Raw genomic sequence first — 117601 nt, 5'->3', positions numbered from 1 at the left:
GACTAAGCTGCTTCTGGTGAACCAGAGCAGCACACGGAAACGTCGTTTACCTTCCCGATGAAGCGGTACCTATTTATCTACTTGCACTTTGACGTGCTTTCAAACTACTAGGTTGGCAGGAACAGGGACCAAACATCGGGAGCTTACCCCATTGCAGGGTTTGAACCGCTGACCTTCTGATCGGCAAGTCCTAGGCTCTGTGGTTTAACCCACAGTGCCACCCACGTCCCTCAAAATTAACAGTTAAGATTAGGTGAATTATGTACATTAATTTTAGTGGGTCTAGTCTGAGTAGCCAGCAATATTAGGATATTGTAGTGCACTGCTAAATCATTGTGCTTTAGATTATTCTCAGATCCTTGTTTAGAAATTCAATTTATCTGTCCTGAATCTTCCAGCATTCAGCTTCCTTGGATATCTACAAGTTAGAGTGTTATGAGATAGATAGATGATAGATAGATAGATAGATAGATAGAGATTGAGAGACTCCTCTGTCCACTTTCTCCACAGTTCACACTTTCCCCAGAGAGGGTACAAATAAGATGCAGTGATCAAAAAATTACACAATCTGAAGAAAATGAATGATACAGAGATGTTTTCTCTTCCCCTCTCACAATATTAGAACCCAGAGTCTTATCCAAGGGAGCACAAGTATGAGAAATTCGGGACAGACTTTGGAACATTCCTCTCCAGCTATATCAGAGGCACTTGCAGAGGGTGCTCTCAAGGAGTGTTAAAAACACCTTTATTCCTTAGGCTTTTCCCAACTGGGCTATTGTCTCATTTTAGATGTTGTTATAAGAAAGAAGCTGCATTTATTTTTCACATTTGCATGTTGTAGCTGTTTTGCAGATGTGTTGAAAAGGTAACCCATTTTAGAGCAGGAGAGATTGCAAGCAGTTTAATTTCTGCATTGGTATGTGTTCTCCACTAGAGGTCACTCAAACTTTTTTTTAAAAAAAAGAAAAGCTATGATGCTATTTCTAGAGGGGTATAATGCTGGCCTCTTGAGTTTTATTTCCATTTATTTATAGCAAATGTCCCCTAAGATTTCTTGCACTATTAAGTAAAACTCAACAATCAATGCAATGTATTTTAATGTTCTTGTCACACGAAAAAACAGATCATAAGGACGCAGTGTTAAAATTAGCCTATATGGGTTTTAATTATGTAAATGCAGCATTTTAGGATAAGTAATGATGGTTTTAGATAACCTTTGGAATATGGAAAGTAGCTTTTTGCCTAGTTTTGATTCATCCCATTGAAATTGTGGGTCTGGGCAATTGTCTCTTAGCCTCTGCATCCTGAAAGTGATCGTGATTAATAATAACAGTCAACAGGAAAAGAAAACAGAGAAACAGTGATGGGTGATGACATCTAAAGAAATTTAAAAGACTGCATTCTTACAGAAATGCACTCAGCAGTATCCCCTCACCCACACACCACAAACACCAAATAGGCCACCACCCATTAATCACTTGAAGCCCCATTGATTTCAGTGGGGGGAAATCTATGGGGCTTTGAAGTATTAAACTTTGGCTGGGCCTACAGGCATGTGTTTGCAACTTGCAAGTTTCCATGGCCATTCAAGTATCTGGGGATTCAGAAACCAGAGGCTTGGGCAAAGTAAGAGAAGCTGCCTTTAGTTTTGTTGAAAAATAGACACCCCCCACTTCCAGAAACTGCCCCTGAATATCATTGCAAGAGAGAGGAGTATACAGGCAGTACCCCTGGGCTGAGACAAATCTGCATTGACTGAGGGAGCTGGAACTTTGGGGGGTAGGGGTGTCTGCAAGGACTTCTAAGGCCTCAGTTCACCTCCAACCTTCACCAGAGCAAGTTGTTCAATTGGAGCTTTCCAAGGTGCTGGAAATATTTTGCCTTGTGGGCACCACTTTGAGACAGACCAGAACATATGGGAGATGGGCAGGTAAACCATTGGAAGTTGTCTCAGAAAAAATTATCTGATATGTTTGCGGGGCAGGGGGGAGGTGTTGAAAGAGGTAGTTTGTAAGTTTAATCCGAGGCTCACTTCAGACAGGTTCTAGTTACAGGTAGGTAGCCATGTTAGTCTGCCGTAGTCGAAACAAACAAACAAAATCCTTCCAGTAGCACCTTAGAGACCATCTAAGTTTGTTATTGGTATGAGCTTTCATGTGCATGCACACTTCTTCAGATAGGTTGTTAATCTCTAAGAATTGGGGGTCCTTTCTGGACCAGTGGGCCAGACCTTCATCTCCCCACCCTCGTGGGCTAACTTTGACAGGTGGGCGGAGTCACTCATCTGTCAATTATCTGATGCTGTAATGGTATCAGGTGATGGAGAGGTGAGTCGTCCTGCCCAGCTGCTTAAGGTAGTTCGTGGGTGACTGCAGGGGTGGGGAACCATTTTTACTCCAAAGGCCACATTGTCCTGGGCCAGGAGTTGGCTTCACCTGCTGAGCAGCAGCCTGAAGGAGCCAAAGGCGAAGTGACTCCACCTGCTACTGATAAGCCTTCTTGCTCCTGATGAGAACCAGCTGGCTCCAGCCTTTTAAGAAGGGTTTCCAGCCTCAGTCAGTTGCTGGAAACAACATTTGTCGTTCCTGGCCAGACCTTGCTGCTTCTTGTGACCTTGGACCCTCGGCATTCTTGACCACCATATCGTCTGCCTACGTGAACTGAGATACTCCTGACCTTAGGGCTGGGCTGGACCTTGTATATGGACTCTGCCTCCAGGCAAGTACCCCCCTGAGACTCGGCTGGTTGGCTGGCTTCTCCCTCCACTGAGCTCTGCCAAGGCTGGCAGCACAGGGCTAGGACACACATTCTGTTCTAGGCAACCTTATGGAGGCCACATGCCAGTGAGAGGTGAGGCAAGAAGCCAAAGTGGGAGCAGCAGTGGACCTTTGCCTAGTAGGCTGGTTTCTACACACATTCAAACCCACTCCTCTCTACCTTCCATCCAGGCAAGTAAGAGGCGTTATCAGAGTTCAAGGGCATATTCCAGACAGGCAAAAATGCTCTAGGAGGATGCAAAGAACAGCCAGTGAAGTGTATGGCCTGGAGAGGGGGAAGCAGTGTTGCATGGAAAGAGTCACAATAAGAGGCCTGAAGGGTGTGTGTGTGTGTGTGTGTGTGTGTGTGTGTGTGTATAATTTTATTTTTAACCAATACAACAATACATTGATCATTGACTTCTCCCTCTACGCCCCTTCCATGGTTCCTTTTAGTTATTCATTGCTTCTGCATATTCTAATTGCTCCATATATTTTCCCCCCTTTCTCATTAGATCTGCTTTATTTATTCTACTGAATTTACTCTAATGCGGCTAACATTTTAACCCATTTACAATGATTCGTCAGATATTCTACAAACATTTCTCCATGTTCTTTAAAAACTCTTCCTTCCTTCCTGCTTTCTTATTCTGTTAGTTAGGTTTGCTAATTCTACATATTCCATCAATTTCATCTGCTACTCCTCCGTCATTGGTACTGTTCCCTCCATCCACTTCTGAGCACATGTCATTTGGACTGCCGTAGTAACATAGAGAAACAAATTCTTTTGATCTCTGGGTACATCTGTGGAGGGTCACATTTAGCCCACAAGGCTGAGGTTATTTTTGATCCAGAGGCAAGCATTTCAGGTGGTGTTCAACTAAGCTTTATTCAGAACAGATCTATTGAGATAAATGAATCAAGCTTGTTCATTACTTTCACTGGGCCTATTCTGAGTAAAATCTAGTTGAATACTATGAAAGGAATATTTTAATGAGGTTTTTTTTTTTAAAGAATGTGAAATATATACTTACTTGAATTCTTTAGAATGTTTCCTTCTATGTTGATGTTAGTTATATGTTCTAAGTTTCAAAAATATTCACTTATCCTCAAAGTGTTGGAAAAGCAGGCCACTGGTATGAACAAAACCAAAGGAATTAAGCCTGCTTTCATTTCCACTCCCAGGTCAGCAGTTTTGACAGTATTTTCCATTGCAGACAGACATAAATAAATGTGAGGTCCTTTCCAAGATTAGGTTGTGTAACAGAATAAGTACAAAATGTGCTGTTAGGTAGGTGTGGAAAAACATCTTTAAATGTGCTCTGAAGCCACTTTTGCTCTAATATTTGGGTCGGTGGTCTGTGATGCTCTTGTATTGAATGCATACAGAGCAGTTGTCATCACTCACTGCTTAGAGGAGACCAAAGACTGTAGGGTGGGAGTTAGGGCAGCATGAAGGATGAGCTGCAGTAACAATAACCCCTCCTTTCTGCTCACAGTAATCCAAGTAATAATGCCCAAGGATGCACCTGTCCATTATAGAGAAGTGAGGATGCATGTTCCCTACCAAAAAATAAATAAGGGGCGGAAATTATAGTCCATCACAAACGTTGCCAGAGAACATCAGTTTGTCACCATTGTGGAACCCTATACCTTGCGTCTGAAGTCTCCATTTTGTCTGCAAAGTTTCGCTGGCAAAGGTCTATCTAAGGTCTGTCTAAGGCAAAGGCCATTTTCCATCTCTGCTTACACCTTCTGAAATGGAAAAGACAAGAGTGGAGTGGAGTCAACACTGGTGTTGTTGCTGCTTATCTGAATGGTTCTGGGGTGGGCCTGAGGTTGGGGCCATGCAGGCCCACTAACAAACATTGGATTGGTGGTGCCAGTTCACTGTGTGGCTCTGCCATACCCTTAGTAGTAAAGTCCTCTTTTGAGGATGACCTGGAGCAACCCAAGGCAAGCCTTTAAAAACTGTAAGACAGAGCATGTTTCTATGTAAAAAAATTCCTTATGGCTATGGAACTTCAAAACAAAGGGGGGAAATTGAGTGCTGTACACCCCAAGTCCACATTTGACCACCAAAGCCATTGCAAGTTGTGGGTGGGTGGGCTTTGTGTTTGGAGAATGTGTATCAAACCACCATCCCAGTAATGCAAAGGATTCGTTGAGAGGCTCAGGAAGACCACATTGTGGCAGAGAAAAGGGAGGGGAGCTAAAGGAAGCGCATATCTTCCCCCACCCTTTTGGCCTTTTCTTGGGAGCAGAAGTGGAATTCAAACCCAGGTCTTTGTGACTCATCAGAGCTCACACGCTGAACTTCTACATTTCTCCTCAGGCCTCACAATTGTGAGTGCACCCAGTGATTTAACTTTGTGTTTGCTGGTTATGAAAACAAAAGTTATAGCCCACTTTTAAGTGCATTTATATTGGGTGGGAAGACATCATAAACTGGCCTAGGATATGTTTTCCAGAGCAAGGACTGCATTCTCCTGTGGGAGACCTACCAGGGGTTTACAGTGTATGCCAGTGTTGGGCATAGGGAAGTGGAGCAATGACTGTGATTTATTGTTGTACCGTGGGCTCCATTCCAGCTGTGCAAAGGCCAGATGTTTCTACATCCCTTCTCTATCTCTCATTCCAGTTAAGCAAGAAGCCTCATCATAGTTTAAGGAAACTTTCCAACCAGGCAAAAGTATTCAAGAGTACAGAATTAGCTTGGTAAGTGATATGGCACAATGACCATCCCAAGGACCAGTTACAGTGGCCTGAAGTGCTGTATTTGGCCCACAGGGTAGAGGTCCCCTACTTCATCATAAAATAAATGATAATTAGCTTGTCAGGGTGCTGAGAGTCGCTGGGAGACCCCCTTTCCCCTCATGAAGCTGCATTTCCCAGAATCCCCTGGGAAGAGGGATTGACTGTTAAACCACTCTGAATTGTAGGTCTGTGAGGAGAATAGGGATCTCCTAACCACTCTCAGCACCCTCAATAAACTACAATATCCAGATTTGGGGGGGTAGGGAGAGCCATGACTGTTTAAAGTGGTAGGATACTGCTTTAAATGTATGGTGCAGATATGACTGGAGTCTTTCAGTCCACTTCAAATGCAGAAACCTGAAGTCTCAGTACATTCTTGAACCACTCCTACAAAACAGTGACAGTCTGACAGTACTCTCTGATTTGTAACCTGCCAATTCCAAATGGCTCATGTTGGATAATAGTAACTTCACAGCCAATGAATTAGAACCAGTTAAATTAGAAAACTTAAAAACCTGCCTCCACAACAATTCTCTAGCTGTGAAGGTTCAAGCAGTTTCAGTAATCAAATATTCCTTTTCAAAGTCATGTTTTAAAGACCAGCTTGATGTTTTTCCACCTTGCCCCTATACGTCTGGAATTCCAGCATGAAGCGCTTTGTACAAATATTGAGCGTAATATGTTATTTTTCATAACTGTGAAAAACATAGCATTTGAGAGGAATGAAGTTTAGCCAAGGGTCAAGCTGAAAGATGTGATCAAAGCATCTTTCAAACAATAATTTATGAGGCTATAATCCAAGGGCAGATCAGGCTGAATTCACCTCCTATCAATTTATTGTTCATCAATGTGCATGATCTATTTTTCATCAAAGAAGAAACAAACTGAAATGATCACATAGCGTATATATGTGAATCTTTATAAAAAATCTGTCTCCTCTACTTTCATGGAGTTATGCAAGCCCCTCATCCCCAGGCGGTAAGAAGCCGGAGATATCACTGCAGGACTTAGTTTTCCTTGGCGGAGAGAGTAGCGGAGATGCGTGATGTCTTTGTTATATTTGTTTCACATAATAAATACCCAAGCAGAGCATACTCGGAGCAAATCGGCTTCTATAGCAGGAAGCAAAACCTTTCATTCTCCCTCAGATTTGTAGAGCAACAGTGGATGGGCCCCCAAGTCTGCCTCCCGTCAGTGTTAAAAGAATATTCAACAACTCTCTAAAGGAACTGAGAGTTAGTACAGTGGTACCTTGGGTTACATAGCTTCAGGTTACATACGCTTCAGGTTACAGACTCCACTAACCCAGAAATAGTACCTCGGGTTAAGAACTTTGCTTCAGGATGAGAACAGAAATCGTGCTCCAGCGGCACGGCGGCAGCAGGAGGCCCCCTTAGCTAAAGTGGTGCTTCAGGTTAAGAAGAGTTTCAGCTTAAGAACGGATCTCCAGAACGAATTAAGTACTTAACACTGTATCTGGAGAAGGGGCCATCTGCATTCCAATGCAGTGTCAAAAGAAGAACCTAACTTTTATCTACTGGCATACTTAGCAGGAAGGCTTCTCATTTCAGAACATTGCCATCCAACTTGTGGGAGGTGATCAGTGTCTTGCTCACTGCTTCAGGTCCCAAGTGTTGGTCTGAAGAAAACTCTGATTTGGATGATGCGCTAGTCACCCCAGACCCCTCAGGGAAGGCTCCTAAGAAGAAGCAGCACCTCCTCAGGATCAAACCCCCTGCATCCTGCTGCTTCTGAAGAGCTTTCCCTGTGGTGGAGGCTCTTGAGAAGCAGCACCTACAGGATTGAAGCCTCCCTCTCTGCCGGGAGGGAGGAAAGAAGGTCAACAACCATCCTTTATCCACCTCTTCCCTAACTTTCCCTTCAGTTTGGGGTGGAGCTGAAGCAGGATTCACCCCTCCCTGCCTTCGGCCTTTTTTTTTAGCATTTCCCAGCCTGCCATGTCCTGTTTCTTTCTCCTTGCTTGTCCTCAGCTTTCCTGTTTCCTTTTCCTGGCCTGGAATTAATCATAGTTTCCAGGTCAAGCACCCCCATAGGATTTGCAACATGGTTGGCTCCTGTCATCGCTTTCTGACTGCCTGAAGCTTCAGCACAGACAGCAGCCTCGGATGAGCCGCTTGGCTCCTGGACCTCCTCCAGCTGCCCCACCAGAGAGTGCAGAGTCCCCTCCTCTCCCCACCCTTTCTGTCTTGCTCTTTCATACAAGTCACAGAATGGCAGATGTAATGAGTCACAATGTAAACAAACGGTTTTCTATGCATTCCTGCATTCCAAGCTGACTTTCCTTGGATGCATCACCGGACTATTATCCAGACCGTCTACCATTATCTTTATTCCCCAAACCATTAGGAAAAAAATGCTGTTTCCGCAGGATGTTTCCAGATTTTGGTATGCTGGAATTAGTCAAGACACACATATATATATTCTGCAAAAACAGAAATTTGTCACCACCTGGAACAATTTCTGTCAGTCTTTTCACGTTGTGTTCTTTTTGGTTCACTGTGTGCTCTGCTTTTGTTTCTGGAGTCTACGAAATGTACACACACGGAATGTTGACAGTCCTTCCTAAGACAGCAAGAGTCCATAACTTGTTTGGGGTTAGATCTTTAAGTACCAACTCTCAGGGGTGAATACTGGCTACATAACAGAAACTGCCTGGTCGACAAGACCCTGGAGAGGGACTGTTTGTTTTTAAAAACATGCCGTGGGCAACAGCCCTCAGCAGGTGTTGGCCTATAACTAGTCCCAATGGAATCAGGTAGCAGGAGATCCTACTGAGAGCTCACCGTCCCTTCAAAAAAAAAGCAACATTGTGTAGAATAGCTCCTTGCGGAGGATAAATGTTCACAAAAAATATTGGTTAGTTGTGGTCGGTTGCATGCTTCTTCAAAATACTTCTCTGTTTCTTTTTCCGTTCTTCATTCCAAAGCCAAAAATGCTTGCAATCATTCCTCCTTCCAAACTGGATCCCCACCCCCTGTCCAATCTTCCACCATTTGCATCCCCATTGCCCCTTAATTCACCTTCCTTTCCATCTTCACTTTTTGGAACATCTTGTTGCTGACTTCCGTGCTTCTTTATAACATAAAGCAGAACACTTCTGGAACACCTATTTATCTTTGAAGGATAAACAGTTTATTTCATATCCCTTTTAAAGAGATTTGGAAACGCATCCGTATCTCTAAGAATAGAGATAACAGGGGAGTAAATGCAGGCATGTCCAACGTGAAGCTGGAAAGGATCTGAATGTCATCACGTTCAGCCTCTGAACACCAGTGGAGAATCGATCACCATCATTTCTTAAAGTTTCTTATAGAAACCAGGCAAACAGTTTGGCTCCAGGGATCTGGGACAGCTAACAGCCTCTGCGTTCTAAAGTCAGCTTTTACTCATACTGCACAGCTAAAGAGGGGAGTGAAATTTAATTCAGTTTGCATTCAAAGGTGAACCTACCTAATTCACATTTCTAAAACAACATATGGGCCCAAACTCAGCCATCCTTTGAAATCCACACTTCTCTGAACTTTGTGATGTGGTTCTTCAGTCAAGTAAATGCATATACTAGGGTAAAGGGTGCTTATAAATATATATGTTAGCAAAAATAATATATGAAAATGCATTATATCAGGGGAAAATGCTTTACAAAAATGTGTCCTGTATATTAGGAAAAATGGCATACAAAATGTATATATTTGGAGAAATTTGCACTAAAATGCTGGTGAAGACATGCTTTTAATAAGAGACAAAGTGCAAACTGATGTGGAGAAGTGAATGTAAGATTGGGGAAATTAGAAAAAGAGAGCTTCATGGCCCTAGTGCAGCACTCTTAACCACTATGCCACATGTGCTAATTGAATCCCACCTGAAAATAGTGTCAACCTGGAAGTGATCTCAGTTTAAGGCAGTTACCTATGTTCCGAAGATATATATTTTTCAAAGTGCAAATTACTATTTGTATACCTTTATGCAGTATGTTCGAAGGTTGTTGACTTTACTGATCAGATTTTAATCAAATATCTCTCTGAAATTAGATTGCAATCCTTCAGTGTGCTGCAGAAAAGTATGTTAATAGGGAGCTTTTGTACTCCAGAAAATTATAATGTGGAATCAAACTTCAAAATGCTAGGGCAGAGCGAGGGGGGGGGGAATGAAGCCTGCCAGTAATTTTTAAGAAGGGAGGGCAAAGGGGTATCAAAGAAGCTAGTAAAAAGCTATAGAACAAAGAAAGCTTTGAATCAGAAGACCAAATGTTTTCTTTTTCTGGCAGAATTGCTAGAACGCAGGTGCCCAAACATTTGCCCTCTATTCCTCTTTCTGCTTCAACTTGCTGTTAATATAAAGAGAGCTCACCTGATGATTGCCATTTAAACATCCTCAGTCTGTGAACTGTTTTCTCTTGATATACTTTGTGCAATTGCACATTGTTTCCTCTAATAAGCATATAGTAGTTCTGTTTGTTCTCTGTTGTATTCTTTTTTGTTTTAGATTACTATATAGCATCTTAATATTAATTTTCTGAGCAAGCCCTCCTTCTATTTCCTTTGCAGTTCCCGTCATTGCAGTTATTATCTTTTTGTAAGATTTTTTTATAGCTCAGGTGGTGTGAACTATTTATATATCTTTTCTCTTCACAACGGCCCTACATAGTTTTCTTTTTCAGAGTCATCAGGTGAGGGTGTGCGTGTGCAGAGCTATTTGATATGCCCAGTGTATAAAATACAGAGTTCTCTTTTCTGTGCTTGCATCTGCTGGATCACACCCTGAAAAGACTTCAGATGGGTTCTTTGAAATATATTTGGGAAGCCAATTTTCAATTGCTCGCTTTTAGCAGTGGTACGGGAAACAAGAAATAGAAGTCCTGCCACAAGGCGACCTTATGAATCTGTTCTTCAAGAGTATTAAACAACCCTTGTTAAAATTAGAACGTTGCTTAAATATTTGCCCAGCCCACTAAGGACAGAGACTGAGGTCTTCTTTCAGTACCCAGGTCTAGCTGAATAGGAATATAGGAAGATGCCTTATAAAAGGTCAGCCGATGAGCTGGATCACGCAACACGTGCAGACTCTTCCCCGTGTCCTTCCTGCTGCTGTGCTAAACTAAACTAAACTAAACTGAACCAAGGTTTGGCTTAGCATGTTGTCCAACTGGAACGCTCATGGTCAAGGCCCCTCCTCACTAAATGCAAGCTGTAGCCAAGAACAAACCCTGCCCTGCAAAATTCAGAGAAGTGCAAATGTTGGAGGATGGATGTGTTTTAGTTCTAGTGCTGTTTCAAATGGCGCCAGTCTGGTTGGTTCACATTTAAATGCCAACTGAATTGAATTTCTCCTCCCTACCAATAGTGTTCCTTTCCCCCTCCCTCCTTCTATAATGTTTTCTCTGAAGTAAGTACCATTCACCAAAGGTTGAATTTACAATGTAAATTAAAAGCTCATTCCTTGAAAGTACTGTCCCCTATCTTGCTTCCTTTCCAGGGAGGCTAGGAGATTAGCAATATTCTAGGGAGAGGGGCTTAATTGCTCCCTAATGAGTCAGTTTCTGTTCTGCACTAGGATGGAAGAAGCTTTAATTACTGGGGGTTTTATTGGTTTTCTTGTACACTCAAGGCAGCCCAGACAGTGGACACAACCCTGAATAGGATCACCAAATGAAGAAACCAGCAGTTGTGTTTACACATTGAGAAAGAATGCTCTCAACCGTTACCTTTATTCATTACTGCCAGAGGAACAGTCACCACATCTTGAAGATCCCTTTCATTACTACTGTGCCTATTACATAACATTTGCTTGCTTCTTTCCACTTATAACCAAGGAAAACAGACCTTTTAAACATGGCAACAAATCCCTTCAGTTCGAGAATTTGTTTTACCCACATACAAGGAAGCCTTTGGAAAAGTTGCACCATTCATTGGGGTGGGGATTCAAGAGAAGTCGTCCAGATTTCAACCCTATGATCTTTTCCTTAAATGGAAAATCTCCTTGTATTTCAAAGAAAACCATAACTTGTGTCTTTAATTTTGGTACAGTCTTCAAAGGTTTGTTTTTACCCCCTAAGAAATTACTAGCACATGGCAACAAATATAATTATCCATTTTGCCATACATGAAATTTAAAGCTAATGACTGAGCCTCTTGGGCTTGATGATCAAAAGGTTGGCGGTTTGAATCCCTGCGACGGATTTGAGCTCCCGTTGCTCTGTCCCAGCTCCTGCCCACCTAGCAGTTTGAAAGCACACCAGTGCAAGTAGATAAATAGGTACCACTGTGGCGGGAAGGCAAATGGCATTTCCGTGTGCTCTGGCACTTTTCACGGTGTCCTGTTGCACCAGAAGCGGTTTAGTCATGCTGGCCACATGACCCAGAAAGCTCTCTGTGGACAAACGCTGGCTCCCTTGGCCTGAAAGCGAGATGAGCGCCACAACCCCATAGTCACCAAGATTGGAGTTAACCATCCAGGGGTCCTTTACCTTTACCTTACCACATGAGATTTACAGCATCCAGTTTAACTTTGGGCATCTCCAGACATCCTTTTTATTGTACTCATGTTGGTATTAGGGGAGTCATACGTGCTTCCCCTCTCAAGACTTTTTGCACCTACAAAGGCTTTAGGGTGGTCATATGGCTTCATTTCCAATCAGTGGGTATCCTTTTATTTCCTGCTGAAATCCAATAACTTTTCATATTGCAAATGTTCTGGGGGAGGGGGTTTGTCCCACTTTTGTGGCAGCCCTTCCAGACAGCAGTGATATGGTAGCATTTGGGAAGTATCACAGAACAATTAAGCAGAATAAATACACCAGTAATGCCCTATTATTGCATTAAGAGAATCTGTGGCAAAATACACCAGCAATTATCTCCAGTATGCTCCTCAATCCTGAGTCTACTCTTCGCTTTTCTATCTGCTTGAGCATAGGTCCACTGGAGCAAGCCTGGCCCAATGCATTATGGTACCTGAGGTAAACCACAAAATGGCATCCCTCTCCCCACCAGGGAAGAAGGCAGGAGCGAAGATCGACATCAGGGACAAAGCAGAATAAAGAGCAACATCAGGATCCATTGCCCCTATGGATCCTACCCCTTGAGGTGGTTGAATCTCCTCGCCTCATGGGTCGGCCAGCCCTGCCCTGGAGAAAGCTTTTATTTGTAAGGGAAAAGACAGCAAATACAGTGGTATCTCGGGTTACATACGCTTCAGGTTACAGACTCCGCTAACCCAGAAATAGTGCTTGAGGTTAAGAACTTTGCTTCAGGATGAGAACAGAAATCGTGCTCCAGCGGCGCGGCAGCAGCAGGAGGCCCCATTAGCTAAAGTGGTGCTTCAGGTCAAGAACAGTTTCAGGTTAAGTACGGACCTCCGGAACGAATTAAGTACTTAACCCGAGGTACCACTGTAAAGGGAAGAAGTAACAGTCAGTGGGGCAGCACCTGTAGGACCTGACTGCTCTCTTGATGTTCAAACACTGGACCAGAATCACAGTAATTCCATTCCAAGCAACTTGGTGATTGTGGCAGGACAGAATCCATAATAACCATGCTGTTCACACAAGCCCTGTAGTTGTTCGCCTGTACCCAGGCAGATGTGCTAGTTGTGCTAGTTTTTGTCCCGTTCCCCCATTAATTCTTGACCCTTTGCTTTCTTTGCTCTTAAACATGAGCAGTCTTTGGTCCTTCTCCTTGGTGTTAGATGTGTTGGTTGCTAGACATGCAAATAGGTGAGAAATGAGGGAATCAGTGTTGATGCCAGAATTTTTCTGATGCTTTGAAAGCAGAGCAAGTCCCTCCATGCAGGTCTGCGGGAAACAACATTCGGTGGGGCTCTCCCAGCACAAAGTCTAAAGGGACACACACATAGCCTCTTATTTATTTCTCCTGCTCAGCTTCCTAGTGGCACCTCTCCTACTCATACTGGGAAGTGGTTCAGAAGTGGAAGGTAAACAAACAAACCATCGGAGCTGGTGTCATATGAGACATTATTATATAAGATACTTCTTAGGTAAAGATTACATCTTCAGCAGTATTGTTCTCCTTACCACCACACTCAAATCTGTAGCTTACCACAAAGGTGACTCACTATTGCCACTCCATGTGGTAGAAACCAACATGGGCAATGCTGTTGAAGCAAAGCATTTAGGATTTAGGATGCAACAATGTACGAACAAGTTTAAAGCACTTATGTTATTTGGAGGTTTAATTTTTCTTGTTTCTTTTTCAGTCAAACCATACATTTAAGGCATACTTTTACCACTTGGAAAGCCTTTCATAAAATTATAGAGTTGACTCCAAACGTTATCTCGTCCAACCACCTGAAACGCGGGAATCTCAGCTCAGATTGCCACCCCACCTCTGTTTAAAAACCTCCAAAGGAGGAGACTCCACCACCTTCTGAGGGAGTCCATTACACTGTTGAACAGCTCTGATTGTCAGAAAGTTCTTCTTGGTGGTTAGTTGTATACCTGGAGGAGCATCTCCACCCCCATCATTCAGCCCAGACACTGAGGTCCAGCTCAGAGGGCCTTCTGGCGGTTCCCTCACTGTGAGAAGTGAAGTTACAGGGAACCAAGCAGAAGGCCTTCTCGGTAGTCATGCCCGGCCTGTGAAACACCCTCCCATCAGATGTCAAGGAAATAAACAGTGGTTTGACTTTCAGAAGACATCTGAAGGCAGTCTTGTATAGGGAAGTTTTTAGTGTTTGATGTTATGCTGTGTTTGGTGTTTTAATTTGTTGGAAGCTGCCCAGAGCCAGAGTGGCAGAGTCAGATGAGCAACATATAAATGATAAGTTGTTGTTGTTGGAATCGTCTTTCTTGTAACTTGAAGCCATTGGTTCGGGTCCTAGCCTAGCCTCCTGAGCAGGAGAAAATAAGCTTGCTCCATCTTCCATGTGGTCAGCAACTCACAGGAACTCAGTTCTGGTACCTCTCAGGTGGGTGGCATTGTCATTCTAAGAGAATGAGGGGTGGGTTCATGGTGAGCTCTGGCACCTCTTTTTCTAGAAAAACAGCACTGCAATGGATAGCCTTTTAAATATTTGAAGATTCCTATCATACCTCCTCAGTCTCCTTCAGGCTCAACATACCCAACTCCCCCAACCATTAAAAAGAGGGCTTGGTTTCCAGATCCTTTATCATCTTTGCTTCTCCCAAAGAATCCTGAGAACTGTAGTTTAAGTGTGCTGGGAACTGCCGCTCTGTGACAAACTACAGTTCCCATGATCCTTTTGGAGAAGCCAACACTTTAAATGTCCTTTAAATGTATGGTGTAAGGTGACCTTCTTTAAATGTATGGTGTAACGTGACCTTCTTTCTACTGCATTTCCTTTCTTCTGATGGGCACTTTGGGTAGTTTCTTAAATCCCTGAGATTTGGTCAGCTTTTACCAGGAACCAAGCCGTTAGTGTGGCAGGCCCAGCACTGTGGAACTCTTTGCCAACAGACGTTCGGCAGGAGTCCTCCATGATTTCTTCCAGTCATCTTTTAAAAACAGTATTGTTCAGACAGACAAGAACAGGAAATTCACCAATTAGTTTTTGATAGATGTTGTTGATGTTTTTATTGTTACTATAGGATTGTGTGTTTAGGTGTACCGTATACCACCTTGCTATAATTTCTATGGATGTGCAGTTTTTAAATATTTAAATAAAAATAAATATTATTCATTGCCTTTGTTTGTTGCTTTATACAAGAAAGAAAAGCATCACAGCAACTTAAAAACAAGTTAAAATACAAAGAGGTAACATAAATTAAAAACCAATAATAATAATAATAATATCTTAAAATTCCTTTCTCTTTGTGTACTTTTGAGGGTCGAAATGTATAAAGATGATGCTTTTGGTTGCAATGCACAAAATTGTATTGATTGCTTTGATTTGTATCCTGTTTCTTCACTGGAATCTCCAAGCAGCAAGCAACATTCAGAAAACAATATAGATAAAGTACAGGTACTTCACAATCCCTTTCCTGACTCTTCGCCTCTGCCGCTTCACCTTTTCAGGGCAACTGCCCTGTCATCGCCATATGATAGGGAAGTGACAAAGGGCACAGTGCATCTGATGCAGAAGCAGGCAATATCTTGTCAGGGACTGGCAGGGCTCTGAAGAGTGTGTTGCAAAGGCTGGGGGATGCTGACCCAGGAGAGGAGGCCAGCAATTTATGGGGTTTTGTGCCACCCATGAGGCATCTGTGAGGGCTGGAGGAAGGCAAATTTATTATATCCCTTCAATGTGAGGATTTCAGCCTGTGCAAGAAGGCTGTCCCCGTTCTCTTTCCCCTGTGTGTTCCCTACCCCTTCCCCAAAAGTGATCTAGGAGCTTCCCCAATCCCCTGGAACAGACTTAGAAGGTGCACAAGAACAGATGAAGAGGCAGGGAATATTCCATTACACAAGGAAAAATAATTCTTCTGATGGAACAAGAGATTTACATAGCATTCCACCTTGTTTACTTTTTCTTCCTTTCTCCATCTTTGATTTCTGCAGCATCCCTATAAGCCAGAATTGGCATTTCACATCTAAATATTATAGACCCTTTCATTTTTCCAAGTCCTATTTAAGTAATTTGTACAACAGTTCCACAAACTGCTGATCTGTTATCAATCTAAAGCACTGGTAATTTTCTATAAAGCCCTACACAGCTTGCATCCAAGCTATCTTTAGTACAGTGGTACCTCAGGTTACATACGCTTCAAGTTACAGACTCCACTAACCCAGAAATAGTACCTTGGGTTAAGAACTTTGCTTCAGGATGAGAACAGAAATCGTGCAGAGGCAGCGGGAGGCCCCATTAACTAAAGTGGTGCCTGAAGTTAAGAACAGTTTCAGGTTAAGAACAGACCTCCAGAACAAATTAAGTTCTTAACCCGAGGTACCACTGTACTATATTCCCTCAAATGAACCTGCTCAGGGTTTGAGATCTTTGGGAGAGGCCCGTCTCTCAGTCCTGCCACCCTGATGGGCATGTTTGGTGTGGATGAAGGCAGAGCCGCCTTGGTGGCTGCTCCTAGACTTTTGAACTCCATCCCTAGAGAAGCTAGACTGGCTCCCTCCTTGTTGTCCTTCTGCCGGTAGTTGAAGGCTTTCTTCTTCCAACAGGCTTTTGGGAACTGACTGTATTTAATGAAAGGGCTAGTGCCGTGCTGTTTTAATTGCAATTATTGGGATGGTTTTAATAGACCTTATATTTGTATACAGTTGTAATTCTATCAATGTTTAATTGTGTGTTTTTTACTTTTTCTCTTTGAGTGATTCTTGTTTTTATCTGTAAGCTGCCTTGAGTCCCATCAGGGAAAAAGGAGGGAGAATAATAATAATAATAATAATAATAATAATAATAATAATAATAATAAATTATACACACACTCACCACCAACCTACATCCTTTGCTGAGAGAAATGACAATTCTAGAAGGGTCAGAAGAGTTAGCCAGTCAAAATTTACAACAGAATAATACTTAGCAATAACTGTATATCAGAACAGACATACTATATACTGGAAAGAAGAATCTCATTAAAAGAGATGGATAGTTAAGTGATTATTCCTGAGACTGAAACACATTAAATTATTTTAAAAGATTGGTGGGGGAAAATATGAACAAAGTTTATTGGTCTTTTTCTTGCCAACAGCTTTGATATGTGAGTAAGCAGATAAATATTTGGATTTTGTTACAGATGGCTACATTTCAAGCAGAATGAGTCTCACAAGAAGGAGCTGTGCATCACACACAACAGTAATCATCATGGTGATTTTAATTTATATATGGAATACCACCAATATAAAAGTTCAGGGCTGTGTTCAGGGCTATCTCAGATTTGAGGGAGTCCTCGGGTTAACCCCCTCCCACACTGGGAGATCCTGAGATAAGGGTGTGGGACCTCAGACCCAGGAGACAAATGTGGCCCCCAATTCCTCTCTGTCTGGCCCTTAGAATCCTCTCCAGGCCACACCTCCTCTCCCCACACTCTGTAAGAACTAGCCTACCGTAGAAGGAGTACATTTGTAGGTCTACCCACTTTTGAATCTGGCTCCACACACCACTGGCATGGGGCTCTCAGAAAGGTTGCAGCCCAGAGAAGAATGGGGCTGTCAGGCTGAGAAAGGTTCCCCACTCCTCACCTGAGGGGCTTATTGGACAGTACCTGGCCAGTAGCAGTGGGGAACAGCAACAGTGCTGGGATCAGCACCAGAAAGCTGCGCCTGATTGGCAGGAGCAAGCCAGCAGTAAATCACATCGAGCAAGTCAGAGTTAACTAAGGTTACCAGACGTCCCCGTTTCTCGGGGACAGTCCCCGGATTTACAAATCGGTCCCCATTCAAAATCCATTGAAGTTGAAAAGTGTCCCCGGATTCATTGAAAAAAATCTGGTAACCTTAGACTTACCATATTTTTTTGCTCTATAAGACTCACCTTTTCCCTCCTAAAAAGTAAGGGGGAATGTGTGTGCGTCTTATGGAGCGAATGCAGGCTGCGCAGCTATCCCAGAAGCCAGAACAGCAGGAGGGATTGCTGCTTTCACTGCGCAGCGATCCCTCTCTTTGTTCTGGCTTCTGAGATTCAGAATTATTTTTTTCTTGTTTTCCTCCTCCAAAAACTAGGTGCATCTTATGGTCTGGTGCATCTTATAGAGCGAAGTATACGGTAACTCTTTATTAGGAAAAGCAGGATCTGCGCAGGAGTGTCAGGCCTAATGAGCACAGCTGCTAATCTCCAACAAGTCTTGCTCTCATGAAGCAGTTGCTGAGACTGAAGGTCCTCGCTTCCCCACAGCTGCCTAAGTCCCCTCCTCTCCAGGGTTTTCCCCAAGCAATCTGAGACGGCACCTGTGTGAAGCTAACTTCTCCGCCGCCCTCTTCATGCCTCTCTTGGTTCAAAATAGACAATTGCCCTCTGTAAAGTAGGACACAGGGCCACCATAACCCAGCCTTTGGCCCTTATTTATTTAACCTACAGCAATCAGTGCAATCTAGGAAGGCTTCAGCACAGTAGCAGGTTTTTCTGGGGTGCCAGGACCCCCAAAGTTCTCACAGGTGCCACATACTGCTGCTAAGCTTGTTGTTTAAGGTGCCAATAAGCTAACCAATTGCCCATGTTAGCACCATGAATGATCTGTGGCCTAGAAAGCTCTCTTCAGATTGCTACCTGATTATAAATAAATGAAGTTTTTACTTAATTGAAATTTACTCAGGAGGAACAGGAGATGGTTTCAAATAAGTACCATATGAAAATGGGAGCATGTCCATGTGAGCATAATCAGACTGAAGACTGTGACTGCCCATTAAGGGCTTGTCCTTATATTTACTGAAATGAGAGAAGCAGTTGTACTTGAAGGTAACTAAAATAAACTTTTGGCTCATAGCTATAGGACAGTGGGTATACCACAGGTGTTATTAACTCCTGTCAAGAGTGTTTCCATGGCAACGTACAACAGCAGTTGCTTGCAATGCTAAGAAATGGCTGTGGCTCATAGGAGGAGATTTCCATGACCAAGAATGCACAAACACCACAGGAGGTATTAAAAAAGAAACAGTAACTGTTTACAACTGATTCGTTACTTGAAAACTACCCCTTATTTATGGCAAGTTGGGTGTGTAGTGTGGGTATATTGCAAAGACGCTGGCTGGGGGAAGGGAGATGAAACTGTTCTAGCTTTGGGGTGGATCTCGGATAACTCACAAAGTGTCTTTTAACCCAGTAACTCTGTAAAAGATCCAGGATTAGAAATATCATGGGAAATGATTTGGTAAGATCTTGCACAGGCTTGTCCTATGTTAGCTTTCTTGCCTTTGTGAATGGGCAAGAAAGATGGGAGAATAGCTTGTCCTTTCATCTTCTGTGTGACCAAGGGGGAGAAGGCAAGTTAAGCCTGCAGTTTTGGGTAGAAATCACTTCCAGGTGACCTGTTTAATGAGAACTAGCAGTCTTATATCTGGCGTTGCTTGGGAATTCTAAGAATAAATAAATAAAAATACCCTGCTCCATGACCTCAGAAACTATCCTGCCAAATTTGCTTAAACTCAGTGCAGTTTTGAAATGTCAGTCTGCCATCTTGATTCAAAATGGCATCCACCTATATCCAAGCAGAGATAAAAACTTGCTGTGATTTCAGTAACTGCCTTGCAAAATGTTGTTAGATATTTTAAGAGGTGTCCAAATGCACAAAAGAATAGACAAAGAAAAAAACCTGACCAAAATATATAGTAGCATCACTTCCTTCGTTTTGATTTGTTTGTGGGGAGGTTAGACAAGGTCACATCAAATATCCAGTGCATTTTCCTGCCACTTTCCTTACTTTAAAACATCCATTCAAATTCATGAGGAGGAGCCGGAATCCAGCTTTCAGAAAATCTATGGCCGTTTTCATCACCAAAGAGGAATCTAAATTTGCCATATAAATAGCAGACTGTGGAGTACCAATCTGTAAGGAAAGATTCAAACTGAATATGCTAATTAAACAGTACATAATTATTTAACACCAATATATAGCAGTAATTACAGAGCATACGCCACTCTCCATAAATATTATAAAAATGTCACACACCCTCCAGGAGATACAGTTTGATCAGAGACCTTCTATGTTAACCTTGGCTGGCATTATGTATATGCCACCCACAAGTTTGTTGCCCAGAAACTGCTCTGTAATTTTGTATCCAAGATTTGCTAGGTGGAAAAAAGAAAATAGAAAGATGAATTCTCAAAATCCTTTTAATTATGAACAGGGTAAATGTTTGATCTTACCACCTTCATGCTTGCAACAAGCCCAGCAACCCACCAGGCACATCTGATTTTTGTAAAAACATGCAACAGTTTTCTGTTTTAGGACAGAACCATACTCTTCTCCTTACACACTCCTAATTTATTCCTTAAATCACATAGATTACACTGCACCAGAAGACTATTTCTTTTCTTTTGAAGGGTTGCAGTCTCTTGGGGCAATCTCTCATGGCCGACATGGCAACAGTCCTCCAAGCATATATTTTTAATTGTGCATTCATTCTGATTTGTGCTCAGGATGATATCAGGGCAGTTATATACTGTAGAATCCTGCATTGAATACTTGACATACTGCTTTGTTTCCAGTCAATGTACATCCCGATACTTCCTGCAGAAATCCTGTAACTTTTTATACCACAATTGTGCTAAGGTTTTGTCCCGCTTTTGGTTCTGTATAGTGGAACAGCATCCCTGCAGAGAGCAAAAATGTAATAACATTGGGGCAGCATTGCAGAAGTGAAATGATGTGTTGGCGGTCCTGTATAAATCCATCACTAATGCGCTGATATGGCATCAATGAAATGTTGCAGAATACACCTGGGAGTGAGAAACTAGTCTATAAGGGCTCTCTGTCTACCACGCTTCTACCATCTCCTTTGCTTTTGGCATGGGCAAATATTACATTTTGTGGTGTTGTGCTGGCATAGCTATTGGCACAGCTCAATCTTAAGTGTTTGCATACTAAAATCTGATTTGCAGCAGCAAATCTTGATGAGCATGCTGTTAGATAGGTTGATAAATGAAACAGGAAATAAGGCTTAATAAATTGAATCAGTTCCACCCACCCTACAGCCTCCTTATTTCTTCTCAAAGAAAATCTTCAGAGTCCTTTTTATATCTTAGATTATTTCTTGATGATATTGAAACTCTTAAGGCCATGCCAGCATGAATAATCAAAAATAAGGCACTGTTATAGAGCAGTGTGGGATGACTCAGCAGCAGTCCTATATTGCAAGGGCAGTTACTTGGAATCTGTCCCAGTTATAGATGTTAAAGCATTTCCATGTAATATCTAATTCCCATAATTTGTAATTTCCTTCCGAAGTCCTTTCAGGCACTACCTTGAATCAAATTAATATTCAGAACACAGACTGCAATTCAGCGGCATGCAGATTGCATGTTTCCAGAGAACCTCTGCATCATGCATTTGGTACTCTAAGCACAGTGATATGAAGAAAATGTTTTACTGGAATTTCTTGTTCCTCTGCACCTGCTGATTTCACCCCATTTTCACCACCACTGTTATTTACTTCCCCTGGTGTAAATCTGTCCACAATTTCCACCTTTCTTTCCAGCACGATTCAAATTAATAGCCAAAGTGGTACTGCCAAGAGTGTGAACAGCTGTAGACGAGAGAGTTGGTACGCATTTTATTGTTCTGACAGAATCTGCTCTGCTCTTCAAAATATTACATTGAAATATTGTAAATCATTTAAAAAACAGCAACAGGTAAAAGGTATCCCATTGTATACATCTTGATTATTCCCCCTTCCCTCAAATTTCTCAAAATTCTTTCTGCCTATTATCATTGTCATCATAAGGCCTGACACAGGCATGGGGAATCCCAGACCAGGGACCTGAATGCAGCCCCCACCCTATCCTTTATTTCTGGTCCTTTAATCTCTCTCCAGGCCATACATGCACCACTTTGGTCCACACTTTTCTCAGGTGCTTTTGCCTGGCCGGAATGTGTCTTTGAACTGTACTAAGGCCACTTTACTTGATGTCATGTGCTGGCTGGACGCAGAGGAGTAGTGGCAGGCACTACCTGGGGAAACCCCAAGTAAAGAAGGCTCAGAGCGAGTGAAGAAGGTGGTGAGACAATGATGCATGGTCAGAGGGAGAAGAGAGAGCAGACTGGGGGGAGGAGGTGTTAGAAGCTAACGAGGTAACAGGGTTTAATGAGATGGAAGAATCTGTGGTAGACAGCAGTCCAGAACTGGAGGCAGAAGGGGAGGCTAGAGAGGAAGGGGACTAAGAGACAGCAATGAGTCTGGCTGGTGAGGAAGCCAGGCTGACTCCCCTCCGGCAGTGACCAGCTCCCTTCCCTGAATGTATATGTTGTGGTGGGAGGGGGAGAGGATGTTGAAAAGTTCTGGGTGGGCGTGGGTTTCAACATTCAGTGTGGTTGCGACAGGATAAACAGAGACTTGTACATTCATTTCAAAATGGGATCTGGTATTACAAACCAGTTTGGAAGAGAGACAGGGAAAGACAGAAGCAAAGAGAGACATCAACTGAAGACTAAGCACATCTTGGAAGTCATCTCTTGCTAAAGAGCTGCAGGTCTGCTGCTTATTGGGCTTGCTTCCACTTATGCTCTGTTTGTATATTCACAAATAAATATACCAATATGAAATATTGTACAGATTCAGGCCCCAGCCTTTTTTATCAGGCTTTTAAAAGTTGTAATATTGGCTTGGAAAACTGACACCTTATTAATGTTATTTGGCATTTGAAGGGTTATAACTTAGTGGTAGAGCATACGCTTTGCATGCAAAAGGTCTCGGGTTCAATTCCCAGCATCTCCAGCTAGAACTGGGAGAGAACCCTGTCTGAAATCCTGGAGAGTTGCTGCCAGTCAGTGTAGATGGTACTGAGCTAGATGGGCCAATGGTCTGACTCAGTATAAGGCAACATCCTATGCTCCTCGTAATTTGCTTTTAGGTATGTATGTTTTGTTTTTTTGTATGCTGTAACCTTGTGACAAAGGGCAAGATATAAAAATGTAAAAATTATAAGTCCCCTGTGCTCTTTTCCAATGAAAGCTAACCTAGGCAATAGAAAGCTAACCTAGGTAGTATTGCCCCTGGACTTTATTGCCACTGGTGAAGTGTGCATTTATACATTCAGATCTGCGCATTGCTTATGTGTGCATAATTATTTGATTTTAAAGTAAATTCTGGAGTTCTTTTAGAAATATTAAGCAGAACACAATCAAACAACCATCACTTGGAAAACATCAGGAAACCAAGGCTTACAAATGTTGGATTATGTGTGGAAAGAAAAGTGAACACTTTTAGCTGATGCTCACAAAGCAGGCCCACTGGTAATTCTGGGAACAAAACATAGTGTCTGGACAAACACTGCCATAAAAAGTACTAATGGATTGGAAAGCACAGGGATTTCATTTTGGCAGGCTTTCAAGGTTTAGCTCAGCATCCCAGGCTTATGTGGAACTACCGGTTTCTTTTTGTAGCTGCTTTGACATGTGGTTACATTAAATAGACTCTGTAGCACTTTCCGTCCTTGGAATAGGTTCCAATTGAAGTACATTCTACATTGCTTTTAGTAAACCAAGACCAGTATTGATGTCTTCTGCTGCCATTGTTGTCATGCAAAATAAATATGGAAGAGGGATGATGAGATGCATCCATCCTATCTAATTAGAATAGGAGGCAAAGGCACAGACACCATTCTTAAAGACACACTGACACCCAAAACTGATGGCACCAGCAATGGTACTGGCCTGCTACTGTGATCCAGCAGAGTTGCTGTCTGTCAAGAGACTGCCAATGTGCAGTCAGGGCATGTTCATTACAGTGCAGGTCACATGAGTCACTTGAATGTCATCACCAAATCACAGTTTGCCAGCTCATTCTTTTGCATTGGCTCAGCTAACAAATCTAAAGTACACAAGATTCTTGCAGCATTGTGTTTCCTGTAGAATGTAGACACATACCATTTTTAGGTGTACAGCTAATGGCTTTTCAAATATTGTTTCAAGGCACAAAGTACGGATGTGACGAAAATCTGTTTGCAAACATATGTATCATAAAGACACACTAACTGGAGAGCTGTAGTTGGTTGCAGCCCTCTCTTGGCTATACATTCAGCAGCAAATATGTCTGGCAACATGAGAAATGGACTTCAGTTTCAATATTAATAATCCCAGTGTAGTAATTCTACCATACCTAGTTTTATGTGTTCCTGACTGATTTTCATCTGAGTCAAGCCCACACTTTTCCTGGACTGTTCCAAAACTCTTACAACTATCCTGAGAGTTTCTCCTTAAAGTTCCAGAGATATCAGAACAACATTGCTGTCAAGATACAATAGGCACCCACTATCTGCACTTTTCAGAAACAATGGAAGACACTGTTGTTCTGATAAGCCTTCCTAGCTGGCTGAATACGTCTCTACCATAGGTGTCCATTTTGGATTGATTTTTAACTCCTCTCATTGTTTTTGTACTGTTTTGTAACTGGCTTTTAAATTGTTTTTATTATATGTTATAAATCAACTTGGAACATATGTAGAAGGTAAGATATTTCTATTTATTCAGGCTATTGGCAGTTAAATTAAAAACTACTGTGGTATTCATAATAATGTTTCAGGGTACGTTCCTCTTAAGGAAAGAATAAAGGCTTAAGAATTCTGGTTATTTATATTTATTTATTAACTACTTAGATTGCCAACTTAGTTTGGGTATTGCGTTAGAGTTACTGGTTCCTGCCCCTCCTGCCCAGATTTATTATATAATGCAGGAAAATTGTGTGACTTGAAAGAAGAAGATTTGGTTTCTGTGCTCAACCTGCTTACAATTTAAAATAGCAGCTTTGGCTTCTTGAATATATTTGTTTAGAAAACATTTGCACTCAAAATCTTCTGGGGATTATCTGCCCTGCAATGCAATGCAGGTGGGCCAGCTGCAGAGCATTAAGAAGCGGAGCACAGATGGGAGGTCTGGCTTCAAAAGGAAGTGGGGAGGGGAGGTAATACCATTTGGGTGGGGATAATCCTGGGTTTAGAAGGTGAGACAGGGTAGGGTTGGTTGGGCAACACAGTGGAAGGTTAGCTAATTACTCAAGCTTTTGGCTGAATTCCTCGAAAATAGCTTACAGTCTTTTGCGTGTTAAGTGTAGTTTCAAAAATGTGGCATTGAAATTACTGTCATTTTCTAACTTTAGATACTGGGTGTCCAAAAACAGTAAACAAAGTGTATTTTCACCACCACAACAGCATATCATAGACGTATTTATTCCTAACCTCCCTTTTTTTTTATTTCTTCTGGATGGAAAAACAACACTGAATTATTACTTTCCCTGCAAGGGAAGCTTTGCAGCTAACCACTCCCATAAGTAGTCAAAAGTTTCAAAAGAAGAGCATTTGTGTGTGAAAAGAATACAGTACTGGATACCTTTAGTGTTTGCAGTAGTATTTAATTCATAAACATGGTGCTACTTTGCAAAGAAGTCTTCCCTTTCTACGCTATACAGACCTGCCCTTGAAACATACTTTGGGACCGGGTCAAATACCGGTACATGTTGGAAATGTAAAGAAAAAGAAGGGACTTTTTATCATATATGGTGAGAATGTAGAGAAGTTTAAAAAAATTGGGAAATGATATATAATGAATTGAAGAAAATGTTTAAAATGACATTTGTTAAAAAAAACCAGAAGCATTTTTGTTAGGGATTATAGGACGAGACCTGCCAATGAAAACAAAGAATTTATTTATGTATGCAACAACAGCGGCAAGAGTATTGATAGCACAAGGATGGAAGAATGAGGAAACTCCGACAAAAGAACAGTGGCAAGAGAAATTGATGAACTATGCAGAACTGGCTAAACTGACATACAAACTACGAGATAAGGACAACTGTGATTTTAAATAAGAATGGGAAATTTTCACAAATTACTTAAAAAGACAACAAAATGAATTGGACTCCTTGGCAGGTTTTGAATAAACATACACAAATTTATCGATTGATAACATGGTAGACATAATGTGAGGATTTGTATAATTTTATAATATGCAGAGAATAATATGGGCTGAGAAATCAGAGAGAGGAGCTAAGGGAAGTCTCAGGGGGAGGGAGGGTTTGAGGGGGGTGGGGGGAAATAATCAATATGATATGTTTTGATATGTTATGTTGAAATTGCTAATAAAAACATGTTGGGGGGGGGGAAAGAAACATACTTTGGGAAACTGTAAATATAACTGTATAGAAAGTCGGCTTAGACTAAGTTGTACACTGACTGGCATTGGATCTTCAGGTTTTCAGATGGGAATCTTTCTGAACCCCAGTTGAAAAGGCTGAACTTTGGACCTTTTGCACACAAAGTATGTACTCTACCCCTGAGCTGCAGACCTTCCAAAGTATACACTGAACATGCATACAAACTGTATGCATGCTTTTTCATAAGTTGTGCAACAGGAAGGGGGTCCAGTGCAATCTCCTACACATGCTCAATATCTCTTCCCAGTGGGATCATAGAAACTGCCTTATTCTGAGTAAGACATTCTGTTCATCTAGTTCAATATTGTCTACACTGACTGGCAGTGATTCTCTAGGATTTCAGACAGGGGTCTCTTCCCAGCCATACCTGAAGAAGTTGAGTTATGCTGGGACCTTTTGCATGCAAAGCACTGAGTCACAGTCCTTCTTTTGGATGTGTGGCAGATATCACAGTCCTAACATAGTTCCAACGATTAGTTAATCCATGCAAGTAAAGAGGTATAAAGGGGCTGAATAAGGATTATGAAGCTGTATTGACATTACCTGTGTTTGTGTAATGGAGTCTTCAGTGGTTTCACTAAAAGATATGTTTCATTCTGTTCATTTGTTTACGTATTCTGTGAAGGCATTCAGCAAACAATATAAGCTTTAAAACACCTACAGTTCCTCTTTACTTCAATTTTGAACACTGTGAATGTCCAGCACTCATAAAAAACCTATTCTAATAGGATTTGGTTTAAAACCAACACACCTCCCATTCAAAATAAAGAGCACATATAATCCTCTGCATTGTTGTGCTTCTCTCTCTAAACATGCAAAATACAATATAAATCATGGTTTTGCATGAACAAATATATGCATGGCTTTATGGAATGAATATTATGGTCTCATTGCTTTGCTGCTGGTTGTTCTGCTGCTGCTGCTGCTGCACTACCCATGACTAAACCTTGGTTTGGCTTAGTGTTACATCCAAACATGTGTTTGTGGTTTGTTTCCACCAGACAAAATGCAAGAGGTAAGCAAAGAACAAGCTTTGGTTATGGCTCATGGTTTGTCTGGAACAAGACAAACCACAAACCTGGGTTCAGACATAACACTAAGCCAAACCGTGGTTTAGTCACAGATAGTGCAGCAGCACCAAGGGAGGAGTGCTACATACACAGTCTTCAGTCTGAAAACCCACACATAGTTTGGCTTAATGTGATGAGGAAACCAGATCAATGTATGACATCAGCAAAACAGTTTAGACAAAGAGACCTGAATTAGTTTACTATAGTAGATAAAATAGTCTAGATAAAGTAGCCATACTTGTTCTGATCAATGTATGCCGTAATGTTTGTAGAGCTGTGAATAGTATTCAATTAGTAGGAGTGAGATTGGGCAACAAACATCTAGCCAAGCAAGAATAGTGTTCCTTCCAAAAACCTTTCTTCAACAGTGAACTCAACTTTTCCCATTCAGGAATTGCAGTTATGTAAACAGCTGCAGCACTGAATTTCCTGTCATGTTTCTCTTGCTGGCACAGGAGCCACATTAGCTAGGGAGTTGGCAACTATAGGTAATATGCATCTAGCCACTTTCTCCATCTTATACCTTCATATGTATGCCTGTATCCATGATTATAGACACCCAGCATTCTGAAATAAAAACTTTTAAAAAATATTTGTTATCGTTTTCAAATAATAAACATACAATGCAATCTAGAGAAGAAATCACACTTTCACAATCATTATGTGTATCCGTATTTTCTAAATAAGAAGTTGCAATTCTCAAAGTGGTTTAACAATCTGTCCCTCTTCCTAGGGAACTCTAGGAATTACAGGTGAGTGAGGGGAATAGGAATTACAGGTGAGTGAGGGGAATAGGGATGCCTCCAAAATTCTCAGCACCCTTACCAACTGTAGTTCCCAGGATTCTTTGGGGGAAGCCATGACTGCTAAATTGGCATAATGGTGCTTTAAATGTCTGGTGCAAATGTAGCTTCAGTATTTCGATGGAGTCAGTTGCAGCAGAAACTGTGCAGGAGTCTGGGCAATCTCAGGCAAAATTTATTGAACTGATTTCTCTAATGTGCATATTTTGTTGTGTTTCCCCTGGTGACAGCCACAAATTTAGCATATGTAGCATTTATTATTATGGAAATGCAGATCTGTTAACTATCTGTATGACATGCAGGTAATTATTAAAGGGAACCCCAAAATGTGGAAATTCTGCTGATGCTGATCTCATGATTCTGCATTTCAAGCCACCAGATAATAGCAGAGGTGGAGGGAGCAAAATGGGTGTTCTGTGTGGTTTGTGGAGATTGTATTATTAGAATGCTGGGGTGGGGATTAGTTTCACATACTGAATTGCGCAGTTCCTGTATGGTCTTTGCTCTCTGACTCATTACCTTCCTTCAAAGTCGAGGGGTAATATCTCCTCACTTGACAAGCCTGTTATAAAGACAAAAGTCCATTAATGACGGAGGTGCTCAGGTGAGAGTTTGCTTTAAAATTTAACTATTTGGTGGGAAAAGTTGATGTAAAGCAGAGGTAGAACACAGAAGTCACATTCTACTGGTTAATAGACAAAGAAAAACTGCTCAAATAAATATACAGCAAGAGTGTAAAAATGGTCCAAACAAAGACTCCTGACAACAGTGCAGCCAGTCTAAGGGACACAATTTTTCATCTCTTTCCTTCCGAACTTTGGTGCGTCTCCTGGATTCTAGCCACAATGCTTACTTAAAGAACTGCCTGGCATCTTTCTGGAAATCATCACAACTTTAATGCACGAGCTAGGCTGTGTCCATTTATAGTAATACCATCTCCAATAATACCACTGCTGATCTCATGAAAGAAATGCCGCAATGAAAAAGAAAATTGAGTTTGCTTCAGCTCAGATGAACAGAAAAGTTTGCCCTGGGAAGGATTTTTTTAAGAAAAGAAAAAACAAATAGAAAAGAGGAGACTGGGATCAAATTTCCCCATCGAAAAGCAAATGCACTACTGATAGGCTTTTGTTGAGAATAGAATTTTTCTTACATATTTAGAAATAAAAGCTCTTAATGTGTGGGGTTTTTTCTTATTCTACAGAATTTGTTTTATTTATTTAGTAAATTATGTACTCTTCATCAGAGGATCACAGGGCAGTTTACAATATAAAAACACAAATATACATAATATAGTAACAAACAAAAAGAGTAATGCAACCCTTCCCAGCCATTGTACAGCATATCACACTGAAATAATATGAAAAGGGTTGCATCTAATATTATAGTCATGTTGTTTGGCCTGAAAATCCTTAAATCACAAAACAAGCGTTGTTTCTGAGCTAACTGATCTGTTGTCAACTGTTGTTTGAAATATATAGTGGAATTTGCTGATCAACTGTATGTGATCAGTTAGTGAAATAATCTCAGTTTGGGAGGGAGAAATTAAAATTATCATACTATAAAGTTATACCTTTCAATGCCTTATAAACCATTAAATGACAAAACAGGTTATATTATAAGCAAGTTTTGTCATATGACCGTAAAAAGTTATATCTATAACTATAAAAAACAATTCAAGGACCGTTGACTTACAGAAACATCCCCATGATGTATGTGGAATATTGACTGCATAATTTTGGCTCCACATAGGTGTTGGTAACTTTATAAATTTATTAGCAGGGCTTTTAGCACAGGCCTGCTCTTGGGCTTTTCCTAAGGGGGAAGGTGAATTGTGCTTAAAAAGGCAATGTAGCGTTAATTCACTGTGACCAAAGGCAACCCAAGAACTGTTTATCTCACACCAGCTCATATGAAGTAATTTGAATTTAAAGCTAAATATTGCTGTTGCTTAATATTGAGCAGGGCATAAAATGGCCAGAAGTGACAAACAACAATTTCATTAACATTCTGTGCAAAGAACATAATAGCTTGGCTGTTTTGATCAACATGAACCTGTTGTCCAAAAAACAAAACAAAACAAAACAAAAAACCCAGGGTGACTTATGGTATTTATTTTGTTCTTATTTCCTACTCCGTCCCAGATTCTCAGGATGGCATCCTGATGATCTCATGTACCATCCAAACAACTTTGCTGAGGCAAAGATTGCAGGTGGCCATTCACTGAGTAACAGGAATTTGGGTATCCATACTGTACACTCCTAGCCACTACATCTGGATAATGTACTCCAGATAAATGGGGCACACTTAATTCAAGCTTCTCCTCACTCTCCTTGCAGCTTTTTCCCTTTAACGCTGTTGTCGCCAGCATTGCTCTTCCGCCACACAGGCAAAATGGCTGGCCTGGGAGAAGGGGCTGAGGTAAATCTGTCACCGTTGCTAAGCAACCGCAAGGCACACTTCCTAGGCACTGCCAAGCTGGCTGTTCAATGCTAGGCCTACCAAGCCACGCGGAAAATGGGGCAGCCATTGTTGTCTCCAGGACTACCACCACTTGTAGGAGTTTTCTGAGGTAAAATTTCCCCTTGACCACAGGTATTTATATAATATCCTGACCTCAAAGCTTTCAAACCTAAGCATGACGTTCTTATTTCCTTCCAGGTTTAGGCCCTTGGTAGAGAAGACATACTTCTGGTGGGACCACCGGTTGTTAGTAAACATCAGCCATGCAGAATTGAAGTTCCGTGCGCAGCTTCCGCGAGGTGAACATTTTTACCTGTGAAATATTGCCAAATGTATTTCCATTCACAGATAATACAGTTGGTCCTCGTTACGCTTCTCACTTCTGCTGCCCAGTGACATTTGTACAGTTGCAATCACATCCCCCCTTTCTGTGTAAAGTCGCCACCGTTTTCTCACTAGCCTTGCTCCTCTGGCTTTAATAACATTTGGCAAAGATACTCAGCATGGTGCGGAGACAAAAGTGGTGGAAATAGCTTTATGAATTGCTTCTGGTCTGCATATCAGGCTACTGTCAAGGCCCAGGACTAGTTCTGATTCATTTCATTTGTTTTTATTTTTCAAAATGACATTCTTATGTAAGTATCTTTTCTCCTGCTCTATAATCGTGTTGAAAATGTCTTACTAGGACCCTTAATACATGTGCTGTCCGATACTAGGCCTGCTTACTTGGAATTAACCTCCATTGCTCAATGGGGCTTACTCCCAGGTAATAACACAGTCCTATCTATGCCTACTCTGAAGGAAGTCTTAGGCCTCATCTGCATTATACACTCAAAGCAGTTTCATGCTGCTTTAGAAAAGTCACATCTTCTCTTCCCTCCAAAGTATCCTGGGAACTGTAGTTTGGTAAAGGTGCTGAAAGTTGTTAGGAAGCGCCTATTCCTTTCTCAGAACTACAACTCTTAAGAGTGGTTGTCAAATTTTCCCTTTTCTTGTGAGGAATCCTATTCGGAATAAGGGAATTTCCCTTTTAAAAAAGGAAACGTTGACAACTTGTCAGCTCCTCTTCCTAAGGAACTCTGGGAATTGTAGTTTTGCGAGGGGAATGTGTGTTTCCTAACAACTCTTGCCACTGTTAACCAACTACAGCTCCCAGGATTGGGGGTGGAAAGGAAGCCATGGCTGCCCCAAATGCATAGTGCGGATGGCGCCCTATTGAAGTCAGTGGGATTTACTCCCAGGCAAGTCGAATTAGAATGGCAACCTGAGCATGCCTAGGGATTCTAGCCTTGGTTTATTTCCAATTAAGTAACTTCAAGCATCACTGCTATAACTTGTACTTTGCTCTCTGGATACATGATGGTCTGGGAATCCTGAACTAATTTAGTGCAGGTTGGTCAGTGCTCTCTTACTTGAAGGCTAGGTGGCATTTTTAAGTCACTGTCTTTATCCCTTCAGCTAAATTGCTGGCAGTCACCCAAGTACATTTCTGGGCAGGGCTGCCAACTTGAATAAAATATTGGAGGGGCAGGTAAGCCCCACCCTGCATAATTGTTCACATAACGCTACGTGCACATACTATTTGAATGTCAATGCCCATCAACTTGGGGGGGGGCAAATATTTTATTGGGGGGGGCAGCGAAGGAACCTCGGTCCCTAGGAGTTGGCTCTTATGTTTGCGGTGGGTGGGGAAAGTTTGAAGGCCGACAGCTGATATGAAAAGTGCGCCACGGAGGCATAAGAAACCATGAAAGAGGATCCTTGAAACGCTGAAAAGAGCAGCAGCAGTTAGAACGATCGGATTCTGCCCCTGTTTGATCCTAAAGGGAGTTCCTTCTTTTGAAGAACGGTTTAAGGTAGCCTGAAGATCAGGAGCAGGATTATCCAGACAGGAGCTGGCTCGTTTCCTTGCAGAATCCGCTCCCCAACTCTCTCCACTCTCTTAATTGCAACGCGAGTTCAGTGCATGCACCAACCCGTGCCTTGATCCCTGTACAGCAGATCCCTCCTATCCCCACCTTTAGTGACAGACTGTGGAGCAGGGCTTCCCACCCCGCTCGATTAATTTTTTTTCCTCCCCTCATTTTATTTTTATTTCCTTTCCTCGGTCTCAACCGGTTTTTCTAGCCCAGCCTTCTTCGCATAGGAGCAGGGCTAGGCTGACTCACTGTTTGGAAATGGAGTGGGCGTGTGTGTGAATGTAAGAGAATGAATGATGTCAGGCGAGGCTGTGGCAGGGAGGCAGGGAGAGGGAGGGGACGAGCGGAGAGCATGAAACTGGCTGTAAACACAGCGGCGCCTCCAGAAGCAGCCACGGCCCCGCCAGTCCAGCCTGCCTCGAGGCTCCGTCTCCCAGGAGCCGCCCTCGCGCAGAGGAAACCTCTCCAGCTGTTGCACTGCCGAGGTAACGGTGCGTATGGCATTCGCGTAAAGAGGCTGGGATTAAATAAAGAAGAAGAAGCGGGGGGGGGGGAGCTGCCTGCAAGGGAAAAGGAAACTTTCTTCTAGCTGTTTCTTCTTGCGGCTCCTAGCCCAGTGGTGGGAGTGCCTGCCTCTAGTTCTGGCCAGAAGGAACTGCAAATGCCAAAGAGCTTGATTGGAGGCTATGCAGGAGACTTTCCTGCTGAGTGCTGGAACGCAGAACTAGTTCGGAGGCTGTTCCCCTCTCCAAATTAAGTAGGTAAGTTCAAGAGCTGGTGCGTCAGCCAAGGGGTTACTTGTGTATATTGGAAGGAACGAAAACTCCATGGCGCCCCCCCCCCCACCTAGAAAAATCTAATGGGGGGATGGGGGAGGTTTGTGGTGCCGAATGTGTGAATGAATCTAACCCAATACTGCTTTTTCTTAAAATGCTTTATATTGCTTCCGAAACTTCTTTATCTCCACCAAAACCTTTTTTATTTTTCTATCTGCTTGACTCCAGTTTTTAATAGGGCAGTCCTTTGCATGTCTGTTCACCAGTAAATCCCACTGAGTTCAATTGGACTTACTCCCAGGGTAGTGCAGGTTGCATCCAAAGCAGAAGGACGTTTCTGGGGACTTAAATAAAAGTTGACTGTATGAGATGGTTTGTTGTAAATATGAAACAAACTGACAAAACATTTCCGGCTCAATTTCATTGCCGTAAAATACATGTATTGTGAAAACTTCAAATGTAGGTAAACTTTTCTTTAGCCAGTCACAATTGCATAGAAGTAGTTTTGAACTTGGTGATGCCCCACTGGTTTTGACTGAGCTTTATTAGAAATGTGTAGAAATGTTCTGTAATTCAGTTTATCTTGAATAGATTTTTAGAGACTTTGGAATAATGTGTTTTTTTAAATGGTAAGGTTGCTTGTACACATCGCATTGTTATACTACATGGTTTATTATCTAAAAGCAGAGGTTAGACCACTACTGTATGAAATGCAGTTTGGGATGGATTCAGACTCAATCTTGCATAGAATAGAGGCAGAACAATTTGAATCCTCTTTATGTAAGGCTGGGGGTGTTTAATTGGGTGGAGGTGTACCTCTCCCAGCCGCTGTTAGCCAGTTACCTGTGCATCACTCTGCTGGAGTGGAGCTTCCCCACTTCTGTCTGCTGAATGTGATATTTCAGGGGCAGGGCTGAGCCAGCCTTGGATCTGTTGGATCCAGAGCTGGCCCTGCATCTGTGTGACAGCGTTGCGTGCAATTTGGATCTGATTGCTGTACCAGGTCCAGGCCAGTGTTGTGGTCCATCTTCCACCTCAACTACCATGCATAGCAGGGCTGCAATGTAGTTGAGCCCCCTGCTCTGTAAAATCCAACCAGGGGTGGAAGGAGTTTACCTTGCGCCATAAGGTTGTTGTGTCCAAATGAAGTTTCATTGAATTTAATGGGTTTATGCTAAGCATGATTGAGCCTGGCTCCCATTATTGTTTTAAAACAAATTTTTTTCGGCTTGCAAACAAAACAAAGTGTTTTCCATATTCCCATTGTTTTGCTTAGTAAGATTACGTTTGGTAAGTCTGTTTCATGGATGTAGAAAGTCTTGTTAATAAAAGATAAATGTCTCCCCCCCCCACAAAAAAGTGGCCTCATAGTCTTTCTGTCAGCTGTGTAGTGGGTACTATAAGCACAAATGTTTGCAAATAACTGCTTAAAGTTACAGTACTTGTATTCTTGAGTATTTCGCTTGAGGGATATGGTATAGAGATAGCGGCAGGTTTTTAGATATAGGTTTTAAATCTAAAACTTATTTGGAAGTGAAGGGCATTGACAACAGTAGGCCTGTCTTTAATGTAAACAAATTTAGTATTCAGGTGTATTACTTTTTAAGGTAGCTTCCATCTGGTTGCAACCCAAAGCCATTCAGTCCTGAGTAATCTTATAGATTACTCTGTAATGTTTGGAGGATTACACATAGCTACTGAATGAGGAAGACTAGGCAGGAAAAGAAGACAATCTATAACTAGCAAATATGTGACCTGTTACTTTGATGAGTTTACAGTTGTCAGTCTGTTCCCAGAAGACTTCTTTCTTTCTTTCTTTATTTATTTCTATCAATCATTGAAAGTACACTCCTGCCTGCCACATTCTTGAATCAGGCTGAGAAATCAGTCTCTCTCTGACCGTAAAAGTCTTTATGATCAGTTCACAAACTTCATTTAAATAAATTAAAATATCATAAGAATCCTAATTATACTTTGATTGCTTTGTTTTGTATTCCAGCCTATAATCCCTTGAGCACTTGATACTGAAAGATTTTTGCAACTCTTCAACATACGTATTCTTATTCCACATTTCTCATCATTATACATCATTTGGGGTTTAAACTTTTAATGGCCACATATTGAAATCTCTCATTTCCTTCAGATTATATGTATATCATGTGAAACTGTTGCATGTAGTAATTTGCATCCAAAGAACCATGAGCAAAAGTCAATTAGCTACTAGCAGTTCTCCACGAATGCTTGTCCAAGCATTCATTTAGTGCTACAATAGGTAGATTCCTCTCAAGCTTCAGCAAGTAACAGAACATCTTTGAGTTTATAATAATGTGAGCAGAAGAAACTTTCTGCATCCAACTCAATGTTTTCTGGATTCTTAACCATAGTAGAAAATTGGAAACTGCATGTTTGTTTTCCATTCACATAATTAATTATATTAATATTTGCACAAAATTAAGAAAGCAGATATCTAACAAACATTTCTTTTCAACGTATTTAATCCTATTAAAACACAAGTATGTCTATAGTTAAATCTTGAAAGAGTAAAGCATGATAGTTTGCATACTTCATTATAAAAGGTAAAGGGTAAAGGGACCCCTGACCATTTGGTCCAGTTGTGGCTGACTCTGGGGTTGCGGCGCTCATCTCGCTTTATTGGCCGAGGGAGCCAGCTTACAGCTTCCGGGTCATGTGGCCAGCATGACTAAGCCGCTTCTGGCGAACCAGAGCAGTGCACGGAAATGCCGTTTACCTTCCCGCCGGAGTGGTACCTATTTATCTACTTGCACTTTGACGTGCTTTCGAACTGCTAGGTTGGCAGGAGCAGGGACTGAGCAACGGGAGCTCACCCCGTCGCAGGGATTCGAACTGTTGACGTTCTGATCAGCAAGCCCTTGGCTCTGTGGTTTAACCTACAGCACCACCCGCGTCCCATACTTCATTATAGATGGGATATAATTTGCACTCTAAGCCATTTTTTAACTGCAGTTATTTCCTTAGGGAGGTATCTTGAAGCATAAAACAGCTGAGAATTTTGGTTTACATTTTTAGTAACTGTTACGTTTATATTAAAGTTTCTGACTGCAATCGTTGCTAGCTTTAGGGTCTCTTTTTCTGTAAATAAATCTTAAGACCCCAGTTCCATCTACAGTCAAGGTTGTTTTATGGAACAGCATGCATCTTCTAGTTTAAGAATTGCCATGTAGGTGTTTGCCTCTCATTCCCTTCTCCTTACAATACTCTCCTTGATTTTGATTCAGTTTCTGTATTGGGCAAAAAAAGAGCACAGCTACAGCCATTTTCACATTGCAAAACAAGGATCAGTTTGTGTATATGAAATTGTAACATGAGAAGCGGCCCTTAATGGCTGTAACCACTGAGAATAATCATATTTACAAAAATGGGAGTACTCTGGAGTAAGTGGTTTGAAGACTGCAGCCAAGTAGACACTTTAATGTTCTAGGGCTGCCATCACCAACTGCTCAAAAAGAATGTGAGCAGAAAACCACCTTTGCCAATTTGTGCATTCCTCTATTGGTGTCCTCTGCATGTTTGCAATCTGTGTTACAAAGGGATGTATATTAATGGACTTTGCTTGTCTACAGGATTGAATGTGGACTTTTCTATGATTTACTCTAGCTTATGAAGTATATTTTTATAGGCTATTATTTTTTATTTAATTTGTTTTATTTGCAAAATATTTATGGTAAGTATTAGTTTGTCTAATTTGCATTTAGGTAAGATAGTCTTTACACAATATTTTTAGCACTATATAAATGCGGGTACCATAACACTTCATTTTAATATGGATACAGAACAGCTATATGCCAAGCAGATGCTGGAAGAATGGCTCTTAACAGAGACATTGCTGTCTTTGCAGATCTCAGCCTGTTAGGAGGCTTATTGTACCATGGACACTACTGTCCCAGATTATTCCAAAGGGCATTAAGAATCACAGACAGTACTGTCCCAGCAGATGCTGTGAGATTTATTTAGGAACTAAAACAGGCATTGATGGGAAAGTTTCTGCAAGACAGATGAACTACTGTTTCCTCAGATGTGCATCTGCTCAGAGAACTGTTTAACTATACTGGCCATGAGCTGAAACTTGGGCAAAGTCAGTGCCATTGACCTTGGTGGGATCTGCTTTTGAGTAAATATGCATAGGATTGGGCTGGTAATAATAAAATAATAACAATTTATTATTATTATTATTATTATTATTATTATTATTATTATTATTATTCCACCCATCTGACTGGGTTGCCTTAACTACTCTGGGCAGCTTCCAACAACTTAAAACACAGTAAGACATCAAACATTAAAAACTTCCCTATACAGTGGTACCTCTGATTATGAACTTAATTCGTTCCGAAGGTCCGTTCTTAACCTGAAACCGTTCTTAACTTCAGGTACCACTTTAGCTAATGGGGCCTCCCGCTGCCGCTGCACTGCCAGCACGCGATTTCTGTTCTCATCTTGAGGTAACGTTCTTAACCCAAGATACTACTTCCGGGTTAGCGGAATCTGTAACCCGAAGTGTTTGTAATCCAAGATACCACTGTAAAGGGCTGCCTTCAGATTTCTTCTAAAAGTCAGATAGTTGTTTATTTCCTTGACGTCTGATGGGACGGCATTCCACGGGGAGAGTGTGACTACCGAGAAGGCAGCAGTCCTATACAGTCGTACCTTGGTTTAAGAACAGCTTAGTTTATGAACAACTTGGATTAAGAACACTGCAAACCCAGAAGTAGGTGTTTCGGTTTGTGAACTTTGCCTTGGAAGCAGAACATGTTCCGCTTCCTGTTAAGTGTAAATTGAGTCCCCCACAGCTATGGGAAAGCACGCCTTGGTTTAAGAACGCTTTGGTTTAATAATGGACTTCCGGAATGGATTAAGTTCGTAAACCAAGGTACCACATTTGGGAGTAAGGCCCATTCAACTTTATGGGACTTATTCCCATATACAGGATTGAGCTACACTGCAGTTCAACTTATTTGAAAGTACATTCCAATTGAAATCAGTTGGATTTACCGGTTCATCTGACCTATGTAAAATATTTGGCTTTTGAAAATGTAATTGTACCATCTTGCTATTTTTTGCACATTTCCCAGTTAAGTAGAGAAAAATAAAATAAAACATGGATTGTAAGATAGTAAAAATACATGTTTTTTGGTTAATGTGTATACTATAGTTATCCTGTTCAGAAAAACTGGGAGAGAAAAACCGAACAGATAATTGGCTGAACATGTGCCAACACTCTGGTTTTGTTTCTTCCTGTCACAGCACAAAGGGTGGGAACAGTTGAATAGCTGCTCATTCATGGTAAATTGTGGTTAATAGCTTATCTTTGCATGCAAGAGTGGTTAATGACTGCATAGATATGTGGCATCATACTGCATAACCGATGCTGCCTGAATGAAGGCAATAACATGTTGGAGAGAAGTGCATGGTAGCAGTTATTGCTATAGAATTTTTGTTTTCAAGTTTAGTTGTTCTGTATATAGTCATTTTTTAATTTAAAAAACTTAATTTAAGTGAACCACCCATACTTTATTAGTTGTCCAAGATTACAAGGCCTATTATAGCACACTTCTGGGCTTTTTATTTCAAGTTTTTAATGGTAGGTAACTTTTTGGAATGCACATTGCTGTGGCTAGTATATATTATATGTCAGTAGGTACTAGACAGAAGATAAAAGTGATTTGGTGCCAGTGCAAAGGACTCTGTCTTTCTCTTTAAACAAAACCAGGGGAATGCCAGTTTTTCTGAGTCACTGAAATCGTAGTAAAGTTATATGGAAATACTGTATGTTAGACACATACAGAACAGAGGTGAAGGGACTGTAACAGAAGACTAGTAAGAGAGGTCACGGTGTGGGTTAGCTAATAAACTTTAGTTCAGATAAAGTATATAGTATAGATCGGGGTCAGCAATGATTTCTGAGGCCAGTCCGGTCCACTCCCTGGCAGACCTCTTGGTGGGCCAGAGCGTGCGCACCCACTTGTGCTCTCAAGCTATTTCCGGCACTCTTCTGGGTTGGAAGAGCGCCAGAAATAGCGTGTGCGCAGCTGAGTGGGAGGAGGCAGGCAGACCCCTCAGAGGCCCCAAGGAGCATCCTGCCCTGGCTGCCCCCCCCCATATTGACAGCTGGCCCCGCCCCTGGGTGCAGGGCATGCGTGTTGCCCCAGGTGCCTGATCAACTTGCTCTGCCACTGTCTCACACAGGTACAATCCTATGCTCACATAGATTTGTACAGTACACTAAATCTGCTGCTGTTTAGGCCCGGTTCCACTTCATGGCTGCTTTGAAAATAGGAATTGTAAAAGGAAATGTTACCTGCATATGTTGTGAACCACCCTGTGATCTTTAGATGAAGGGAGGTATACAAATTTAATAAATCATAATAAAGTAATAATTATACTGTCCATGGCTGTTCATCCAAGCATGGAGATCCATGCACGTCACAATATCTTTGAGCAAATCGTAGATGAATGTGGATGACACATCTGCTGAGAACTTGCATACATGTTAAACAATTATTGTGTCCTAATCTTAAATATGGGATGCGGGTGGCGCTGTGGGTAAAACCTCAGCGCCTAGGACTTGCTGATCGCATGGTCGGCGGTTCGAATCCCCGTGGCGGGGTGCGCTCCCATCGTTCGGTCCCAGCGCCTGCCAACCTAGCAGTTCGAAAGCACCTCTGGGTGCAAGTAGATAAATAGGGACCGCTTACCAGCGGGAAGGTAAACGGCGTTCCGTGTGCTGCGCTGGCTCGCCAGATGCAGCTTGTCACGCTGGCCATGTGACCCGAAAGTGTCTGCGGACAGCGCTGGCTCCCGGCCTATAGAGTGAGATGAGCGCACAACCCTAGAGTCTGGCAAGACTGGCCCGAACGGGCAGGGGTACCTTTACCTTTTAATCTTAAATATAATAGACAGAAAAGCGTTCAACAGTGTTATAAGTTTGTGGCTAGGCAATACTATCCTAAAATATCTGGATGCAGTAAAGGGTTAGAATTTAAGCCACCCCTATATTCCAAGGTCTAGTGGGGGCTGGAGTTTAAACCATTTTTTCTGTGTCCAGGAAACAGCCTGGCAAGAGAACCATCAAGAAATAATAACTGGAATGGTTGGGCCTTTTAGGAAGGCCATTAACAGAGACTCTCTGGGTCAGAGAGAAACTGGGAAAGCTTCTCCATGAGATGAGAAAGTTAACAAAAAAAGGGCCAGAGTTTTAGGAGGGAAGGGCAAAATTGCAGTGGGAGATGAGGTAATCAAATTGGAAAAAGTCCCTTTTACAAGCTGGAGGGGGGGTGGTGCAGAGCATGATGTGGGCAGTCTGTTTTATGCTGCAGAGAAGATCAGACATGATGTTTGGGGTCTCTTGGAATCCAATGCTGCAGCAATAGGAGGAACAAGACCCTCTTGGGGTGTGAATTCTCTGCCCTCCCTCCATCTAGGTCCAGGTTGTATACATGTGTAAATAAATCATATATCATAAAGACATCACAGTCTCCACTGTGTCTCTTTGTTCCAAAAGGAAACACAGAGCCTGGTAAGCGTGCTGGTACTTCTAGAATCTCGCACTGGTCAGAGATTGGGTTGCCTTGTAACAATATGAAGTGGGGGGGGGGCGTATGGAAGAAATCACAGGGGGGAAATGGGTATCATTGAATTATTATCCAAAAATAAAAATTAAAAATTGGCAAGATGTTGTTGGACAGACAAAACATTTCCCCCCAAGGAACAATAATCTGGATTAGTGAAATCCATTTTTTCAAGATAGCTATATTTTCCGATCAGTATTCTTAATTTGTAGTCCTGTAGATTACCCCTATTTGTTTTGTTGTAGTGCAGCCTGAGGTTGTTTCATGAGGCCAACAGTCTTATTCTTAGATGCTCTTTATTATGTCAGCTGTGGATCATAACAAATAGGCTTAATCAGTACAGTGGTACCTCGCAAGACGAATGCCTCGCAAGACGAAAAACGCGCAAGACGAAAGAGTTTTCCGTTTTTTGAGTCGTTCCGCAAGACGAATTTCCCTATGGGCTTGCTTCGCAAGACGAAACGTCTTGCGAGTTCTTGCGAGTTTGTTTCCTTTTTCTTTAAGCCGCTAAGCCGTTAATAGCCGCTAAGCCGTTAATAGCCGCTAAGCCGCTAATAGCCGTGCTTCGCAAGACGAAAAAACCGCAAGACGAAGAGACTCGCGGAACGGATTAATTTCGTCTTGCGAGGCACCACTGTATTGGACTGTTGTTAGTTATGTGAGCGTCCCTAGGTTTAGAAGTAAGTCTTATTGACCGAGGAAATAATGTTTCTATTTCTTGTCATTAAATCTAAGTTTGCTTAGTCTCTATGGATGTTGTCAGTAATTGTGGTTCATCCTCCTTTAGCCTGCGGGATCAGGCCAAATGCCCGTCTCATTCAGCAGTCTTCTCTCACATTGGCCAAACAGATGCCCTTGGGTAGATGCCCAGAAGCAGAACCAGAGCTCAACAGCACTCTCCTCACCTGCAACTCCCAACAACAGCCACACAGAGGGTATAGTGCCTCAAATAGTGAAGGTAGAACCTCAGGCTTCATCACAAACATTAATATGCTGTGCTACGAGTATCACTGTGGTGTAGAGTTGGACTAGGACTGGAGAGATCAGGTGACCTAGGGGAAAATGTATCTCAGCCTACCATTACAGGATTGTTGTGAGGATAAATTGAAGATACAGAGAACCATGTATGCCCTTTTGTGCGCTTTTTAGGGGAAAGCTGGGATACAAATATAAATAAACAAACTATTGTTTGTTGTGAATGAGCTTCAGACTCATACCCCACCCCTTTTTGTGTGGCATTGGAGATGAGTTTCGAAACTTCTGCTTCTGTTTTTCTTTAAATATAGCTTGTTGTGTCATCTGGTTAATATTAACTTCTTTCAGAGAAATGACAGTTAACATTAACCACAGTTAGCCAGTTGACAAGAAGCTGGTTAAGCAGAAACCTCCAAACTCCTCACAACTGCACTAAAGCAAAGAGGGTAAGTAGATTGTGAGCCTGAGGTTCACCTGGGCTTATTTGTGTCAAACTAAAAATATAGTTTAGTGTGATGCTTGAACACAGCCAATAAAATAAAATGTTTTGAGCATTTTTAGTAAAGTGAGAATTGAGTGGTGGAGCAATGTTGTGGTGTAAGGAGAGTCTGATTGTTGAGTGACTGTGTATGTGGAGGTTGTGTATTTAGATTTGGGTAGTGTGAATCTGTATGTAAGTGATTTTGTTGACCGTATTATTATTTTTAAAGTTCATGAGATTGTTTAGATGCTATATACTTGTGCAGCATTTTTATGTATCTTCTGTCATCAGAGCCAGCCCACCCATGAGGCAGGGTGGTCTCAGGTGGCAGAAAGCATAAATGGCAACATCACTACTGGAATGTGCCTCTTGGTGAGAGGAACGCTTTCTGGCGTGCAGCATTCTTATCTTCCCCAGCCTTGGGGCACAGCAGACAAGCGGCAAGACCTTGACCTTGCAGAACACCCTCCTCTGTTCTGTTTTGTTGTGGACAGAGGGTGTTCTAGCAGTGGGGCAAACAGGCTTACACACAGCAGTTAATTACACATGCTCATCTAGCTAGGGATGTAGATGGCATCCTGCTTCCATATGTATAGTGCCTTTAATTAAGCTGGGGAAAATGCATTGTTTCTGTATTATGGTGGTAATACCATATTATAAATGTTATAGTGGGTCAAAGTTCTTCATCCACAGTTCCTTTTCTCCTTTATCTCTATTTAAACACGTCCATAATTATGCAGCATTATTTGAGATTGTTTTCTGCTTTAGTACTCTGATTGTATGCATGCCTGTATGAAAGCCAGAATCATTTGGACATGTGTGAATCCACAATTTTAGCCTGTGCTTTGTTTTTGAAAGACTGATATATATATGTATGTGTGTGTGTGTGTGTGTGTGTGTGTATATATATATATATATATATATATATATGGCCCTGCTATCTTAGATATAGCTGTCAAGGAGCAATAGGGCTAAAAACCCAGCAAAACTGACAAGAGTTGTGGCCCAGGAAATGCCTCTTTCTCTTCATGAAATGCTTTTCTAATATACTGACTTCTCTTTTGATGTTCCTTTCTATGATAATGAGGGAATTTCAATTTTACTTTTTTTAAAAAATGTAGTTGCTAATAATTCCAGAAAGCAGCTAGATCACAGTTGTCTGTTTTTCTGTCAGGCAAGTGATAGTGATTCTCGATTATAGAGATAAATGGGTTAGGATTGTCTAATGTTGCTTCTGAATAACCGGGACCTCACTGATGTATGTTGCAATCATTTTACTGGTGAATATTAGTGTTAATGTGCCAGTTACTATGGTAAAAGGTAAGGAACCCCTGGATGGTTAAGTCCAGTCAAAGGCAACTATGACACATAATATAACATATTTCAGTGAGAGTTTTTAACTGTGTCAATAGAAACCTCTTTAACTTAGACTTTTTTGGGTAAAGCCAGACTGTCAAATGAGTATCATGCACAGCTTTATTTGTGCTGATATTTACATTGGTCTAGCTATGGCGGTTGGGACCATTTTGGTGTTATACAAAGGCTAAAAAGCCGCCCATCCCAACTTCAGGGGGCCAACAGCAGAAAATAAGAGGCTGGCTATAATAAATGATATATGAAGTCCTGATACCGTACTGTTTGCTGTGCACCAATTGCTGAAACCTTTGATCACTAGTGTTATATGGCTGATGCTTCAAGGAAGTGTTTTTGGTAACATTATTCACATAAATGGGAACTAGTAGGTGAAGTGCCATAGCTCTGTGATAGAGCACATACTTGGAACGCATAAAATCTTCATTCAATCCCTGGTACTTCCAGTTAGAATGATCATGGGTAGCAGGAGGTCGGCACTGCTGTCTGAGACCATAGAGAGCTGGTGTCAGTCAAAGTTGACACTGGTTGCATTTAGGTATCATGCTGAACCATAGTTTTATCTTGATGAGAATGACCCTAGATGATCCTTAAATTCCAGGGCTTTCTAACTCCCTCTCCTCTTCCAGTGTGACTACAATGAAGTGATTGGAAGCTTTCATTTAGCAGTTTAGCATTACATCTGACTCCTAAATTGTGGTTAATTTTGTTTTTTTTTTTTTTTTTTTTTTATAATATATTTATTGAAGTTTTCAAATAAAGCATATATTAGATAAGCACAACTTATCATTGTCCATTTAACATCTCTCAATTGTTACATGGGACTCCCCCACACCTCCCGCATACACTTACATCATTATTAAATTAATTTCAAACAAATTATCATTTAACTCATCTTAATTAATAATCTTAATTTGGTTTGACATATAATTCAGCCTTAAATCTAATTTAATGGTAGACAATTGTCTGCACTGGCATCCAATTCAACACTCAGCCAAATTACAATATTTTTGTAAATAAATCTTAAATTTCCTCCAGTCTTCTTCCATCCTTTCTTCTCCCTGGTCTCGAATTCTGCCGGTCATCTCGGCTAATTGCATATAGTCCATCAGTTGCATCTGCCATTCTTCCACAGTGGGTAGCTCCTGAGTTTTCCAATTCTTGGCAATTAATATTCTTGCTGCTGTTGTTGCGTACAAAAAGAATGTTCTGTCCTTTTTTAACACGCTCTGGCCGACAATACCCAGGAGAAAGGCCTCTGGTTTCTTAGTAAAGGTGTATTTAAACACCTTTTTTAATTCATTATATATCTTCTCCCAAAAGGCCTTCACTCTAGGGCAGGTCCACCAGAGGTGAAAAAATGTTCCTTCATTTTCCTTACATTTCCAACATTTGCTATCAGACGAATGGTATATTTTAGCCAGTTTAACAGGGGTCATGTACCATCTATACATCATTTTCATCACATTTTCCTTCAACGCATTACATGCAGTGAAGTTCAGCCCAGAGGTCCACAACCTTTCCCAATCTTCAAACATAATATTATACCCAATATCCTGCGCCCATTTTATCATTGTTGATTTTACCATTTCGTCATGTGTGTTCCATTTCAGCAGCAAGTTATACATTCTTGAAAGTACCTTAGTCTTAGGTTCTAACAGTTCAGTTTCTAACTTTGACTTTTCCACTTGGAATCCTAACTTTTTGTCATTTTTAAACACTTCTTTAATCTGAGCATAGTGTAACCAGTCTCGCACTTTGTCTCTCATCTTTTCTAAACTCTGCAATTTCCAGTTGTCACCATCCTTTTCTATTATCTCCCAATATTTTGGCCAGTTGGCCTCCATATTGGCTCTTTTCCGAGCCTTAGCCTCCAGGGGTGACAGCCACCTCGGAGTTTTATTCTCCAGTAAGTCTTTATATTTTGTCCAGACATTAAAAACTGATTTTCTGACAATATGGTTCTTGAAGGCCTTATTTATCTTAGCTTTATCATACCATAAATATGCATGCCATCCAAACGCATTATTAAAACCTTCCAAATCCAAGACATCCGTATCTTCAAGAAGTAACCAATCTTTCAACCAGCAGAAAGCTGCAGCTTCATAATACAACTTTAAATCTGGCAGGGCAAAGCCCCCTCTTTCTTTCGCATCTGTTAATATTTTAAATTTGATTCTGGGCTTTTTGCCCTGCCAGACAAATTTAGAAATATCTTTCTGCCACTTCCGGAAACACTCTGTCTTGTCTACAATCTGCAGTGTCTGAAACAAAAATAACATTTTTGGCAATACATTCATCTTGATGGCAGCTATTCGGCCTAACAAAGAAAGTTTTAGTCTTGACCAACTATCCAAGTCTCTCTTAATCTCTGACCAACATTTTTCATAATTATCTTTAAATAAACTCAGATTTTTTGCTGTTATGTTTACCCCTAGGTATTTAACTTTTTTAACCACATTTAGTTCTGTCTCTTTCTGAAGCTGTTCCAACTCAATATCTGTCATGTTTTTCCCCAAAACTTTAGTTTTTTGCTTATTTAACTTAAATCCTGCCACTCGACCGAAGTTTTGAATCAGTTGTAGAACTCTTTTCAAACTAGACTCCGGCTCCTGTAATGTCAAAACTAGGTCATCTGCAAAAGCTTTAAGTTTATATTGTTTCGCTCCGACCTGAATCCCTTCCACCAACCGGTCCCCCCTAATCATATTCAGGAGCACTTCCAGAACCGAAATAAACAGTAATGGGGAAATCGGGCAGCCTTGTCGTGTACCTTTTTCAATTTTAAACTCTTCTGTAACCACATTGTTAACTATCAGTTTAGCCTTTTGTTCTGAATATATTGCCTCAATCCCGTTCTCAAACCCCCGTCCCACTCCCATTTCTTTTAAATTCCCCTTCATAAATTTCCAAGATATGTTGTCAAAGGCTTTCTCCGCGTCTATAAAAATTAAAACTGCTTTAGTGTTTATGTTTGTTTGTAAAAGTTCCAATATGTCTATGATGTTCCTTGTGTTAGTAAACATATGTCTGCCCGGGAGAAAGCCTGCCTGGTCTTTATGGATTATCTCACTTAAAACTTTCTTAAATCTTCGTGCCAAAACATCTGCAAATATTTTGTAATCCACATTTAAAAGGGAGATGGGACGGTAATTCTTGAGTTGTGTCTTTTCAGTTTCTGACTTTGGAATCAATGTGATAAATGCTTCTTTCCACGATTCAGGCGCCTTCTTCCCCTCCATTATTTCATTACTGACCTCCAACAAAGGTTGTATCAAATAATCCTTCAATATCTTATAGTAGTTAGAGGTCAGTCCATCTGGCCCTGGTGATTTGCCCTGTTTCAGACTCAGGATGGCCTGTTCAATCTCTTGTCGTGTTATTTTGCCATTTAAAATTGTTCTATTTTCTTCTGACAGCTTTGCTAATCCATTTCTCTCCAAAAATTGTGTAATCTCTATTTCATCTTGTGGCCCTTGAGTATATAACTTTTTAAAATACCTCTGGAAGCACTTTCTAATCTCTCCCGGGTTCTGAATGTTCCTTCCTTCAACCTCTAAGTTTGTTACTGTATTTAATCTTTGTCTCCTTTTCAACTGCCAAGCTAGCAGTTTCCCACATTTATTTGCCGATTCAAAAGTTTTTTGTTTCATTGTTTTAATCTTCCATTCTATTTCCTGATTTATCAGCTTGGAATATTGCGCCTGATAAAGTTTAATTTCTCTCAGAATCGGTTGGGACTTCGGGTTAGATCTTAACTTCTTCTCCAACTCTTTGATACTTTCCAGAATTTTATCTTTCTTTTCATTTTGCAGTCTTTTCTTTAAGGAATTCTGTTGAATCAAGAACCCTCTCATCACAGCTTTACTTGCATCCCAGATAGTTCTTTTTTCCACCGTAGTGTTCAAATTAATCTCAAAATAATCCTTTAAGGTTTTTTGGGCCTTCTTTACAATTCTTTGGTCTCTAAACAGGCCATCATTCATCTTCCATCTAAAGGAGCCGATTGGGATCAATGTCATATCCATTCTCAAGGCGTTATGGTCGGAGCATGTTTTGGGGCAGATTTCCACCTTCCTCACCTTAGGTGCCAGACTTCTAGTTATCCATATTTGGTCGATTCGTGTCCAAGTCAGTTGAGCTTCAGAAAAGAATGTTCCTTCTCTTCCCAGGGGGTTTCTAACTCTCCAGATGTCAACCCAGTCCATATTGTCAGTCACTAAATTGTGGTTAATTTTGACTGTGGTTTGTTTGAAACAAGGCAACTTCATAAACCACAGTTTGAAGTTAGCTTGATTGAAACAAACCATAGTTTAGATTTTAACCACAGCATTTCAAACAGCATTCTTTCCCAGCCCTGCATAGAGATGCTAGAAATTGAACCTTGAATCTTCTATATGCAAAGCATGTGGTAATTTTCTATTTCATACATTGGATCTTATCCTTCCTACACGAAACTTAGGGGAATTCTAGTGTCCTAGCAACTTTATGAAATAGGTTTGGCTGAGAAAAAGTAACTTGATCTAGGAGCACTTACCCCTGGGTTTTTTAGAGGCTGACAGCAAGAAAATATTGCTTTGAAGTGTTCAAGGAAAAAGCTAAGGGGATCAATGAGAAGCAAAGTATTTATTTCACATAGTTGATACTACAGTTGAAAACATATTGATGGAAAACATCATTACTAACAGACCATTAAAATGAAACATTGACTAACGTAAGAAAGAATCTGAAATGTAAGGCTTCTGATGAAAATTACCACCTACCAAATCTCTGCTCAGCAAAAGTTCTGAATAGGAATTTTTACACATCTGAATTACGATTACATCATAAACAGTTCCAACTTTGCTCTGAGTTGCCTCAGAATCTTTCTGGGTACTTGTACAGCTCAGCCATTATGTAAAACTGTTGAGCATGAACTGGTTATGATGGCGTTTCAAAGTGTCACTTGGGACATTGTATTGTACCTAGGATTTGGATCAAAGAACATCTTAAATAGTCAGGTCAGAAGGAAAAGTAGGATGTTTTTCCCTTTTAAGCTTCTTGGACTTTCTTTAAACTTGTATGTATGTTTACTGATTCCCAACCTAATGCATAGCCTACAGTGATTGGGCCACATAGATCTGCCGAAATTCTGCTGTGCAGCCTGCTGAATCCTCTTTTAATAAGTATACTTAGTTTCTTTTCTTCTTTCTCCTCACCCCAAAGGAATTACATTCCTCTTTGATTATATGATGGCAGAAATATTTGGTATGATGTCAGTGGCAAAGAACATCTTCTATTGACTACTCACCTTTTTGTTGTTGTTGGCATCTGTCTGTCTCAAGAGACTATGGAAGAGTGTCTCATCAAGGGTAAAGGCGAACCATTGGAGAGTTACATCGCTTGCTGTGGGGGTAGAGACCAGTACATGAGAGACATGTTTTATTGCAGCTGGGGCAGATGAAGGCTTCTGGTTTTGCTAATGCAGATGCACCATGGCATTTCTTCTCTCTGCACTCCTCCTAGCTTCTGTGGTCATTGCTGTGGCTACATAACTTGACTGTTGCAAAGTGCCAGTATTTGACTGTAGGTACTGGCCTGCTAGAGGTGTTAAGAAGCATGTGCTATGCATTATCAAATTGTGATTTTTCTGCTCCCCCCCACTTTCTACTTAAAAAAGATAAAAGCAATACATTTTCTGGGTAAAAGGCAAGTGCACAGAGGAACAAGTGCCACCAATGTTACACTAGCAAACTCACAACCTGAAACTCATCAGAGGTTTAAACTTTCCTGGCCTTTAGTGACATCTTTGCCATGGAGATCATCTTGGGTAGAAAGATGAGGGGAAAATACTTTATATAAATGTGGGAAATGTCTGTGCTGGCAGTTTTTGCAGTGCTAAAACTAGTTGCTCTTTAGTTGTTGTTGCTTTTTAAAGTTGATGAATATTTCATGCCTCAACTGGTTTGTTTATTTATTGCATTTATATATTACTTATCTGCCAGTGCACTGAAGGCAGCTTCAGTACAGCTATACTGCCTAACAGACGCAGTGCAAAAAGAAATGGGTGGGGATGGAAAGGGGAAAATAGAATTGATACCTAAAATTGGTTATGTAATGTTGCATAGTTGCTGTTATGAATCATGACCATGTGGAATGACCCATGAGACATTTGTGGGAAAGGAGGAGCCAGATAGCAACCAGTCTTAACTGATTTATGTTTCACATTTGTCTCTTATACTTGCAGTAGTATCAACAGTGACCTCTTAATGCAGAAGAGAGTTATGTTTTCTAACTAGTGCCTGTGCCTTACTTTACACTTCAGTTGGTCTCCTAGCGCCAGGCATGCATGAATACAGAAAGTGTAGCAGCTTTGAATATAGACATAATATTGCAATAAACAAGTTAAGAAAAAAGGTCCAGTGTGTAGGTAAAGGGCATACCTGCAGGGTGACCAGTTATGCATCAGCAAAAAGGAGAGACACAACCAAGCTGAGGACACAAGAGTTGCATATGCTCGTTTGTGTGCAAATGTTAGAGATAATTACTAACATTTAAATTTTACCTAAGAAACCCAATTATTTTCCCATCCAAATCATCCCCAGCATATTATTCAATTTATATGCTCCCCAGATCACCAGCATTGGTTCATCCTTAATTTACCACCCAGATGATCCAGGTTCTGCTCCAAAATAAAATTTCCTTCAATTACTGCCTATTAATCAATCATTTTATCACTACCCCCTCCTCAAATTTAATCAAACAAAATAAATAGGGTGTACTGGCAGTAGAGCATGATTCCCTTTACTCGGTGGCAGATTCTTACTATGGATAAGGTGACTGGCAGTGTTTTTTCTTTCTTTTAACTTAAACCAAAAACAAGCTGCATGTGTGAACTCAAACTCCAAATGTGGAGGGAGGTAACCAACGTCATTTCCTCTTCCTTGTAGAGATACTATATGAGAGGAAATGTATATTCCTTTTTCCATAGTGTTCATAAGAACAACATTGCTTTGCCTTTCACAGGGGCATTAGTTTCTGTTGTAGCTCAAGAGCCAGGCAGCCTACAATTGTAGCTGTTGTGTTTGACTTTAATAGTAGAAGGAAAGATGGACCACTTCATATCGCATCCTGTATGTCTGGTACCAAATGGACAAAGGCCATATTAAATCAAATTTTGTCCTCCATAAGTGTTTTTTTCAGAGAAAGATAAGGGATTTAGATTTTTGCAGGAAATAACTCGTTTCTTGAATAAAGAGTGCTAAATTATAATCAAGTTTTGTTTAAATTTTAGGAAATGATTAAATAAAAATACAGTCGTACCTTGATTCTCGAACAGAATCCATTCCAGAAGTCTGTTGGACGTTCAAAAACCAAGGCGCGACTTTCGATTGGCTTAAGAAGCTTCCTGCACTCAATCGGAAGCTGCGGAAGCCATGTTGGACATTCGGCTACCAAAAAAGGTTCGCAAACCGGAACACTTCTGGGTTTGTGGTGTTCGGGAGCCAAAACGTTTGAGTCACACATCAGCATAGTGTGTGTAGCTACCGTATTTTTCGCCCTATAGGACGCACTTTTCCCCCTCCAAAAATGAAGGGGAAATCTGGGTGCATCCTATGGGGCAAATGCAGGCTTTTGCTGAAGCTTGGAGAGCGAGAGGGGTTGGTGCGCACCAACCCCTCTCGCTCTCCAGGCTTCAGGAAGACATCTGCAGCCTAGGCAGCCCTGCGGGAGGTCCCGCAGGGCTGTCTAGGCTGCGGATAGTAGCCAGCTTCCCGGAGCGCCGGACGCGCTGAAAGCAGAGCGCCCGCCGCTTCGGGAACACATCCGCAGCCTAGGCAGCCCTGCGGGAGGTCCCGCAGGGCTCCCTACGCTGCGGATAGCAGCCTGCCGCCCGGTGGGCGGGTCGCCCTGAAGCAGAGCCCCCCGCATGCCGGACAGACATCCGCAGCGTGGGGAGCCCTGCAGGAGTTCCCTGCAGGGCTCCCCACACTGCGGATAGCAGCCTGCCGCCTGGCGGGCAGGGCGCCCTGAAGCAGAGCGCCCCTCGCGCCGGGCAGACATCGGCCAGCCCCACAAGCTCGGTGGACAGCAGGGAGGCGCAGCGCCGCCATCCTGCTGTTACTCGACCTGGTTCGGTTTCTCCGACCTGCTTTTGGGGGGGGAAATAAAGGGAAAATTTTTTTCCTTTATTTCCCCCCCAAAAAACTAGGTGCGTCCTATGGGACGGAGCGTCCTATGGGACGAAAAATACAGTACTTCCTGTCACACAAAATAATAAATCATGTGTCAGGAATGGCAAGAGTAATCTAGGTATTTTTGGATTTAATTTTTAACTACTATAGTTGTTCTTGCCATCCCTTTATATTTATGTACCAATGCTAAAACTTTTCACTATGGACAAGGAGTCTATATTTTCAAGAAATGGAACGAGAGACTACAGTAAAACTATAGTAAAGCTTCTTAACTTAAAATGTAACTGTATGTTTTAGTCGCTGTGTATTCTGTGGTAACATCTTGCCTCATTTAGGAACAAATTACAGTTAGGTATCAACTCTTATATAATTAATACACAAATATTCCAGATTCCCATGTCACTTGACAACCTCTCATGGTGATAATAAATATAAATGACACATCCTAAATATAGCTGAGCCACTTCTTCTTGGTGGGGCATGTGACTAATTACACTTTTCCTTTTGCTGACTGTTGACTCACACTTTTTAGCTGGGTAAAGGAAAGTACATATTACTCACTCTCTCTCTTTTAATGCCTATGACTAAACTTTGGGCTTGTCCACATCAAACTTTACTGTGTGTTTGCAGCTGTTTGCATTCCCATTTAATTTGCATAGTCCACATCACATTACCCTCAAACAACACCAGTCTCTGTAAATTCAGGTTTACCTGATATGGGGATTATCCAATAATTCCAATCCACTTGGGGCCCCAAATGGTTTTGGAGAATACTTTATCATAGAATCACAGAATTCCATAATTTGGAAAGTACCACAAGGGTCTAGTCCCGTGGTTCTCAACATGGGGCACATGCCCCACAGGAGGGCAAATTGAGCTTGTTTAGACCAAGTTAATGGCCTTTTAGGCTTCCTCCACGTGAATAGAGTTCACTTTTGAATAATAAGAATTATATATCATTGGGCAGGGGGCATCAGGATTTTAGAGATGCTTAGGTGGGGCATGGCCAAGAAAAGGTTGGGAACCACTGATCTAGTCCAACCCAGATGGACAGTTATTTTTACTAAGTATGATAATTATTGAGTTCATCCCCACCCTGAACTCTGACTTCTTCTCAATGCCAGTGCACAAGCTAAGAGTTGACTCTACATCCCAACTTGCTTCATCCTTCATCCTCAACATGCTTTGTTTATAATGTATTGTGTTTATAATGCAGTGCTTGAAACTATGGTGATAATGGGTCACTATGTTTTGCTCTTGCTCCTAAAAGAAGCAATCATTTGTCTAATGAGCTTTATGCCTAATGTTTATAAATGATATTGCAAAGTAAAGTGCTTGATTTGAGAAAAGCTTGCTGTCTGCCTTGATTTGATGGTTCTTTCCTGTGTCTTGAAAGCTATACTTGGAGATCAGCCTTTTGGCCTGAAATAGCCTATGGCCAAAGCAAAAACATAATGCAATTGTATTCTGGTTCTTTATGACTGAGTATCTTAAAAGACATTGCCAGTTTTGTACACTAGCCAGTGGATATAAAAAACCTGGTAAAATCATTTTGTACAGTACAACACAAGGATGTAACAAATCCAATTAATGATGACTTTAAGCTATGATATTGGGAAAACCGCAGGTTGTGCTGCAGAGTTATGAAGGATGTAGAATGCATTATTAAATATCACAACAATAGGGATAAGATATCCAAAGAGAAGCACTACTGGACATAAAACTATCTCCTTTCAGTATATGTTCATGTACTGAAGCAGTGAAGTTTATCTTTTCATTTTGAAAACAGCTTAAACTGAACTGAATTTTAGTTTTAATAGTAGGCATTCCTTGCTCTGATATTCTGGTTTGTATGGAGCCCTGACATCAGTTTCCTCATTCCAATATCATGGGAAATTCTGTTGTGTTTGATTTTGATTTTTGATTTTGTTTTGTTTTGTTTGCTGTCGGAGGAAGAAGAAAAAGGTGAGGCAAGAAAGGAGTGCAGAGACACACTAGTTCCTACCGTTTTAGGGACTCAGCTCCGCATTTGTGTAGGGTTCTTAGTTTTTTCTCCTCCCAAAGATATCTCATAAGGCAGCGGAGTTTGCTGAAGGGGCAACAGGGTTTAGTGAGCAGGGAGAGCCAGTGACAAGGAGCAGTTCTAATAAACTTGAATTCTGGAAGAAGAAGCAGGAGCCAGTTTTCTTTAAATAAATAATAATGCACAATCAATATAGTAGACTTTCTCCCAATTCACATCTTTTATGTGGACTTGGTATCCTGTATCACTCTTTCTCAAGCTTACAGGTTATACACATGAACATACTTGTTTCTTTCAGATGAGGTGCCAGGGGGAGGTGATTAAGCTGCTACTTGGAAGGCAAACATTTTTCACACAAATTATTGCAATCTAAAGCAGTATTTCTCAAACACCTAATAATTAATTTATCGTTCTCTCTTTTTTCTGGGTTAAAATTGAAGGCACGCTTAATTCTTGCATTCAAAGACATATGTATGTATTTTCTAAACCCATTTCCTAAAACAATGTGTAGGCATCCTCCTTGCTAGTTCAGGGTAGTCTGTAATACTTGATCCTGTTGCAGAACAAGGCATCGGACTTCCTATACCCCAACCCATATAAATAAAAGAGACCAATAAGACTGGGTTTTGGGTAAAAACAGGCCACAACTTTACTGAATACAGATGAAAGAGGTTTGGCTTGGGCATGGGGCAATCTAAATACTTCTGGCCTGCCCACTGGAAGCGACGTGTGGTCAATCCAGGTGGGGGTTCCTAAGACTTACATCAAATAGGGTGCTCCCATGAAATAGGGTGGACATGGCCACTCCCCCCGATCCCTTTACCGGGATACCCCAGTGTTTGGAGGGGCAGGCGAGGACTACAACCTCCCCTCCGTCCGAAACAAGGGATTGCCCCAATGCTCAACTATTACTCAGTTTGAACCTAGGTATCAGCTGATATTTCTAGGACTCTCCCATGTCTGTTGGCTATAGTGTGACCTGCCTCAACAAATTCTTGCATTCCCCTCCTTCCCATGATATTCCTTTGTTACCCTTAATACTGACCATAGGAAAATGTTCCACAATATCTTTTGGTTCCGAAGGGCATAGAATTATATCTAATATATTGCCTTAACTTTCAAAGCACACTTCAGCCTCTCTAGTGGCAATGACTTGACCAACCAATGCTAGTCTAACCATAGTTTACAGCACCACGTAAATAGAAAACTTAGATTTTGCTTACTGTCCATAAAAATATAGTCATCATACGTTAAGGTTTTAGAACATTAGAAGCCAATGTCTGCCTGTTTGTTCATTCAAACTTGCACTTTGTATTTTGAATGATTTTCATTTTCATTTTATTTTTAACTTCATTTGGATTTACAGTTACTGTACTGACTGCATTATTTCTAAAGGAGTGATATTGTATTGACTGGTTCTTTTGTTTACACTGTTGTGAAAACAAAGGTGAGCCAGAACAAATAAACTTCAGTGACTAGAATGTTCAGGACTCATTCCTTTGACTGCTTACTTGGTTGTGTATTGTTCCTGGTGATCTTGACCCAACTGCTTTCAGTGTTTGGAGCATACAAATTACTTGGTTTCTAATGGCTACAGATTATTTGGTGCTGCTTCTAGAGATCAAAAGGATAGTGTCAGGCTTGGCTTGTATAATGGATAGGAGAGAGAAAGCAAAGATCAAAAAGAACTTTGCAGCTGTATCTAAGGGCAAGCATGTTAAAAGAGAAATAGTTGGACATTTAAGAGCAGAATAAGACATAGGGACAGAAATGTATTTTCCTCATTCTTAAGGACATTCTGTTCCCCTTTGTAAATGGGCGTACTTTAAAAGCTGAAGTCTTATCTGTCCCATCAAACTTATCTTCCCTATCTGTATCTGATATTACTCATGAATTAAGTGACTTGCAGCACATGGAGATGCCTTGAACCAGTGGATTAGACTTTCACGTACCAAAAGGCATCTTCTCCTCCATGCCCCAGGGACAGGGCTCAGACTGGAAAATTGAAATAGTAAAGAGAATCAAAAGGAGTGTACACAGTGTAACTATCTGGCATTGCTGAATAGCCACAACTTATTCCCATATTTATGAAATTATAGTAGTTTGGCACAACTATGAAGTCAAATGCAGCCTACCAACTATCTAACTGCCCCCTAGCGCTCAAATGGGTCTATGTTTTAGATATGTGTTTACCTGTGATTGGATAATAAATTTTGTGTGTGGTTGTTGTAAGGTTACTGGCAGGCTGCATTCTACATAATAAATCTCAAGCTTGTAGAACTCTGATAAAAAGGAAGGACCTTATCGTATTGAAGTTGTGACTTCTGGACAAGCTTGATGCCCAGCAACTTGCATTTTAGAATTGCTAGGTACTGAAAGCAACTATTAAGAGCTCAAATCTAATGTCCAGCCATCCAGAAAAACCCAGGAAAGCTGTACTGGACATTAGAAATGGCCGCCACCTGTACTGTCCAACATGCATGCAGAGGTAACTGTGACGATTTTTGCAAATTTTACATCTTTGTCAACTTAAATTGCAGAGAATGTATTGATGGCCCCTGGAAGAAAAGCTTGTGAGACTCTTTCTGGAAAACTGAAGCCTTAATTGAAAGTTAAATTGGAATCCCCGGTTTCGACATGCTTTGTTAAAGGACCAAGATTGGCTGGAATTACGGGAAGCAGACTTTAAAAGAAGCAGGAGATAATATTAGAAATCAGACAAGAATTTGTTAATTTTGCTGCACGTGTTAGGATGGATACCATAGAGACAGCAAAGCTTGAAGAGCACATGGAAGTCCAGAACAATGAAACTGCAAATGGTTATGCTCGACCCACACTCACTGTCAGTGAGGAGAACAAGAACAGCAGCAGCAAACCAAAGGGTTTATCCAATGGTTTGCGGAAAGGCACTAAGAAGTATCCAGACTATATACAGATTTCTATGCCCGCTGAATCTAGAAACAAACTTCCTTTAGAATGGTGGAAAACAGGCATTGCCTTTGTGTATGCTGTCTTCAACTTAATTCTAACGACTGTCATTATCACAGCGGTACATGAGAGGGTGCCTCCCAAGGAGCTCAGTCCTCCATTGCCAGATAAGTTTTTTGATTATATTGATCGTGTAGAATGGGCTTTTTCTGTATCAGAAATAAATGGAATTATACTGTTTGGATTATGGACAATCCAGTGGCTGTTTCTCAGATACAAGTAAGTCGCACAGCTTCTTTTCTTCTTATTATTAAAGACCAAACTAGATGTCAATTAAATACATAGGCAGTTATGTAACTTGTCTGTCTTTAACTAATTAATCACTTCCCTACAGGGCTCAGAATAGAAATCTGTTTTACGGCATGGCTAGGGATTTTAGAAAAAAACTGTATGAGGGGACTTCCATTCCAATCTCAATGGGGGAGTGATTCCTTTACAGTGAGAATTGAGCTTCCTCAACCGTGCAGTTAGCTTAGGAAAAACTGATATGAAGTGAACATTATACATAGTAAGGACACATCTAGTTTGGCCATCCCTGAGAGAATTCAGAGTTTTACCTATTAATCATAATTTACTTATTAATCATGTGGACTTGCAAAAGAAAGGCTGAGATACTAGAAAAAAGATACATTCAAGTCTGCAATAATGCTTGCTAACATTTTGGATTATCAGTTTTTCCTTCTTTATATAATTATGTTTAAAACAAATGGATTTGTAACAAAGATGCAACATATTTATATTTAATCTGAATGTGATTTAAGATGCAGTCCTATATCAATTTATCTGGGATTAATTCCTGTTCAACTCAATGGGACATACTTCTGATTGTTCAATTCACCTAAAAGAAAACTAGCACAACAAATATCTGCTACTATCTGTATTCCAGTTCATCAGTGCCAAACCCTTCATGCAGAGAGTAGTTCTATGGTCACAGCCACATACAGGAAGCAGCTAGTAACATGATGAATTATGCAGCTTCCCAGAGTTGGTTGTATGGGAAATAAGCAATCAAGTCTTGCAGGAATTGTCACTGCTCTACATCAGCTGTTTTACTCAAAAATATGTATATGCCACCTTCCTAGAATCTAACCTTAAAAGTGATATACGACTATGATAACAGATCCCATAAGATACACTTGGGTGGTCAAATAATTGAGAAGTGCATGTCTTAGTAGTTCCACAAGTATGAATTGCTCTTTTTGGAGCATATTGGTCCATAAGATAGACATATTACACTCAAATGTTGCAAATCTTGAAAAATCCAAAACTTTACTATAAAATTTATGGTGTCATTGGCTCAGTCCTGTGGAACATTCTTCCAATAGAGATTCAGCAGGAAATTTCCATTTTAACCTTTAAACATCTGCTGAAAACTTTTCTGTGATGGTAGGTTTATGTGGACAATTAAGAAAACATATTCTGCAATAGTTAGCTTGTTTGTGATTTTAAATTTTTGCTTGGTTTTTATTGTGTATGTATATATAATTGTTGCAAACCACTTTGATATTTTTTGACATTGCAGTAGAAAAGTATTTTTCATAAATGAATAAATAAGAACGTGGCTGTAACAGTTTTCCTGTTGTACTCATTATCCTATGCTATGGAGTACAGATTAAGAGTGGGAAAGATATCATGTTGAATTTTGCAGGCATAGTCTTTTTATGGAGTTGTACTTATAGCATAACTACATGAACAATCTCTCTTTAATATTATTTTTCAGATCAATAGTGGGACGAAGGTTCTTCTTTATAATAGGAACTTTATACCTTTACCGCTGCATTACCATGTATGTCACCACTCTCCCTGTGCCTGGAATGCATTTTCAGTGTGCTCCAAAGGTAAACCTAGTAAATGCAAATTATATTTATTTTACAAATCAGTTGGCTTGGAGTTCTTTATCCAACCAAACACTTCCAGTCTCCTTCAGCTTGTGTTTCTTCTTATTTTGTTCTCCCTATGACAAACTAGCTAAATGGAAATTCTCAAGCCAAGGTTCAGCGGATCCTGCAACTAATTTCCGGCGGTGGACTGTCTATAACAGGCTCACACATCTTATGCGGAGATTTCCTGTTCAGTGGTCACACTGTAGTGCTAACACTCACTTACCTATTTATCAAGGAATGTAAGTTTCAATTTTTCAAATGTTTCCTAAATGTTTTGTATGGTTTTAGGTGGTCTTAATGTGGCAATCCTAATGTGCAAACTAGGCCTCATGGTCTTAGTTTTTGGTTGTTTTTTAAACACAGCTATCTAATTTGGATGGCTTGTTGCAAACTGTTCCTTCAGTTAGAAAAAAGAAAAGATGTTTGTGTTCCCAAGCCTAATTCAGTTACTATAAATTGGTGTAGGACAGAAATAATTGCTTACCTTTCTCTTTGGCATTGTCTTCCTTGTTGTTTCTTTTGCCACAAGGTCTCATAAAATAAACATTCCCTTATTTATTTACATGTTTATGCCACACTTCCTTCAGAGAACTTGGGGTTGCAGAGAAGGTCCCTTGTGCACTTCATCCTCATAACAACCTTATGGGGTCAAGTAGGCTGATAGAGAGTTCCTGGTCCAATGTCAACCAATGATGGGTCTTCCTAGTCATTGTCCAAAACTCTACCCACTTCACTACACCAATTTGTAGTTCTAGAAGACTTACGCATGAGTACTGTATTTTGGTTGTTAGAAGGCTGGTGCTACAAAGAACAAGCATGTCAAAAACTGGGTTCCATATAAACTGGAAAACATGCCTTTCATTGGCATATGCATAGAATCATAGAATCATAGAGTTGGAAGAGACCACAAGGGCCACCGAGTCCAACCCCCTGCCAAGCAGGAAACACCATCAGAGCACTCCTGACATATGGTTGTCAAGCCTCTGCTTAAAGACCTCCAAAGAAGGAGACTCCACCACACTCCTTGGCAGCAAATTCCACTGTCGAACAGCTCTTACTGTCAGGAAGTTCTTCCTAATGTTTAGGTGGAATCTTCTTTCTTGTAGTTTGGATCCATTGCTCCGTGTCCGCTTCTCTGGAGCAGCAGAAAACAACCTTTCTCCCTCCTCTATGTGACATCCTTTTATATATTTGAACATGGCTATCATATCACCCCTTAACCTCCTCTTCTCCAGGCTAAACAGCTCCCTTAGTCGTTCCTCATAAGGCATCGTTTCCAGGCCTTTGACCATTTTGGTTGCCCTCCTCTGGACACGTTCCAGTTTGTCAGTGTCCTTCTTGAACTGTGGTGCCCAGAACTGGACACAGTACTCCAGGTGAGGTCTGACCAGAGCAGAATACAGTGGCACTATTACTTCCCTTGATCTAGATGTTATACTCCTATTGATGCAGCCCAGAATTGCATTGGCTTTTTTAGCTGCCGCGTCACACTGTTGGCTCATGTCAAGTTTGTGGTCAACCAAGACTCCTAGATCCTTTTCACATGTACTGCTCTCAAGCCAGGTGTCACCCATCTTGTATTTGTGCCTCTCATTTTTTTTGCCCAAGTGCAATACTTTACATTTCTCCCTGTTAAAATTCATCTTGTTTGTTTTGGCCCAGTTCTCTAATCTGTCAAGGTTGTTTTGAAGTGTGATCCTGTCCTCTGGGGTGTTAGCCACCCCTCCCAGTTTGGTGTCATCTGCAAAATGTTCCTATTAACATGAATATACCTATGTAGGTTCTGTGAAGCCTGAATATGTGACAGTTTCTGGTAATGTAATATACATATTACATTTTAATACATTAGTGGAGGTGGGAGAACATTATGTGGACATAATGTTCCATGAGTAGTTGGTAAATAGCCGTTTCATGCACTATTTTATGTGAGGATGTTGTCACAGATGTACTGTGGTCATGTTTAATCATCCCATTTAATGTTGTTGTTTAGTTTACCTATCTAGCATTTAGCATATGCCCTTTGCAGAAAAAGAAAAAGGAACGGAAAGGAAAGGAAAGGAAGGAAATTATTACTGACATGGGGCTATTACAGCCATTCTTCTTCACTAGATTGTCCTGTGAACCCTGGAATACTGCTGGCAGGGTTTTATAAATAAGTGGTGTGGACTGTACATCAGGATATTATCTACTAATTTCTTGTTCCTGTATGATTATGGGGGTGGGGGGATGCTGTTTGAAGCAAGAGCAAATACTGCTCCATTATTCTGAAGCTGAGTGCAATATGCTCCACTGATCTTTCTGAACAGGCATTTTGCCAATCTGAAAGATGCTTCCTGTGTTCTCATCCCTGTTTATCAATATATTTAACTCCCTGGCCAGAGATGGCTGTACAAGCTTCCTTCCCTCCATTTTGACATTTATTTTTGGAATGAGCAATAAAATGCAGTAGTGCACTGGTTTGTTTGTATTTTTAGTTAATTACATAAATCGGATTGAATTTATTTGAAATAGGTACTGGTGCTGTTATTCTTCAAAAAACACAAAGGAAATGAATGATTCTCTGATCTAATTTCGCTATCTTCTTTCCTTCCTCAAATATAATTATGATTAGTGTGCTGCCATGTAAAAAGTGGCCATGGATTGAAAAAGAAAGATAGTATTATGGTGGTGGGAACCATTTACCCCTTTGAATGAATGGATTAATTTTCTTTTTTACTCGTATGCTTTTATGGATGTCAGATTGTTGCAGCACAATTTTAAGAGCTCTTAAATGTAAGTTTTGTATGAAGGGTTATGGTAGTGATGGTTCTGTAACACTCCTTCCATTACCTGCCAGTATGTTCCTTCCTCATAGTGTCAGATAGCAAGGACGAGTGACAGGAGGCTTGCAGCAAGTTGGAAGAATATGGGGAACAGGTAGTAAACCTGATCATTGTTGAGCTAGGTGGTACTCTTTGGGTGCCCGATTGGAGCCCATATTGCTAACCCATCTTTATAAAGCAATGTTGGTGGTGCAGATTATACAATTGGCCTTGAACATAGGAGACTGCCATTGGTCCATCTAGTCCAGTGCTATTTACACCAAGGGCAGTAGCTCTCCAAAGTCTCAGGCAGAGGTTTTTTCCTTGATGGAAAATTCTTTTAATTGAATAATCCAAGGATTAAGCCCGAGACCTTCTGCATGGCAGTTGTGTATTCTGCCATATCCCCTAGGAGCATGAGTCAGATATGTATTGTATGGAAACCCAGCCGGCAACATAGTGCAAATTGAGCAAATCAGCTGATTAGCCAGCATTCATATATTTATCTCCTGTTAAATTTACTCTATGGGATCAAATTATATGGCAACCTGTTCCTGTGAACTAAATATAATATTTTAGTTTATGTCTCTGTGTGTGCATGTGCATATCCATGCATTTGCATTCACAAATTAGTTCAAATTCATATTCATCTGTTTTGCTGCTCTAGATACAATTCTCATATGAAACCTCTTTAACATGCTTTCCTTCTTGGGCAGATTCACCTCGTCACTTTTGGTGGTATCACTTGATCTGCTGGTGTATGAGTGTTGCTGGAATAATCTGCATCCTAGTAGGACATGAACATTATACTATAGATGTTGTCATTGCTTATTATATCACCACAAGGCTCTTCTGGTGGTATCACTCAATGGCTAATGAAAAGGTAAGTAACGGGAATACCAGCTTCTAAATTAAGGTTAGGTACTTGAGATATATAGTACTGCTTTACAAAATGTATTATGTTAAAATGAGATTGCTGAATTATGCTGGACTTTTTAAAGGCATTTTTACTTCTCCCCTGGAAATCTCATGGGTCAACATCTAAGAAAATATTGGTATAATCCGGAAAAAAAGTTAGTCATGGTGAAGTTTATTTGAATTTAAGGCACTAACATCCCAGTCCCACACTGAGGAGTAAGACCTGCCTTTTCAATCAGTTATCATTTCAAGTAAATGTGCACAGGAATCCCACCATAAACATCTAACTGCACACATTTGTTGCAACTGTGTTTTGGTAAATCATATCCAGTACCTTAACTACACTATACACGTGAAGCTTTAAAAAAAAAGTCTATCACAAATCTGGTTCAGTTTAAATGAATGCCTTTCTAAATTACTGGAACTTCCTTTACTTAATTGTGAACCAGTTAACGGTAAGTGGAGAGGCATTTTCACTACGTGAATGGAATGCTGGTCAAAAATATTGTAGTTAGTCGGGAAAACAAATAAAGCCATTTGCTGTAAGTAGCACAAAAAATGACCAAAAGAAAATTTCTATATGAGGTTAAGCAGGTTTGAGCTGCCTTATTACCTTCATGGGAGTCTAGGAATCCCACGTGTATGTCTCTGAGCTCCTTGGAGTAATACGAGGAGTTAATAAATAATACTACTTTGCCTGGTTTTACTTTACTGCCCTCTGTTTCAAATGGCGTCAGTTATCACAAAATTCCAGCACAAAAACCAATATGGAGCTGAAGGACAGGGAGAAACTGATTGTCCTATCTGAATTATACCTATGTTTTATATGCTTTTTACTCCATGGTAGTGCTTTCTTTCTAAGGAAAAAATAAGAATTATTCCAGTGGTTTAAATATGTCTCTTTTTAAAGCAGTCTCAGCAGGATCTTAATATATTTTTCTCCCCCCTCTTAATGCAGAACTTGAAAATCTCATCACAGACAAACTTTCTCTCTCGAGCATGGTGGTTTCCAATATTCAATTTCTTTGAAAAGAATATACAGGGCTCTGTGCCTTGCTGTTTCTCATGGCCAATATCTTGGCCCCCTAGCTGTTTCAAGTCTTCATGCAAAAAGTATTCCCGAGTTCAGAAAACGGGAGAGGACAATGAAAAATCCACCTGAAGAAAACGAAGACAAGAGAATGTATTGTTCTTTACTTCTACCAAAACATTTGTGCTATAACCAAAGCTCTTAAGATGACTAGATTGTTAACTGCAGAAGTGGACCAAACTTTGTGCAACTGATCTGAGAAAAGACAATTGTAGACACAAACAAAATAATTATTGCCCCTTGGTATATTTTTCTAGTCATATTGTACAGTTTCATCCCACTCTTCAGCGCTAGTAGACACTGGCACTCAGTGGCACTCTGGTGCCAACAGAACACTTCCTGAGGAGGAGGAAAGCTAGGACATTGGTTTCTTAATGAGATTCAGAGGTGCCAAAGAACACATCACACCATCTGTTGTTAAATATCACTCATCCCACAGAAGCACTGAAACAAAATATCTGCTTTAGACTCGTGGAGTTTGAAGAGCAAAACCATAGTAAACGATAAAAGGCACAATACTGGTCTTTCTAGCTATATGCAGAGAGTAACAGAAGTTGGCAAGCAGTGGTCTTACTATTCTCACTAGTGAAGGCAAGACTTGTTTTACATAACTGGTGAAACCAGAAGTGAACCTTGATCTTTTTATACACTCTTATGGGAATGAATATATTATAACCCTGTAATGCCACCACTGTTTCCATATACTCTAGCTACCCTCTATTGTTTTTTACATTTTTTAAAAAAAATAAGTGGCAATTTTATATATATATATATCCATATATGACCATAAAACCTATTTTACCTGATGATACTGTAAGTTAGAAATAATGTCTACTAACATCGTCAGCATTCAACAACAGGAAAAAATAATTTATTGTTAAAATGCATATATGTAAGGCAAGGGAATTATTTAAATTTCTGCTGGTCAGCTTGCATGAATGTGTGGTGCATGTGCATAACACATTTTGAGTATATGCACTTTGCAGCGAATGCTCAAAAAATGGAGGATCTGTAATTGAAAGAGAATGTTGATACTCCTTCAGGCAATGACTGAAAATACCACTGAGTGCGGACAACCACATTGTTGGCTCTCAGAGGTATAAATTTGTAATCTTAAATAGTCATAAAATTCCTGCAGGATTGTTAACATTGTTTTTGTGATTGTACGTGGCTGTGCATCTACACATGTATAGCAGATAATACATAAACTTGAGTGAACCATTTAAATGCTGTGGGAGACAAAACTTCTCCTGATCCTCCAGTCACTCACTGGCTTTGATCTTCTGTAAGGATTTTTTGAAGGCTTAAAAAGAAATGGTGCGATTTTTGCAAAAACTATGGAACAGTGGGCCTGAGAGCTGGATGTGATACATCTACAGATGAACATCACATTGTTTTTTCCTTGGTGTGAATTTGAGTTGTTGTGCCAAGGGTATTCACTGCAATGGTGTGTTTGTTTCACTATTACCTAACACTATATTTATTTATTAAATGGTCATGTGGCCAGTCTGCTACTTTATTGTTTACAGATTTTTTTTGGTTGAACAAAATGTTTCTGTGTAATATAAAACTGTATATGTGAAAACACCCAAACATTTATTAAGTTAATGTTTAAGAAAGCTAACATGGCCCACTTTTTTTGTTCTGTTTTGTACAGGAATCAAACAGTGTCATTACCATTATAATATCTAGTAGTTAAATGTATTTTTCATTGTTGCCAATTGCTTTTCTATAAAAAAAATCAGTAAAAGGAGCAGCTAGAGAAATAACTATTGAATTTGCTTAAGTCTAATCAGTTACTATAACTTTTTTTAAAATAATGCTTTAAAGAGTGACATTAAAAAAAAAGTAATGAGACAATTTGACTGGAAAATTTATTCTAATTTAAAATTCAGTGTGTAGGTCTGGGTGTTTCTTTCATTCACAGGCCAGGCCGTTAAGCTAATTCTGGTTTTCAGACTATCACTTTGGCAACAACAAATCTTAGTACAACAAATAATGCATCATGGGAACAGAAGATAGTGAAGTATGATAATTCAGCCAGAAACCTTACTTTTATGGGTAATTTTTCCTTCCTAGAAATATTTAACTTACTTGCTCTCAGGCCAGTTACAGGTACATACATAACTTTTTTGTGTTAATAACTAACAAGGTTAATAACTAACCAGTAAACGATTAGATACAGTGGCTAATAAAATGACAAAATCAGATTTAAAACTTAAGGCTAAAACAAACTTAACTTATTTTGATTTGCATTGGAGATGGTGGTCACGGTCCAAAGGAAAGTATGTAGAGGGACTCCTTCTGATACATCAGTCACCCCGTCCTATTTCAGGGCCGCTTCAAACATGGCAAAATGTATAAAGGAGAGAGCATTTCTGTATGAATATAGCATTCAAGCTGTGTAGATCAACAAAATGTGTGCATATGTTTGCACATTAACAATCTACACCTATCCTGCATGCAACTTTGCTACAACAAAGTGGTTCTCATGATGCATTTTATCACATTTGAAGCAACCCTCAAGCTGGACTGAAACTCACATGTTTCAAAAGCAAGTGGCAAAGTTCGTGGTAAACTTCTGTGTGGACAAAAGGCCTCGTGTCTTTTCAATACGTTGCATGTGTATTAGGGGTTCAGCCAGAAATTGCAAGCTACACTTGCAAAAATAGTCTCTTCCTTCAAGTCCTCAACCTGGTTTCTGTACGTTAACATCAAATTGCTAACCTTTTAAATTTCTAAGGTAGACCACCTAGGTTTGAGGGCACCATCTGTGACTGAAACATGTACATTTTATCTCCTAGACGACAAGTGTAGATCAGAGAAAGTTGGACTGTTTATCTCCCATTCAAAATTGGTGAAACTTGAGCTGCAATTTTGTGCTTTTAAAAAAATTATTATTCAGAGGGACTTTGGCATGCTTCTCTAAATTGCTTTCAACACAAGGATCTGGTATTCAAATAGTATATAAATGCACTGGCCAGTTAATTAAAATAAAGAGATAGAATTGAACTTAATCAGCTATACAGCTATTTCCATAATTCACAGTGAAATTTGAGCTTCTTGGTTTCTGATTATTCTTGCTTTGGATGAGAAATACTAAAGTGGAGAATAAATGAATCCATCTCCTTAGATGGCAAGTGTAATTTGATAAGCTTGTAGATAACTGTTAGCAAAGGAATGCCTAGTAAACTACAGTAGTACACTACTTGAAAACAGCTTCAGGATTAATCTCCTGACAAATAGGGGGAAATAGGGAGAATATTAAAAATGATGCAGTTTTTGTTGACCGTGTTTATTCTGGTTCTTAGTGAGCTTAATTGCTCTTGTTCATTTCAGTATATTGTTTAAAAGGCCTGCACAACTTAAGACAGACATGTCTGCTGGATACCTAAGGGCTTAAATAATCCTCTTGGTTTTGCTGTCTACAAAACCCAAACCAGGGGAGCTGTAGAGTACCTGGCTGACCATCATATTTGGCTGGGAGGCTGCATTTGGCAAGATGGTCACAGGCTATGAAGGCCTGGCCTCTGGTATTAACTTTATTGCCAAATATTTCCAATAACTTTATTGCTTGACAAATCGACTGAAAGCAATCGTAAGAAAAGAAAGTATACAGGATAGGAAGGAGCTTAAATATAAGTTTCATTATCTCTTTAAAACTATAAAAAATACCAGTCTGTACTCTGAAGTCTCCTTCAGCTGTCAAAGCAAAGGCATCCCAAAAGCATAGCTCAAAAGCTTGAAATATGATATACATAAAGTCAAATTCGTAACTGGCACAGCGAAGTAGATAACGTCCATCCCGAAGTAAAAACGAACCAACAAATGAGAAACAAGCAAAAATCTTAGAATACATTCAAAATCATTATTGTGGTCACAGCCCATCCTCCTTTTGTTTCCTTCCAGTTTTATGGATTTTTATTGAATTAAATATTCTTTATACAAGCCACAGCAGTAAAGTTGAAATTTCTTGGGCATATTCCCCCCCCCCCCCTGGGGTGGGATGTGCATTTCTCTTGTGATGTCAGTGAAGTGCCTCTGATAACATTTCTAAAATAGCAAGTTCTGTTTTAGGTGCTTATTTAAAGATTTTGGCCATAGTTGTATCTTGTAAAGAAAAGGGGGGCAGGGAGAGTGCTTTAGTATGATGACTGGCAACAGAAGTCTTGGATATGTTACTAAACCTAGATATATAATCCAGTGTACGTAGCCTCTGTGTGTAGTGCCTGTTAGCCCCCTAATGGACACACATAGTGTTGCATTTCTGTTCAATGTCAATCAGTTTCAATAAGCATATTCTTGTGGCTGAATCTTTAAAGGTTTATTAATTCAAGTAAAAAAGGCACTGTATGCCCACATGTTTTGCATTAAATATAATTTCAATTTACTTTTTGTCTACAACACTGTTGTAGTGTATGCTTCTTAGGTCTTTCTAGTTTGGCTCAAGAGGCAGAAGTGAATATATTATGACTAGATATGCAGTATTTTGTGGGTTTAAACCCAGCAGTTGTAAGTATAAGATAGTAGCATCTGGATGAAGTTTTCAAACCCTTTACCTATGATCCGTCAAAACAGATCCTATGGCTTGGATCTAGTTGCATTGAAGTCAGTTGGACTCTAATCATCATGACTATCAGCACAATCTTAGCCATGTCTCCTCAGAGGTAAATTCTATTGAATTCAGTAGGGCTTACTTCCAGGTAAGTGAGGTTATACTCAAGTTGTTTATTCCAGTGGCACCTGAGTTCAATTAACTTGGGCTACAATCTGATATTCATACTTTCCTGAGAGTAATGCCCACTGAACTCAATGGGACTTACTTCTGAGTGGACATGTATAGAATTACACTGTTAGTCTGGATCCAGCTCGTTGTATTTAATTTTAAAAAATCCTCTGAACTTTTTGAGTGCTGATATATTTTGATATAAACACCCTGAGCAGAATAAATATTTCAAAGCTTGGATTTTCATCATACTACAGAAACAGATGTTGAACTCCCTGCAAAATCAGGATAGTGAGAGTTGCACTTGTAATCTAGCAGCAACTGGAGGTCACAATGTTGTCTACCCCTGCTCTAACATATCCTGCTTTTCCCCAGATAAATTTTGACTGGGATTCGCTTTCTTTATGCTAAAGTAAGCAAAAAGAGCAGCTAAAATTTACTCTGGTAAATGTTGCTTGAGAAAAGTTAGGATACCTTTCCAAGTATTATTCTTAAAAAAAAAAAAAAAAGAAGTTGCACTACACTATCTGTATACAACCGCATAGAGGCGTACCTAGGGGTTCGCAAATTTGGCCCCCACGAAGGGCACTGGCCCACCCCCCCCTTCTGCAAAAATCACCCCAGGCATATATGTTGCACCCATTGCTCCCCACTTCCTTGCTCATCAGGCGCTTCTCCTTTTGCTCAGGAGAGAGAGAGGCGGCTGATGGAAAGGGTGATCAAACCCTTCAGCCTCTTCCTCTTCCTCTCCATCTGTTGTTCCTGCTGATGCCTTCCCTTCCCTTTTATTACAGCAGCCCAGCAATCAGCAAAGGAGCTACAGCATCTTGTTTACATTGGATACACACACCGTTTACTGGTATTGCGAATGCACAAGACCCCTCCCATGCGTTGGAGTGGGTGGGTGGGTGCATGAGTTGGTTGGGAAAGGCTTGGGAATATCCTTTATCTTTCTTACTTTTCTCCTTTTCCTCCACACTTTAATGCCGACATTAAAGTGATGGAGAGATCAGACCTCCCCCTGCTGTCCTTTTTGGAAACAGCCTTTGCCATGAATGAACATAAGGGCAAATTTGCAAGATAAGCACTAGGGCAAGGTTTCCCAAACTTAGGCTTCCAGCTGTTTTTTTGGACTACAGTTCCCATCATTCCTGACCACTGGGTCCCGCTAGCTAGGGATTATGGGAGTTGTAGTCCAAAAACAGCTAGACACCCAAGTTTGGGAAACTGCACTAGGGTTTTGCTTGCTTATAATATTTGTGTTTGTGCATTTGGATCTAGAAGACAACATATGTTTACACCAATGTGAATACATCAAAAGGGCATTGCTGCATACAATCAGCTACAAAAACAGAGTCCTGTTTATAGTGAAAATAAAATACCTGAACTGAAGGAAGGAAGGAAGGAAGGAAGGAATGGTGAAGCTGACATACATTTTGAAGGAAAATGTAACCAATCCACTTTTAACTCTTTAATTGCAATAGTTTCTCAGCCAGCATTTTTTAAAAGAAAACTCATGGAGTGTTTTATTCCTTTGTTGTAAATAGAGCCTCACACTGCAAGCCTTTACATGTCTACTCAAAAGTAAGTTCCACTGAATTCAATAGAGCTTACTCCTAGGAACTGGATAATTACTTTGCAGTCTTACACTGTGCCTGAGCATTCTCACAGTTTTGTTTCATTCATTCATTCATTTATAGCCCACCGTTTTCTCTAACAGGGACTGGAGGCTGCTTAATCCATCTAGTCTAGCATCCTGTTCTAACATCCTCTCGGCATTAAATCCACATTACGCACCTGCACATTACTTCCTGCAGGTACTTTATTACTTCCTCCAATGCTTTTTTTCTGGGGGGACGCAGGGGTACACAAACCCCTAAACATTTTGAGGGGTCAGTATTTCAATATGAGTAGGAAAATGAGAGTACCCCTAAATATTTTTTTAGGGGAAAAAAGCACTCCCTGCAGGTATCACCGAAATAGCTTGGGAAGCTTGAGTTAAAAAAAAAAAAAGCCCAAAATACGAGGGTTGGGTACTGCTGTATTTAGGATTTGCTATTTTCTGCTAGTTATGGATTTCCCCCTTCTGATTCCTTGCTAAAACTGTAATAAATAAAGTGTGGGGATGAGAACATTTCTTTAGGTTTTTTTTTTAGAACATGGAACTTCCGTGCTAGTGCAATGCACATTTACTTGTATGTGTATGATAGTCCTGTGCAAACTAATTTACACAAATGTATGTATAAGCCCTGTTAAACACAGACTTACTTCCAAGTAAACATGGGTAGGATTGGATTGCCTGAATTTCTTCAGTCCTGTACTCAATAGAGGTAAATCTGCAATCCATGAAAATTTACTTTAGGGTAAACCAAAATTTTAAAATCTCCTTATTCCACCTTTAACAGGTTAATAGAGATGGCTGTGTTTCTACTTATGAAAAGTTGAGTTCCTTAGGTTGTGATCCTAAACACACAAACAAGTAAGCCATATTGAACTCAATGGAACTTACTTAAACACTCACAGGAGTGTAAATGTAGTTCCCCATCCCAGGCCACTGGGGGCTTTTTTTTTGAAAAAGTTACTATTTCCGAACTTGAGAAAACTCAGTCCAGATAACTGTGTTTGTTTAGCTGAGTCCATTTGTTTGCAAACAACACTCACAACATCTGTTTTTTTTAATCACTCAAATCGTGGCATTGTTTTCCTCCAGCAGTCATGAAGCTAAAGGAGCTCTATCTTGCCCACCCCATAGCCCAAAAGCAAACCTGTTTTCATTTTAAAAAGTATCCTGCTATGAAAAACACTTAGGTCCGCTCATTCTGATTATGGGCAAATGACATTTAGAAAAGATGCACTAGCAAAATACTAGTTGTGCAGGGAAAGGTTGTAAGCAGGGATATATATCTGTGTGTTTGGAACTGCAAACTTGTAATAACACTTCAATACAGTGGTAGCTCGGGTTACATACGCTTCAGGTGACATACGCCTCAGGTTACAGATTCCGCTAACCCAGAAATATTACCTTGGGTTAAGAACTTTGCTTCAGGATGAGAACAGAAATCGTGCAGCGATGGCGCAGTGGCAGCAGGAGGCCCCATTAGCTAAAGTGGTGCTTCAGGTTAAGAACAGACCTCCAAAACGAATTAAGTTCTTAACCCGAGGTACCACTGTATGATCATAAACTGCTCAGTTATGTTTCATTGAATAATGTTGAACCTTTACAAGTGCAAACATTCACTGTGAAAATCAATGGATGTGCTGCCCTTCTTAAAAGAGGAACATTGTCAGCAAATCATTACATAATATAAAGCACCATTACACTGAAGATTAAAGACCTTCTCCTGCAGTGAAACAATAGTGCAAGGGTAGTTAATGCGGTGCCCTCCAGATGTTTGGGGCTAGAGCTCCTCACAACCCCAGCCAATATGGCAGATTATCATGGTGTTGTAGTCCACAACATCTGTAGGCGGGGCAGTCCAACTTTTCATACCAAGTGGGATGCAAGAGTACTTTGACGTGAAACATGCAGGCCACACACTACCTTGTCACACTGAGGCCAAAATTTGATGCCCCCTCCAGCCCTCACACTGCTTTCCTAAAGCTGGCTAAGCTAGGTGCTGAGCTTTTGGAAGGAGGCGCGAGGCTCTGGCAGGGTCCCAAAGTCTAGCACCTCACCCAGCTTTGGAAAGGCAGCAGAAGGGCTGGGAAGTACATCAAATGTTGCAGAGGACTGCAAAAAAAGGCATGCTTGATCTGAAGGCCACTGTGTTGGCTATCTCTGCAATAACCCTAGACACTTCCCTGAACGTAGTCTGTTTCTACACTATACATATGTTTTAAACATATTTGAGTATTTCCACTCAATAAATTCTGTCCACTGTAGACCTATTACAAAGCTATCACTGCTAAGACACAGTTATCAGCATTTGCACAAAATCACAAATTCATGATCCTTGGGGGGAAAGCAGTACAATTTTAGCTAATTTAAATATGTGTGGTAGATGTGCCTTTTTGGTCTTGGTCCTATCCGGACAGTAGCTTTGTGACGTTCTACTTGTAATATACAAAATGGGTGTAGAGGATATATCCTAGAAAAAAAGAGAGATATCTCTTTCAGCCAAGTCCTTCATTCACAATAGTTAGCAGCAGCAACTGATCAACATCTACCGATCAATTCTTGGCAGTCCTGCAGTCTAAAAGAGCTAGTTACAGCCTGGCCTGACCCAGCTGGTCTGACCTGTGCAGTGTTAAATGCAGTCAAACTGCACAATCTCTTAATAAACTATGTGAGTGTGTGCAGATCTCAGAAGCAGCACAGCATAAACACTTCTGTGTGGTAGAGAAGGAGAGAGCTGCCAAGAGCTGGCAGGTGCTGGAACAAACCTGTAACACTACTTAAAGGCAGGGCTTTTTTTCAGCCAGAACTAACCAAAACTCAGTTCTAGCACCTCTCAGGTGGGCACCACTGCCATAAGAGAACAAGGGAGGTGTTCATGATGATTTCAGGCACCTCTTTTTCTAGAAAAATAACACTACTTAAAGGCATATATTAGTGCTTTGCTACTACATCAAGAAATGGTGCCTTTTAAAATCTCATTCTAATAGCACTGTATGCCTTTGCTGTGATTGTTAAGTGATACAATGAGAGATAAACATTATGGCAGGATTCTGATTTAGGTGACTGGCCGTATGCAGACATTTGTCTTTCATTCATGAATCTGTTTTCCATAGATTTTCACAGCCTTTGAAATTATTTGTTCTGTAAATTGCAGACTTTATGTACACTTACCAGTATTAGTGGTGTGGTATGTTTTGTAATATTCTGAAAAACTTCACTGCAAAACAATGCTATAAGAATAAAGTGCCTGTTGAAAAAATGGTAGAGAACTGCCTTTTGAAATGTGTTTATTTAAAAAGTATAGTCTTCCTTGATCACCTATTATTCTCTGGTTCCTACTGTAGTGTGCTTTTTTATTATTAAAGTTAATTCTGCACAAGAATCCTTGCTTTCTGTAACCTGCTACATAATGCAATACTTTATTTTGCATAATATGACCAGTGGCACATGGAAAGATGAAGGCAAGTACTTGCCTGAAGTCCTGGGTACTGAAAACACCACAATCTCCCCGCTATGTTCAGAGGAACACAAACCTTGGTTAAGTGCCAAGACCCCTGAAATTTCTTGCTACCGCTCAGCAGGGATTGGAGTGGCCCTGTAACAGTATAAATGGGATGGATAGATTAGGCACAACAAGACAGACTAAGGACCTGGTCAAGTTCACTGTGCATCTCAAAATTGTATCACTGTTTGACGCGGGGTGCAAAATGGTTAATTCTATCCTGGTTGCCTCCTTGGTTTCTAAGGCTGATGATGAGTACGTTGTCAACAGTTTTGGTGACTTGTATTGTTTATTGTCAAGGGCCTTTACAGTTCACATCACATAGTATAAACTATCACAAAATTAAGTGTAGAGCATCCTTATTATCAACAATGTGTTATTGTACATTATGGATGGTGTGCTGGTTTGTATATGTTAAATGACAAGAGGAGGGAGCGGCCATGAGGTGGAGTTCAGAAGTTCAGAAGCAGGGTGTGGAAAGGAGTTGAAAGGGCGTTTGATAAACTTCAGTTCACTTGCTTTGGGTTTGAAACAGCTGATTTCAGGTACTACCTGTCAGAAATGGCTTGGTTTCTTTTGAGTAACAATAATAGCTCTGTAACACACAGAATGGCCCTCTATGCATTGGCTGCAAAAAATATCAGGATAACGCATTTAGATAAAATCCCTGTAAATTGTTGTGGTGACTGAGAGCTTTACTCTGAAATCAAGCTAGATTTAAGCTTGTTGATGTCTTTGGCATCTTCTCTCTCTTACATCATGGATGTCGGCTTATATTATCTGTATCTGACGAAGTGTGCATGCACACGAAAGCTCATACCAAGAACTAACTTAGTTGGTCTTTAAGGTGCTACTGGAAAGAAAAAAATTTGTTTTGTTTTGACTATGGCAGACCAACACGGCTACCTATCTGTAACTGGCTTATATTATGAATGCATGTTCTGTATTAGTTCATTAGCCCTATTGCCACAAGTTTAGTCAGCTGAACAATAAACTTATGAACCAGAAACTACTGCAGATGGGTGCAATATGGGAGCATCAAGGGAGGCGTCCTGAATCAACTAATAAAACTCCAATCCCACCCTGAGAGATATAAATACATAAAATAACAAGAACAAAACAATGCTTGCAGAATGCACCTGTCCTGCAATAAACATGGGTCTGGGAGATGTCCCCCCTCCTTTTCCGCTTTTCTCTTCACCTTTGACCCCTTCGCTTTCTCCTCCCTTCCCTCCCTCCCTCCCTGAACTCTGCAGCAGGCCGCTGCAAGTCGCCATCGTCACCCAGCTTTTTGCGGCAATCTTTGCGCTGGGGTCTTGGACACACACACAGAGAGAGATAGATGGGTTGGGGTGGAGCGCAGCGGAGAGATAAGGCTGGACGGTCAAAGCCAGGGAAGCCCTTTTCCCGGTGACGCAGCGCCTCGGGGGAGTTCTGTCCGGAGCTGGGCGTTCTGATTGCGCCTCCTCTCCCCCGCGGGCGGCCAACCAGAGGCGGAGGAGGAGGAGGAGGCGCCGCGAGGAGGATGTAGCGGGATCCGCGGAGGGAGACTCCAGGGGGCCGCAGAGCGCGCGCAAGGCAGGTTCCGCGTTGCGCACGGCTTCTGTCTGGCGAGCCCGCCCTGATGGAGGATCCCGTTAGCTCGGCGCTGCTGGCGGCCGCCGGGCTGCTGCTGGCGCTGTGGTGGCTGCTGGGCCGCCGGCCGCTGCAGGGGCTCCCGCCGGGCCCCAAGCCGTGGCCTTTGGTGGGCAACTTCGCCTTCGCCTTGCTGCCCAACCCGCTGGTGCGCAAGCGGCTTCTGAACATGGACCGGCAGAAGCAGCTCCCCAAAGGCGAAGGCGGCGCCGGGAGGGAGCAGCAACCGCTGCAGCAGAACCCCCCGCATCTGCTACTCACCGCCCTGGCCAAGATCTACGGCAGCATCTTCAGCCTCTTCGTGGGCAGCCGGCCGCTTATCATGCTCAGCGACTTCGAGGCCGTGCGGGACGCCCTGGTCAACCAGGCCGAGGTCTTCAGCGACCGGCCCAGCATACCCATAGTGGCCCTCCTCTCCAAGAGGAAAGGTAAGGCAAAAGGGGGGCGGCGTGGGGAAGGGGTCAGATCCGCAAAGGGGCAGTTCGGCCGCCCTTCCCCAGGGTCGTGGGTTTGGGGCCCACGTCAGGCAAAAGAGGCCTGCATTACAGGGGGTGGGGACCCTTGCAGTCCCTTCTCACTCCCCAATTCTCTGATTCTGTGACTCCTGGCAGCTGCATACATTGGCCCGTGAAGCAGGATGCCAGCGGCCGGGTGAGTGTGGCACCTGTGGCTGGGGTATATAACTTGAATAATAATAAGCACCCAAGAAGGAAGTCCTATTAGGATTATTGAGTGGCAGGTCCAGCTGCAGGCCTCCCTTGGAGTGCCAGGAGGGAGTGAAATACGACTTTGATTGAGGGGCTTGATGAGACTATTTCTTAGGATTAACAGAGTGCTTTGCATATATTGCCATAAGCCAGATGTTCTTGGGCTTCAACTCCCATCACTCACTGCTGGGAGCTGTGTTCTATAACATCTGGAGGGCACCAGGTTGGCAAAGGCTGCTTGAAGCTGTGCATCTAAGCTCCTTGAACATGGTGGGACATATTTCCTAATATTTCCACTGTCCTGCATGTAATCCTTCCAACAGCTCTGTAAGGTAGGCTAACATTATTGTTGGAGTGTGTTAATGTGATTTGCCTAAGACTGTGTTGCGAGGAAAACCAGCAGACTTTCAAGACTTGATTACCACAATGTGCTCTATGTTGGGCTTCTGTCACACTTGCTCCAGAAGCTGCAGTTAGTGCAGGATGCGGCAGCTCGATTGCTGACAGGAGTGAGACCTTGTGAGCACATAGCACCTGCACTCAGAGATCTGCACTAGTTGCCGGTATATAAGAATGTTGGAATTGTGATAATTACTTTGCAGTTATTCAGGGGGCTGTAAAGTTCTAAAGTGGAAGAGACCGAGGAAGCGTCTGTGGATGCACATAAAATATTCAGCCAAATACAGAACCCTATAGATCTGGTTTTACTCTGGCCATCTGTTGGCGATGCTCATATAAAGCCACTTCCGGCCTGCCCAGGAGGTGGGGTTGCGGGCTTCACGCCCACCCCCACGTGAGCGGGGGCTGGTTTCAGCCCCCGCGAGAACAGGGGAATCCCGGCCGCGTCTGCCCCCCCAGCCAGCCAATCGGCTGGCTGGGGGGGGCGTGGCCTGCCCTATTTAGGGCCGGCGCAGAGGGGGCTCGCCCTCTTTTCGCCGGCTAGCCCTCACGTTTTTCCCACCCTCCCTCCCTTTAGGTAGGCTTTAGGTAGGTCTTTGACTTTGCTATGGACTTCGGTCTGTCGCCGCAAGGGGCATGGTAGGAATTTTTCCCAATTGGCAATTTGTAGCCTTTTGGTTTTTCGCCTACCTCGTAGCAACTCGTCACAACTCTTCGGCATTGGCGGTAGGCATTGGTAAGAAGGGGTTAAGAGGATGTGGGGGGGGGGGAGGAACGCCATCACCTCCCCCCAGTGAGCGAAGGGTGGTCCGTTAAAGGACTCCGGGGGGCGTGGCCCTGTCCGAATGGAGGTGTGGGCCAAAGGCACGCCGAGCGGTGACCCGGGGGAGCTCCTAGTCGACGTGCCTCAGCAGGAGACTCCCCCGATATAGTGTTAACCCTTCCCCGTGTCTCCAGCAAATGGGCTGGAGCCGGATAGTCGATAGGACCAATGCCTAAGCCAATGCCTCTCATTCCTGAATTCAATAAAGTTGTGGCCTAATTCGCCCAATTAACCTTAAATTATGGTGTCTTGTGTCTTTATTTATCCTGGTGGGGTGCGGGAACTCGCCACGCAAGTGGGAATTGCCAATTTCGCTGGCATCAATCCCTGTAGGACTGGGGTTGCAAACCTTTCTTGGGCCCTTGAGCCCATTTGCAAACTCTCATGGGCATCCCGCTCAAAAAACACACAACCAAGCACGCACTGTACCCTATTCTGTTGGTAGTGAATCTTAGAATCCAAGAATTGTAGAGTTAGAAAGGGACCCCAAGGGTCCAATCCCTTGCAATACAGGAATCTCAGCATGCAGTTCCTCATCCAGTTTGAAACCTTACCGGATCCTGCTTAGCTTTGCAAGTGTGCTAGCGGTTTTATTGCTGCAGCAATAAAGTTTAACAGGAGATAGCTGAGTACTTAACTTCTCAGATCGTTGGCAGTCCTTTAGTAAGAGTAAGATAAGTTACTTCATAGAGGCCTCTGGTGATGCTGCAGGCTGCATCTTTTCTGCATTAACACATGTAGCTGTTTCCAGCATTTCTTTGCCAGCGACACCTGTGTGTTGAAAGCTGCAGACTGTTGTAGCTGATTGCATATGCAGATTTCCCATTGCCTTTCAGGTTTCCCATATAACCTACTGCAAAGGGAAACCACAGGCACCTGTTGTTGAATACTGCGGTATAATATGACAGTGGTGAGAGGGATAACGTTTGTGAGTTCTGTCCCTATTCAGGATTCTTCTTTCTAACAAAGAAAGTTTGCTATCTGATGCTGTGCTTGTTTTTGCAGCTTCCCTGTCAGTCTAAAATAGTTGGAGAGGAGCACCAGATAACTAGGCAATCTCCCAGTTCTGCCCAAACAATTCACTTGGACTTGTAAGAAGCGCTGCGGATAAATGTAGTTTCCAAATACACTAACAGGGATTATTGTACTGTCAGCAAACACACACGTACACCCCCGCCGTGTAGTCAGGAGTTGCAATTTCGACAGTCTTTGGAAGTTCCCCTCCAAAGTTTCTTGCAGGATGAAAGTAGAGTTTGAAAATATTGAGGCAGTTCTTCAAATGGCTCAGATAAAGAGACAGCTTGCTCCTTGTCTGCATTCTGTTCCTTTATCCCTTGTTTGCCTTCTGTTGCCCATTTTCATAGTTTCTCTGCTAATTTTGCAAAACAATAAACAAACATAAACTCCCCCTGAAGTTCCAGATTAATATTGTGCAACTCTTTTGTATAATCGTACATGTCCAAATTTGGTTCTCCTGGGCAAAGAATAACTGTCTTCTGAAACATAGTCAATTCTTGGTTGTGCAAGTCCAAAAAGCAGCAGCTCTTCCTTCTCAGGTAGCCCAACATCTAGCCTGTTAAGCACCATAGCAGCTTTCAGAGATTTGTACAAGGAACAAAGGAATTTAGAGTAGCTCTCAGTAGCTACTTCAAAAAACGATGCTGCAAAGCTAACATGACTGGAAGCGTTTGCCTTTTAACATGGGACCCATTCCTCTTGTCACCGAGACATTTATACTAAGGAAGTTTTACACTTAGAGGTTTCTGAGCAGAGGTTGGATCATGGATGCTTTTTAGCTCAGATTCCTAAATTGTAGGGAGTTGGACTAGATGACCTTGGGAGCCCCCATTCCGACTCTATGATTCTATAAAATTGAATAAAAACTGTGGGAGGCAGTGAAAGACAGGAGTGCCTGGCGTGCTCTGGTCCATGGGGTCACGAAGAGTCGGACACGACTAAACGACTAAACAACAACAACGTTGCTTTGAAGTAAGCAGAATGTGATTCCAGCATGTGTCTTAAATTAAGAGCCTTATCTAATTAAAAGGCCCCTTTCTCCCATTGCCACCCTGCTCCCTACTGATTGGAGGGATGGTATCGGGAAGGGCTCTGAGGAAGGCAGGTTGATGTGGCAGATGGTATTCCTTCAAAAGTCCAAGTCTCAAGCTGTATACAGCTTTGTACTAGGGTTTGTTAAAATGCGTATATTAGTGAAGATAACATACAGAAGTGAATTATGTTTTGTGTATATTAAGCAAAGTTGCATATAAACATAGGTATAACAGGAGAAATTTGTGCTAAAATGCTGGTGTATTTTCATGGGGGCTTTTTAAAAATAAAAAATTGCAAACTGATGTGGAAATGTGGAGAACTGAATTGAACACTGGAAAAACGTGAAACTGGGAGAAGCTGAAATTGGCAGATTCACCCATACCTAATCATAAGTGATACCTCTTCAGCAGCTTACTGATAAAGGGGTCGGTGTGGTATAATGGGATCCCTTGTGGCATTTTCAGCTGGAGCAACCAAATTCATACCCTTGCTTGGTCTCAAAGCCAATTGAGCAAGTTGATATCTTGGCAACAGTGCAACTACAGTTTCATCACAAGTATAAATGGCCTTGGGTATACAATAGATGTGAAGATATGGTACCCTGATAACTTGTTATCAAGACTGTGTGTAAATAATACTGTTATGCAAGTTTGGACTTGAACATTGGAGCCAGAGTGTCCAACGTTCATGTGTATTCATGCACACACTACCAAGAGCTTTAGGGTCTTTTGCCAGAGTTAAGGTGTGTGTTTGTCATGAATATCTGTTTACCCTTCACTTTATGCCCACAAGAAGTTCTTGCATAAAATAAAGATTTATTTTATGGTTTATTACATGAAATGAAAGGGACGGAATATATAAATGCTGCTTGAGACAGAAAAATTGCAATTTTAGCAGGCAGCAAATCCTACAGTTCAATCACATCTGGATCGAAAGAGTGAAAGAACCTCAAAACCTACTGAAAGTGAGCGTGGCAATTTTGCTGCAGAACCCATGCTACTAGCAAGGCAAGAAATGGAAGGGGATACCAGTCCTGTAGTGAAGCATAGCGTCAGGCTGGTCCTTGAGAGCATAGAGTGAAAAGGGGTCCATGTTGGAGCTTTGAGAACTAACCAACCATTGAAAATCTAGGGCTTAAGTACTATTTTCAGTCAAGGTATTCTAATAGAGAAGGGAAGGGGGTCTTTGAGATGAGCAGTTTTTATAATTCCAATAACTCTGGTAGTTCTGTTGCCTCTTCCTATAATTTTCTATTTTCCATTTTGGATTTTTTTCTGCTTAATTGAATATAATCCTAGTGAGCAATGACTAAACTGGTTATCCTTGTTTGTTTCTTGTCTTACTGTTATCTTGTTATTGCCTAGGTGGGAACCATTCTTTAATTGGAGTTGTTTAAATTTTGCTGGTAACTAGATGCAATTATCATCATCAACATGTGGTTATCTTTACACAAAGTATTAGAATCACATAATCATCGAGTTGGAAGGTACCCAGTTCATCATCTTGTCCATCCTCCTGCTGCACATTGGGGAAAAGACTCCTGCATTGCAGAGAGTTGGACTAGATGACCCTCGTGGTTTCATCCAACTCTGCAATTCCGTGATGCTATGAACTTTTTCATAAACCATTCTGAGGTTTTGGGTTGTTGTTGTTTTTTAAAATCAAGCGGTGTGTAAGTATTATGAAATAGGTAAAGATAAAGGACCCCTGGATGGTTAAATCCAGTCAAAAGTGACTTTGGACTTGCGGTGCTCATCTCGCTTTCAGGCTGAGGGAGCCGGTGTTTGTCCACAGACAGCTTTCCGAGTCATGTGGTCAGCATGACTAAAATGGTTCTGGCACAACGGGACACCATGACAAGTGCCAGAGTGCATAGAAATGCCATTTACCTTTCCTATTTATCTACTTGCACTGGCATGCTTTTGAACTGCTAGGTTGGGAGAAGCTGGGACAGAGCAACAGGAGCTCACCCTGTCCAGCGAGGCTGAGTAGTTTCGACCACAGCACCACCCGTGTCCCATGAAATGAAATGAAAACTGGGGAGAACCCAGGATTTCCTGTCGTTCGAAGCTTCCAAGGTATCTTACAAACAAAACCGAAAACTCTGTTCTTGATTTCAATGTTTTACCCCTTTCTTTTCCTCCAGGTGTGGTTTTTGCCCCTTACGGCCCGGTGTGGAAGAAACAGAGGAAGTTCTCCCATTCAACCCTCCGTCACTTTGGACTAGGAAAGCACAGCTTGGAGCCTAAAATAATCGAAGAATTCAAGTATGTGAAAGCAGAGATCCTGAAGCACGGGGACGAGAAGTTCAACCCCTTCCCCATAATTGGCAACGCCGTGTCGAACGTCATCTGCTCGATGGCCTTTGGCAGGCGCTTTGACTATGACGACGCCAGCCTCAAGACCATGCTGAAGCTCATGTCTCGTGGTCTGGAGCTAAGCCTGAACAGTCACATGATTCTGGTCAACATCTGCCCTTGGCTCTACTACCTCCCAATCTATCCTTTCCGAGTGCTTAGGCAGATTGAGCTGGATATCACGGCCTTCCTGAAGACTATTATCGCACAGCACCGGGAAAGCCTCGATAGCCAGAATCCCCGAGACTTCATCGACATGTACCTCCTTCACGCAGATGAGGAAAGGAAGATAGACAGCGAGAGCAGCTTCACTGAAGACTACCTGTTTTTTATTATTGCGGACCTTTTCATCGCAGGCACAGACACCACATCCAATACCCTTCTCTGGAGTCTGCTTTACATGTCGCTTCACCCACAGGAACAAAGTAAATGTCATCCTTTCTCCAGTGGCTGATTCTTAATTGGGTTTGCTCTTATTATGCAAGCTATCCATTTTGGGGAGTTTTCCACAGCATTGTTGGGAAGAACTGGGTGTATAATATGGCCACAGCTGCACCCTTCTGATCAAATCTTGCATGGAAAACAATCACCCGCTGCCTCTAACAGGGAACACAGTACTTGGGTGCTGACAGGCTATCCATGGGTACTAGTCAAAATGACTCTCTAGGCACACACACACACCAACACACGGGGCTGCCACCTCTGTTGCTCACTCTGCTTGCCAACCACACCTCCTCACCAACCCCTTTGCCAGCTCTCTTCCCCCACGCGTGGGTGACCAAACCTCCCTTGCTTTAGACTTCGCCCACATCCCCTCACAGCTTGCCCCAATTCTTGCTCCCTTTTAAAGGAGGGTGGGAGGTGTTTCAGACTCTGAAGCGTCTGTCCCCCTTTGTTATGTATCTGTGTTTAATAGAGGGCACCTCCCCCCTCCTTCAAACAGCTTGCCTTGGCCAATGGCCACCTGTGCTGCTCGCTTGCCTGCCTGCCTGCTATCCTCTCATGCTACAGTGTAAAGACACCTTTCCATTTTTATCTATCTATCTATCTGCGAGGCAGTATATACCTCTGAATTGTAGTAGTTGATGGAGGGAGCAGTTGTCCTCAGGTCTTCCTTTGGGGCTTCTTCCCATAGGCATCTGGTTGGCCATGCCAGGAGTTGAGCCTACACTTGAGTAGGACCCTGGCAGAGACACATGCCTGACTGGCATGTTCTCTCCCTCCTGGTCGATGGTTCGGGAGCTTCGTAAGCTTTCTTCAGTCCGAACATCACAGCGACTGATGCCAACCAACACCGGCACACTCAGAGATCCGCAGAGTTTGCGCATCATGCGCGTGACAGACCTCAGCAACACAGCATTTTGGCTAATCTATTTTATTTACATATAAACACACATGGAGCACTGCAACATGGCTCCCTCTCTCTCTAGCATCAGACAGCAAAGAGAAAAAGAACAAAGGACAGTAGTCCCACTTCACGGAACACAGTAATACAAACATCCTGTCTCTGCCGCTTCCCACTCTTTTCGAGTCAAAACATATACCGTCATGTGATAGACAAAAATCCAATGACTGCAATCATAGATCAGGAATTCTAACAGGCCACTGGGGGAATAGGGTCCTGAACTAAATGAGGCTCTGGTTGGATCCATGAGGGCTCTTACTATGTTCTTATAGGAACCCAAAACAGGGTCACTGAGGAAAAAGCAGATAGATATGGGCATACTTTTGTGAATCCTGAGGTAGAGACAAAAAGCAGACTTCAAAATAACAATAACTCCACCCACTCACACCCACAGTTCAATGAGTACTGGACATAGAATTATTGAATTGCAGAGTTGGAAGTAACCCCTGTGGTCCTTTAGTTCGACCCATGCAATGCAGGAATTTCAGCCAAAGCATCCATGACAGATGGCCATCCAAACTTGGCTTAAAATCCTCCAAGGAAGGGGAGTCCACCACCTTCCGAGGGAGACCGTTCAGCTCTTCCCACCAGAAAGTTCTTCCTAACGTTTAGTGGAATTTCCTTTATTGTAACTTGAATCCATTGGTTTGGGTTATACCCTCCAGAGCAGGAGAAAACAAGCTTGTGCCATCCTCCATGTGACAGATATTTGAAGATGGCCATCATATCTCCTCTCAGTCTCCTCTTTCCCAGGCTTCATTTTAATAAGTTATTATACATACAGAGCCAGATTTTCTTACTACTGGGTTTGTATGGGGCAAAGACCTAGAGTATCCTTGGAGTTGGGTTACATTAACTATTATATTAAATAATAGTTGGGTTATATTAAAAGTGTAAAGTTGGTTTTAATGGTTACCTAATGTTTTTAATATATTCCAGCTTTTATTCATTCTCTTTCCACCCCATAGCCATTTCGATTTCTAAATCACATAGCTGTGATGAGCAGCTAAAATCAGTCAATTTTACTGCTTGGCGTACATTTAATGCTTTCTGTTTCCCAAAAGTTGATTCTCTTAGTTTCTTCCAGAAAACAGACAGCTGCGTTTTGAATGTTTGTTAGATGCGTAGTGGCATGAATGTCAAAAGATGAAGGTGTGATGGCAGTCTGTGGTACACAAAGCTCTCTGAAAGATGTTAACATGACCTTCACTGTAAATACCTTTTCTGTTGTTGTTGTTTAGTCGTTTAGTCATGTCCGACTCTTCGTGACCCCATGGACCAGAGGACGCCAGGCACTTCTGTCTTCCACTGTCTCCCGCAGTTTGGTCAGACTCATGTTTGTAGCTTCAAGAACACTGTCCAACCATCTTGTCCTCTGTCGTCCACTTCTCCTTGTGCCCTCAATCTTTCCCAACATCAGGGTCTTTTCCAGGGAGTCTTCTCTTCTCATGAGGTGGCCAAAGTATTGGAGCCTCAGCTTCATGATCTGTCCTTCCAGTGAGCACTCAGGGCTTATTTCCTTCAGAATGGATGCGTTTTATCTTCTTGCAGTCCATGGGACTCTCAAGAGTCTCCTCCAGCACCATAATTCAAAAGCATCAATTCTTCGGCGATCAGCCTTCTTTATGGTCCAGCTCTCACTTCCATACATCACTACTGGGAAAACCATGGCTTTAACTATACGGACCTTTGTTGGCAAGGTGATGTCTCTGCTTTTTAAGATGCTGTCTAGGTTTGCCATCGCCTTTCTCCCAAGGAGCAGGCGTCTTTTAATTTCGTGACTGCTGTCACCATCTGCAGTGATCATGGAGCCCAAGAAAGTAAAATCTCTCACTGCCTCCATTTCTTCCCCTTCTATTTGCCAGGAGGTGATGGGACCAGTGGCCACGATCTTCGTTTTTTTGATGTTGAGCTTCAGACCATATTTTGCGCTCTCCTCTTTCACCCTCATTAAAAGGTTCTTTAATTCCTCCTCACTTTCTGCCATCAAGGTTGTGTCATCTGCATATCTGAGGTTGTTGATATTTCTTCCGGCAATTTTAATTCTGGCTTGGGATTCATCCAGCCCAGCCTTTCGCATGATGAATTCTGCATATAAGTTAAATAAGCAGGGAGACAATATACAGCCTTGCCGTACTCGTTTCCCAATTTTGAACCAATCAGTTGTTCCATATCCAGTTCTAATTGTAGCTTCTTGTCCCACATAGAGATTTCTCAGGAGACAGATGAGGTGATCAGGCACTCCCATTTCTTTAGGTACTTGCCATAGTTTGCTGTGGTCAACACAGTCAAAGGCTTTTGCATAGTCAATGAAGCAAAAGTAGATGTCTTTCTGGAACTCTCTAGCTTTCTCCATAATCCAGCGCATGTTTGCAGTTGCTTTTCTAATCTTATCTAATTCACATAGAGTTCCATTTATTTACTGTGGCTAAAGTAGCTTCCAGACAATCTGTTTATTGAGCATCCATCCTGTTTAGTGTGGGCAAAGTTTGGGGGGATGTTGGGTGATATTGGCTACTTATTGAACATTTGTTTTGCTCTACGTGCAGAATAGCTGACCTCATGTCAAGCAATTTCCATCCCATACTTTCCAGTGCATTTCCCCATCACTTTCCTTATTGCAAAAAGCCTGATTGTATGTGTGCAAGAGCCCAGCAAACTTTTACTGCACAACCTGAATTTGCTAGTATTATATGATTAAATCCCACCTGAAAATAGCAAAAATCTGGAAGTGCCCTTAAGTCTATTTTTAGGATCACAGCAGTAATACTTCTGATTGTAGACACTGGAGGGCAGTGTTTGACATGCTGTTGGTGTTTAATTTGTTAAAAGAGAGAGGTCTGAGTGTAATCTCTCTCTTCTTCTTTTTGCAGCCTTGCTTGCTAATCCCAGAAGTGCATGATGCCATCATAGAAACCTAATGTAAAGTAAATAAATTGCATAAAGCCCATTTAGTTAGGCTTGCCTAATTTGAAAAGCAAAAAGGAGGCGACTCTCATTTTAAATACCGCTACATATGTAGGCTATAGAAGCTGTGATATATTGCTGAGAGGGGCAGGAGAAGAGAAGAGAAGAGGAAAGCCTTCATCCACCAGCTATGTCTATGTCTCATCCAGAAAGTATAGCCAGAGACATTTTGGCAAATTTAACAAAACCCACCTGGACAGAAATTTTACCCCTGAAAAAGAGGACGTGTCCTGGAAAAAGAGGACACGTGGCAACCCTAATTTAGCCATTTAGTTCCAGTGCTCATCTTACTGTCTCTTGTTTTGCACAGAAAAGGTCCAGGAAGAAATTGAGTTGGTCATTGGGCGCAATAGGCCTCCTACCCTTGCGGACAAGGCACGTATGCCCTTCACAGAAGCAACCATCATGGAAGTTCAAAGGATGACGGTGGTTGTACCTCTTTCAATACCTCGAATGGCCTCAGAAACTACAGGTAAGCGTTTTTGATGGGCTGCTGCTCTCACGTTTTGGTACGAGTTCATTTAGCCAAAAGCTGATTTTCACATTGGAGAGAAACAAGGAAGGCTGAAATTTGAAGAAGCTTTCTTATACCAGGTCTATCCTATCAGGTCTTTTGGTCTATCCTAGATTGGCAGCAGCTTTCCAGGGTTGTCGGGGACAGGAGAGTCTGAAGTTTTACAGGCAAATTGCCCATTATCACATATTTATCTGCTTTATGGAGCAATACTAGAGCTGAAGTGAGAATGGACTGTGGTCAGGCTTAAGAGAACCAATGTGGTGTAGTGGTTAAGAGCGGTAGACTCGTAATCTGGTGAACCAGGTTCGTGTCTCCGCTCCTCCACATTCAGCTGCTGGGTGACCTTGGGCTAGTCACACTTCTTTGAAGTCTTTCAGCCCCACTCACCTCACAGAGTGTTGTGGGGGAGAAAGAGAAAGGAGAATGTTAGCTGCTTTGAGACTCCTTTGGGTAGTGATAAAGCGGGATATCAAATCCAAAGTCTTCTTAAGTGCTTGAACTGTTGTGCACCTCCAGGCATTGCACATGTAGTAGATACTTCATTAATGAGCTGCTTTTGCAACTAGTCAAGTCACCCGGGGCTGATTTTCAGCTGCTGTAAACTGCAGCTTGGACTTTGCAGTGTTGCTTCACGGGGTGTGCTCCTCCTTTAGGTCAGATGGTATCTGTTAGCAACTGACAAACTTAAAGCAAGCAACCCCTGTGTTTACAAAGTGCTCTCATAACAAAGGGGCTGTGTTTTTGGTAAGCTTTTCGTTTTCTGTGCCCTTGGTGAGGGTTTTATTTGCCCCTTCCCGCTCCTAGAGAAGTCCACGATACCATTTTAATGGCACGTAGAAATAAACAAGCGTGCATTCTCTCAGTCACGAAGCAACACTTTCCCACAAACCAACCCAACCCAAACACAAGCATTTTATGTTCCTTTGATTAATATGTCTGTGTGTAAAATCTTTCCATAAGGGTAATGCCATTTATTAATTTGTGTACCTCTCTAGTTGTGTATATGTTGTTGTTGTTGTTGTTTTAAGTGCTCCAGGGCTACACTATTCCAAAGGGCAGTATAATCATTCCAAACTTGTGGTCCGTGCACCGAGATCCCAACATATGGGAGAATCCGGATGATTTCCACCCAGCAAGGTTTCTGGATGAAAATGGCCAGCTCATCAAAAAAGAAACATTTATTCCATTTGGAATTGGTAATTCAACTCTGTTTGGGGTGTGTAGGGAGGGATGGGGGGGCAGACTGTGGGGACACCATCTCTTGATAGTAGGACATCTTTAAAGCAGTGTACATTAAGTATTGTATGTTCATCATTTTTGAAGACCAGGAAAATGCTTGCTGGTCTCTCTCCTATTTATTTTTACCTTATTTTATTAGGGTTTATATACTGCCCTTCATCATAAAATCTCAGAGCGGTTCACAGTCTATTATAGTCTATTACAGGGGAGGACAGGCTTCAGGCTTTGTTTTACTAAAACTCCAAGGTTTAAAGTGGTTCAAAAGTTAAAGAACAGGATTTACCTCTGAGCACATTCTAACTCTAGGAATTTGCTTTCAGTACCAGAACTGAACGGAGATCATAGTCATTCCACACAGTAGTCTGCTCCTCCTGCTGCTTTCTTCATTTCAGCAGCCTAATTTAATTGGGAAGTTATTTTTTGTTGCGGTTGTTGCTATTGTTGGAAACCCTTCCCAGTCAAATCACCCAGAGTTCAACAGGGAGATTCTAAGCTACCTTCTGCCCATCTCTGGTCTATTAAGTTATATTTAGCTGTCTTATATGGGACAGGATCCAGCAAAACCAGTTTAGTCTGATAGTGAATAAAGAGGATTATTTTATACCATTTCTTTTCAGGGGTCTTTGTGCTTAATAAATTTGGAAGTGCCTTAATGGATTTATAAAAGGCTGGTTATCATAGCGTACGTCCTGGACCTCATAGCATTTCTTTCTTTCCTTTTTAAAAAAATGGATTCCCACAGAGATTATTAATATTTATTTAAAATGTGAAGTCCCCCCCCCTTCATCTCTCTCACCCACTTTGCTTTCCTTTTCAGGAAAACGTGTGTGCATGGGAGAACAACTTGCCAAGATGGAGCTGTTCTTGATGTTTGTGAGCCTCCTGCAAAATTTCACATTTCAATTTCCCGAAGACATGGAGAAGCCATCGATGGCAGGAAGATTTGGCCTGACTTTAGCTCCACTTCCATTCAACATCATTGCCTTAAAGAGATGAAGGAACCTCAGACAGGAACACTGCATGAAGTTTGTATTACTCTTACAAAAATTCAGGGCTATATATGAAATGCACTTCAGTAACAAAATCGCCAACCCTGAGCAGGGATCGGAAACCCGCAGCCCACAGGGTACCCACAGGCTCATAAAGCACTTTCCCCTTAGCCTGTGGGCTCTTCCATTAAATGTGTTGAAACTTTTTGAATGCGGAAAAGGAATAAAAGTCTTCGAAGTTGCCGGATGACAAGTGACAACTGGTGCAGAGACTGTTAATGGAAGTGTCAGGCATTGAGTGGCTTTTTACATTAGCTTAGAAATGAAGGAGGAAAAACATAAAAATTCAGTTTTACATACAACAACAGTGGGTATCTCTCTGTTATACAGGAGTCGTGACATCCTTCAAAATGGACACATTGAAGGTACAGAGAGATGTATAATAAAAATAGGATTTGCTGTGGTTTTTGCTCCTGTGGGGTGAGTCTGACTTCTATCCGCCTTCACTGTGAAAAGAGCAGCCTTACACACCCCTGATTCAAGTCTTCAGGGTTGCCCTTCCCTCATGTTTCAGACTGATTGACTGCTTTTCTTTCTTTTAACTTTCAAAGCATTGAGTGTGCATTTGTTCCATTAAATGTGCATTTCGTCCCCTTTAATACTAAAAACATAGAAGCATTTCTGAAGTGTTGAAAACTCTAGCGGAGGTGGGTTAGTGATGTCACCATTCCAGACAATCAGTGCTGTGCACAGCTGGTTTCTCAGAACATAAAGAAGAGCCTGCTGGCCCATCTAGTCCAGCACCCTGTTCTCACAGGGGTCAACTAGATGTCTGTGGTAAACCAGCAAGCAGGATTTCAATAGAAGAAATCTCACCTCTCCTGTGGTTTCCAGCAACTGGTATTCAGAAGCATTGCTGCCTTCAACCATACAGAATCTCTTTCCTCTTTGTCCAAGGAGGGAGAAGATCACTTCCACAGGAGGCTCACAGCTCAAATTATATATACACCTGTAGGTACATGAGGTTTGTCTCTTGGTACCTCTGTTTATTCCTGCTAATGGGGATATGAAGGCACAAACGGTAATGCATGGATCCACACACAACAGGAACATTTTGTGTGCGTGGTTAGCATGAAATTAGGCAATTGCATCCCTTCACTGTGCTATCTGTGTGCATCTGAAATACGGTAATTTTAAATAAGGGCCATCTAGGAAGATGGCTGGCACATAACAGTTCCCCCAGACACATGCATGTATGATAATAATACATGCATATCCTGGGAGGTAAAGCCATACTGCCAAAGCCTTGGGCTGGCCTTTTTGGCAGAGGATAAGCTGCTTTGATATAATCATGGAGTTCATTTCCAATTCATTTCCAGGAAGTAGTGACTTGAGACAAACGGGATAGGAGCTTATGAATCAACACTGTGCAGGTATGAGCTACAGAAAGCCTGCAGTGCAGAGAAACCTTTAGGAAAGGGGACTCGGACTCCTTGGGCCATTCTTAGTTAACTGGAAACTTCAATGGAAAAACTAAAATTGCACTGCTAATTTTCAGCTGACTACTGTTAAACAGCCAGAGTGTGGCGGGGCGACATGGCTGGCAATGCAACTGATTCTTTGTATGGCATGTAAGCCCTCTTGTAATAAGGCAGCCTTTTTAATGAAGCACTTTATAATTTTGTCAGGATCCAAAGATCTGTATTTCTATATTTTAGTAGTTGTTAAGAGCCTCATGAATGATAATATATATTACATGGATTGCCTATATCTTGCTGATGTTTACCTTGCCTGCTTTATTTCTTCCCTTTCCCCCATGAAAAACAAAACAAAACGAATGCCTTGTTTAGAATTTTAGTATGGAATATATAATTGCTGTTAGAAACTAGCATTTGAGATCATTGCTGACTATTTTTAAAAGGTGCCTATCTTTCTAAATACAGCCTGAGATCTGTTTCTCAGTACGAATCTTTGTCTAAATAAACCTTTTTATTTTAAAAGCAATACTGTCTGGAAGCCGATTTTGTTTTTTTAACAGATATTTTGAGCATCTATTATTACCTGGTTTCTTATTGGTCCCTCAAATAGATATTTCGAGTGAGTACTGTAAGTTTATGTAGCCAAAACAATACCATCACTGCACATAAGGGGAGTTATCAGAAGGCTTAGAGAAACCCTGAAATTTGCAGATATACAAAAAATAGAGGGAGGGCACTGTTTTTGAAACTGGTGAGGGATGAATATGCTTTTTTGCAGGAGGACTGGAATGGTGATGTGGAAAGGAGGACATGCTAGGGATCTCTTAACAAAAAGTCCTGTTCCAATTATTCTTTCTAGGAAACAACAAACAAAGTGGTTTACAAAGTGCTACAAAACAGATATGCCTTCAAATTATTTCTAAATCAAGCATATAATTTTAAATATATGCTAATGAGCTGCTGAGCTGGATCAGCTGTTACTGTAGTGACTGGCTGGAAAAGCTGCACCCTAGCATAGGAACACAGGAAGTTGTCTTGTACCAACTTCTGCTCCATCTAGCTCAGTATTGTCTACAGTGGTGGGCAGCAGCTCTCCAGAGGGTCTCTCCCGACTCTTCTAGGAGATCCTGGGGACTGAAACTGGGACCTTATGCGCTCAAAGCAGATGCTGTACCACTGAGCTGTGACTCTTCTCATAATTTAGGGTACCTCACATGACAGTAAGTCCCAAATGTCATAGCACACTTGCTTAGCAGCTGAGATCTTGGGGTGAATGGCAGGTAATAAATTGTAATAATAATAGACAACTGGATCATCTGGCAGTGTTTAATACAAGTGGGCACACACACACAGACAATGTGTGCTGGGAATAATAATAATAATACAGTGGTACCTTGGGTTAAGTACTTAATTCGTTCCGGAGGTCTGTTCTTAACCTGAAACTGTTCTTAACCTGAAGCACCACTTTAGCTAATGGGGCCTCCCGCTGCTGCCGCACCACTGGAGCACGATTTCTGTTCTCATCCTGAAGCAAAATTCTTAACCCGAGGTACTATTTCTGGGTTAGTGGAGTCTGTAACCTGAAGCGTCTGTAACCCGAGGTACCACTGTAATGTGTGCTGCACTGTTTTCAAGTGGAATCCTGTTGGATGTTGTAGGAAACAAGAACACTGGCCTGGATATAGCTTGGATGTGATCTAGAAAAACTCTTTATGTTCTTGCTACAAATTTTTAATTGCTGTACTTTTAAAAGTGTATAAAATATTTCAGTTGACTGATGGCTATCTCCTGAACATCTCAGTCTGATTTACTTAGAATCAAAGCAACCTTTGATTGCACTGTAACTTTTAAGTGTGCACTCCTATGATCTGGATGTAATCCTCTTGCTGGAAATGGCATCCTTGTGCAATATTCATCTTTGAACTGCCCTGGAACTCATGTTCTTGTTAATTTTATGCCAATTACATATAGTGCTGTCCTTTGGCTTATGATGCTGTTATGTATCTCTCCTTCCTTTGAAAGTTCTCTATCCCCCCCCAAACCCCCCCCCCCCACTATAACTTTGTAGAGTCGATTCTGCAAAGGTATAGTTTGCAAAAGTTTAGCACAATCTGTAATGCGGGTGAAGGAGATAATTTTTCAACACCCCTTGTTTCTGCAAATATTACTCAGGCACCCCGCAAAACACTCTCATCCATAAGAAACTTAACCCTTCTGTAGAAGTGCTGAGCATGTGACAATATACTAACAGCCAAGAGGTTTGGATTTCTGCAGCTAGTACTGATTATGGTACTGCCAGAATGTGGCAGCTAGACTGGTGACTTGGAGTGGCCGCCAAGACCGTATAACACCCATCCTGAAAGACCTACATTGGCTCCCAGTACGTTTCTGAGCACAATTCAAAGTGTTGCTGCTGACCTTTAAAGCCCTAAACAGCCTTGGCCCAGTATACCTGAAGGAGCGTCTCCACCCCCATCATTCAGCCTGGACACTGAGGTCCAGGTCTGAGGGCCTTCTGGCGGTTCCCTCACTGTGAGAAGTGAGGTTACAGGGAACCAGGCAGAGGGCCTTCTCAGTAGTGGCACCCGCCCTGTGGAACATCCTCCCATCAGATGTCAAGGAAATAGGCAACTATCTGAGTTTTAGAAGACATCTGAAGGCAGCCCTGTTTAGGGAAATTTTTTAATGTTTGAAGTTTTATTCTGTTTTTAATGTTCTGTTGAAAGCCGCCCAGAATGTCTGGGGAAACCCAGCCAAATGGGTGGGGTAGAAATAATGAATTATTATTATTATTATTATATTATGGTGGCCCTTTTAGATGGCAAACAGTCATTATTTGCTTTCACTTTTTAAAAGTAAACAATAGTTTTGTGGCTCCAGATGTCATTGTGGCAGAAGCTAGAGCCCATTTTATCTTTTACTTAATGGCACAGCAAGTTCTAAAGTTTGCAGCAATAGACTGACCTCACAGATTCCATTTCTGGTTAGCAAATGCGTCTGACTTAACAAGCACAACCCTATGGCCATTTACTCAAAAGCAAGGACCATTGTGTTCCATGGGGTTTTCTCCCTAGAACGTTTTAGCACTGCAGCCGAATCCCTTTTATATATAATGGCAGTAACAAACTGACTCCTGCAGCTGCTAAGGCAGTTGTGAAAAGTTTTAATGCCTAAGCATGGACCCCTAACAGAGCGGCATTCCTTAATCACCTACAGCAGGCATGGCCAAACTTGGCCCTCCAGCTGTTTTGGGACTACAACTCCCATCATCCTTAGCTAACAGGACAGGGATGGTGGGAGTTGTAGTCCCAAAACATCTGGACGGCCAGGTTTGCCTATGCCTGACCTACAGCCTTCACTGCACGGACAGGTGCAAACAACAAATCCCAAGATTCCTGGCGGGTGGTGGGTGGGGAGCCAGTTGCTTTAAATGCAGGCTTCAGACGTGACCTTTGCCACGAGTTTTCCCGGGGGAGTATTTTGAGCGTGCATTCTTTTCTTTTGCCGGAAAACAACGTCTGAATAGCAGCCCGGAGCTGGATAGGGTCGGATATTCCAGGGGGAAACGAGCTGGCCACCTACATTTCCACATAGGGCCTAAAGCAAGCAAAGCAATGCAGAAGAGAGCGGCAGAAGTGGCGGAGGCGGGGACGCCTTTAAGGCCCGAGCTCCCGCCCTCTTCCCCATTCTCCTCCTCCTCCGCCTGGGCTGCAGAGGCTCCTGCTCGGCGCGCGGCTCCGCGGCGCCCACCCCCTCGACCCTTCCTGCTCCTCCCCGGTTCGCCATGGCCTTCGCCACCCGCCCGTTCGTGCGCTTCTCGTCCGCCACCGCCGCCGCCAAGAAACTGGTGGTGAAGCATGTGGCGGTGATCGGCGGCGGCCTCATGGGCGCCGGGATCGCCCAGGTGAGCTGCGCGGGGGGCGGAAGGGGCGCTGCGCGGGCGGCGGCTGCTGCTGCAAAGGGGCGGCGGCTGCATCGGTACTTCAGTACTTGCCAAGAAAGCATTTTCTGTTTTTTTTATTCTTAAAAATTTAATCCCTCCTTGCATTGCACCGAGGAATTTTGGGTGTCCCGAAGCCTCACAAACTCCCAACAATCTTGTTCCTCTGTGCTGACGAAGGAGCCTCTTGCCAGGAAAACCCCTTTCGAGTTTAATTTCTTAATGCCTCTTTATAAGTGGAGGATATTGGTAGGTTATGCAAATATTATTGTAAGGGTTTCTCAGAACACCTGGGAAGCTTGGTCTCTCAACGTGGTAAACGTGCCCCGCCCCTTTGCCCCTGACACGTGTGTGTACGGTACACACGTGTGTGTGTGTGTTGCAGGTGTTACTAACTCAGAGGCTTCCCGCCCACTTGAGTGCATGGCTAGGCTTGTTGTTCAGGTTCTCGTGCCTCGGCTGCATGGCTTTTTGAAGACCAGAAACAAAATTGCGCTTGGTTGTTTTGGCTGGGAAGATGCACATTTCATATCAGATAGGCAGCTAAATGCATGTGGCCTGAGTGGAATGTGGTTGAGTAAATGTCATGGTAAGTGTTCAAGGTCTTAGGGAGGAGGAGAGAGCATCAAATTTCAAATTATTATTACATATTTACCCCAGGGGGTGGGAGAGAGAAATTAGAATTTTCTGCCCCTGCAGAAAAATGCATTAACCATCCAGATATGTGGGATATTTACCTCAGGAGGACTAATAAAGAGTAGTGCAACTTAATCCCCTTCCTATGTTTTGTCATAGGGTTGCTTAATTTTTTTTGCAGCTGTGAGGGCCCTTTGCAAGAAGACTCGGTTGCCTGGAGTTGAGGGTTCCCACTTCAAAATTAACACTAGCAGCAAAGGAGCTCCCAAACCACCCTGTCTATGCCAAGGGAAAAACCAGTATTGTGTTCAGTAGTCTGGGATTGTGCAAATAGTAGACCATAAAACACAATATACAAAAGCACTGTAACCTGAGTTCCCTCTGTGTGAGGCTGTCAGCAGTGATAAGGGAGAGGGTTTTTTGGGGTGTGGTGATAGGATTGTGGACCTTCCCTCCAGTCCCATGTGATTTTTATAGCTCTCCTCGTAATCTGCCTTTCTGGATCTGTTAAGAGCTGATGCCTGTCTCTCTTAGGTTGTGGGTGTTGCTCAACAATATTATCCTGCAGAGGAGTAGACAATACTGCTGTTGCAAGCTACATGTCACATTGGGTTTCACAGAGATTCTTTAATTGTGGTTTTCCTGTTGAATTGTAAACCGCCTTTTGGAAAGGCAGAGGGAAAACGTTACAAATGTTTGCTCTTCTGCTTGTTCTTTCCAGAGACTCAGAGTGGTTAACGGCAGTGCTGTTTTTCTAGAAAAAAGGTGCCAGAACTCACCATGAACACCTCCCTCGTTTAATAATAATAATAATAATATTTATACCCCGCCCATCTGGCTGGGTTTCCCCAGCCACTCTGGGCGGCTCCCAACCGAATATTAAAAACACAATACAGCATTAAACATTAAAAACTTCCCTAAACAGGACTGCCTTCAGATATCTTTTAAAATTAAGATAGTTGCTCATTGCCTTGACGTCTGATGGGAGGGTGTTCCACAGGGTGGGCACCACTACCAAGAAGGCCCTCTGTCTGGTTCCCTGTAACCTCACTTCTCACAGTCAGGGAACTGCCAGAAGGCCCTCGCACTGAACAATGGGGCCTACCTGAGAGATGCTGGAAGTGAGTTCAGGCTGGAAAAAAGCCCCTGGTAATAAAAACAGACTAAAGCACAAAAGTGGGAACACCAAAAAATGTTTCCCACACACCCCTCCAACAGTACACCTCTGTCTTGTGGGGAAATTGAGTGAATTTTCAAATAAAAAATGATTTGAGCGTTGCACAATCCCTCTGTTTTGTTTTTTTAAAAATAATAATTGGTCTGATCCATTCCTGTAATGCCCTTGTGTGTTTTTCTCTACAAGATGTGTTGAAGTGAAAGGAATATAGCAATTAACTCTATAACCAGACTGTTACTATACTGTTTAAGTTTCTATTTTAACATATCCAAGAAGCACTGCAGATTGGTTTTATAGTATCATTTCTGTGTTCTTTACTTAAATGTCTTTTTCATTCTTTGCTTATAAAAACATTAAAAACCCAACACCTGTAATTACTTCTAGCCTGCTTCCCAATTTTGCACAGTCTTAAATAAGATTCATCTTCCTGTCCACTTGGCTTCTATGCATGCAGTGATAGGGGTGCCATCTTGTTCTTTGTCTCAGGCAGCAAAATGTATTGTGCTGGCCTTGTTCCCAAAACTGCTTACTATCTTGCCCATTTTGTAGATTCTTTTATGTAGGAGAATGCAAGTCTTCAAGTTACTCAAGGTCTGCAAGTGAAATGACCATTTTTGCTATATTGTATACACTAAAAAGCTGGTGCAGTGAAAGGCAACCGTATATTTATATACACCCTATAACAGGGGTCTGCAACCCGTGGCTCCGGAGCCGCATGTGGCTCTTTTACACCTTTGCCGCGGCTCCAGGGCGGATACTAGCGAGGGGAGGAGGCGCATTGTGCGCCCCGACACTCCCCACTGTGGCGGGTGCTGTACTGGCTGTGACGTCGCATGGGGGCAGTGCGTGCGTTAGTCACGCACCGTCCCGACGTCACCTTCCCGCCCGCTGTCAGATCGCGGCTCCGGAGATATATTTGTTTTAAATGTCGCAATGGTTTTGCGGCTCCCAGTTTTTTTTCCTTCGGAAACGGGTCCAAGTGGCTCTTTTTGTCTTAAAGGTTGCAGACCCCTGCCCTATAAGGAAGGGTATTTTGCTGAGATCTAAAAATGCACTACCCAGCTTCTTGCAGAAACCTTTATCCCAAATATTTTTTTAAAAAAATATATGTTAAATTTCCAAGCACATCTCGTAGTGCAGAGAAGAGATTTTCTTCTAGAACTAGGTCTTGCCATGTCAGAGAATGTCTGTTTTTTTGGGGGGGGGGGAATGATTGCTGTTACAAAGTAACTTTTCTAAAGCAGGAAATGAGTTCTGTTACCATGTTTGGTCTCTGTGGGTGCGACAGGTGAAGGTTCATCTTGAACACCCTTGTCTCTTTTTGCTGAGTGCCTTTTGCTCCAGTAAGGAATGTGAGGGTTGGCTGAGGCACATTTTCCATTTGCAGTGATACTGCCTGCCCTTTGGTACCTAAGGAAATGTTTGGTCTTCCCTCACAATTCATCAGTTTCACCCCTCCCCCCTTTTTTGTCCCCCCCCCCAGAAGGTAGAGAGCTGTAACTACCTCACCCCACCTTTTAAGACTGCTTGCTTTAATTCTTGTTCCCAATTGGGATCACTGCCACTTTGGGCACATAGCGATGACAGATGTTCGAACTTCTTCAGAGCTCCTAGATTTTCTTATGGCCTGAAGGGAGGAGATCTCTAGGTGCACAGATGCATATGTTTTTGTTACTAAGCCCAACACTTCTCAAATTGAATTGTTCTTTAGGGGCACGTTTGGGCACAACCAGTTTCAGTTGCTAGTCTGAAGACTGTTGCAAAAGTTTGCTGCCGAGTTTGGGCACTAAAACTGGATAAGGTTGAGCTGAAGATGATTCAAAACACTCAAACAAAACACACATGGCGTTTTCTTTTCTGATCATTCTCTTTATGTACCCAGATGATGAACTGGAGGAAAGCCTTTTGCTTTTTTTTGCTTTTATAATTTTGCAGTTTTCATCATGGGTATATTTTGTTTGCAAGGATGTAACACTGGGAAGGTTGGGTAATCTGTCTGATAAGGAGATAGGGTCAGAGATCTGAGCTCCATATAGAAGGTAGCTCTTTATCCTTGTTGGCAGCTGCTGAACAATGCTGGGTTCTTTCTGTAGATGTTTAGCTGCACTTCTTGGCACTGAAGGGCCATAGCTCAGTTGTAGAGCCTCTGTTTTGCATGCAGAAGGTTTCCAGTTCAATCCCAGGCATGTCCGAGTAGCATCGCAAATGGCCCCTGTCTGAAACCCTGAAGAGATGCTGCCAGTCAGTGTAGACCAGGCATGGCCAAACTTGGCCCTCCAGCTGTTTTGGGACTATAATTACCATCATCTCTGACCATTGGTCCTGTTAGCTAGGGATGATGGGAGTTGTAGTCCCAAAACAGTTGGAGGGCCAAGTTTGCCCATGGTGTAGACAGTACTGAAGCAGCTGGAGTGATGGTCTGATTTGCTATAAGTCAGGTTCCTGTGTTGCTGATCCAAAGCAGTATAGTGGTTAAGAGTGTTGGGCTAGGACTGGAGTTCTGTGAAGCTCACTGAGTGATCCGGGCCAGCTACAATCTCAGCCACAAATCCACCTCACAGATTTGTTGTGAAGATAAAATGTGAGGACAGAACCATACCTTGAATTCTGGTTGTTAGCCAGAATATAAATGTACTAAATAAATAAATATTAGTAATGGGTGTGCACCTCTTTTCTTCCATGGGTTGCTTTCCTTTTTCATCATTATTTTTCTCCCCTATTTTTCCTGTAGATTGCTGCAGCCACTGGCCACACTGTTATATTAGTGGACCAGTCAGATGAAATACTGAATAAATCCAAGAAAGGAATCGAGGATAGTTTGAAAAAGCTGACAAAGAAAAAGTTTGCAGACAAACCTGAGGTGGGATCTTTATTATTTATAAATATTGGAAATAATGGTTGCATGTGACAAATCTACCTTGTTTGATTGTTTGTAATGCCTAGATAGAAAATTGTTAGATTAGCATAATATTTTAAATAGATTCCTTTCAAGAGCTGGGGTGAATTCCACACTTATAACAACTCTGCTCTTTCTCCTGCCTCCAACCTCAGTCAACAAGCAAAAGCAAACTTCCATACGTAGGCTGATTTTCTGCACGTTACCCTTGGGGAATTGTAAGAAGGTGAGCTTGCATTCAGTACCTAGGGCTGCCAACAGTCTACAACCCTTCTAACCACTTGCTTGTGTGGACTTGCACATATACACGTCTTAGCAAATTGGGGAACTGAATCTTGCCCTTCCCATCCTTACATATTGCCCCTAGTGATATGAAGATGACATTATTCATGTGCAGGGGAAAACTTAAACATGTTGCAGAGTTCCCAAAAAGAGACCAGAGGCAATAGTACTTCATCCAGCAGAGCTTTACTTGTGCTGAAGGCAAATGAGTGTAATGGTCACAAATCCAGATACATTGAGGATTGGCACAGTCCATAAAAATATCCATTTGCAGCACTTACAAAAACTTACAAACTTGTAACAAGGGTAAAACTTAACATTGTAGCTTACAGAAACAAAACACCACACCAGAAGGAAGAGAAAGAGAAAGTAAAACCCAGGCTCCTTCTGGCCTATTTTTATAGTCAGCATGACCTTAATTGGAAGAGATAAGAAAACCAGTTCAAACCAGCTTCCCAGAAGGTATAACCCAAACAACTCATGACCCTTCTGCCTGCTTCTCTCTCACAGAGAAGCTTCTAGTAGTTTATAGAATCGTCTTGTATTAATCAGAATAGGAACGATCTCTACACATCAGATCAATACTTTCTGCACTAAGAAATGCAAACTGACAGATAGTGGGAAGGCAATGTACTCCCTTTCTCATGGCCAGACCATTATTTGGTTAAGTTTGGACTGACAGTGGCAGTTCCCCGCTGTAAGGATGGTGAGCCCATCTGGATGGCCCACCCTCAGAGACTGATGGAGCCGGATATGTTCCTGGATGTTCTGGGCAATTTTTCAGTTGAGAAAGCTGGTGATCCTGTCAAAGCCCTGGTCTCTCTCGATATGAAATGATGAGATGCAATGGGCGGTTGACATTATCGCTCTTGAGTGTCCCCTCCGGCTTTGTGCAGCCCAAGCTGCTCCAGGCTATGAAAAGCCGGACAAGAACCTGGAGCGCAAGTGGTGCAAGTCTCGCTGGAAAACCGGCTGAACACTGGTAAATAACACATAATCATGCATACCATGTGGCAGTATGGACTGAGGAAAAAGTCTCATTTTGCAGCTTGCATTGCGTCCCCAAGTAGGCAGCCATCAGAATTATTTCTCTTCCATTGTCAAGTCAGTTATTGAGGCCATTTGCTTTTCTCTTGAGTTAACTTACTGTATTTACTCAAATCTAATGCTCACCATTTTTGGCCACCATTTTTCACAAATTACATTGCGAAAATTAAGGGCACGTTAGACTCAAGTAAATATGGTACTTTGCTAGTGGCTCCCTGTTTGTGGACTGTTCTCCCCAGGGAGGTTCTGCTGGCGCCTTCATTATACACCTTTAGATGTCATGCAAAAATGTTCCTTTTTAACTAGGTTAAACTTGGTTGATTGACATTTGCTGCCCTTTTAAAATGTGTTTGGAAGGGGGGGGGGGAATTATTGGGTTGTCTTTGTTTTTATTATGTATTTTCTGTTTATGTTGTGAACCGCCCTTAGATCTACAGATACAGGGCAGTATACAAATTTAATAATAGTAATGATAATAGTCTATATGGTGTGTTAGGAGCAGCGGTGTGCTAGGAGACTGGGGGATTGCAGCATTCATGCACAGCTAGCAAGAGCTCTTAATTTTAATGTGCAGCACTATATTTGTTTTATTTGTTGAAACACATTTTTACCGTTGAAATTGTAATCCTTCCTATGAAGGCAAATGAAATGCTCCGTGAACAGATTTTTGTTTTTTTCTCAGGCTGGTGCTGAGTTCATTGAGAAGACCTTAAAGAACCTGACCACGAGCACAGATCCAGTCTCTGTAGTCCACAGCACTGACCTCGTAGTGGAAGCCATTGTGGAAAACTTGGCAGTAAAAAACGAGCTCTTCAAGACATTGGATAAGTTTGCACCGGAGTATGTTCATAAAATGTTACAAAACTAATGCAGAATGTCCTTGTTATCTACTAGTTTTCACGAAAATATGGGCCTGTACAGAGGAGGGGAGGCAAACTGAAATCTTCTATCTAGCCACCCTTTCCCACTGATTGGTGTTTAGCTGGATATTTAGACTTTTCAGATGCTTCCAGATGGGGACTTGAATTTGCAGACAGATTATTGGGATATCACAAAATCGGTTGTTGGTTCCAGGGTTTCTCTCCCCACTTACTGAAAGCAGATTAAATGGGAGAGGGGACTGTGAGCTGGTATGTGAAACCTACGATCGTTAAGCAGACGGTGATTATTTCAAAATTGATTGGTGAGCTGTTACCTCCTCCCAAAAACTTGGGCAAAGAGGTGCCTCTTCAATTAAAAGTGAAAAAGAAAATAAACATTGCAGCTATTTCACCAGCAGTGCAAACTGAGATGCTTCAAAAGAAAGTATTCAGTATGAAGATTTAAGTTCTACAGGAAGTTTGGAAGCTCATCGTAATTCCGTATATATTATTCGGTGGTAGCTAATCATTTGAAGATCCCTGTTCCTCTTTTTTTGCTCACGGGGAGAGGCTGAGAACTGAGTGAAGATACTAACTTCTGAAGCGAACAGAGGTGGAGCAGTTCTCCGCTTTTGAGCAAAGATTAAAAAGATATCCCCGTGCCAAAGAGCCACCTCCAACCAATTATTTATGTAAAGTCCCGCCCAGGCCTCCAGCTGCTCATGCCAAAGAAATTTAATCTTTGCTACCACTGTAGTTTCTGAAGAATCCTACCCTTAAGTGAGCAGCGTTACATCTTTTTCTAGACAGATAAAATAATCAGCTAAGGAGGCTGAAGGGGGAAAAATTAATATAGGCCTATTCTAAAGTGGTATCTTTATCAGAATTATTTGGTTATTACTGAATGTATGCGGGAAGTCTGCTGACTCCTATTCTTCTTCCATAGTAGATAGTAGCCTGTTAGGTTTTACATTTATTATTTACTAAAACATTCTGCGCCACCTCTCGCATCAAGTCTCAAGGTGGTGTACAGTAGCATTTTTTAAAACAACAACATTTCAGTGAGATAAAGATAACAGCTGACAATCCAGGGTAGAATTAAGGTCTTGCTGAAATTAATTGCCCACAAATGCCTGGGAACATAAATATGCATTTAATAGGCTTTGAAACACCATCAGTGTTGGCGCTTGCATCAGCTTTGATGGCAATCCCTAGACAGGGTACCACTGCACCCTGTATTGCAGAGTTGAAAACGGGCCACAAGGGTCATCTAGTCCAACCCCCTGCAATGCAAGAATCTTAGCTAAAGCATCCATGACAGATGGCCACCCAACCTTTGCTTTAAAACCTCCAAGGAAGGAGAGTCCACAACCTGCTGCTAAGCAAGTCTCCAAGGACTGGAGCACAACCTGGAGGCTGTTGGTTTCTGTTTGTGCCACTGTGCAGTGCTTGGAGTCACAAGACTCTGTTTGCATTCCAGACATTCCAGGCTGTTGGAAGTCTCACAGAAGACAGGAGACAGATGTGATGTTACTGGTTTCCTGTTCCTTTGTTTTCCAGTTGCTCTCTGCTTTCACAGAGAGAGCATGTATATTTCTTTTCTGTCTGCGTAGTTAGAAATAAAACGCTCTGCAATGTAGCTTAAACTATCTCGGCTCCTTCCCTGCGTGCTGGATACTCTGTGTAATGGGGGAACGTGCGTGGAGCCTCATCAAAGGTTTAGGTCGTTAATCACATCGGAGGACTCGACCGGAAGAGTCGCTCGGTCGAACGGAAGTGCGACAGGGGCCTTAGACCGAGTAGGGTAAGGTGTTCCTTTGACTAACCAAGTCCCAGGTGTAGAGCTTTATAGGGGAGAACCAAAGCATCAAACTTGACCCGGTAACCTCTTGGGATGTAATGTATACATAGCAGGACGCCCCAGCGAATAGCTTAGCTGCTGCATTTTGCAATACAGTCATACCTCATGTTACGTTTGCTTCATGTTACTTTTTTCAGGTTGTGTCCCGCGGCGACCTGGAAGTACCGGAAAGGGTTATTTCCGGGTTTCGCCACTCTCGCATGCGCAGAAGCTCTAAATCGCTCTTCGTGCATGTGCACAAGTGCCAAATCGCACTGCACACCTGTGCAGATACGGCACTTCAGATTGCGGGCTTTTCATGTTGCGAACGGGCCTCTGGAACAGATCCCATTCGCAACCAGAGGTACCACTGTACAGGTGACTCCCCACTTATGCAGAAGTTTCATTCTGCCCCCCCCCCCCCGCCGTGTGCATAAGCGAAATGCGTGTAAGTGGATTGCCCATTGCAATACCTGCAGCTTTCTGCCCAACAGCTGTTGAGCTGAGTAGTGTGGCAGCAGCCAGAGCTCCCACACGCCATTTTGGACCCCTTGGAGTCGTCGTCCTCCTGGACTTCTGGCTCATGGACATCCTCTTTGGCTCAGGCCATGGGGACTTTCCAGCTCTCTCCCGCCATTTCAGGTTAGAATTGAATTACTAACATATTTCCCTGCAGTTACATGCAAGTGAGGAGTCGCCTGTATAGTTTCAGCCTCCAGACCAGCCTTTAGGGAAACCTCACAGTTGCATTACGGTAGTCCAGTCTTGAGGTTATCGGTGCATGAATTGCAGTGGCAAAAGTACCTATGTCCAGGAAAAGTTGCAGCTGGCCTACCAGCCATAACTGAAAAAAGGCATTCCTACTGACTGGAACAAGGAGCATCACACATAATCAGTTCAGAAGGGTACTAGATTAATCAGGTGGCAAACTTTAAACTGCAGCTAATATTATTATTAATTGCACCACACAGTTGAGTAAATCTTGCATTAAACCTGTTAATAATTCACTGGAATTGATTGGGCTTTACCACTTCTAGAAGCCTTTTTTTTTTTTTTGTACATTTGGACCACACTCCTGTCTTCCTGTTAACAGACTGACTCTTTCTGAGACTTATAAAATTAGTTCACCACAGAAAATGAGTTCACTAGCTTACTTGTGAGCAAGTATTGTGTTGGTCCCTCTCTCAGGATGGCTTCTGAACCATACTATTTTAATTTTTATTCCCATTATATAGCCCACAAGGTGGCGCTGCAAATATGGGAATAGATTTTATTAAGCGTATTGGAGTGGTGCTGGAATTTTAAAGGCTGCACTTTAAAAGAGTGTGCCATGTAGACGCTTATTCAGAACTAAAAGCTTGTTGGAGGGACATCTGGCTATGACTTCTGTGTCACTGAGTCTTTACTTGAGATTGAGAAAGACACAGCATTTTGAAGACTATGAAATAAAATGTAAGATGTAACTTTTTAACACTGCAGCTAGTAAGGTTTTGTTGTTTCTGGGTACATGGGACATTTTAATTTCAAGCAGTAAATTTCCAGGGTTCTGTCTCTTTACTTCTGTAAAGTGTTGGGCCAGGACCTGAGAGACCAGCTTTCAAGGTCCCACTCATCCATGAAGCTCACTGTGTGGTGTTGGGCCAGTCACTGCTTCTCAGCCTAACCTACCTCACAGGATTATTGTGGAAATTAAATGAGGAGAGAGAGAGAGAGAACCATGTATGCCACCTTGAACTCCTTGTAGGAAAAATGTGTGGTATGAATAAAAATAAATAATAGCCTGTAGAGTCCTGAAGAAGAGTTTGGATTTGGATTTGATATCCCGCTTTATCACTACCCTAAGGTGTCTCAAAGCGGCTAACATTCTCCTTTCCCTTCCTCCCCCACAACAAACACTCTGTGAGGTGAGTGGGGCTGAGAGACTTCAGAGAAGTGTGACTGGCCCAAGGTCACCCAGCAGCTGCATGTGGAGGAGCGGAGACGCAAACCTGGTTCACCGGATTACGAATCTACCGCTCTTAACCACTACACCACACTGGCTCTCTGAAAGCAGACAGCTGCAAGTGATGCCAAATGCATGTTGTTTCTCCACAGGCATACCATATTTGCCAGCAACACTTCATCATTGCCCATCACAGAGATAGCCAATGCTACCACGAGGCAGGATCGCTTTGGTGGCCTACATTTCTTTAATCCGGTGCCTTTGATGAAACTTGTGGAGGTAAAAGTGTTTCGAAAACGTTCTAAAATGTTGCAGCATGGTCGGAGTGTCTTGCTACCTGTGTGTTGCAGAGGTTCTCCATGTTTGTTTGTTTGTTTGTTTGTTTGTTTCACCTTCTGTCTCCGCGTTTGATCAGTCATGAACCCAGGGGAGGTTTTTGCACCACAGATAAAGGTAAAGGTAAAGGAACTCCTGACCATTAGGTCCAGTCGTGACCGACTCTGGGGTTGCGGCGCTCATCTCGCTTTACTGGCCAAGGGAGCCGACGTACAGCTTCCGGGTCATGTGGCCAGCATGACTAAGCCGCTTCTGGCGAACCAGAGCAGCACACGAAAACGCCGTTTACCTTCCCGCCAGAGCGGTACCTATTTATCTACTTGCACTTTGACATGCTTTCAAACTGCTAGGTTGGCAGGAGCAGGGACTGAGCAATGGGAGCTCACCCCGTCGCGGGGATTCAAACTGCTGACCTTCTGATCAGCAAGTCCTAGGCTCTGTGGTTTAACCCACAGCGGCACCCACGTCCCAGCACCACAGATAGAATCATGTTAATCTACAGTAGAAACCAGGATGTGATTTAAACATCAGACTTTTTAAAACAATTTTTTTAAAAAAATTGAGCAGAAAGAACAGCATATTGATTAACAGCTAGCACATTATGTCGGCACCCTTGGAAGGCCTGGGGGAGAAGGTGTATCTGGCACCCACAAGTGAGTGGGTTCCATGCTAGGCATACCCCGCCAAGTGAGGCTTTCCCATAGCGACACTTGTTGTTCTGCTCTGGTCATTTCTAGTGCTATTTTGATAGCACAGGTGTTTAGAGGATAAAAGCTGCTCAATTAAGGTGGTGCTGAATATTCAGGTGGAGCTCTGTTATTCCCTCTAATGGTGAGAGTCGAGAGAACCGGAGCCACAACAGGGCTGCTGAGAAACAGGTGAACTTACTTACGGCTGATCGTCCCTGAAAGAACAAGGAAAGCTCTTCAAAATGACTATGCCGGGATAGGAAGCTCCTCATGAACATAGCCATATAGACAGACCAGTGAGATCTTACATGTGAACAGAATGCAGCTTTTTATCCAGAAAAGTTACAGATTTATTTATTTTTTAAATCACTGCATGTAGACTCTTTCTCATGAGTAGCTGACACAGATATAGATTACTTGTACCTAGGGAAAGCATAGTATGTGTACACCAAACCTCCACATTACCCCCACCCCTGAGATCCACGGATTGTGAACCACCCTGAGCTCTACAGATAAAGGATGGTATACAAATAATAAATAACAATAATAATGTTCAACAAGTGGATAGTCTGCATACACAATAGAGCTGTAGAAATCATAAAGTGTATGCTCTTTCACGCAAACGCTTCTATTACTATTGCTATTTATTAAATTAGTATGCTGTCCTTCACCTGTTGATCTCAGGGCAATTCACAACATAAAAGTACATTATAAAAACCACAGAAGACATAATAAAAATAAGAACAGCAACAGACCAATAATCGCCCCCCCCCTTCTGCATGTGTAGAGACAGCGTGTACCTGTGTTCAGTGTAATGTGTGAGCAAGTATTGTGTTGGTCCCTCTCTCAGGATGGCTTCTTTTATGAAAGTTAAACTTGTTGTTGACGTAAAGAGAAACCCACCCCAGCCCACCCACCTTTGATGGTTTTGTTCTTAGGTTATCAAGACGCCAATGACCAGCCAAAAGACTTTCGAGTCCCTCATGGATTTCAGCAAAGCATTGGGGAAGAATCCGGTCTCTTGTAAGGCAAGTATATTTTATATTGTGGGAGGGGGGAGGTCCAGGTAAGTTCAGAGTGCTTCAGGCTTGGCTGCATTGGGGATTTTTTCTGCTCTGCTCATGAAGTCATCCTTTATATTTTTTATTTTTTAAAAAAATCACGGACAACAGGTTGCCAAAAATGATTTTTTTAATAAGACTCAGTGTTCTGCCAGCCCCCTCTGCCTGACTTCTTACCAATCCGAGGGGTGGCTCTGGCTGTCAGCTGCCTCCTCCTTAATTTCATTGCTTCCTTTGTAGAACTCGGAACAGGGAAGAGGATGGGGAGAAAACTAGAATTAGTTGGCTCTGCTTGCCCTTGGATGTGGTTCCACAGAGTGTTGGTCTCACTGCCTTCTTCCAGTCGCAGAGGCCACCCACCACCATTACTGACTAGATTTATTACAAATGATAGTCATATCTGAAAGGCCAGCCCAAGCCACATAGAAGAGATTTGGGGAAGGACGGGAAGAGAATAGTAGAAACAACAAATATTGTAGAATAGATTCATGATTCTCATGAGACAATCTAGTGTTCTGTAATGACTAAGACTAAGCTAAATTAAGTCATTGATTTAAATCTGCCAGTATGTGGTCTTAGACAAGTGCTTCTCAGCTTCAGCCACCATCACCAGCCGCCGCCAGATCTACATAATATAATTTATTGACAGTTCGTTTTGGTTCTTCGCATTCTTGCTGTTTGGTTTCTGCTTTAATTTAATTGCATTTTACAGTGGTACCTCGGGTTAAGTACTTAATTCGTTCTGGACGTCCGTTCTTAACCTGAAGCTGTTCTTAACCTGAAGCACCACTTTAGCTAATGGGGCCTCCTGCTGCCGCCACACCACCGGAGTACGATTTCTGTTCTTACCCTGAAGCAAAGTACTTAACCTGAAGCACTATTTCTGGGTTAGCGGAGTCTGTAACCTGAAGCGTATGTAACCCGAGGTACCACTGTAATTATCGGTTATTGTTGTTGTTGTTATTATTATTATTATTATTATTATTGTTTTTCTGTAATCTGCTTTGAAGTGGAGGAGAAGGAGAAACAACACACAAACATTGGTTAATAATACTAGTCTAACTTGCACAGTTACAAACTAATGCACGTGAAGCACTTTGAACATTGGAATGCGTTCTGTAAATGCTAACATAGTATTTTTGGCATAACAAGGAATGCATCACTTGTCCATTGTATTCTGTAGCTGATTCTCCTTCCTCTTGCTTTCAACCTCGTAGGCACGTTTTGAAATAACTTAACGTTATAGAACTTGATAGGGTCCACTTTAATCCCTGTCTTTCTGTTGACAGGACACTCCTGGGTTTATTGTCAACAGGCTTCTTGTGCCTTACCTGATGGAAGCAGTTCGGCTCTTTGAGAGGGGTAAAGACAAGCAGAGTTCTGCTTTGTGGGATATGAACGGCTTATTTGTGTTGTGCTGTGGAACGTTGTTCTCGAGCAATCATTTTCTCTGGCATTTCATACCGTGTCAGAAATCAGAATGAAAAATAAATTCTTGGAACTATTCCTGTTAATGTGGGGAAATTACCTCTGTGAAGTACGTAGGTACTTGTGTGAAAATGGTTGTTTTTTTGTTCAGTTAGACAAAACCCTTTTGGCATATGCACACAAATTGAGAGTCCACACCAGATCCGTTCTGACATGTGTTTCCTCATTCACCCTGTCACTCTGCTTTTCTTTCATTGTAAGTGCAGCATTGCTCTTATATTCCCCGTGTGCCCAGTTTGTTCATTATCTAGCAGTGTTGACAATACAACATGGACTAGAGAGCTGGTGTCATTTTGCATACTCTGGTGGCACTTGGTTAGTACAGTCTGCATGGCCACATTCCAGTCTTTTTGATAGATTACAATGTGTTTCTTATCTGCCATTACAACTCTTACTCATTTGTTAAAGACACCCCCGCCCCATACCCAAAATTAGCTTATTGAGCTTTGGGACAGAGGATATCTCTGGAACTGGACCTATTAACTACCATTTCAATTAAACTGGGAGGTGCCAAATTGCAGTTGGAGGCATTGTAATGAACAATGTTCTTCTTAAGCTTTTTCATTTTAACTCTATGTACAAAATTGGAGCCAAAAAGAATCTAGATACATGAACTGAAAACTGAGTATTAAAAAAAATACATCAGGCATAATGTATAATGAGTTTTGTTCTTCTTGCCCAGGCTGGGTATACTCTGGGCTAAAATATCCAAATTGTACATTCGGTTCTGTAAATACCTATGCCAGGTACAGGTGGCCTGCTGCAGCAGTGGGAAATCTTGCTCAGAGATTTTTTGTTTGCAAGCATGGTGCTCACACTTTCAAACCCATCTTTATGCCATCAATATTAGCCTCGCATCTGGCGTTGCTTGGGAATTTTAAGAAACCAGCAAAATTAAGTGCAGTTTTACACCAGTGCATAAAATCAGTGCAATTTTAAAAGATCCAGTCCGCCATCTTGATTCAAAATGGTGTTCATTTGCAGACAAAAAGCCTGCCTGATCCTTCATCTCAGGAACCATCGCACAAAATTTGGTTAAGATACCTTAAGTGGTTTCCTAATGCTGCACCAGGGACAAACAATTTCCCAAAAAGACATAGTTGATGCCGTTAGAGATAGGAAATTTGCTTTAAAAAGACTGGTCTTTGGGAGATTGGCTCCTATGATCTACCCATACTTCTCTCTTTGCCAGTCTTTCTTACATTCCTGGGCCAGCACAACTGTTTTTGAGCAATGAAAATGTCTTGGGGCATTGTGATCCATTTCTCTTCTCTGTGTACCATTTTACTGCTACAGTGTCTTGTAGGGTAGATGGGGTTGATGAAAGCAGTTTGATGGGAGTAGGAATAATGAGCCGAGGGCAAATTAACTGCTAGCACGAAGTGCTGGACAGTTCCTGCCCTGGTACTGTGTTGATGGAAATAAGGAATTATTATTTTTGTCTTTCATACCTGAGAGCCTGCCTTGAAATGAGCCTTGTCGTCTTCAAAGGAAACACGCTTGTTGTGTGAAAAGCTAAAGAGAAAGTTACTCTGTTGTAACTGTTCAGATTAAGCCCCCTTTCATGGTTGTCTGCTATTAAGAATGTTATTTCAAACATTTTATTTGGAAAGCAGCCTTCCCTTGCAGATGAAAGACCTCCATTATCAGGATCTCCGCAAATATATTTTAAATATTAAAAGCTCCCTTTGTAGTTCATAAAAGTGTCTTCAGCTTGTGAAACAAAATTAACTATACTTCTTGCTTATCCATCAACAAATACTGCTAATTACTCCTCAAAGGCAGTATAAGAACAAATTAGAGTGATTTTTTCAAAAAGCAAGGGAGTGGCATTATGGAAACAACTTTTGTTTTATCTGAAAGCTCACCATATAAAGTGCTTCAGTTAAATGTTGCATTCCTGCATGCATAAAATATATATCCATTTTAAATTTACATGGGTGAGAAACGGGATGTGGCTTTGTCTGATTAAATGTATTCTTTAATTTAAGTCTTCGCCCCCTCCCTTCGGCTAAGTAGCATCCTGATTTTTGTTTTTGATGTGGCTTTTAAAAAATTTAAGACTTGGGATTTTAAGAACTTGTTGGAAAATGTATTAAAACTAATGTGGTAAAAAAAAAGAAAAAGGTTGGCATCTCATTGCAACCCGATGTTTTGCTTTAATTGTGCCAGACTTGAGAGAGGTTTTATTCATTCCAGCAGGAGAGGTAAAGGCCAGTGTAATTCTATGTATTAAATTGTAGTTTATGGCTTGGTCCTTGGCCTTTTGCTCACACCCTCCTAAAAAAAAATCAAAGTAAGATGGAAGTTCTGGCATACGATTTTTCAGACTTTCCATTTTCAGGGAGTGCTTTCTACTTTAACACAGCTTTCTGAAGAATCGCCTAAGCCCCTGTCATGGAATCTCTTTACACTGCACAGGATTCTGTATGCTGGGCACTGAGCCTGCATTTTTGCATCAGCCGCAATGCATGTGCCTACTGCCATGCAGACCCTGCTATTGTGCCCACTCACCTCCATTTGTAGGTAAATGGGAGGAGTGAGTCAAGCTGAAGCCACTGACCCCTGTTAAAAGCAGGACATCAGGTGGTCCCCATCCCAAACCACTGGGAAGCCACACCTTTAGTGATAATCTATTACCGTATTTTTCGCATGATTGGACGCACCGGACCATAGGACGCACCTAGTTTTCAGGGGGGGAAATCAAGGAAAAAATATGATCCCCCCCCCCCCCCGCAGCTCTGGGAGCAGTGGACAGGCTGCACGCAGCCTGTGCGCTACTCCAAGACCTTCTCCCTGCTTTTGCGGGAGGTGGCGGAATTCCCCCACCTCCCGCAAAAGCCCACAGGAGCCCCGCGTGACTCCTGCGGGCTTTTCGACCAGGAGGGAGAAGGGACTGAAACGGCCAGTCAGTCCCTTCTCCCTCCTTGGGGAAAAGCCCCCAAGAGCCGCTCGCTCTTTAAAGGCTGCGCGGCTCCTGCGGGCTTTCTTGCAAGGTGGGGGAATTCCCCCACCTCCTAGAAAAGCCAGCAAAGCCGCGCAGCCCATTTAAAGAGTGCACAGCTTTTGCCTGCTTTTGCGGGAGGTGGGGGAATTCCCCCATCTCCCGCAAAAGCCCGCAAGAGGGAGAAGGGACTGACTCGGCCAGTCAGTCCCTTCTCCCTCCTTGGGGAAAAACCCCCAAGAGCTGCGCGCTCTTTAAAGGCTGCGCGGCTCTTGCAGGCTTTTCTGCGAGGTGGGGGAATTCCCCCACCTCCTAGAAAAGCCAGCAGAAGCCACGGAGCCCCTTTAAAGAGCGCGCGGCTTTTGCCTGCTTTTGCGGGAGGTGGGGGAATTCCCCCATCTCCCGCAAAAGCCCACAGGAGGGTTGGAGAGTAGCGGGAAGGCGTCGCGCGCCTTCCTGCTGCCCCCCAATCTCTGGGGCAGGCGATGGGGCAAGCACTGCTTTCCCCACCGGCAGCCTCGAAGCCGGGTTGGAGAGTAGCGGGAAGGCGTCGCGCGCCTTCCTGCTGCCCCCCATCCTCTGGGGCTGGCGATGGGGGAAGCGCTGCTTTCCCCACCGCCAGCCTCGAAGCCGGGTTGGAGAGTAGCGGGAAGGCGTTGCGCGCCTTCCTGCTGCCCCCCATCCTCTGGGGCGGGCGATGGGGGAAGCGCTGCTTTCCCCACCGCCAGCCTCAAAGAGCAGACTCTCCTGGCTTCAGCGGAAGCAACGCGAAGCCTCCGGAGCGCAGGCTTCTGAGGCTTCGCGTTGCTATCACTGAAGCCAGGGAGCCTGCATTCGCTCCATAGGACGCACACACATTTCCCCTTCATTTTTGGAGGGGAAAAAGTGCGTCCTATAGAGCGAAAAATACGGTAACTGGTATACAGACGTTGTGCAGTTTCTGCAGCAAAGCCTTCTTAAAAGCTCCTTCTTTATTGAGTACGGAGCCCAAATGCCTTAGTGAGTTGAAACCAAGTTTTAGGCCTTGAAAGAAGGGAGAACAGATGCTGACCTTTGTTAACCCACCTGTCAACTGTGTCCTTAGGAGATGCAGCAAAGGAAGATATTGACGTTGCCATGAAGCTCGGGGCAGGCTATCCCATGGGCCCGTTCGAACTCCTGGACTACGTTGGTCTGGATACTAGTAAATATATTATAGATGGTATGTACATTTTTCCTGACGAGCTTGATGATAGATACCATATTTTTTGCTCCATAAGATGCACCTGAGGATAAGACGCACCTAGTTTTTAGAGGGGGAATGCAAGGGGGGAAAAATATTTAAAGGGAGCGCTGAGCAGAACCTGTATGCATCCCAGGCTCTGTTCAGCTCTCCCTTTCACGAGGAGCGCATGTGGGGCGCTTGCAGGTTTTTCCCCGAGGAGGGAGAAGGGCAGCACGTCAGTGACAGGCTGCCTTTTCCCCTCCTCGGGGACAAGCCCCCAAGAGCCGCACACACGCTCCACGCTGCTCTTTAAAGGGAGCGCGGCTCTTGGGGGCTTTTCTGGGAGGTGGGGGAAGGGACAGAGCTGTGCGCTCTGTCCCTTCCCCCACCTCCCGCAAAAGCCAGGGATAACCCCGCAAAGCCTGTGCAAAGCCAGGGCTCCCTGTGCCCTGCGGAGGCTTCGTGCGGCTAAGCCAGAAGCTAGAACAACTAGATGGAGCGCTGCACAGTGCCCCCTCTAGCTGTTCTGGCTTCTGGGATAGCTGTGCAGCCTGCATTCACTCCATAAGACACACACACATTTCCCCTTACTTTTTAGGAGGGAAAAGGTGCGTCTTATAGAGCGAAAAATGCAGTATCTATTTTACATGCATCTTTCCTTATCGAAAGAGAAACCCAGAGTGGCTCACAAGTTAAAATAGATATGGTGTGTCCCCTGCCCCCCTGTTCTTGCAAACTGCTAACGGGGCTTTGTGAAACTTCAATTGTGTTGAATTCTGTTGCTGTTCTCACATGGGGGGAAAGTGACTGTTCCTGAGAATCACAGAAGAGGGTTCCTTATTGTCTGTCTCAGTCTTGCTTCTGGTAAGAGTGAGCTTGACTAAACTACTGTTTATGGTAGGTCCCCCCCCCCACTGTGAGGGATCTTTGTCAACAGTTCCCTTGGAGGTGCTAAAGATGACAATCGCATCAGCACAATCTCTATGTTAGGGAGAGTTTTAGTGGTCCTGGGGCTTTGTGTGTGTGTGTGCACTCCTAGAGCAGGCTCAGGGAACCTGTGGTTCTATGGATTTTGGACTATAGTTCTCATCGCTATTGGAATCTGCATAACATCACCTGAGTCACTAAGACCTGTGCTTAGTCTTGAATAAAGTGGAAGAGGTTGCTGGATTTTCAGAATTTAGTCCTGGAATTCTCCTCCAGTCCTTTTTGAGCAGGTGAAGTGTGCAGTTTCCCTCTCCATTCTCAACTACCCCAGGTGAGTTAGTTGGGAATGAAGGCCTTGAAAATAATGAGCATCTGATCAAATTGAGACTTTACGTAACTGCTCCTTTTCCCCCTCTCTCACCAGGGTGGCATTTGTTAGAGCCAGACAACCCTCTCTTTGCTCCAAGCCCGCTGCTGGATAAACTCGTAGAGGAGAAGAAGCTGGGGAAGAAGACTGGAGAAGGATTTTACAAATACAAATGAACTTGGCCATGTTTTTCCAGAGTTAAGGATAACCTCTTTGTGCCATTTGGATGTACTTGGAATGCTGCTTAATCAGGGCTTTTAAAAAGAAGTAGTCAACACTACTATATAATCAAAATGCACAATGTGTCTTGAGGCAATTGTTTTCCCGGGTTAATGATTTTCTCGATCTATGATTCTGAGAGCTTTACATTCTCAAAGTGCCTTTCTTTTCATAAGCTCCCTGTCTCTAAGGCCAAATAAATGGGGTCTGAGTTAATAAGACTTGTAACAAGCATCCTGTTTAAGAGGCGGACACTTGAATGTGAATAAAATACTCCCCAGATCATCTTGATAAGCAGCACACTGCTTTTAATTTATCTTTTTCCTTCTTGGCCAGTAGGTGGCATTATGACAGCATTGTTCTGAATGCAAGTGGAAACACAGTTTTTGCATGTAAACCAGTAACAGTTTATAAAAGGCAAGCTTGCACCTACTGGTGCAAATGAGTGATACCTACACCATTATCTCCTTTATTCTGTTGTCTCTGTATAGATTTTCAGCTTTAAACCTGGACGCGTGTCCTTGCCTTACTTAATAAATAGAGATGAAGGAGACTTAGAACAGCAGCCGAGAGTTCCTAAGCTACCTAATAATTTTAAGGGGGAGGGAGGCTCCCTTGCTAAGGAAACTGAGGTATGATCTTTCCAGCCTTCGTTTTTCTTCATTTAAAAGCCACCCATCTAAGTGTGGCTACAACTGCAACTAAAGCTTCTAAATTCACGGCATAGGTTTCCACCTCTGCTTTAGAGTCTCAGGTAGGAAAAATACTAGAGCCTTGCAGAAATTATAATAATAATAATAATAATAATAATAATAATAATAATAATAATAATAATATCTTTATTGTCATTGCCCCCTCTCAGGGACAACGAAATTACTTATGCATGAAGTTTGAGACGACTGCTTTTGGCTATGTGAGGAGGGCGGTAGCTAAGAACTGGATAGAAAGCCATGACAGCAAGTATAGCTGTTTGGGATTTACTACTTTTCCCATATACCTGGCTAAAATTACATTAAGAGTCTGGGAAGGATGCAAAGCCAACAGGAGTGAAAGTGCTTTGCACGAGTGATAAACGGATATTTTTGTTCAGGTTAAACTATATAGAGTTTAAATTCTCCATATAGATGCAATCCCCACGAAAGAGAACCTCATATTGCCTAATCCCTTCCCTGTATTATTATTATTATTATTAAGTACTACAACTACTATTTTAATAGGTTGTCCTCCATTCACCCTAAGGTCCCAAGGTAGATTACAACATTTAAAATACAATGTTAAAAACAGCTTAAACAATTGATGTTTGCAAAAATAGGGTGGCAGGTGTCTAAGAGTTGCGTCTTCTGCATTTGCCGAAAGCTGTTTTTCACGACTAAGGGGCTGCCACAGTGGATGTCCTCTCCCAGCCCATCACCTCCCTGAGATTCTGAGGGTGGTGTAACTACCAAGAGGGACCTCTCTGCTGAACTTTGACACCCGAGGGGGTCTGTAGAGACCTCCCCTGCCTTACCCTTCCCTTTTCTTTTGGAGAATACTAGGCTGGCAAAGGAAAGGAAGAAAATTAGTGTTTGGATCTGCATTATTTTATGGCCATAGATAGGAAGGAACTGGAGCGAACAGAAATGCAGGAAAATAAGTGGGAGTCAGAGGCTTGTTAGAAAGTTGTACTGTGACAAGTGTTTCTGTCAGCAGCATAGCTGTAAACTAGGCATAGGCAAACTCGGCCCTCCAGATGTTTTGGAACTACAACTCCCATCATCCCTAGCTAACAGGACCAGTGGACAGGGATGATGGGAGTTGTAGTCCTAAAAAACATCTGGAGGGTCAAGTTTGCCTATGCCTGCTGTAAACCAAGATGATAAATGGATACCCGTCAGAGCCCTAAATTGTCAAGATTTAATTGTGAATTAAACATTCACTCAAGTGAATATATAGTTCACTGTGAAGCTTGCATGTCTCCCCCTGCCACCACCTCCTATCAAAAAAGACTATTGGTACTATCACTGATCATCTGAGTTGGGCACCTGACTGATGGTGCAATGTTTCTCTCCTACCGCTATTGGTGCAGAATGAAATGTGGTGTTTGCTGTTCATAGTTATCCTCTCCCTACAACATTTAGGAAAAGCCGTGGCTTCCTGCCAGCAACAGCCAGTCATGTGGAACAGAGGTAAGGGAGTGGTTTAACAGTTAATCCCGCTTCCCTGGGAGCTCTGGGAATTGTAGCTCTGTGAGGGGAATAGGGGGATTTCCTAACCACTCTCAGCACCCTTAATGAACTACAGCTCCCAGAATACTTTGGCAGAAGACACGGCTATTTAAAGTCATAGTGCTTTTATATATATGGTGTGAATGTGGCCTCAATATTATCTATATAACTCTGGCCACGGCTCTTGAGGGTTTCAGATAGGGGACATTCCCAGAAGATGCTGGGGATTCCACTTCTCTCAAGGGCCTAAAGCACTCTTAAAACAATAGAAAAGTCATGCTAAAACTAGTGAATCATTACATTTTATGTGTAAAGAACTGAACTTTGGGTGGAAAAGTGCAAGTATTCAGCCTGAATTTTGGACACCGTTCAAGGGTGGTCTTGCAGGTTACCCTTGAAGTGCTAATTGAAAAATTGAGTCTGCCTGTGCATCGGAGTGCCATTTTTGTCCTCATATGTTGTACCAAGTTTCTGTAAAACATGTGCTTTACAAGCGTAATTGAATGCGCACAGCAGATCCTCAAGGGCTGTGAAGTTGGTGCATAGGAAAAGTGGCTGCTATCTCTCAAAACACTGTTCAAAGCCAACAGCCTTTCTGTTCCAGAACTCAAGACCCTTAACTTGCTCAGCTGTCTGCGATATCAGCAACATATCGAACAAGGAGGCCTAAGCTAAGACAGTAGAAACTTCTCAAGTGAGGCAGTCACAGCAGCAGATTGCAGTACTATGTCAGACTTCAGAAGATGAAGCAGCACAAAACGGTAGGATACACATAAGTACTTAAAGGGGGGAAAGGGGAATGCTTAAGATAAGAGCAGCTGTTTTCAGGCCTTGTCAAGGCATCCTTTGCCAGCTGTTCCAATTTGTGGTATAAACATCAAAATGAACGTGCAGACTCTGCTGCACATTGTTCAAATTTTGGAGACACATAAAAGCTGCAATGAGGTCAGAGGCTGAGAAGTGGCAGTGAAAAGTTCTACAGGCTTACAAGAGTTGCTCTCAGACCAGTGCCGGATCCTGTGTGGCAGTGAACAAGGTTCAGGTGGCAGAAGGCAAGGCGGCTGATGACCTTGCATGAGTTGGGGTGCTTGGAAACAGGCTGTGCGTGCCATGGCAGCAGCAATACTAAGCACATCTTCCCCCAAGAAACACTTGAGACATACCCTGAAAGTCAAATTCCAGCCCACCACTAGAAGGCAGCTTGTAGGGGGATGGGGCTGGGGAAAAAACAGAGGCCACCACAGACTGCTCAAACAAGGCAGTGCCTTGTGCAGCCTGCTTTAGAACCCAGCTTAATTTTTAGAATTATTGCACATTTCGTAATGTATTTGAATCTGTTTAACTGTCTTTATATTGAATGAACTTTACTTCCCAGGGACACATGCACAAAATGAACCATTTCTAATGTATTCTGCTAGGTTAGATGACCTGCAAAGCAGTGTGCCTTTTCCTTCTGTTCTCCTGCCATAAGTCTTGGGAGAACAAAAGGCCTATTGATAATGCTCTGTGTTATGCAAAAGCAGCATAGCTGT

General features: G+C 42.1%; 3 protein-coding genes and 2 long non-coding RNA genes across 13 annotated transcripts; 4 read left to right on the top strand and 1 right to left on the bottom strand.

The window, feature by feature from the left end:
* Positions 1-20187: 20187 nt before the first annotated feature.
* On the bottom strand, positions 20188-48514 carry LOC310742514. Of its 5 annotated transcripts, XR_014538488.1 has the most exons (5): positions 48483-48514; positions 48257-48317; positions 28602-28689; positions 26798-26871; positions 20188-21634 (listed from the first exon to the last, which is right to left on the bottom strand). It is a non-coding gene; the product is annotated as an uncharacterized lncRNA (long non-coding RNA). The 5 variants fall into 5 exon arrangements; XR_014538489.1 differs by lacking the exon at positions 48483-48514 and having other exon boundaries at positions 48257-48399; XR_014538490.1 differs by lacking the exons at positions 48257-48317; positions 48483-48514 and adding an exon at positions 30904-31985.
* Positions 30789-65453, top strand: SGMS2 (sphingomyelin synthase 2). 5 transcript variants are annotated; one of them, XM_083571642.1, is made up of 7 exons: positions 32839-33000; positions 33122-33270; positions 56457-57123; positions 58625-58742; positions 58873-59026; positions 62305-62471; positions 63465-65453. In XM_083571642.1, the coding sequence occupies exons 3-7, from the start codon at positions 56669-56671 to the stop codon at positions 63666-63668; spliced, it is 1098 nt and encodes a 365-aa protein (XP_083427768.1). In that variant the 5' UTR covers positions 32839-33000; positions 33122-33270; positions 56457-56668; the 3' UTR covers positions 63669-65453. The 5 variants fall into 5 exon arrangements, with proteins under 5 accessions (XP_083427767.1, XP_083427766.1, XP_083427764.1 ...); XM_083571641.1 differs by lacking the exons at positions 32839-33000; positions 33122-33270 and adding an exon at positions 30789-30889; XM_083571640.1 differs by lacking the exon at positions 33122-33270 and having other exon boundaries at positions 32289-32994.
* A 9237-nt stretch (positions 65454-74690) lies between these two features.
* On the top strand, positions 74691-90536 carry CYP2U1 (cytochrome P450 family 2 subfamily U member 1). The gene is made up of 6 exons (XM_083571457.1): positions 74691-75505; positions 81205-81840; positions 86098-86259; positions 87333-87500; positions 88361-88568; positions 88923-90536. Exons 1-5 carry the CDS (start codon positions 75067-75069, stop codon positions 88537-88539), a joined length of 1584 nt encoding a protein of 527 aa, XP_083427583.1. The 5' UTR covers positions 74691-75066; the 3' UTR covers positions 88540-88568; positions 88923-90536.
* Positions 90537-93655: 3119 nt separating this feature from the next.
* On the top strand, positions 93656-114159 carry HADH (hydroxyacyl-CoA dehydrogenase). The gene is made up of 8 exons (XM_083571796.1): positions 93656-93914; positions 98495-98623; positions 100671-100828; positions 104783-104909; positions 106594-106683; positions 108006-108078; positions 112233-112349; positions 113704-114159. The coding sequence occupies exons 1-8, from the start codon at positions 93795-93797 to the stop codon at positions 113820-113822; spliced, it is 933 nt and encodes a 310-aa protein (XP_083427922.1). The 5' UTR covers positions 93656-93794; the 3' UTR covers positions 113823-114159.
* Positions 114160-114748: 589 nt separating this feature from the next.
* On the top strand, positions 114749-116490 carry LOC310742549. Its single transcript, XR_014538540.1, has 2 exons — positions 114749-115187; positions 115411-116490. It is a non-coding gene; the product is annotated as an uncharacterized lncRNA (long non-coding RNA).
* The last annotated feature ends 1111 nt before the right edge of the window (positions 116491-117601 follow it).

The sequence above is a fragment of the Podarcis filfolensis genome (genome assembly GCF_964270895.1).
Source record: "Podarcis filfolensis genome assembly, chromosome: 9".
NCBI lineage: Eukaryota > Metazoa > Chordata > Lepidosauria > Squamata > Lacertidae > Podarcis > Podarcis filfolensis.
The sequence above is the reverse complement of the archived record's forward strand: the minus strand, read 5'-3'. Positions and strand labels throughout refer to the sequence as shown.

Bases quoted from the DNA above. Each gene is read 5' to 3' on its own strand.
- HADH (XM_083571796.1), top strand. From the start codon at position 93,795: ATGGCCTTCGCCACCCGCCCGTTCGTGCGCTTCTCGTCCGCCACCGCC. The intron at 93,915-98,494 runs GTGAGCTGCGCG...TTTTTCCTGTAG, and splicing joins TGGGCGCCGGGATCGCCCAG to ATTGCTGCAGCCACTGGCCA. The intron at 98,624-100,670 runs GTGGGATCTTTA...TTTTTTTCTCAG, and splicing joins AGTTTGCAGACAAACCTGAG to GCTGGTGCTGAGTTCATTGA.
- CYP2U1 (XM_083571457.1), top strand. From the start codon at position 75,067: ATGGAGGATCCCGTTAGCTCGGCGCTGCTGGCGGCCGCCGGGCTGCTG. The intron at 81,841-86,097 runs GTAAATGTCATC...TGTTTTGCACAG, and splicing joins GCTTCACCCACAGGAACAAA to AAAAGGTCCAGGAAGAAATT. The intron at 87,501-88,360 runs GTAATTCAACTC...TTTCCTTTTCAG, and splicing joins ATTTATTCCATTTGGAATTG to GAAAACGTGTGTGCATGGGA.
- SGMS2 (XM_083571641.1), top strand. From the start codon at position 56,669: ATGGATACCATAGAGACAGCAAAGCTTGAAGAGCACATGGAAGTCCAG. The intron at 57,124-58,624 runs GTAAGTCGCACA...ATTATTTTTCAG, and splicing joins TGGCTGTTTCTCAGATACAA to ATCAATAGTGGGACGAAGGT. The intron at 59,027-62,304 runs GTAAGTTTCAAT...CTTCTTGGGCAG, and splicing joins TTACCTATTTATCAAGGAAT to ATTCACCTCGTCACTTTTGG.